Below are 105797 nucleotides of genomic sequence, written 5' to 3'. Positions count from 1 at the left end.
ACATATTTAATTGGATACCTGAATAACCACACCCAATTTTACCCCAGGGCTTCATTTCTGTTTACAGGGGAAAAAATGGATGAAAAAGACTTGCAAAAGCTCTCGTCTTATTACATACTCAACGTATTTTTCTGGAATACAACAAATGGGAATATATACGCCTATAACCCTTTCCCAACCCCAATCTACTCATCTATTCACCTCAATTTGAGTAAAATAGGAGATATTTCAACATGCGATATCAAAGATTTTTCCCAGAAGCTGATTCCTGATGTCTGGATGGGTGGTTCTTTACAAGTTTGCATCACGATAGCAGCACCAAGCTGCATCAACCAAAACGAAGGAATTTTCCCAGATACCTTCAATCTACTGGCTGACGTGTTGAACTTGACGTTGAGTTGGAGGGCTGACCAGCTTTCCATCGAAGGATTTTGGATCGACCACTTCTTGGAGATGTTTTACAGCAATAAATGTGATGTCCATATGGGTTACGCCATGGCTGAGACCGAAGTTCTTCCAGCGTTCACTTTCAACTCAGCCTATTGGTTTGTTCCCTCACCATTGGAGGTGAAGAAATGGAGCTACGCCTTCAGGGTGTTCGGGAAGAGGTCTTGGGGATGCTGGATACTGTTCACTTCACTTCTGTGCCTCCTGTGGTCTTTCCAGAAAGTCCTACTGAAGAAGGAGGGGTTTACCATGAATTTTCTCTTCGCTTTCATACTGATTATGAGTCTGTTTCTGGAGCAGAGTCAGAAATTCTCCAAACGTTTCGTCACAACTAATATTCTCGTATGTCTGATATTCCTACAGGCTTTCCTGATGAATATGCTGTTTAAATCCAAGTTCCCTTACCTTTTGATCGGTATCCATTACGAGAAAAGCTCAATAAACGATATTGAAGATGTTATGAATAAAGGTATGACTGTAGGAGTCCCAGACTATTTTCTACCACTCGTGAAGGCTAAACCAGAGATGGAGAGGTACCTTCAAACTCACCACCATTTATGCTTCATCGACAACGTTTGTTTGAGGAGGACAGCCTTCCAAAGAGACCTAGCAACTGTGCAAGTTCGGTTGTTTTACTTGTACGAGAGAAACCAACTCTTGGACGTCAACGGGAGAGATTTGGTTGTTAGGTTGGAGCCTCCAATCATATCAGGATCCATGAATCCCATCGTGCCCAGAGGGCATCCACTTTTCGACCAGTTGCAAAGGTATCTGATGCTGTTTTGGGACCATGGATTCGTTCAGAAGATAAACCTGCATTACTCCAACAATAGAGACTTCAACGATATGGATTTCGATCTGATAAAGTTGGGGGTTGAACATATCATGCTACCTCTGGCAGTGTTGGTAGTGGGTTTGTCATTGAGTGTAATTGTTTTCAGCTTTGAGTTTGCCAGACCGAGTAAATCAACGTAGAGAAGCTTCAATGTATCCCCTTTAAAACTGCTATTTGAATGCTGGCTTTTCTAGGACATACTAAATAAGCAATAAAATAACTACGCATCTGATGTTATCAAAATACCCATCGTCATGAAGTGTACACTCAAACGTGGCAAGATATCTGATTGTGTCAGGGGGTGAACATGATTAATAACCCTCCAGAGGGGATGGATAAGTTGGCATTTTACCAACAAAAATGAATTCACTCAACTCTACACTGTTGATCTTTTCCTGTATCGATAATTTACTGAAGGCTTACGTAACACAATCAAGCATTTTAGTGGCAATTAACTATGAGGGAAACATTGACTACCCAACTGTAAGACATGGAATGGAGGGTGGTGAAAATTCCTGGTCCAAAACCCCGAATTTTTATATTATAACTCTGGATTCCACCAACGTTAAGGATATAATGCAGAACATAGCATCAGAGCAAAACGTACGTGCAAAATACCTGTTTTTACTGGAAGAACCAGAAACATCACTTTCCAACACTATCAAGGCATACATTCTGGCTGATGTTCTCACCATCAACACCAATGATGGCGTCATAAATAAGTTGTCAGGTGACACTTTCGAATACCATGGAAAATGCTCGAATGAAGGGTTGGAATATTCATTGTTTGACCAGAAATCCACAAAGTTGGAAAGTTTCTACAACGTGTGTTTTTTCAGGCTACTCCCACTTCAAATTTGCCACCCTTTATCCCCTAACTGCAAGAAGAAGGGCGTCAACCTGGAGGTGGTGGAGTTGGCTCTGGATTTGCTGAATGTAACTGTGAATTTCGAAGAACGTGTTTTTTCCGAAGCCAACGATTATACGATATGGAAATTCTTTTCGGAGGAGTCTTGTCAGATGTATATCTACCCCAATCCAAGGATTGACTTCGATTTTACCATCCCCTTCGTGCTGGACCATCTCCTGTGGATTGTCAAGTCCCCAAACGAGAAACCCAAATGGATGTTAGCCTTCAGTATATTCGAGAAGGAAATATGGATCTACTGGATCTTATACACGATGTTGATATCTTTTATGTGGTGTATGACCAGTTTTATCCTTGGTGGAAGATTGAAACCTCTTCAGATCCTCATCGTCATCAAATACGTCATCGTTTTCTTCCTGGATCAACCCAGGAGGTTAATTGGTAGATTCACCACTCAGTTTCTCTTGAAAGTACTCATTATTGGTTTAACTTTCGTCATGAGTATCTTCTACAAAGCTGAATTCGCCTATCTACTTACAGGGGTTGATTATGAACAACCAATCAACACAGTGCAGGATCTGATGAAGGCTAACCTTAGGGTGGCTTTTGAACCCATCTGTTTGAAATACTTCGAGAACAATGGGGAAGCGATGGATTATTTCGATAGGCATTACGAAGTGTGTCACATGAACGATAAATCTTTGGAGAGGGTGGTTCAAGAAGGGGATCTGGCCTCTATGTGCTCCGAGGCGAAGTTCTTGTTCCTATCTCCTCTTTTTTTGGATCAGAACCAGAACTTTCTACTTAGAAGGTTGAGGTTTCCGATTGTTACGCATTTCTATACATTGCTTATGGTCAAAGGGCATCCACTAACCTCTCGTTTGAACGTAGAGCTGGCATCACTTCAAGAACATGGTTTCACGAAGATTATTCACGAAAATTACAAGAGTAGATTCAGCGATCATTCTAGCCATTTGTGGGTGGAGAAATTAAATTTGGGGACTGTTAGATTTCCCATACAGATCTGGTTGATTGGGAACGTTTTAGGAATCGTGATTTTTCTAAGGGAATATATCCAGAATTGAAAGGACAAGGACAACCCCTCTTCTGTCAACATAAGCTCCAACGAATGCTGTGTCTGTACAAGCTACACCAGTACTCATCGAGAAAACCTTCCCCATCTAAGAAAAATGTATCAGAACTCAATACAAAAGGTTCTGCTTATTATATTCTATTCTTACCTCAAGTATATGTATATATTTATATAGTTTATATCAAGCAAGTATGTTCATGAACTCTTTTGTCTACACCTAGGGGATTAACAAGAATAGAAGAATCATTCACAAAATAAACTACTCAAAAATTGAAATGAATAATTTTATATATGTATACCTACAGTTGTATCAAGGGTGGTGAGGAGGCCTTGTGGACTATGACCTTATTCAAATAAGAATAAGTTTCACACTAGTTTTCTTTCAAATATATAGCTTATATTACAATTAATATTAAGATATACCTATTTATTTTGAATCAACAAATACCCTACAAAATTTCAAATATGAAATTATGCACCCACCCCAAAATCACCCCTGAAATCGCCACTGTACTGAGCTCGATATAATTGATTGCAAGAAGAGTTGCTCTTTCAGAATTCCCAAAAAGATGGGGTCAGTTGAAACTTCCTCAAGACCGAACGGTTGCGCTGAAATGGATGAAATTCTCAGATTTATTACAAGAAGAGTTGCTCTTTCAGAATATGTATCATATTTAGATCTGCGGTAATATTTTTGAGAGATACGCGTGTCCAAAGTTGACCCTCCCGAAACTCCACATTGTCCTGGTAGCACTGATGTGGAATTTTCAACTAAACATCCTGTATTACGCATTTCTAGATCAGGATAAATTCCTCTTCAGAAACGCAACAGAATTTCGTGCGTAATTAGTTGATTTCCGTAATTTATCCATATCGTGCGAATGATACAAACATTGTTATCATTCGAAATCACCTTTCGTCGATTTATATCAGCAATGTCCCCACTAAAATATAAATCACCAATTTCACAAGACCAATTTCCTCTGATGAACATGTCGAATATTGTTTACGTTTACTAATTTCACGACAGTGATGATACTACCCCTTGTCCCATTGACGACCCAAGCTTTTTGTGTGTTCCACTTCGTCAAAGACCTCATTAGTGGTGGAAATTATGCAGTTGTCGTGAATCTTGATCAAACATTCAATTTCACGACTTTAAGGGTCGATCATCTACATCTGGAAGGGTTGATTTCGACGCCAACCGTTTATATCGTCGATTTGGATGAAACAGGGGTGGGGAAGTTCTTGGAATTGAGGAAGATACTAGGGTTTAAAGATGATACTAAGTACGTGTTTTTGGGGGAAAACATTTCATCCCTTTTGACCTCTGACGTAACGCCTGATCTCATCGGAAATTCCATCTTTATCAACGTCAAGAACGGGGATTACCACACCAATATTTCAGAAGAACAACGCGGACTCCACTTGGGATCTATAAATATGAGGAAATCAGGAAATTGTGGAAATTCCACTGCCTTGGTATTCCCCGAAAACACCTTGAAACTGAAGAGGTGTTCCAGGATCAAAGTTTGTCTTTTTTCTGGCGAACCATACGTGATGAAACATCTAAAGGGTGGCATCCAAGTGGATACCTGGCTAATTATAGCCGAAATGTTGAACATCACTGTTGAATTCGACGTACGTCAATTTCCCATGGATGTAGACCTCGCTACATACCTCAAAAACATCCTGTATAACGGAAGCTGCGATACACAGGTTGGTAACGACTTTGACCGTGATAACATGGACATTTCCAAGCCATTTTTCTTCGATTCCATCCACTGGATTGTGAGGGCTCCAAGAGCAAAGCCACGTTGGGAATACGCCTTCGAAATTTTCCCATTGAATGTTTGGATCATCTGGTTGCTCTCGTCTTTGAGCCTTTCTGTAACTTTACATTTAACAAGAATCGCCTCCAACGTGAAAGGGACCATAACTGATGGTCTTCTGGTTGTTTTTAAACTCATGGTAGGACAGCCAACCATATTGAAAAGAACCACTTTGCCTCAAGATTTAGTTAAAGCCACGATACTCTTAGGAACTTTCTTGATGAATCTATTCTTCGTTAGCAAGTCAGTGTTTTTATTGACCGGGTACAAAGACACTTTTTCGATGAGCTCATTGGAAGATTTAATGGAGAATAACTATAAAATTGTTGCACCTGACGCCATCTTTACAGTCTTCCAAGGAGATCCTCGAGTTTTGAAATATCTCAGAGAGCATCGAGAGGGACAAATTATGAGTATGAATATCACCAGACAGGATTTAGCTTTCTTATATTTGAAACGTATGTTCTCCCATGAGATTAAATATTACCTGGACGAAGATAGAAGACCAATGTTGAGATTGCTGAAGAAGGAAGTGATGACACGAGCTTTTGGTGCAGCTTTGAGGCGTGGAGACCCCTTGACTGTGGCCATAAATGAAAAATTGTCTGTGCTGTACGAACACGGTTTTTTATCGCATATTATATCGAAGTACAAAAGCATCGACTTCGAGAAAGAAAGTCATGTTAAGATAAGGAGATTAGCGATGCATTCTCTGCAGTTACCTTACGCCATTTGGGTACTAGGGATGTTTTTTTGTCTGGTTGTTTTTTCCTACGAAATTTATGTGAAGCGATGAGAGTGCTGCCATGTAGGGTTTTAACACTCAGATTGGGAAGAAACTGTAAGATTATACCATAGTTTAAGTTATGGGTATACCCCATAAGCTCCTTGGAGAAGTCCTATAAAGTTTATACTTTTAGATTAACAGTGTTTTCATATCGTAATGCAAGCATGTACCATTATAAGCTGAAGAATGAGTTTGTCATATTTTATTTTAACATTCAATATTCCTGTAGTAATGCCAGAATAAATATGAGCTGAAGAAGGATTGAAAATTGCAATATGGTGAATGCGCCGGTAACAAAAACTTAACATTTTGTATTCTTATTCTTGGAATTTCAAATCAATCTTTAACACCTTGTTTTGAAAGTTGATAGATAAATGATAGATCCACAAAATTCATGCAAAGATTCGACCCTACATGTTTAACAGATTGTGATTTATTAGTAAGGGGTTTTCAACATTTCAGATTATTATATTGAAGGAGATCAACATAGCTAATTAATGCTGTTTAATATGATTGTTGATCTTCCAAGAATTGAACATTTCCACAATGCAGCAATAATATGAAACATCTGGAAGTTGAATACTTCTCAAGTGCTTTTTAAAAGCTCCAATATACGTTACGGTTTTATAAAACTATAGTTATAACAACATCAATGATGTTTGATGAAGAACTTTCCAATTTCCATTTCAACATCGATATAAAAACCTTTTTTTCATAAGTACAAGGCTTTAATTCGCCAGCAATTCAGCGGTCATCATGATACTCCCGATATATCCCACTGCAAGTTTCCTCTGCATCAACTTCATCGTTAAAAATCACACCCTCGATGGAAATTACGCTGCAGTCGTGAACACCGGTTTAGAATTCGATTTTCCAACGGTCAGAATAAATTTGGCGGAATCCACGGTGCCGGAAGTCCCTGCACGGGCACCAAACGTGTACGTTGTCAATTCGAGCGAGGTTGGCGTTGATGAACTGCTCAAATTGAGGAGTAGATTCGGTTATGACAGCCACACGAAATACATTTTTATAAGCGATGATTCTACGTTTTTGGAGATGCCAGGAAACTTAACAGATTTTCGTAGGAATACACTGTTCATCGATTCAAGGGATGGTGATATATACAGTTATACTGAGGATGGGAATGGCTTTCAAATAGGCAGAAGAAGAGTAGCAGGATGTTCTGAGAATTTCGAGCAAGATGTGTTTGAGAAAACTGAGGTGAAGGAAAAGGTACTCCATTTGTGTATGTTCTTGAGTGCTCCATACGTTTTGTATCGAGACGATGAGTTGGGTGGCTTGGAGATTGAGTATTGGAAGGTTGTTCTAGAGTCACTCGGGATGAAGGGAAATTTTACCGCTTTCATTGTTCCCAGCTCGAGGAACCTAGATGAATTTTTTCATGAAGTATTAACGAATGGTTCATGCGATGCCTTTAGCGGGATGTATCCAATCGAAGGCAACTTTGATATTAGTCACGTGCAGAGCTTCGATTCGGCCCACTGGGTTGTTAAGACGCCCAAGGAAATACCAAGATGGAGGTACGCTGTGGAAGTTTACACCAAGAAAACCTGGATATTGTGGATTTCCTCAGGGGTTGTCCTGTCGATCACCTATTTCCTCATGGGCAAAGCGAGGAGACGGGAAGGAAGACCAACAGATGGCTTGATCATCATTTGCAAGCATTTCCTGCAGCAATCTGAGAGTTTACAACCTTCCAGCTTGTCCCAGACACTCCTACTGTCCACAATCCTCCTAACAACCTTCTGCATGAACCTATTTTACATGAGCAGGTTCACCTTCCTGCTCACCGGTCTGAAATACGAATCGGCGGTGAATACCTTCGAGGATGTGATGGAAAACGAGTATACCGTGAAATTTTGGAAGGGTGCCATGCAGTTCTTTCAAGAACCTAGGATACTGGAGTATTTGGAGAGGCATTTCCAAGATTCCAGCATGAACTTGAACGTAACCGATGACAGGGTGGTCACCTTGTTCTTCGAAAGGATGTTCGACTACCAGATGCCGAATTTTTTGGACGAGAACCACAGGCCCAAATTGAAGATGTTGGAGAAACCGATCCTTACCCTTCCGTTCATGGCTATCCTTAGGAAAGGGTCGCAGTTTACCGATCTTATCAATCGGAAGTTCGACCGTTTGTTCGAAAATGGCGTTTTGCCGTATGTCACTTCGAAATATACAACTTACAAGATAGATAAGGATCCTCCTGTTGATGTTAAGAAGCTCACGCTGCATTCCATACAACTCTTCTTGTATTTATGGGTTATCGGGATTGTGGCTTCTTTCCTACAGTTTTTGTATGAGTTGTTGGGTCGGCACAGACCCTAGAAGAATTAGATTACAATGTACCACTCACACTCTAACCTATAAGAAGTAAATTCACATTTTTCATCGAACTTGCATCATGATCCTTGTGTTATGTACGAAATTTTAATATTAAAACGCACTGTGTTTTGAACGTTTGTACCCAGCAAAATTGTCTTTTCAATGCATGATTTTTAATGATTTTCGAAGCCTGTCAAAAGTTATGGTAAAAAATCAAAAAGGGTTGTCGATTTCACCCCATTCTAGCTATGAGGGTTAGTTGAGAAGATAAGTTTCAGGTACACCTCTATCCTCTATTCGAAAAATACCTCTGCAAAATTTCATTGGTTCATCTTGGTTCTACTTTGAAAAAATTGAATACTTCCATAACCAAGTCTTCATCTTTGAAGCAACGTAGCTCTTCAACGAAGCATTTCCAGGCATGCCTCCATGGGAACTTTTCGATTTATTTTGGGGTTTTGAACCTATGTCCAAAATTATTCCAATTAATCATGGGACACCCTATACAGGGGAGTCTTGGACTGGTACAAAAATTTTAACAGTAGATTCTTAGGATCAAAAGAAACACTTTTTTCCTTTACCATTTTTTTCCGAATCGGCTCGGTTTGAAAGATACAGGCTGTTGAAAAACCATAAAAAATGTTTTTTTAGCTTTATCTCACAAACGGTTTTATCGAATGAAATGAATTTCGGAATATAGTTTTTCCTTCATTTGATGAATCTTTCTCGAACACAAGATATCACCCAGTTTTCTCATAATGACCATTGGGTATCATAAAAATACCAAAAATTCAAAGAACTCTTGAAACTAAGTTGGAGGCTACCTAATGATTATTTGAACGTTTTATAAAATGAAAGTATTCTTCATATTTTCTCGTATAATGCGCCGTTTTCGAGTAATTTGATGTTCAAAAAGTATCTGGGAAATTCGAAAAATTGGATACTTTGGCTGAATGCAACTCTGTTCAAAAGACCCACAGATGTGTGGTGTCACAGATTTAGCTTGTTAATCTGTAGGGAATTTTGTTTTTCCAGGGGTGGCACAGCTCATTAAGAAAACTTGAAATGGCTATATCTTTTTATCAGGGCTGAATTGAAAAAAATGGTATAGGAAAAAAGTGTTTTTTTGACCTCAAGAATCTACTGTTGAAACATTTGTACGAATCAAAGACTCACCCTGTATAATGGATACATATATGATGTGACTTGACTCATGAAGTATAGTGTAGCTAAAGTGACATCTAAAACACCACTGAAACATTATCGGAATGAGATACGACAAACACCATCCAACAAAACCTAAAATTAAAATAATAGAACCATTTTTTTCCCTCCAAATTGGTCCCTCGTTGTTGCAACTAGTACATGAATGTTGTTAAATGATTAAAGATCCCTATCAGCACCAATTGCGTGAAATGAAAGACTCCCACGTAATTAGTCCATCATCGATATTGCACATCATTCGTAAGACCCACAATAGTCAGTATGATAAGTGCGATATACTCAACATCCAGCATAATATGCATCAACTTCTTCGTCAAAAATCACACCCTGGATGGAAATTACGCGGCAGTTGTGGACTCCGATGCGAACTTCGATTTTCCATCGGTTCGCATCAACCTCACCAGTTTCGACCACTTAGAGCATCTTCTTCAGGTTCCCACAGTTTACATAGTGAATTCCAGCGGTATCGGAGTTAGGGACGTGTTGAATTTGAGGAGGCATTTCGGGTACAGCAGCCACACCAAGTATGTTTTTTCCAGTGAGAATTCGACGTCACTGATGGTACAAGAAAAATCGACTGATTTCCTTGCTAACTCGATTTTAATAAATTCAATTGATGGCGGTATCTACAGTGGAAGTGGAGCAAGGGATAAGACTGGAGATTGCGCTAAGAATTTCACTCATGTTACCTTCAAAAAGCCTAAGTTGGTTTGGGGTAGGAAAACCCTTGGTTTATGTCTGTTTGTAGGGGAGCCTTATGTTATATTCGAAAAGAGTAAGCTTGGGGGTATCGAAGTGGATACTTGGGTGATAATTTTCGATTCCCTGAACATAACAGCGACATATAGAACGTTCATTTTTCCCAAAGACAGTGCTGAGCATTTTTTCGACGAAATATTCTCTAATGGTTCTTGTGACGTGTTCAGCGGGATGTACCCAATCAAAGGCTACTTCGACTTCACCCACGCATATTTCTTCGATTCCACCCATTGGGTCTTAAGAACTCCGAAGGAAATACCAAGATGGAAGTATGCCCTGGAGATATACTCCAGGAACACTTGGCTTTTATGGTTTTTATCAGCGATAGCTCTATCTATCACTAAGTTTTTCATGGAGAAAGTGAAGAATCAAAGGGCAAGGCTGACGGATGGTCTGGTTATCATTTACAGGCATTTCCTTGAGCAGTCTCAGCGTCTAAAACCTTCCAGCGCATCAGAAACCATCCTGCTATGCACCATCTTGCTGACAACCTGCTGGATGAACCTCTTCTACGACAGCAGGTTCGCATTTCTTCTCACCGGCTTGAAATACGAAGACACCGTGGACAGTTTCGAGGAAATAATGGAAAACGAGTATACCCTGAAATTTTCCAGGACCTCAATGAATTTTTTTCACGAGCCAAGAATCCTGAAGTATTTCGAGAAACACTTTCAAGAATCCACGTTGATCCTGAACATCACCGAGGATAATATGTCCAGTTTGTTCCTCAAGAGGATGTTCAATTACCAGTTGAGGAATTTCTTGGACGAGGACAACAGGCCTACCCTGAGGATGCTGGAAAAGCCTGTTGTTACCCTCCCTTTTGTTTCTATACTGAGAAGGGCCTCCCCCTTAACAGATGTTATCAACGATAAACTGGGTAGGTTGAAGGAAACTGGGATTTTTTCACTTATAACATCGAAATATGCGACTCATAAGATAGACAAGGGACGTGTTGTTCGTATTAGGAAATTGTCCTTGCATTCTGTACAACTTGCTTTTGGTTTGTGGATTTTAGGCATGGTGATAGCTTCGTTGCAGTTCTACTATGAACTGAAGATTTGAATTTGATTCGAATAACTGTCAATAAAATTTATTGCAAGGTGGAATAGTTTGTTTTACCCATATATACCTTCGTTTTATGCTCTTAATCGTTTACCACAGTCCTACAAACTCAAAATTAAATATGAATCTTAGAAATAGAAGGCAAAATGTTTTTAATGATAAGGTGAACCCAACTGTTCAGTTCATGAATGTCTTTATGAGGATTATTACTTTCTTTCATCTAGCAGCCAAGAGGTGGCATGTAAAAACCCTTTTGTAACAAATGGATAAAGTTATGATGATCAAATGCTTCTCTAATTGCATACTCTGAAACTAGGTTCCACTCAATATTGATGGTGGAGGAAAATGAAAATAAAAGAAGTTTAATGTAGACATACCTAAGTGGGTTTTGGATAAATAAATGGTGGAGACCCTCTTCCCAGATTTCAGTTAACAACTTTCAGATCTAATGCATGTTAGCAATGATGTCTTCAGTACCTTCAAACGTGATATTCTGTATCAATTTTCTCCTGAAAAACCTTACAGTCCCTCAAAGCTACGCTGTCATTGTTAATTCCGAACTGAAGCTAGATTATCCCTCGGTGATATTGACATTTGAGGATATTAAAAATTCGGTACGTGTTCCTCAAACACCCGGTGTGTATGTTACTGATTTAGAAAAAATTGACGTGGATGAAATACCAGTTTTACTCAAATTATTTGGGCGCAGCATCGATATTAAATACGTATTCATAGGTGAGGCTTGGGCTTCTTTGGTTCTTTCCCAATTTCCACCAGAATATCACAACAACATCATCTTTATCAAGACAGAAATTGACCATGGCAATATCTTCGAAAGTCGTGGAATTGCAACAAATGATGCTCGAGGAATTTCACCCAGTGAATGTTCCTACAATTTCAAGCAAGTTGAAAGGTTGAATGCTACTGAAAAGGTCCTAAAATTTTGCTTTTTTGTCAGTCCTCCCTATGTCATGCCCGAAGGCTCTGCGAAGAGAGGTATAGAGAAAGAAATATGGGAAGTGTTATTGAGTTCACTGAAAGCTGAGGCAGAATTCAAATTGTTCAAATTTCCCACTGATGATTTCACAGGTTTGGTGGATAATTTATTGAAAAACGATACATGTGATTTGTTCAGTGCTTTATATCCATTCGATTTGGATCAGTTCGACTTTACGCACTTGATGTTTTTCGATTCCTTGGTATGGGTCGTGCAGTCTGCACAAGAAGTACCAAGATGGAAATATGCCTTTGAGATATTCACCAAGGCTACTTGGTCTCTTTGGCTTATTTCTGCAATAGCCATTTCAGTAGCCCAATACCTCATCACTCGCAGCATAAAACAAAGGGGAGATATCAAAGAAGGTCTTATTATGTTCTGGCAATATTTCCTACAACAATCTCAAACTTTAACACCATCCAGAAGTTATGAATTCATCCTGCTGGGAACTCTCCTTTTTGCCACATTTCTTATGAATCTTTTCTACAACACCAAATTCATGTTCTTATTGACTGGGATGAAATACGACCCGGAAGTACACACTTTTGAAGATGTGATGAAGAAAGGATACACAGTTAGATCTTCGAAGGATGCTTGGCAGTACTTTCAAGAGCCGGAAATACTACAGTACCTCGAGAAACACCACAAGGAAACAAGCATGTCTCTGGATAATATAGACGGGAAGACAGCTCAGTTGTATCTGGAAAAAATGTTTTCTTTCCAGTTTATACAATTTGTGGACAAAAACAACAGGGTTTCGTTGAGGAAGTTGGATTCCCCATTGTTGTATCTACCCCTGGGTGGTTTTTTACGAAAAGGGTCTCCGCTTACTGGAGTTTTGAACGATAAACTGGACAGGATGGCTGATAATGGTATACTGACGTGGATTTATTCCAAATATAGTCATAAAATCGACAGAGAACAGAGCGTTAATGTTGTTAAACTGAGTCTAGAATCAGTGCAGTTATCTATTATTTTCTGGTTGATAGGGATCATGCTTGCTTGTTGTGCCTTCATTTATGAGAAAATGAAGTTTTAAAATAGCCCTCGCATTTTCTTGGGGAAAACAGAAGAATCTTCACGGATATTTCTTAACATCTTGAGCAGAAGAAATTGAAATGTAAATTAAATACTATAATCATTTGTTAAAAGAAAAAATTAAACAATAATTCAGTAAAGTTGAAGTCGAGATCGACATTTTTGATTTTTTTCCCTTGAAAGCAAAAAACTGACAGAAATTAAATTGAAAAGACATCTGATAATTCCATATTTCTGTATGAATTGTATTGAACATGTCTCATCTCTCTAAAGCAATCTTCAATCATTCAACTGTAGGTCCTTTCGTTTGAATAAATAGTGTAGCACTTTTCTACATTCGATTTGTTTTACACCAGTGTAGAGGAAGTATAGTTTATCTACACATTATCAAAAGGAGATGTAGATAAACTACACCTCCTTTACACTGATGTAAATTCAGTCAGCAAACGAATATCATCGAGTGTAGAAAAGTGCTACAATTTTTATTCAAACGAAAGGACCTATTATGTATACACCTAACTTAATACATCAGTATACACATACAGAATTTTTACACGCAGTGAAGCTACATCTAATAAAAAAATTGCCCTTGTTTATACACATCTTTGTGAAGATTGTTTTTTGTAGAAAAATTCGAAATAAATTCACTTGATACAGTATGCCAGAATACCAAAGAGAATAACAAATGTAAGAAACCATAAGAAGATATTCTTATGGCATGTAAAATGATGAGGTGAACGAAATTGTTACAGTAAATGAATGCATATTATGAGAATTCTATCTATAAGGCAAGAGTTTGGTACGTAAAAAACCTTTAGGTACAAATGGATAAAGTTATGATGATCTTAATGATCGAAAGCTTCTCTAAAAACATACTCTGAACCTAGTTCCCACTCAGTATTAATGGTGGAAACATAAATAAAAAAGATTAATTTAGACATCCCTAAGTAGGTTTTGGATAAATAAATGGTGGAGACACTCTTCCCAGATTTCAGTTCACAAGTTTCAGATCTAATTCATGTTCGCAGTGATGTCTTCAGTACCTTTAAACGTGATATTTTGTATCAATTTTCTCCTGAAAAACCTTACAGTACCTCAAGACTACGCTGTCATTGTTAATTCCGAACTGAAATTGGATTATCCTGCGGTGATATTGACATTTGAGGATATTAAAAATTCGATTAGTGTTCCTCAAACACCAGGTGTATATGTTACCGATTTACAAAAAATTGACGAGGACGAAATACCAGTCCTACTGAAATCATTTGGGCGCAGCATCTATATTAAATACGTATTCATAGGTGAAGCTTGGACTTCTTTGGTTCTTTCCCAATTTCCTCCAGAATACCACAACAACATCATCTTCATCAAGACGGAAATTGACCATGGCAATATCTTCGAAAGTCGTGGGATTGCAACAAATGATGCTCGAAGAATTTCACCCAGTGAATGTTCCTACAATTTCAAGCAAGTTGGGCAGTTGAATGCTACTAAAAAGGTCCTGAAATTTTGCTTATTTGTCAGTCCCCCCTATGTCATGCCTGAAGGTGATGCGAAGAAAGGTATAGAAAAAGAAATATGGGAAGCATTATTGAGTTCACTGAAGGTTGAAGCAGAGTTCAAATTGTTCAAATTTCCCACTGGTGACTTAACAAGCTTGATGGATAGTTTCTTCAAAAACGATACCTGTGATTTGTTCAGTGGTTTATATCCAATTGATTTCGAAAAGTTCGACTTTACACACTTCATGTTTTTCGATTCGTTTGTATGGGTCGTGCAGTCTGCACAAGAAGTACCAAGATGGAAGTATGCCTTTGAGATATTCACCAAGGCTACTTGGTTTCTTTGGCTCCTTTCTGCAATAGCCATTTCAGTAGCCCAATACCTCATCACTCGGATCATAAAACTAAAGGGAGACATCAAAGAAGGGCTCATTATGTTCTGGCAATATTTCCTACAACAACCTCAAACTTTAGCACCATCCAGAAGTTACGAATTCATCCTGTTGGGAACGCTCCTTCTAGCCACATTTCTAATGAATCTTTTCTTCAACACCAAATTCATGTTCCTATTGACTGGGATGAAATTTGACCCGGAAGTACATACTTTCGAAGATGTGATGAAGAAAGGATATACAGTGAGATCCTCGAAGAGTTCATGGCAATATTTTCAAGAACCCGAAATACTGCGATACTTTGAGAAACACCACAAGGAAACAACCATGTTCCTTGGTTACATAGACGGAAGTACGGCTCAGTTGATCCTGGAAAAAATGTATTCCTTCCAAATCATCCATTTTTTAGACGAAAACAACAGGGTTTCATTGAGGAAATTGGACACCCCAGTGTTGTGTATGCCCCTTGGTAATTTTTTACGAAAAGGTTCTCCTCTCACTAGAGTTTTGAACGGTAAATTGGGCAGGATGGCTGATAATGGTATACTGACGTGGATTTATTCCAAATATAGTCATAAAATCGACAAAGAACATAACGTTAAAGTCGTTAAACTGAGTCTAGAATCAGTGCAGTTATCTATTATTTTCTGGTTGATAGGGATGACGCTAGCTTGTTGTATATTCATTTACGAAGTTAAGTTTTAAGATTTTCCTAACTTTCAGGCACCTTCGAAGGGAATGTACAAGAAAATTCGAATTGTGTGAATAATTTATGGTTGAAATAATTAGAAATGGCAATTAACTGTTTGGTGCATGTTTGTATCTACGAAAACCTCTGAAACATCTCAAATATTACTGGTTTATTTGATTCTATCATGGCTTGATACTTTTGATATAGTTTATTTTCGATTCTTCGAGATTCCAAGTTGAACCATAAACAAGCAATGGTTCCCAAGGTGATGCGCAAGCCTCCACCAAAAAACCATAACAACCTTCATGTTAAATCGATAACCACCCTACAGAAATACTCACAGTGGAACGTGTGTCCTCCTGAGATGGTTTGCGGGAAAGAATTCAGATCAACCTTGAGGAAATCACTTCCCATAGCCCCCAAAAGCCCAGTGAAAAGGATCGTGCCACCGTTTTCCGTCCAAACCCTTCAGAAGGGATGCAAGGTGTCCCAACCCCCCAGCTGTCACGCCTTCCGAGAGCGTCCGCCTGTTAAGAGCCTCTTCAGGTACCGTTACCATCGTGGGGATTTCCCAGTAGCTCTAGAGACCAAAGGGATATCCTGGAAGACTGATATCGCCAAGCTGGACTTCCATTTTTACCTCCCGATGTTCTTCGAGGGGCTCACGGAGACGGAGCATCCCTACAAGGTGTTCGCGAGGCAGGCTGTTCACGACATGTTAACCTTCGGTGGTAACAAGACTTTCCCATGCATCCCCCAACTTATAATACCGATCAAGAACGCCTTTAACACCAGGAACAGGGAGGTGATCTGCATCACGCTGAAGGTGCTGCAGCATCTCCTGAAGACCAACGATCAGGTAGGGGAGGCCCTGGTGCCCTATTACAGACAGCTGCTGCCCATTTTGAACATGTTCAAGAATTGCAACGTAAACAGCGGGGATGAGATCGATTATACCAAGACTAGAGGGGAGAATATTGCGGATTTGATCAACGAAACCTTGGAGCTCATGGAGAAGACTGGTGGTGAGGATGCTTTCATCAATATAAAGTACTTGGTGCCCACGTATGAGTCTTGTTTGTTGAACTGAATGCAGATTTATTAGAGAGTTAGTATTTTTTGAGAATAAAACATGGTTTGCGATGTTTTACTGCTATTTCTTTGTCCTCAAATCCTGCCATTCGAACCATTTTCGACAGGATTGATTTTTTCAATGGATAGATGGAAAGCCATGGCCATAGACCTTGCTCCTTCAGCCTAGTTTCTCAAATTCATTGTTCTTACTTTATCGATATGAACAAAAAAAAACAACATCAGTACCCAATTTTTCAAATTTCACAAATACTTCCAAATTTTTGAACATCAAATTACTCGAAAATGGCGCATTATACGAGAAAATATGAAGAATACTTTTATTTCACTAAACATTCAAATATTCATTAGATAGCGTCCAACTTAGTTTCAAGAGTTGGGTTCTTTAAATTTTTGGTATTTTTATGGTACATATTGGCCATAATGAGAAAACTGGAAGACGTGGGTGATATAAAATCATCTCATTCGATAAAACCGTTTGTTAGATAGAACTAAAAATTACTTTTTTCATGGTTTTTAAACAGCCTGTATCTTTTAAACCGAGGCGATTAAGAAGAAATGGTAAAGGAAGAAAGTATGTACATGTGCAAGTCGAAGACTCAGTCTGTATACAGGGTGGGTTCGTAAAATCTCGTTCAAATATCCCAATCAGTTTAAAGAATATCGAGGAATTATTTTTTTTATATAAATTAAACGTCCTGTAGCTTGAAAACGAAGCATTTCAGGCACCAAATTACTCAGAGAACAAAATCCTCATGCAGACTCACCTCTCAACAAGTGTTTTGGGTCACTTATAGAAGAACAAAAAATTTTTTCAACCACATATATGTCCTCTAGCGATTTCAGAAGCAAGAGGCTACCATTAGTACCATTGGAATAAAAAACTCGGCTATTGCCCTCTGCTGTTACGCGATCTAAGTCTGGATTTCCATGTTTATGTTGTCATTATGGATATGTTGCTAGTAAATCCTTCAGCAGGGCAATAAATTGTTATCTGGCAAGATGGATACCCCAACGTGTAATGAAATTTGTTCGATTACCTACTCTGATAACACGTGGAAATTTATCACACATAAGGAATCATGTTATAAGGTGGGACAACAAGAAATTGGATACTATGGTATGATTCCTCAATCAATCATGATATGAAGGAAAATTTAAAGGAAAAATTGAAGTGTTAAACCAGCCAGAGTCAGACATATCCATAAGAATTCGGATATGTTGTCATATAACAACAAGTTTGCCAAAAGTTTGCTACAACCGAAGTAACAGCAGAATCATTGTATCTTATATGTATCGGAATTTCACATTACATCATCCAATATCCCACTATTTTCTTCGGAAATCAATTGAGGTCACAATTGATTGTTTCTCGTATGCCTTGATAAAATTGAAAAGTTCACTTTTCTTCCTCATAGCTATTATACAAGGTGAACTGTGAATAGTTAGATGTCAAGTTCTTTTCTGTTTCCAGCTAGCTATAGATCAATTATTCACTCACCTACGAAGGTGAATATGATGCTTCATACTTGTTTTCTAGTACAGACAGTAAAAAAAAACTTCAGTCATGATTTGGAATTCGAATTTTCAAAGTTACCGAAACGCCTTGTAACCGATGTTTGCTCATAACTTCAAAATGCATCAATAAAGCAGGTTTATCCATTACAATAGCATGCCGAACATGCTCTTAAAACGAATGTATAGTGTAGATAATTAAAATAACAGGAATTGTGGGAAAGTTGTACGCTTTTTCCAAATCGAAAACGAATGGAAATTGCTTTATGAATTTCGAATGATATAGGGAGTTTTGAACAACACGCGTATACTTCTGAGAAGAACCAAGCTCGTCTCTGGCGATATTCTGGGAAGAATTTTATCATGAATCTGCTATTAATGCAGTTGGATTTTTTAAATTGGATACCGGGAAAACAAACAAGTATCTGTTCTATATGCTGAATTTGTTTATTCGGGATGTATTGCATGAATGCCACTGTTTTTTATACCATTCATCATGTATTATCTTCCTTCAATGGGATATTTTGAGTTATATGAAAGTAGGGCTCTTCTTCTTCATTTTTAACTTGATATTCCAGTTACATATATTTAGGGTGATCCAAAGATTCTGATGAAAGATCCCAATGTTTTGGAATCAAGTCTTAAATAAAGGAAATACTTTTGGATTGTTTCGATATTATTATATGGACCAGGAAACCCATGCATAAGAAGTTTGAAAAAATACTTTCATGACTTGTTTAGGTGTCGAACAATGTACCCAATGTGTTTTCAAGGGCTGCAATTTTGAAATTTGTGTTCAACATTAGCTTTCGTATTGCTAATTTTTTAAAATTTGGTTACATTCTGTTTCCCTGCCTAAAATGTGTGAAAATTTTCCTCAAAGCTTGAAAATTTTGAGTAATAGTTGAAAAAAATTCAATTTCTTAAACTTTCGAAGCTGGGACTTGGTAAAAACTGAATAGAAACAAGTAGTACTCTGTCAGGTGGTGAGTTTTTGTGTATTTTGATACGTTGTGGAGAATAGGAGACAGTTTCCTCAAGAAATTGCGTCAATTTTTCCAACTAAACAAAATACAAGGGCATCTTCTTCATTTATTTTTTGCTTAGCTACTGGCTTCGAACTTTTTAACTCAAAAATCAAGAACTCTCTCTCAAACCCTATAGCTAGCAGCAAACTGATGGTTGAATCTGTACTCACGTCTCCTCTATATATATATAATCCTCTCCTCCCTCAGGACTACCAAGAAACGGCTATTACGCGCCAAAATCACCACAGTTCATCTCCCAAAGGATAACCCCGAGCAACAACGCGAACTGAAGAAGGCTGAAGACTAAGGAGCCTAGACTGTCTTGACTTGACAGTTGAACGTCGTCGTTCACGGCCAACTCCGCTGTTTCTTGGTCGTTATTTCTGACCTGGTCCCCCCATGAGTGTCCGACAAACGTCTGAATGTTTGGATCATTCAGTATTATGATCTGTAATTACTGTTAAGTGTGCGATGGTAGTAGCCTTGCAACAACCGGTCACCAGGTTTGGTAGGAGGTGGATGATCGGGGTCTTGAATTGGGAATTGACCAGTTGGCTTCCACCACAGCTGCATCGACGATGCAATCGTTTTTGTGAATCTTCTCAAAACTCGAAAAATGGGGCACTTGTCAGGTGTAGCTATGATTTTTTCAAAAGAGACGAATCACTTTTGTGTATCTGCATGATGATTACCTAGAAAAATGCTGGGAAAGGTTCAACATTGAATCCAATGAATGAATCTCTCAGAAGAATCTGGATGGTCGAAGACCAAGAAAGTTCGAGGAAAACCCTGGAAATTGTATACACAAGCTACCCTGTGTATCTATCTCTACAGAAGCTATGAGGGCTCGTGCCCTACTGGTGCACTGTATATCAATTTAGGTGTAGCACCTCTTCATCTAGTGCTTATCATAATATCACATTCTACAGATTTTATACCACTCTGATACCACCACCACGGTCGGGTCTAACGCGTCATGACCACTTTGAGGCGCCATCTATGAATGGTTGCTATCCACTACTGTGATTTTGAATGCAGGTGATGATTTGAATTTCCGTTAGTTAGGCCTAATTATCCGACAGGAATTTTTCGTATCTCCCAGTAAAACAATCGTAGATCTGAATGTGATACATTTTCTGAAAGAGCAACTCTTCTAGTGATAAATCTCGAGATTTCATCCACCTCGGCGCAACCGTTCGGTCTTGAGGAAGTTTTAACTGACTCCATCTTTTTGGGAATTTTTCGAAGGTCAACTTGCCAGTAGTTTTTCTTCCAGGGAAATTATCGTAGATCTAAATGTGATACAGATTCTGAAAGAGAAACTTTTCAAGTAATAAATCTGAGAATTTCATCCATTTCGGTATCACCGTTCGGTCTTCGGTCTTTCGGTCTCTCGGAATTCTCAAGTGAAATTCTTAATTTTTGAAAAATGCCATTTCCAAGATGAAAATCTAAACGAAGGGAGATAGACTTTCGAAATTGCTCGCAATAGATTCAGCGTGTTCGAAAACCTATATTTTCATACCAAAATTTCAAATATCTGGCCTTGTTTAGGAGAAAATAATTTTTTTTGTTTTTCCACTTTTCATTTTCGAGTTGACTTCGAAGAGCTCTCTGGAGTGCAATTCTCGATTGAATCATCAACTGTTTGGTTTTCTAGAATCTTCAGAACAAATTCTATTCACTCCATATCCTAAGACAGTACTAGAACACCCTGATTTTTAGACAGAGTAGCAAATAGGTCATTTTAGGGGGGTCTAACCCCTTGCTCATTTTTGACCCAAAAAATCAATATTTTCGAAATCGATTTTTTGTGCTGGGGTAGAAGCCTAGGCAACGCTGATTATAGAACCGGAAATCCCAATTGGATCAGATGAATATAACAGGAGATATCGCAGATTGAAATATGCAATTTTTGAAAAATTCCATTTTCAAGATGAAAATCTAAACGAAGGGAGATAGGCTTTCGAAATTGCTCGCAATAGATTCAGCGTGATCGAAAACCTATATTTTCATACCAAAATTCCAAATATCTGGCCTTGTTCAGGAGAAAATAATTTTTTTTGTTTTTCCACTTTTCATTTTCGAGTTGACTTCGAAGAGCTCTCTGGAGTGCAATTCTCGATTGAATCATCAACTGTTTGGTTTTCTAGAATCTTCAGAACAAATTCTATTCACTCCATATCCTAAGACAGTACTAGAACATCCTGATTTTTAGACAGAGTAGCAAATAGGTCATTTTAGGGGGGTCTAACCCCTTGCTCATTTTTGACCCAAAAAATCGAAATTTTCGAAATCGATTTTTTGTGCTAGGGTTGAAGCCTAGGCAACGCTGATTATAGAACCGGAAATCCCAATTAGATCAGATGAATATAACAGGAGATATCGCTGATTGAAATTTGCAATTTTTGAAAAATTCCATTTCCAAGATGAAAATCTAAATGAAAGGAGATAGGCTTTCGAAATTGCTCGCAATAGATTCAGCGTGTCATCTACCCTATTTCCCATAAAAAATACTATATATTATTTCACTTACTTTCAATAGTGCAGGACGTACCTTGTATCGTTATTTCATACCAAAGAACTCTCCTCGAAAAAAATTCTTTTAAAGTTGAAAACATGAACTTTACTCACTGAAATTTCTATTTCGTTTCGAATCTATAATTATTGACAGCAATAATAATTGCACGAAAATTACCTATTCGAAACTGCATCGACGATTCAGGCAATTTGTGATAATGTATTGCTTCGGCATAAGGTGAATACTTTCAATGGTGTTTTCAATTATTCTAGCAATGTAATTTGCACCGCATCTATATGAAAAAACCATTAGTTTTGAGTATTTTCACCACGGAGAACACGTGTAAAATTTCAAGCATAATCCAATAACTTTTTTAGTAAGTGTGGGATTTATGTTAAGTACCTAGTATAGATAGACAGTAACACACCCCATCGTATGCTTTTGACCTAGCGACTTCGAGATATTCAGAAAACAGATTGTATATGGCATTTCGAAATGGAAAACTTGGATGTTCATCACAAAAAACTGAGGATTTGCAAAAGAGCGCCATGATACTGGCAACACATCATACTAGACTATGTATGTCGGTTGCTGTTATCAGGCGCAGGGTCTAAAAGAGGCAGAGGTAAAAGTTCAGGGGGTTCAATGGAAATATATTGTGCAAAAGCAGGGAGAATTTTGTTTTTTATCAAAAATAAGCTCGGATTAGGAATCAAAAATGTTCAGGAAACATATACAGCACTTCACATTAAGACTGTGGATTTTTCATTCTAAGAGAAAAAAATCAAGTTATCAGAATTAAGTTCTATTAGATTAGACTATATTTTGGGAAATGAATTGGGTAATGCTAATGAAAATAAGCTCAGATTTGTAATGAGCGACCTCAAAATATTAAAGAAACATATACAGCTAAGTCAAGTCCACTTTATTTACATCTTCATACTGGGCAATTTCAAATCAGAATTCTATGTTTATCATTACAAACAAGAGTAAACGCTGAATTTGAAATAAAATCATACATCACTTTCTTCACAAATTCTACATCCCCTGGTTAGAATCTTGAGTGCATGTAGTAGTCAATAGCAGTTGAGAAAGCCGCAAATCCAGCAGCTCCAATGACACCTGCTTTTACACCAGCTAAAAAATACAGCAGAGTTACTTGTTTTCGTCAAAATCATAATCTGAATCATCAGTCTCACTTTAACACATCAACTTCAAATAATACTTATAAAATTGAACAAACCTCTTAAACCGATCAGACCCCCAGTTACTCCACCAGCATATGTACCATTTTTCCAATCAGACTTACCCCTCATCTGGAAAAAACTTAATTCATGTATCCTTTAAAATCATTTGAAACAGCCTACCGATTCTATACTACATTCCACAGCTGAAAATAGAGCTCCAATAAGGGCGAAATTCTTGGCATAACTCAAGGTGGTGGTTTTCATTTCTCTAAAGACTTGGCGAGCAGTCTGATTTTCCACTTCTGTGGCGCTGGGGCCGACACTAGATGAGAATAGACCTATGACGGCACCCAAACCATAACCTGAAGGAAGTAACGGAATAATAAGGAAAAAACTAATGGGGCGAAATCCTACAGACCTATTACACAACTCATCATCGATTTGAATGGACAGCTCTCCAGGAAAGCTTCCATCATTTTCTCTTCATTGGTTTTTATCTGTACTGGACCTAATGTTCTTGGTATGATGATATTCTCTCTGAACCTATAATTGTTTCCGACGAAATATTTTGTCAAATAAGACCATTCATCAGGTGATAATTCCCGTTTTCTTTCCATGTTCATTTTATTGAGTTCAGATTCAGAAATTAGATTTCTTCAACATGACAGGTTGTTTACATTTATTAGGTTAGGAACGTTTTTTGAGGTTATGGACAACGAGCAAACGGCCAACGGCATAGAAAAACTCAACAGATCAGCTGATTGTTACTCTTTGGTTATGGTCTTAATTTATTTTTAAAAAAAATCCATTTCCTTTTAATATTTATTTTTATTCATTAATGATAATTAAAACAATAACATATTTCTTTCGAATTCATTCACCATTACAATTTTTTCGAAAACTCAGTAAAAATTGTAAAATGAAGTTCTCATTTTTTTCATCCCTTCAAAGTAATAAATTAACTCAAATTTCGCTTCATTCATTATCCCAGTTATTACCACAGTAAAGAGTTGTTACCCATATAATAAAAATTCTAGAAAAATTGATTGCGCAATATGAAAAACATACAGTTTTTCCAATTTCCAAGTATGAAATTTTCGTGATATTTTTCGATTATTTATTTCGCACTAGCTTATATATTGGATGTATACTGAAGTGTTTTGTAAATCAATTCGATTTGAGGGACTTATACTTGATTTTTCTTATCAAATATGAATGAGTTTTGTGAATTGAAACATATTCTTGTAACTTGTAAAAATGCGCAACCTCCATCTTATTGATTTTTTGTCTGAGTAACTAGGGGTGGAAAAGTTTAAATTAGACTTTCGTAGAAGTTAAACAATCAGGCATACATCAATAAATAACACCCTTATATTATGCAAATCAACCCTACTTCCCCCAATACTAAATGTACACTCTCGCTCATAATTCTGCAAAACTATAAAAGCAATGTTTAAAACAACAAGTTTATTTATAGACCAGTTCTCCCAGATCGTACGTCAACTATATAACGTTAAAAATAATTATAAACCTGAATAATTTCATTATAACTTGAATTTATTCGTTTTCGTTTTGTGGATATCTCACAGCACAGACACTTCAGTGTACCACGCCGGTCTGAACCAATGGCGTCGAACTATATATAAATATTAAATAAATAGACAATCAAAGATTATAATCTTTGTAGACAATGTTTACATGTTCAATCACAAAAACAGTTTTGGTGTTTTAAGTAAAACTGAAATTTCATTGGAGACCCAAGTAAGTACCTTCCGAACTTACTTTGTTAGAAATCCAACCCCTCGTTCTCGAAAATTAGCATTTCATCCCCTTTATTAACAAGTAAATATTTGCCGACGTTTTAACCTATCTCAGACCTACGTCCCTCCTTACATTCTTTTCATCCAACGTTCTTAGACTTGCGTTTGTCGCTAACTTATGTCTTTGATAATTCCAACCTAGCAATATAATTATTTAAGAGATTTCTTTTGCATTAACGTTTTTTATCGATTTTGACCATTTGCAGTTGAGTCAGTGCGTTTTTGTGCTTTCCAAGAGGCAGTTAAGGTATTGTCCTAGAATTGTCAATATAAAATTGTTCATATTTATGATTTTCAGACGTAATATTGAAGTTATGATTAACGATATATTTTTTCTCCTTAAATAGGGGTAAGCAAAATGGCGCACAGTTTTTATGTAATTAGTTTATCGTTACCTATTCGAACGATTGATATTATCTTAATATAATTACTTCTGATGCACCCCAATAATAATAAATAGTATTTGTTGGTAGATTTCGAAACTGTAAATACAAGATAATTGGTTTCTCAACTCTTCACTAATTATATACTCACCTCATTGCATTGATAATATCAAAATATCTATTTAAATTTCACGTTTTGTTAAATATCAAGTTCACCTCCAATATTAGGTTATGTTGCGGTATGTTAACTTGTTTAAAGGTGGGCTCCCTTCCTTGGTATCATCAGCTGTTACCATAGTGTGAAAAAAACATGGGGAAGAAGGAAATTCCCTTTCACACACTCAATCAGTAATAGCTTTTTCAAGGAACAATATTTTTCTTTCTAAACCACCATATGAATTTTTTTTGCAACCCCTATTTAATTATTTCACTACATACATATGAACTACACACTACATATGTACCTTAAGGGTTGTTTCCTTTGTTGACACCTCATTTTCAATACAAAAAATGATTTACTGCGATTAAAACAATATTATATAAACGCCTTTTTATAAAAAAAAATTGCGATACGAACATAAATGTCCAATTTCTCGCTTCCAAAAAAAAAGGTGAAAGTTGTTTGAAAGGAAAAAATCCACATTTCAACCGTGAAATTAATTTTGTGAATATTTCTAGTTAGAATGCGTTATTGTTGATTGTTAATGTTAACAAAATTACCGACCTTGAAATCATATTTCAATGAGCAATAATTATGAATAAATATCACATTCGATTGCGTTTGTATTTTAGAAATTTGATTAATTCAGTCTCAAGTTTTTTAGTATCGAATTGAGTTGAATAATTGGCTGTTCCATCTAGATCTAGACGGTTTTCATTTAAGTATACGCATTTTCAATCTCTCCTAATTAATTGAACGCTTGCGAAGCATACCTGAGTGATTTTAATTATTATAGTTGAATTTGGACTGAAACTGCGTGAAGCAACATCGATTTTTCGACTCTCAGGAGACTTGTGAGATTATTGTAGAATAGCTACTAAAGCCCTTTTTTTTCAACAGTTCTGGACCATATTGATGTTTATTCTTTGAAGCAAAAACCCAGTAAAATGGCATTGTCACCACCACAACAGTTTTGCGTGAGATGGAACAGTTACCAGTCAAATCTACAGAATGCCTTCCCTAAACTCCTGAACTCTGAGCACTTTGTCGACGTTACCCTGGCTTGTGAGAACGAAATGTTGAAATGTCACAAGGTGGTCCTGTCGGCTTGTTCAACTTACTTCGAAAAGCTGCTCCTGCACAACCCCTGCCAACACCCCATCATCTTCATGAAAGATATGAAGTAAGGAGACTTTTTTCACATTAACAATCGATTTCGGTGAATTGGGAATATGGAATATGAATTTCTTTGTAGATTTCACGAGATGCAGTCGTTGATCGACTTCATGTACAAAGGGGAGGTTAATGTATCTCAGGATGATCTTCCATCGCTGTTGAAATCGGCGGAAGCCTTACAAATAAGGGGCCTATGTGGCTCCGACCAAATCTTCGGGCAGCAAAACTTCGTCAAGACACAGGTAGACTGAATATTTGTTAGTGACGTACTTTTTCTGAGGTTTTCTTTGAATTCCAGTTAGCCAGAGCTTCAGCAGCTGTAGCGGCAGCTTCATCGCAGGCTGCATCAAGTACAAATCCGGGAAGTGAGACAGACAAAGCTGTCGGTCAAGAGCACAACGTAAAAAGTGAAAAAACAGAGGAGATGGAGTGCAATCAATCGGCTTCCGAGTCAGATTCCAACGATGCGTTGCAGATCAGAGGTGAGTGAATTTTGAGTCAGGACCGGCCTGAAAAATCAAAGATCTGATTTTAGAGGATACCGAAAACGTTAAGGAAGAACCGGAGGTGGAGGAATCTTATTACGAGGGTGAATCAGAAATCTTAGATACGGAATTTATTGAAGGTGAAGGAACTATCAACACTGGTGTGGAAGATAAAGCCACTCCTATGAATGCCATGGCCAACGTATCTTGCCATTACGATGGCACTCCAGGTAAATATTCAGTTTGATAACTGCAACGATCATATTTTGGGGTCTATCAGTTTCAGGTTCTTCTGCGAAGAGGATAAGGAGGACAGATGAGGAACTGAGAAGGGCTGCTGAGTGCATAACGAGGGGCCAAACCTTCCAGAATGTCAGCGACCAGTTCAGCATACCGATCTCCACGATACGGTTCTACATGGCCAGAAAGGGGATATTGCCGAGACGTAAGAGGGGCAGGGCTTGTTCTGGGGCGGTGCATGTCAATCTTCCCAGTTCCGGCTACAGCCCCAACATGTACACCGGGAACCCGAACCACATAACGCCCGGTAATACAAGTCCAGTAGGTCCACCTTACCATATTGTACATTATAAGTTATCCCAGCTGGGGGTGTCCAAACTGAAATAAACCGATCTCTTTCCAGGTCGCTAGGTCCCAGATTTTGTATAAATACGCGCAACCTAGGAATGATTTGTCGTTTTTGAATGCATCCAGATAAAAAGTGTATTGTCCGGAAGTCGAGAGTGTTCGAGAGATATTTTTGTAAAACTAACTCGTTTAGTGGTTCTTTATGTGTTCAGGTTGTGTCGGTACTTAATTGAGTATACTTACCCTAATCTTCCTAACGAACAAGAGGTATGGAACAGTAGAATATATTTTATTTCGACTTTTTCGTGGTTAGAGGAAGACCAAGATGAGCGATTAAGACAATAAACAATACAGGCCGGAAATTCTTTGAAACGACAAAGTCATTCCTGATGCCGGTGGACTACTTTTCTTCGAATAGTTCGAAAAAGATTTCGAGTTTGAAGAAATCTAGTTCCACGATAACGTTGAAACAGAAAGGTTATTTATTTATTTTTATTATCCCATTGAACGTTTTCATTTAGACTAGGGTTATTTATTTTCACGTTTACATCACATTGATTTTTATTGATATTTTTGTAATTTTATCTTGCCATGTAATTTATTCGATTTTTTACCTGTTATTTATTTATTATATTCTCAGCGGGTCGTTCTGATCGGAAATGGTTCAGGATGGCCTTTACGCGGATATTGAGACTGATTTTTAATTGTAGCAAGTACAGTTGTTCGGGTTTTTTCTGATATTATTTTTTAATTGAGGCAGTATTGGAATTAACGCAAAAGTCATACCAAAATCTTTGTAAATAGGTTCCCACCAAAGTGTAGTAGTAAATATGTGTTGCATGTTTTTCGTTCATTCAATTACTCCAGAAATCTCTAAATCTTTATGTTTTTCCTAACCTGGGGGTTTTGAAGACATAAAATTTACTTTAGTTCAAAGTACAGAGCAAGTAAGGATATATTTTCACTTTTCCCATTCTCCGGTGTCCCGAGAACGATTTAAAACCACCCTTACGGGTTTCCAAAGCTATTTTCAGTATGATATGTTCGAACCTCTAATTATGGGTGATTTTTTTCTAATAAAATGATGTATAGAGATAAAAAACGTAGGTAAACAGAATTATAGTACTCTAATTAAGTCGTAAGTAGTAGAATTCACTGAATCAGTTCTAGTCCAAACGATTAAACTCATTAAGCAAACAGAATATACGAAAAGGAACACACGGCTTTCGTTTAAATGAGAGTTTAAGTTATTTACAGCCTTCCACAATATCAATAGTGCCATAAAAAAGAGATAATTAAAGTGCCTCTCAGATCTAGAATTTTTTTCTTACAAACACAATATCTTCAGTCTTGGTTCGAAACAAACAACCTTTGGAAAGAATTATTCGTCTGAAGAAGATCATTTAAGTAGGTACCAAAATCCCTTGTTCACATTTAATTGATCGGTGTCCAAAAAAAACGTTTCTCCAATGATTTAAACTATGTTGTACAAACAAGTACCTACATCATGTGTAAAGTGCCATCTTAATATATTTTTCTAGTTTAATAGAAAGCTTAAGTATTGTGAAATTAGACATAATTGTATACAGTATTCGGTCTTAATATAAAAGTATCAAATGAAGCACCTTTCTCTCACCTCCTGTGACAACAAATAAGTCCATGTGATCCAAAACATCCTTTATTATTACCAACTAAGTTATTGAACAATACAATAATGAAATCTAAACGTAAAGACGACTAACTATCGACTCGTACTCCGGCATCACCCAACGATGTCATTTTAACGTCAAATCCAGCATTCGACAGGTCTGTCAATACTGCGTCGAGGTCACCTTGAGAACAACTGGGAGGAACTAGACAGGTCGCATAACCACCACCTCCGGCACCAGTCAATTTTCCTCTTAAACCGTGTCCTCTCAATATTGTGACGATTTCCTCCAAGGTCGGATGGGACACACCCAGTATACGCAACAGGCTGTGATTAATATCCGACAGTTCCTAGAACAAAAACCAAACTTTGGAAATTTAAATAATTGAAGATATTGTAAACAGAATGGTGGAGGAGCTAGATAAGAAAAGATGAGCATATGGTATGTGCAAGGTTTTACAGCACGAGCCGAGTAGATATACAGGAAGTTTTCAAAGGTGAGCCATTTTTTAACCGAACTTGTTGAAACAAATCATTTCACCAGAAATCTCCTAAAAAAAATGTTCAAGGTAACAGAGTCATCATCCCGTTGTCTACGTTGAATTCCTCTTATTCTTCTCTGAATACATATTATATCGACACAGCTCGTTTCAGCCAGAAATAGAAGAACCCAGAGTAACCCAAATGAATACCAATGGAAAAAAATTAGAAAGACAAAGAGGAAAATTTGAATTATCTTCGTCGGTTAAATATCATTATTCACCTCCAACTTTTCGAAGGCACCAGCAGTTTCCTCACAACTAGAATCAGCCTTATTCAGACATTCGATACAATCTAGAGCGTTTTTAGACACTTCATCCATGGTGCACAATAAGCCGTTGCCAACTTCAGGAAATCTCTGAACGAAATCGGCAACTTTGCCCACCAAGGTTTTGGTATCTCTCGACACTTTCGTGTTGATCAACAACAGTTTCAAGGGGTAATCCATGGTTTTCCTTTCGGGCGGGCATCCCTTCTTGAACACAAGCAGGGAACCGTAGGTGCAAATTGTGTTGTCGATACCTACAAAATGCAAAATATCTCCGGATTACCCATCGTCTTCTATGACCACGCCCAACCAGTTAAATTGTCAGAAATGTCAAAGTCATTCATTTAGGTTATGTCTATCACAGAAAAAAAAACTATATCCTTTACCTGAAGGGTTTCCGTGATGTATCCTCTCTCCGTAGAAACTCCAATCGGAGGTGATCTTCAACAGATCCTCAGTCAGCCTAGCGGTGTACGACTCAAAGGTCAACAAGGTGGGACCGTAACCATACTTGGACAAGTTACCACCGACGTTGCCCCGTTTGGAGAGAAGCTTGACGTAATGGAGAAAACTGGCAACCAGGCACACTACGAAAGAGGCGGAGCTACCTGTACCCGCCCCTATTGACAGATGACTGCTGACGGAAAAATGGAAAGGTCGTATACTGACGTTGAGGGAAGTGAACATGGCGGTGAACAGGTAAAGGAACGACACCAGCGAGTTCTTCTTCAGCTTGCTCAGGTTGTGGTAACCCTCGGTTCCGGACAAGAAACCCTCCACATTCTTGAGATGAAGATCGTGATCCAGCCTCTCCGGATGTTCCAAGTTGAAATGGGAGATGTCCGGATTGACCGGCAAGGGTTTATCCAGGAGATTCTGGATTTCCTGAAATAAACACCACGAATTACATACACCCCTGTAAATTCACCAAGGTACAACCCACCTTGAAATCGAAGGAATAGTGGAGGTTTATGTCGGGAAAGTGGACTTCGATTACAGATGCATCATCAGTGTTCTCCAACTCCCTCAGGGTTCCGGATGTGCGAAGACCAAGGCTGGCAGCTAAGGCTAGCTTGCCATAGACCACAGAGTGTTCCCCATGCAGTATGACCTTGCCCGGCGCAGATATGGTGAAGACTATGCCTGCGGATGGGAAAGTTCTTCAGAGGATGCAACAAAACTTCATCGACACTCACCGTTTGACTTATTGATAAAATCCCCAGAGGGTGAGACGTTGGAGAATTGAGAGTCGATAGCTGAAGACATGTTTTTACTTTCCCTCCTTCTCTTTCAGTTCCTCCCACTGATCGGGGGTGTACGTCTTGGGGGAGAACGCGTGTATGTTCTTGATTTCGTCGTTGAGTACTTTGTGTACCAACCTTGAATTCATAAAGGACAATTAGTGGAAGTATTGTAAAAAAACTAGAAGCCTCCAACCTGTGTCTCTGTAACAGAGGTACTCCTTCGAACTTATCGGCCACAACTATGCAAGATATATTAGCACCGCATCCTCCTGAGTCATCCCTGACTTCCTAAAAAATAAAAAAATAAATTTAATGAACGGAATGACCTAAAGATTTGGAGTTCTTGAAGGTATATACAAAAACCCATCGAATAATAACACATTTATTCTATAAATTTCCACCTACAGAACATGATATAAAAATTCATTCATAGCCTGTTTGTTTCATGTGTAGTTTATATTATATAAATGGAACCTGTTAGAAAATTGGTATACTTCAAAGCACTCTCAAAGACAAATACAAACCCCCAAACACATTTATTCTATAAATTTCCACATACACGACACGAATGAATCACAATATATATGATTTATTAGGACGTATGACATATTTGTCATTTACATTAGTTAAACTTAAATGTACAACTTAAAACTAATTTTATTTCAACTTTACATCACCGATATCCCCAAAATCCTGAGGTATCTGAAGCTGTTTTATATTGAAATACAAAAAGAAACCAAGGAAATGCACGCAACAGTAAGCAGAAGTTATCAATGGGAACAAATCTGGATACCTAGCAGGAGGAGTAACAACCGAATAAAGAATCAGAATCAAAATACATCCAACAAAAGACATGGCCATAGTGAAAGTAAACAGGAAATTTCTGAGGAAACTATAATCTTTTTTCATACGTGCGAAATATCTCAATAATTTCCAATTAGAATCGTTCTCCGTTTTACAACCTTCTTCCTCTAAAATGTACTGAATAAATTGAAATATTGAAGGCCGGTTTTTCGAATTTTTCGTTCTCCAGTATGCATACATCATACAAAGACAAAAAATTGTAGAATAACATATCAGCAAAGTTGGTACGGAATCTAAAAGATCATCTTTAACGAACAAATGCAACATACTGAATACAGAAACAAAAAGAAACCAAAAACAAACAAAAGGATCCTCTGGAGTATACAGCACCACTGGCAATGCTGCAACTAAAATGGTTTTTTCGTGAACCTGATAAGAAAACAAAAAGAATGCCAGAGAGCTGTTAATGAGAGCCAAAATGAACTTTCTCAAATTTGGTCTCGAAAACAAATCTATACTGGAGGGAAAGACTGCCGAGAGTGTTGTGAATAAGCACAATCTCATCAATTTCGAATGATCGCAAGTTTTCAGTTTGTAAAAAACATTGACAATGCACCAAAAATTGGCAACTTTATCTTCGAATATTCCCCTATTGAAAGGGAATAATCGTTCAAGAACCTGCAAAATGCTTTTGAAATCAGAAACGAACGGATACCAAATTATATAAAATGTTAAGATAACTGCTAAACCAATTTTGAATAATGATAATAACCCACTAATAGCTTTCTGTCCCGGTCTTGGTATACAAGTACTCAACAAATAAAAAAAGAAAGGTAAGGAATGATACAGTTCCATTTGTTTATAGTTCAGTGCAAAACAGAAAAAAACTGAAGCAAAAATATTCTTTCCACGTATCAAGAATATAACAGACAAAGTTGTAAAGCCTAAAGATGCACAATTATACTGAAAATGTCCATGATCTATCAAAACATTTCCTGGATAATAAAAAGCAAGAATAGTAGATAAGAAAGGATGCAATAAAGGAGGTTTTTTTTTCGATTCAACTCTGCTGACTTGAATACTTTGGTAAAATTCAACACTTGTATAATAAAAGATCATCACAGTAGGCATATATAAGAGAAGGTCTATGATAAGCACACTCATTCTCATAAAATTCTTGAGACCATCACTTTCAAATCCCCTGGAGTTGTGAAGAGAAGTATAATTAGGATTTAAGTATGATGCAATTAATCCACAAAAATACATGTGATAAGCTGTAAGGGGCGGATAATCAAGTCCCCAGTATTGAAGATTATTGTCGGAAGTGTTTCGATACCAGTCTTTAACAGGTAAATTGGTAGTTATTTCCATCCAATGTCTTTGTGCTTCAAAATCTCCATACATTGGTGGATTTCCTTGTCCCGAGTAAGGATGCAGCATAGTTATATTTCTCAGTAGTATAGCAAGCAGAATACCAAAAAGGAGTAACCAATTCTCGAAAGACATTCTCAACGAAAATTTTTTTTCCACAACCATTTCAGAATTTTCGATAACATATATGTTGTGGGTGAATTTTAATTTGGACTTTAAATGCGGCGAAAAGGCTGCTGAAAACAAATGTTATCGATAACTCCCAAAGTATTTCCGAGACGGAATAATTTTTGAACAACGCAAGAGGAATATTTCTCAAACTTACCACGTGTGTAGCCTTTAATTCATTTATCAATTTGTTTCTAATTTGTTCGGTGTTGACGACAGCAGTCATATTAACTGTAAAATACCTTGAATTTTTGAATCGACAGGAGTTGGTTACTACTTTCCCTGATATTTGTAAACAATGTTTTAGTACGGTAGTCATGAAAAACTGTACAAAGGCGACTTTAATTTTCAAAAAATCTCTTTAAATTAGAAATAAATTTTCATTTTTAGAAATTAATTCGGTAAGTTCTATGATCTCTGATAATTCTGATATGTTTCTGTGTCCTCTGTCCAATCAGTCTCAGCAAAATATTTTATTAAATGATTGCTCAAATTTAACTTTCATGCTTTGTTCGCGTTTTGTGAAGAATATGTGAATATCAAAAAACAATGATCAATTAACTTCAAGAATCGGGGTAAGAAAAATGCATCGAAAATTTTTTCGCGAAAAAGTAACAGATGTCTTCTTGATTTGTGATCTATGGTTGTCATTCCTAACCTATTTGTTCCATGTGTAGTTTTTAGCATAGTCTCTGGTTTTTAGTTTTGAATATTCGATAAATTGAATTTTAGCTTACACAAGGTCGATACATGTATTCGAAAAAAATGGGTGACAGAGTTAAGAGAAAATTAGTATCCCTTACGAAGACGAATGAGGCTACTGATAGAAAAACTGAGAGCCCAGAAGAATCTTCTTCGGTAAGTATAAGGTCCTCCTCTGGAACCAAAAATATAAATATTTCAATGTTTTGTAGGATGAAGAGTTGCTAAATACCATTAACAGTGAGGCAGAGGATAGTTCAGATTCTGAAGGAGAAATAGAAGAATCAGGTGATGAAGTTGACGAGTATCTCGAAGAAGAATCTGAAAATGGTGTTGAGGATACATCAGGAGATATCGAAAACTCCGAAGAGGAAATTGAAGACAGTTCAGAAGATGAGGGGGAAGATGACTCTAACAGTGAACAAAACGAGCTTTCTGAGGAAGAAACCAGTGAGAAACAAGTAGACGAATATGAATATGACACCTCGGATGAGGAGGATATAAGGAACACCATTGGAAATGTACCCAAAAATTGGTATGATGATTACAAACATTTCGGTTATGATTGGGATGGAAAGAAAATCATAAAGCCAGAAACTGGGGACAATTTAGATGAGTTCCTCAAGAGAATGGAAGATCCTGACTTTTGGAGAAGTGTTAAGGATCCACAAACTGGGCAGAATGTTGTGTTGTCTGATGAAGATATCCAACTTATTAAGAGGATCAGGAGTGGGAAAATACCTGATGTTAATTTCGATGAATATGCTGTAAGTTTCAGATCATTTCATTTGAATGAGATATCGTGAATATAATGGGTGTGAGCATTTTTAAGCAGTACTATTTTTTCTAGCCTTGGGTAGAGTGGTTCACTAATGAGGTGATGGTTACACCACTGAGGAGTTTTCCTGAGCATAAAAGGTCCTTCTTACCAAGTAAAGATGAGCAAAGGAAAGTATCTCAACTGGCTCATAAGCTAAAAATGGGTTTGATTAAAACTAGAGAAGAAGCTGCCAAATTGAGGGCCAAGAAGGAACCTCAGTTTTACATGTTGTGGAAAACAGACGACCAAGCTGAGGAGATGCGAAGAATATACAAACATATTCCAGCTCCGAAAAGGTATTTAGGCATTTTCTAATTATATTTTAGAACATTAAGATGGTATATTTGAAAGGTGGTTTTTGTCTTGTGTTTTGGTTCTATTAATCCTCACTTGATTACGTTCTATTTTGATATTTTAGGCTTTTACCTGGTCATGCCGAATCTTACAATCCACCACCGGAATTTTTGTTCGATGAGAGGGAAATGAAGCAGTGGAATAAATTGAAAGACACCCCATCGAAGAGAAAATTGCATTTTATACCACGAAAGTATGATTCTTTGAGGAAGGTTCCGGCACACCCAAGGTAACTAATGAAATATAAATGTTTATATTGGTATTATCGATTTACTCATTTAGGTTCATCGAAGAAAGATCCAGAAGGTGCCAGGACCTCCTCCTCTGCACAAGGTCCATCCAGAATAAGATAAGAATCGAGCCTGAGTTCCTGGTTCCCAAACTACCCAGTTCTCAGGATCTTCAACCATTCCCCAACGTTCTCGCAGGAGAATTCGTCGGTCACACTGATATGGTACGAACAGTGAGTATCGACGAAAGGGGGCAACATTTACTGAGCGGATCAGACGACGGCACCATAAAGATCTGGGAAGTGAACACTGGCAGATGTAAAAAGACTATAAAGTTAGACGACGTTGTAAGATCCGTGGATTGGTGCCCCAACCCCGCCCTGTCCCTGATCCTGGCAGCTAGCGGAAAGAAAGTCTTCCTCATCAATCCCCATGTCGGTAAGTGGATCGTAACCCGACTGATTCATGCCCGAAAGTTCTAAATCTTTTTTTTTTCTCAGGCGACCGTTTGGTTTGTTCGAAAACCGATTCCGTACTCCACGAGGCCCAATCTGTGGAATCTGCGATGATCGAGAGGGTGAGGACAACGGTGCAGTGGTCTCTGCCGGAGGAGGAACTTTTCAAGAGGGGCGTAAGGGTGGTTTTGACACATTTCAAAGAGGTGGCGCAGGTTACTTGGCACGGTAGAGGAGATTACTTTGCCACCGTCATGCCTGACGGTCAGAATCGGTCGATTTTGATATCCCAGATCTCGCAAAGACGATCCCAGTTGCCTCTGTCCAAGTCTAAGGGTGAGTGGAGCTTAAAACGATCGAAGAGATTAATTTTTTTCAAGAATGGCAAAAATTAACGAATAAGTCTTTGAATGATTGTCATTGTTACTTTGCAGGGCTCATACAGTGCGTTCTCTTCCATCCGACTAAGCCGTGCCTGTTTGTGGCTACGCAGAGGCATGTGAGGATCTACGATTTGGTCAAGCAGAATCTGATAAAGAAGTTGATGACGAATTGCAAGTGGATCTCGACGATGGCTATACATCCAGGCGGTGACAATCTTCTGGTGGGCACTTACGACAGAAAAGTGCTATGGTTCGATCTGGATCTGAGCACTAAACCGTACCAGATACTGAAATTGCACGGTACGGCTATTAGGGGTGTTGCTTATCACAAGAGGTACCCCCTGTTTGCCTCCGGATCGGATGATAGGAGTTTGATAGTTTCACACGGAATGGTTTATAAGTGAGTACTATTTTTTTTTAGATTTAAAATCTAAATAACTGATATCTTCCCAAATTTTTTCAGTGATTTGCTGCAGAACCCTCTGATAGTGCCTTTGAAACGATTAGAGGATCACAAGCAACACAATGATTTTGGTATCTTCGGCGTCATTTTCCATCCCATGCAACCATGGCTATTTTCATCGGGGGCTGATGGTACAATCAAATTGTACTCGAATTGATTTCGTACAATGTATATATCAATATTTTATAAGTTGTATATAATTTATTAAAATGAACTTTTTTATTTGTCGTTGCTTTTCTTTTCAGTTTATAATTGCTTCGAATCAAATACCGATGAGAATAATGAAAATTTTCGATCAGAATGAATAAACGCAACCTTCAACATAATAAAATTGAAAGAAAACAACCCGCCAATCGCATTTTCAAATTTCTCCGCCAGGTGGCGGGAAACGTTGTGTTCTTTGGTCTTCTATGGACGAACTCCAATAGAACATAAGAAAAAGTTAAGAGAGTACTCTCTGTCTATGATAGAGAGTTCTATGTCTGTGGCAGAAACGGGACGTCAAACGTCTATGGTCAAAGGTGGAAAAACAGCTACTCTGTGATCTTTGAAAAACAGAGAAAGTCTATGGCTCTATGGAAGGAACTTTGAAATTGTTTATTTTGTTGTGTATTTCTTCACGTTACGGTTTGGAAGTGGGACTGCATCATAAATAAATATTTGGCTGTGAGTATGATTCATGTTTTTATCATTCGAACGAATTATAGTTATACCTCGACTAATTGCTATCCTCATACTGAATTTTAAATGAAATTATGTGTATTTCAGGTTTCATTCGTCGATTTTTATAAATCATTACCTTCCCCAGATTGACGAAAATGGATACAAAGTGTTGTTTCACGGATATAAAAGAAGAGTTCACGACCAATGACATATTGTGAGTATCAATATCTTATGTTATTATTAATTTGCATTTTTTTCTTGCCTAATGTTTGTTTGGCATCAATTCCCCTTTCATTACTTTGACAACTTTGTTTATTCCAGAAATGATTGGAAGGAAGAGGCAGAAGATGTAGATATGTTGAATTCTAGCTCACTTGAGGACAGGTCCAAAACAGTTACCTTGTGTGATGATCCCGAAGTAGTTAAAAAAGGTAGTCTCAATATGCAAACTGATTCTGTGTCCCCCAGGGGTAAGAAACATAAGTGTAAATATTGCAATTATGCTTCAAATTACAAAATTCACCTTCGAACTCACTTAGAATCGGTCCATTTGAAACTCAGGAAGTGTCCCTTTTGTTTTTATGTAGATAAAAAAAGAAAAAGGCTTGAAGAACATTTGGATTATGTTCATTTAAATATCAGGAGGTACGAGTGTTACCTGTGCGATTATGCAGCCAATTGTGAAGATAGTTTCAAAGAACATTTCAGTGCGGTTCATCGTAATATAAAAAAATTTAAGTGTAACTCGTGCGCTTATGCTACGGGTCATAAAAATAACCTCCGTATGCATGTGAAACATGTCCATTTGAAAATTGGGAAGTACAAATGTAAGTTGTGCGATTATACTGGAAGCAAGAAGAGAAACTTTAAAAGACATATGAGTTCTGAACATTTGAAAAAGGAAGAACAGAATAGTAGCAAAGGCGATTCTGCCACATGCCAGGAAAATGGTCTCGTAGACCAACAAGCTACTATTCATGTTGAATGAATGTGAAGTGTATGTGATTCTCAGAAAAAAAATTGAGAATGTGCGGATTCTATTCATTTCGATATGAATTAGTGCAAGTGTCACTTGTGTGAGTAGGCTGTCATTAAAAAAAAACCTCGGAAATACAAGTGAATTCTGTACACACAATACTAATGTGATTTATGTGAATATTTTTCAAATGAAAAACTTACCTTTGGCCAACTTGTGAAATCTTCAATTCACTAACAAGAATATGTAAATGTTACACTAGAAACTAGTGAAATATTAGTATTGTTATTATATTCAAAATTAATTAACATCGAATACATAAAGTCTGCATATTAATCTTGGACTATAAACCTTAGATATACATCTCTTATTTCAATCAATAAATATTATTATTAAAACTGGTTTAGCTGTGTTTCATTTGGAATTCGAATTATATAAAAAAAAACAATTATTTTGATGAGTAAAATAATCGTATACATCGTAACATCCTAATTCTATGAAAATTTGGGCATCTACATATCATATTTCATAAGAGAAAAGAATATATAATAGAGAATGCAGGTGAAGTTACATGTTTTACCCCTTCATAAACACCAATATGATGAATTATTTGTTGTTGCAGGTCAAAATGTCAACGTATTTATTGACCAATCCGATAAAATAGTTCAGTTGAATGCAGAAGATGAAGAAAAACCTCAAAATGCATACATCGATTCTGCTTGTCTCCACAGTAAGTAACAACAATGCAAATTTAGTGTTTTTGCTGCAAATTCTGCGGAAAGCCTCGAAGAACATTTGAATTCTGTTCATTCCAGTATCAAAACATATGAGTGTACCTTTTGCGAACATTCAACAAAAAACAAAGGAGGCCTAAAAGCACACATAGATGGTGTCCATTGGAAAATTAAGAAATTTAAGTGTCGGTTGTGTAAGTATTCTGTAAGTTATAGAGAAGGTCTTGACAAACATATCGATTCTGTTCATGCGACTATAAAGAACCACAAGTGCCAGATGTGTGATTACGCTACAGGCCTAAAATATCTTCTTGAACAACACGTTGATTCCATCAAACTCGAAATATAAGAAATTCAATTGCAACCAGTGCAGTTTTGGCACAAATCGGAAAGGGTCTCTTGTACAATACGTAGATTTCATCCATTTGAATATCAGAAAACACAAGTGCCATCTGTGCGATTTTGTGTCAGCCCGAAAAATCTCCTTGCAGAATCATATTGATGCTGTTCATTCGAATAGTAGAAAATACAAATGTGACCAGTGCGGTTACGACGCTAATGAAAAAAGGAGCCTCGAAGAACACGTGGACATTGTGCTTTTGAGTCTCTGGAGACACAAGTGTCACTCGTGTGAGTATGCTGCCATTCAAAAAAGGAGTCTCGTGACTCATGTGAATTCCGTACATTTGAATATTCGGAAACACAAGTGTAACTATTGCGATTACGCTGTATGCAGAAAAGGCCACCTTGAAAGACATATTCAATCCGTTCATTTCAATATCAAGGAAAACAAGTGCCACTTGTGTGATCATGCTACTTGTCAGAAAATTGATCTAAAAAGGCATATAAATACGGTTCATTTTAAAATTAAGAGATGAAAATAACTCCTGGAAGAACATTTGGATTCAGTTCCTTCCTCTATTTATGTGTCACATGTGGTATCATTTAGAAAGGGAGTTTGGCGGCATATGTGACTTACCCACAATTTAGTTGTTTGAGCGCTCGCTTTATTCGATTTGATTTTCATGAGCATGCGAGAAATGCTTTTATAATAATAAGTTTTTTTGCAGATGATCATTTCTATTTGTGTGTTCCATACATGGAAAACTAATGAATTGATTATATCGTTAATACAGAGATATTTCTAAAGATTTTAGGGGTCTTATTTCACTTCAGAACCTATCATTCCGATTGTCCAGCTCTTTTAAAGAGTAAAATTGAGAAAATTCCATTTTATATAATACTCCTAATTACAATTTCCACTCAAGATTTCAGTACGGCCCTGGCGGGGACTGCATGCACAGATTACAAAGAATTTGTAATCCACAGAACACTAATATACAGTTGTAATCTGTGACTGCAGAGCAAAGAGCAGAGAGAGAGCTAGAGTTCTGTCAAAGAGTAACAAGAGTTACTCTATAACAGAACTCTAGAGTTCTGTCAAAGAGTAACAAGAGTTACTCTATAACAGAACTAGTTTGTCTATGACTCTACGAGTTCTGTCAAAGAGTAACAAGAGTTACTCTTTGGTTCTGTGACAGAGATATAACTCTGTTCTGTGAGAACTAAGGAAGAGAAAGATTATAGAATCTATGCAGCAAGAATGATTGTTCGATGAATGTCGGTTTGTAGGTTATGTCTATTTTTGTGTTTATTTGACGTCTTCATCCCAGTGGATGAAATAAATAAAAAATATTGATACTCAACCGTGAGTTTTTAACATTTTTCTTACCATTCTTATAAATTCATGAGTTGAATGAGTCAACTGGACTCTTGCCATCTCAATAACAAATTTTAAATTGGTAGAAATTGACTTAACCTTTCTGTTTTTCATGAACGAAAAAGCAGCAAAATTTGTATTTTATTCTATAAGTTCCCTTTTGTTGTCAAATAACTTATTTGCAAATTTAATGGTTTGCTTTCCTTCGATCTTATGGTGGCTATATGCTCTATTAATAACCCGATATTGTCTCCTCAGCTTGTTTGTTATGTTTTCTTTTTTCAAGTGACGATAAATGGATGCAGGGGTTGTGTTTTGTAGCACTATAAAAAAGGAAGAGTCTCTTGACATGTAGGTATCAGTATTTCATTTATTATCTATATTCATTATAGCTGATTTTCCATGGCTTGAATTATTTTAGAACAGATTATGAGGAGAAATTAGAAATTGTTGATGTATTGGAGCAATTCATAGATGATGAAAGAGTTCACAACAGAAAAGAGTTCATTAACAAGACCGAAAATGATAACCGGGAAATAGAAAAAGTGCATCAAAATAACCAATCTCCTGCTGACCAGTTCGAATCAGTCCCATCGTGTGATGAAGTAGAGGAGAACCATGTTGAACCTGTTTCTTCAGATGGGAAACATAAATGCCCTTTTTGCGATTACGAAGCGAATCAGAGAAGAAGCCTCAGGGAGCATTTCAAATTCAAACATTTGAATATCAGACCGCACAAGTGTGACTTGTGTGACTATACAACAAATAAGAGGTGGAACCTAGAGGCACATGTGAATTCCGTTCATTTGAACATCAAGAAACACAAATGTCACTTGTGTGACTATGCTGCGAATTGGAAGGGAAGTCTCGATCTTCATGTGAATTTTGTCCATTTGAATATCACACCATACAAATGCGACTCCTGCGATTATGCGACATACAACAAGAGTAACCTGAATAAACACGTCCAGTCCGTCCATTTGAATATTAAGGAGCACAAATGTAATCTATGCAATTTCGCTGCCAGCCAAAAATCCGGTCTACAGAGTCACATAGATTCCGTGCATTTGGCTAATAGGAAACCGAAAAATCTCAAGTGCCATCTGTGCGATTACGCAACTCTTCAGAAGCAGAGGCTCGAGGAACATGTGAATTCCATCCATTTGAATATCAGGAAACACAAGTGCCACTTGTGTAATTATGCGGCGGGCCAGAAACAAAACCTTAAAAAACACATAGACGCGATACATATCAAAGGAAAAAAACACAGATGCGACCTATGTGATTTCTCCTCGAATCGCAGGAAAAACGTTGAGAAACACGTGAAATCTGTTCACTTGAACGACAAGCAACACAAGTGGCACTTGTGCGATTACGCGGCTAAACATAAAGTTAATCTCAAATTTCACATAGAAGCTGTCCATTTGAAAAAAGGGAAACACAAATGTGAGACGTGTGGGTACGTTGCTAACCGCAAGAAGAGACTTGAAGAGCACGTGGACTCTATTCATTTGAATATAAAGAAATACAAGTGCGACTTCTGTAATTATTCTTCCAGTTATTGGAGAATTCTTGAAAGACATGTAAGATGTGTCCACTCAACTAACAGTGATACACAAATGTTACCTACGTGATCATATCATGTTTAGTCTTAAAACTTAAAGCATATGTCTTTATCGTGGAATGGTCACTGACTGAATCAACATTGATCCATAAAAAATAGTATTTACGTTATAAATCTCAAATTTTTTTAGTACAGCCTGGTCATGAAGGCATGTTATTGAATAAATATTCATCATGGAGTATGTTTCACTTGAATAAACTAAACGGGTATATCAGTTTGATGAGGAATTCTTGCTGGGTTAAGGCATGCAAAGACTTTATTTCTTTTTAAATTGAAGTCAAGGAATGTCTCGGTGTCACTGTGTTAACAGGCTCGCGCTCTAGCTCCTTTTATGACAAGTACGTCTTATACAGTCAGAAAAATGTTGCTGATAAATTTTAATCATTTGAATTATTTTGCTGTGAGATCATAGTTTATTGTTGACCTTGATCACCATGTATATTTTATTGAGGCATATTTGGTCCTTTCGCCAAATTCTGATCCAGATAACCTGCCCTTAGCCTGTGTCCCATTTCACCTTGTAGTTTCTAAATGAGGGGTTGGGCTTGTATTGATAGTTGCCTAAGATGTTAAAATTTTCAAGGAGATTCTTGATATTGCCACAGTTTTCCTTCTTCCAGAAAGGTAATTTGTGTACTGTGCTAAACAATCATGCGAAAAAAATAAGGAGGCTGTAGAATTTTGACTTTCTTTGCAGTTTCAAGTGCAGAAAGTCAACTTTCATATCATTGCCTACTTGCAGACCTATTTTGAACACTTCTTATCGCGTTTAATACGTAGTAGCTGGACCAGAGGTTCATCCACGCTACTGAAATCACAATAACAATCAGATGACATTGGATGATTGCACATAATTATTAATATTCTGAAGGATTGACGTAGTAGTTGATATTTTTATTCACGCCCGAAGAACGTTTTCATGTGTGAACTGAAATAGAGAAGCGGGGGTTAGGTTGAAAGAGTAATTTTTTGTAGGTAAGTACGTATTCGTAAAGAATTCATTCAAGCAACCTTCAGGAAAAAACGCCCCTCTAAATTTCACTCCTCTACCGACTCTGTTCGCTTTTCACTATTCTGTTGAGTGAAAAAATTGAATAACAATCTAAATGATTGTTTGACCCTTAAACTTGGTCGAGTAGCTGAAGCATCGTTTGTAAATTTTGGAAAAGGCAGGTCATTTCAGTATATTATATACCATTTATTATGAAGTTGAGGATTATCTAATCAACAGTTTGGAGTTCTGATAATCTCTCTGATTGTTTTTACGAGTAAATCTATACTTTCATCAAGAATTTCACTAGAATCGTACAAAAAGTAAGTATTAAATTTAACATTGTACTTTTAACTTGATCAATTTGTAATTCAACCTATTGTTGTTTACTTAGTTGAAGATGTTGCTGTTGTGGCTTCAATAAGTATCACTTTTATCAACTTCCAGGTGGACAAAAACTGAAATAATGTTCTGGTTGGTCGCAACTTTGGCCTTAATCCTCCTATTTTACTACTACGATCGAAATAGATTCATGTATTGGGCGAGGAAGGATGTCAAACAAGTAACGCCTCCACCAATTTTCGGAGATAACTGGCATTTGATGTTCAAAAAAATGGCGTTTTGCGATTACATAAAGAAAACTTATGATAGTTTCGACAGTGTGAGGTGAGTTTGCCCGAACTACTTAACGATTTTGGTGCAATATTTCCGGGGTACCAAAACTTAGAGCTAAACCCAAGTTGCTCCACCCTGCAGAGTGTTAACAATAACTTTTTCAAGTCTGGTCATTTCGTTATTCTAGGTATTTTGGGCACTATCAGTTTTATCAACCTTTATTGGTGGTGAAAGATCCTAAACTACTCAAACAGATTTGCGTGAAGGACTTTGAACATTTTCTGGACCATAGACCGTTCACAACAGAAGAGGCGGACCCTCTTTGGAACAAGAATCTTTTCTCGTTGAAAGGTGAGCTAAACTAGATTCAATCGGCAATGTAACCATGAAAAAATGGGTAATATTTCCAGGTCAGAAATGGAAAGAGATGCGCTCCACCCTTAGCCCGTTCTTCACCGGCAGCAAGATGAGACAAATGTTCGTTTTGATGCACGAATGCGCCAGAAATTTCGCGGACTATCTGGCCGACAAACAGGAAGATATGATCGAGATGGAATTGAAGGATGCTTTCACGAGATACTCGAACGACATCATAGCAAGTACGGCTTTCGGTGTACAATGCGACTCGTTGAGAGACGGGGAAAATCAGTTTTATATCAATGGAAAAAGGGCCACGGATTTCAGCGGTTTCGTGAAGAACCTCAAGTTCGTTTTGCACGCCGTATTGCCGAAACTGTCCAAGGTAAGTTTGGGGAAGAGTTCACATGAGGGTTTATCTTCTCCAAGGTGATGAGGGAGGTTAAAACCTGTTGTGGGTATGGATTATAATTAAAAAGACTTGGCGTCGATACCTACTCATGTTTTCGATCTTTTCATGAGCAGCAGTGACTCTAACAAGTTATTACTAGTTCATACTATAGAATGAACCTCAGTGGGCACTGTGGGCAGCATCAGATTCTGTAATCTGATCAAAACAACGTAGGCTGAGATCTTTTTTCGAGAAGCCATGTGTAAAAAAGCCCATTGCTTTATGTCCGATCAATATACGGGGTGAGTGTTTGACTCGTACGAATATTTTAACAGTAGATTCTTGAGGTCAAAAGAAACACTTTTTTCCTATACCAATTTTTCCGATTCGGCCCTGATAAAAAGATATGGCCATTTTAAGTTTTCGTAATGAGCTGTGCCACCCCTGGAGAAACGAAATTACCTTCAGTAACAAGCTAAATCTGTGACACTTTACATCTGTGGATCTTTTGAACAGAGTTGTATTCAGCCAGAGTACCCAGTTTATCAAATTTAACTGATACTTTTCACTTTTTGAACGTCAAATTACTCGAAAATGGCGTGTTATAAGAGAAAATATGAAGAATACTTTTATTTTACTAAACTATCAAATATTCCTCAGATAGCGACCAACTTAGTGTCAAGAGTGGGGTTCTTTGAATTTGTATTTTTATGGTACGTAATGGTCATAATGAGAAAACTGGAAGACGTGGGTGATATATTGTATTCGAAAAAGGTTCATCGAATGAACGAAAAACTATATTCCAAAATTCATTTCATTCGATTAAACGGTTTATGAGATTGAACTAAAAATAATTTTTTTTATGGTTTTTCAACAGCTTGTATCTTTTAAACCAAGCCGATTCGGAAAAAAATGGTAACGTTAAAAAGTGTTTCCTTTGACCTCAAAAATCTACTGTTGAAATATTTGTACGCGTCAAAGACTCACCTTGTACAGGGTGGGCAGAATTCGTTGTCTACTGAGGGGATCTCGAGAACAATAAGAGCTAGAGAAACAAAAAATGGTGGAGTTCTCTTCAGAGAAACAAAGAAAGGTGAAAACCGTAGCCTCCTAAGATTCTCCGTTTTTGAGTTACTAGCTAAAGATGAGATTTTGACGATTTCGAAAAGTTCTCATAACTTTTTCGTCTTTGAAGTTACAGATCTGAAACTTGAACCTTCTACAGGCACTTTTTACGTGGAATCCACTGACGTGCTCCAAATATTTTATCATTTCGTTTTTTTAAATGCAAACTTTTATTGTTTCTGTTATTTTTGGCCAGTAGATTCTACGTATAAAAGTGTCCAAGAAGGTCCAAGTTTCAGATCTGTAACTTCAAGGACAAAAAAGTTACGAGAACTTTTCGAAATCGTCAAAATCTAATTTTTTGCTAATAACTCAAAAACGAAGAATGGTAGAAGGCTACGGTTTTCACCGTTCTTTGTTTCTCTGAATAAGAGCTCCGAATGTGCCATCCGATTTCTCCTAGCTCTTATAGTTCTCGAGGTCCCCTCAGTAGATAACGAATTTTGCCCACCCTAAGTCTATGTGTTTGATGAATATTAAGTACTTTCTTTGTCTAGTATTTCTTATTTTAAAAAAGGGTCAAGAGTCTTGTACGCGATTAATCTATCAATAACGATTGCAGCTGCTGAAGGCGACCTTTTTCGACAAGGAAATCTCTGACTTCTTCCGAGGTGTGGTAAGAGATTCCCTCGAGTACCGCGAGTCGAACAAGATCGATAGGCCGGATCTGATCAACCTCCTGTTACAAGCCAGGAGGGACCCGCCAGAGGAAGAGGTTAAACTAGAGGAAACCAACTTTGCGGCCGTGAAAGAACACATGGATATCAAGTCGTCGAGGACCAGGGGTAAGTTGGACATGTCCCTGGACGACATAACCTCTCAGGCGTTGATCTTCTTCTTTGCCGGCTTCGAAACGGTCTCCACGGTGATGTGCTTCGTCGCCTACGAGTTGGCCGTGAACCATGACGTGCAGTTGAGGCTCCGCGAAGAACTGGACGAGTTCAGGAATTCCGGTCGCAAGTTCAGCTACGAGGGCCTGGCCAAACTGCCGTACCTGGATATGGTGCTGTCGGGTGAGAATAGAAATATCAGGGTAGTTTAAGCGACAGCATCTTGTTTTTTCTTTCAGAAACATTGAGGAAATGGCCTCCAACTCCGGCCACTGATAGGCAGTGTAACAAGACCTACACCATCGATCCAGAACTCGACGGCGAAAAGCCTCTACGTATAGACGCCGGCGATATAATCATGATCCCCATTTGGGGCCTGCATCGCGACCCCAAGCATTGGGACAACCCCGACCGTTTCGACCCCGAGCGATTTTCGGCGGAAAACAGGCACAAGGTCGACCCTTACGTTTACGTTCCGTTCGGGGTGGGACCCAGGAACTGCATCGGTTCCCGATACGCCATCACGGAGGTCAAGGTTGTGTTCTTCGAACTCCTTGCTCGGTTTGAGATACTGCCCGTAGGGAAGAGCTGCATCCCCTTCGTCGCGGATTATAAGACGTTCAATTTGACGTCTTCCAACGGGTTTTGGTTTGGGCTAAAGAAGAGGGACGTTTGATATGATGCCAGAAATATGTCATAAACTTCACATTAAACCATGTTTTTCGTTATTGTTATTACTATATACTCAAACACTTAAATTTGCTTATTACGCATATCGGTCTAACATTTTTGTCACAAATTTTTCGTGACGGTCCTGTCTTCACGGTTCCTATCGATATCATTTCTCCACCCCTGTTTTATACCAAAAGTGTTCTATGGTGTGAACTCTGTGGTTGACATCACAGATTACAGCATAGAGATTACAGCTACTCTGTAATCTGTGGATTACAGTCTGTGTTCACTCTGTAATCTGTGGTTGACATGAACTTCTGTGGTGGTTGGGTTTCCCGCCAAAAAAAAATTCTGTTATCCAAGGTTTTTGAGAATTTGAGTAAATCTTATGAATTCACTTATATTCATATTCATGTATTGATCCTTTTCGACAATTAAATGTTTAAGATAGGACAAAAAACAAATAAGTAAGTATAAAAGTTTGATACTAGCTTGGTATTCAATATCACTGAAATTGTTTTCCTCTGGTTAATGAGGGAAACCGTACAGATAAACTCTAGGATTTAGATTTTCCTTGTTAACTTTTTCAGACACCTGTAATGCAACATCTCCCGATGGAAGTGAATAAATATAAACAGGTTTATTTAGCCGCTAGTAAGAACGATGTTAACCAACTCAATTGTCTCCTGCGACAAGAAATCGAAGATGGTAATTTGGATGATTTACTTTCGAAGGTGTGTATGGAGCTGGAACTCAATCGTGTACACCTTTCCGATGATATTAAGCAAATTTTGGAGCGAAAATTGATGAGCCTACGTTTTTTCCACAAGCAGTCTAAGTTTTACTTGACTTCACAAGAGGTTCGTGATCACATACAATTTACGATACAACTTATAAGTTCTTTGGAAACATGTAAAGATAAGGATGAATTGTTCATAGGAAATTTGACATTTATAGCTAAGCAAATTTTTACGCTTAAGAGATTACTTAAGTCGACTTATGATAGGCTTCCTTGGGAAGAAATTGAATTCTGTATATTGTCATATATTAGAACCTTTAAGGATCAGAATGAAATTGTATTATTTTCAAGAGTTATTCTTAGTAGATCCAATATGATTAAGTATTTGGAAAGCTTTGGAAAACATCTCGAAAATTTACTGAATCATGTGTTGATTATGAGACCACAGGAACTCTCCAGACTCCCAAATTTGAAACGGGATGAAGTTGTCGAGGATATGATCGATAAATATCCCGAATTCAAGTCTCTTTATGATGATCATGAAAGAATAAGAGACATTCATTCGCTCAACGTTATGCTGAGTTACGTGGAACTTGTCAGGTCTATTGGATTGGAAGAAAAGAATGGTATATTTATTTTGATGAGAGCTTTACAGGTTATAGGCGAACATTTGAAGAATACCCTGGAGTCTCCTAAGTTGTCCCAGACTACTATAAATTATCTATTCACCTTCTTCAGCCAGAGTACCAGAAACTTGGTGATCAATTTAAGAAACACCTTGGCCCATCAGTCTCTTTCAAAACACGAAGAATTATTAGAATCCAACTTTTTGAGTGGGATCAAAAACGATATTGAAAAACTTGGAGGACAGATTGGTTACATTTTGTCAAAGTACAAAATGAAAGTCCTCATAGAACTTGGTGATAAATTTTTGAACACAAATGATGAGAAAGTCATGAAAGAAGTGGCTTCGGTGATGAAAAATTTCGGAACTGGTAAAGTGCTCAGAGAAGACCTATCTGAGCTGAAGAACAACGATATCACTAGGTTAAAAGATCTCATAGACCAGTATCGTTGCAAAATTAAAGGTAAATGCGTCTATAGCGAAATACTTTTCGAAGCTATCGATCACTCATTGAGAAATGATCTGATAAGGGCACCTATAGATTACGGTACAGCTTTGATGCCTTTCCGTGGTCTGTATGAAAAATTTGATATGATGATTGAAAGTTCACACAATAAATCAAACTACATAAGATCGATAAAATATGGTGTTAAGCAGACGCTACAAACTTTATCACCGCAAATAGAAGCCTCCAAATTGAGTACAATAGCCGAAATGGTAGTTTCGATCCACAGCTTGTCATCTGGATCTCAAGATGATGAAGTGGTGAAACTCTTTTATAAAATAATGCACATTATAAAATTCGAAGTTAACAGTGTCCAGTGGACTGAAAAGTTTGGGAGAAAAATAAAGAAAAGGGATATGGAAGTGGAGACATTCAATTCCGAGAATTCTGAGGAGGTGACAAAGATGAAGAAACAGGAGAAATTGAATCAGTTGAGGGAAATCTTTGACGGAGTCACTTACACCGAGTTCAAGAGTAATAAGAAGCTTCAAGCTGTTGTGGAAATATTTCTTTTAGATTTGATTCCGATGTTGAAATATGATCATTTCAAAGCGAAGTATTTTTTGAACGATAATTATCCATCCCTTACTGGTGTTGATCTGAGAAATCACTTGGCACATAATAATGTCATCGTAGAAGTCCTTCTGGATTCAACCTCAGCTATATTCCTCTTCGTTGAAAAACTATTAGAAGTTGAAGGAAAATCTGGCGATTTTGACTTGACTGAAGTTCAGTATTTCAACTTATCTAGAATGAAGAACTCTTACGCGACAACTGTTGATATTTTAAATAGGAAACACAACATGTTTGTCGCTTTGAAGGAGAATAATTTCGACGCTTTCTCAGAATGCATCAAGGAAGGCGCAGATATTAGATCTAGGGACACGGATTTGTCCACATGTCTACACTTCGCAATGAGAAGACCTAAAACGATCAAACTGACGAAGTTCCTTTTGAAGGAGGGTCTGTCCACTTTTAAAATGAAGAATTTGGAAAACCAGAGCCCTCTTCACATAGCGGTTACGAAAACGAACCTAGAAGTTGTAGAGTTTCTGCTCAAAAACTTCGATACTGACATCAATGAAATGGATTCTTTCAAGAGAACCCCAGCTCATCTGGCAGCCTTCTCCGGTAATGAGCACATTTTGAACAGTCTGTGGAACCACGGTGCCGATTTCACTAAGAAGGATTACACGCGTTTCACAGCCCTGCAGTACGCGGCGCTTAGCGGTAAACCTTCCGCCGTCCAGTTCTTCTTCAATAAAGACCTCTTCTACAAATTAGACGAGGCTTTCGGTGGTTTTACAACTCTACACATCGCTGCAGACGACGGTTTGGTCAAAATTGTGAACTATCTGCTGTCGAAAAACGTGAAGGTTGACGCTAGAACCGACGTAGGTGCCACACCCCTCCATCTAGCCGCCTTAAACGGCCATCTTGATACGGTTAAGGCTCTGATACGAGCAGGCGCAGACGTTAATTCCTCAAACATGAACGGCAACTGCGCACTGCACTGGGCTTGCGAGACGGGCAGGGAAGAAATTGTCAAGGTGCTCATAAAGAACGGAGCTGACGTTAATGTAACGGATCACGAGAATAATTTCGCCCCCATCAACTATTTGGCCAAGGACGGATTCACCGACATCCTCAAAATATTCCTGGAGAACGGGGCGGACGTCAACGTTACAACTAAGGACGGTTTAACGCCCCTTTTGTACGCTGTCGAGGGTAGGCATTTGGAAATCGTGGATTTGTTGATGCAACAGGATGGCATAGAAGTGAATAGATCGAATATACTCAGAATGACACCGTTGCATGGTGCTTCTATGAATGGAGACGTAGAAATTGTGAGACTTTTGATTATGAAGGGCGCTGATTTAGATTGTAGAAATCTAGAAGGTATGACGCCGCTTCACTTCGCCTGTAAGCATGGCCACGAAGCTGTCGTGGATCTGTTGATCGAGCACGGTGTATCGATTCATGCCGAGACTTCTATTACGCGATGGCTTCCTTTACACATGGCCGCGGAGTCTGGAAATGAAAACATCATGGTTAAATTGATCAGGAAGGGTTCTCAGATAAACGCCACCACGTCCAAAGGCGCCAACTGCCTCCACATAGCTGTCAAAAACGGGAGGAACATCCTGGACCTACTGATAAGGTTTGGGGTCGACATACACGCTAAAACTAAGGACCGTGGGTTCACCCCTCTGCATGAAGCAGTCATCGCTAATAGCCTCCAAATGGTGAAGTGTCTGTTGAACGCAGGAGCCCACATCGACGATCAAGATAACGCAGGTAACACGCCAATTCATTTGGCCATCGAAAGGGACAGCAACGAGATCTCGGTGTTCCTATTCAAAAACGGAGCGAGAATCGATTTATCGAATAAAATGGATGAAACTCCTTTCCTATCGGCGGTGAAATATAACAGGGCGACCTTGATACAGATGTGCCTTTCATCACGTTTGATCCAGGACGAGCTGATTTTCAAAGCAATATGCGACGCTATTTACGAAGGAAACACGAACGTCTTTAAGTTGTTAATGGAGCACACCTCTCATTTAGACTTGTCCGTATACTGTGATGAAGACCAAAATACGCTACTTCATATTGCCTCTACGTTCGGAAGAGTGGATATTGTTGGGATGATGCTGGACCTTGGCGTTGTCGTAGACTCGAGGAATAAGTACGGTCACACCCCTCTTTTCTTAGCGGTCGCGAAGGGCTGCGACGAAATCGTCGAAATGCTGTTGAATAAAGGCGCCACGATCAACCCGAAAGACCGCGATGGTGTAACTCCCCTACACATAGTTTCAGAAACCAACCACGAGAGGATGGTAGAGTTCCTTCTAAGCCACGGCGCTGACGTCAACGTGTCGGATAATAAAAATAGGTTACCTATCGAGCTGGCCGTGGCCGAGGGTCGTATAACCTCTGTGAAATTATTCCTGGAGAAGAATAAGAGCTTCTTGAATCGTCGAGGTAATCAGAATTTCTCTCTGTTGCACATCGCCACGGACTACGGTCACAAGGAGATTGTGAGGTTTTTGCTGGACCAAGGCGCCGATATGCACTTGACGAACGATAAGGGCTCCAAGGCCATTCACATCGCAGCCAGGGAAGGTTTCACCGATATAATCGATGTTTTCCTGGAGAAAGGTATGGATTTGGACGTTCGCGGTGCCGCCAACCAATCGATGTTACACTACGCGGCATCCACGGGTAGATTGGAAGTTGTTAAGTATCTACTGGAGCGAGGTTGCGATATCAACACCGTTAACGAAGACGGAATATCGGCGTTACATGTGGCGACGAATCAGGGACACAAGGAAGTCGTCGAGTATTTACTCAACAACGGTGCTATCTACAATAGTATAGCGGGGTTTGATACGGACCACGAAGTTAAAACGATGTTGTCTTCTGTTGGAAAATTGTTTTCGCTTATAAAAGACGGCGACATCAAGGAAATTGAGGAGATCATCAAGGAGGGAGTACCTTTGAACTGTTCAGATACCAACAAAGGATCAGTCTTGCATTACGCAGTATACAAAGGTAGATCAGACGTCGTGGAACTACTACTACGAAACAAGGTTTCAACGAACGCTAAGCATAAGAACGGATGGACGCCTTTACATTACGCCGCCAAATATTCCAACGATAGAATAGTGTTTTTGCTGCTTTGGCACGGCGCGAAATACAACGCACAAGCCGACAACGGCAAAACACCTCTGGATTTCGCCGAAAAGACGTCCATCAGGAATTTGCTGCAGTTGATAAACGATTCCTTCGAGAGCGTACGCAAGAAGAAAATTTCGATAATCGGCCGATTGAAAAAGATCAAAGACAAGGATGTCGTCAAGGCCGTGGTGCGAGCTGAAGATGAACATGGAACAACGCTGATAACGTCTGCCATCAAAAACGATTTCCCAAAATTGGAACAGTTGGAGGATTTGCTTCAAGGGGATGTCAGATCTCAAATGAAAAGCATCGACGATTTTCTGTACCAGGAAAGGTTCCAAGAGGGAAAGGACCTATTGATGGAGGTTTACGAGAAAAGGAGGGAGATCTTCGGCGATCATAATCCGGCCACTTTGAGCATCAAGAGTAAAATATCCTTGGTGCTATACAAACTGCAATTGTACGAACAGTCCTTGAAGTGCTCAGGGGAAATTTGTGAGAAGCTGAAGGATTGCTTAGGGCCCGACCACAAGCTGATTTTGAAGGAGAGGAGTTCTATGGCCCTAGTCTTGCATCGGCTGGGAAGAAACGAGGAATCCCTGAAATTATTCGAAGAAGTCCATAAGATACAGAAGAAACTCGTACCGCCCCATCATCAAGACTCTCTGAACACCATAAAGCACATGGCTGTGACTCTGATGAGCATGGGTGAATTGGACAGGGCGCTGAAGATCTACAAGGATGCGCTCAAACTGGAGGAGAAGAAATACGGTCTGCTCCATCCTTACACTTTGGTGGCCAAGAATAACATCGCTTTGATACTGTCCAGACAAGGGAAGAACGACGAGGCCTCGGCTTTGTTCAAGGAAGTGTACGTAGGAAGAAAGTTAGTCTTGGGAAAATACCACTCTGATACCTTGAGAACCATACACAACCAAATATGCGTTTACAAAGACCAAGAAAAATACGACGAGGCTTTGGAAGCGTTCAAGAAGTTGTTGAAAAGACAGAAAGATCACTTAGGGGCGCACCATTTGGACACTCTCAATACCCAAGCTGAAATGGCGGACCTTCTCCTGAAGCAGTGTAAGTTTTTTCATGCTTTCAAAATTTTCAAAGAGATCAAAGACCATAAGATGGCGGTGCAAGGGCCAGATCACGCAGAAGTGATGATGATCGCCAAACGTATGGAGGTGATAGTGGAGCAGTACAAAAAAATCGGCCTCAACAGCAACCTGGACAGTTTTTCGGATAACCTCTTATGCACCATGAACAAGGCAGCGAGGAATGGCGACATTGACACCATTGAAAAACTTGTCAGGAGTGGCGTTGACGTCGGCGAAAGGGACAAGGAGGGCAGGAACTGCCTGCATTACGCGGTAGATGGTAACAATATAGAAGTCATCAAGGTGTTTTTGAAACACGGCGGAGATTTGACAGATAAAACCAACAAGGGTAACACCGCTTTGCACACGGCTTGTAATAAGGGTTTCAAGGACGTGGCGGAGTTCCTCCTGGAGAGCGTGAATAAGAACAAGATGGCCTACCTGATCAACGCCGCAACTAAAACAGGTCTGAAAACTGCGCTACACGTGGCAGCCCAACAGGGTTATCTGGATATTGTTAAACTTCTACTGAAGAAGGGCGCAGTGTATAATTGTGCGGATAAAGACAATAAAAAACCCTTGGATCTGGCTCAGGTTCAGTCTGTTAGACTCATCCTGGAACTCACAGGAGAGATGTTCGCCGCTGTTGAGAAAAAAGACTACGATAAGATCTCCAAACTTGATACCATCGATATCGATGATTTTTTGTGTGTTGCTCACGCTAAAAATTCCCGTAATGAAACAATCTTGAAATTGTTGATTTCGAATGGAGAACTGGAATCTGCCAGGAGTTTGACTGCGATGATAAAGAAGACAAAGACTGCCGTCAGGAATCTTTGAATCTTCGCGATGGGTGAACCTAATCTTTACAATTTTTTCGTCTCGTATCGAGATATTTGTTGATCTCACGTTTAGTGATACATACGTACAGATGTATTGCCAATTGCAAAAGTTTCGGTAAATGTTTAATTGAAAGGATGTCCAAACGTTTTAAGTATTTAGTTCGCATAAAGGTATGTTGAGTTTATAGGAATGTAATATTTTTTTATTATGCCTAGTATTTTTGTTTTGCTTATGCCTATTATTTTTGTCCGCTTTGAAATTAAATTTTATTTTTTTATCTTTTTTTGATACCCTTGTAGTTTTGCTTCCACATTTACTACTTGCTCAACGGTTCGCTTGCGTTTTATGAGTTTTAACGGAAAATTTATTGGCGCTATATAAACACTGAACGTATCGATTCTTACCTACGAGTTTATTATTATTACTTATTGGATCAGAGTTAAGAAAAATTCTATAAACTCACTCAATATAATAACTATTTTAAATCATTTCTCTTTAAGGTAAATGGTAAAAAAGCGCCTTAACTTGTGATGTAATGTGGTTAGGCAACAAAAGATACTTTCCAAAAGCCTAGCTCTGTGACAAAAAGGTTAGCTTTTGTCATAGACCTAGAGGTTGCGTTCACAAACTTACTCTGAGTAAGCTCTGATTACTCGAAGCGTTCATAAACATACTTTTAGTTCCTCTGATTATGCTCTCTGAGCATGGCCATACTATTGAACTAATGTTCAATGGGCCATACTCATACTCTACTCTCGGAGTAAGTTTGTGAACGCAACCAGAGACATGTCTCTATGTTTAGAGCTGTTTACGCTAAAATGGGCCACATAACTGATCATATCAGTCTAACATTTTGTGACACACTTATTTTTCGTGACGGTGATCTTTACGGTCAAAGATCTATAATCTTTGTTTACGTTTACATGACGTTTACGGTCACCCCTCTTTACAACCAAAATTTATCTAGTGTTCTGTGGGTGACAATTAGTGATTTTTCTGTGGTTGTTGGGTTTCCCGCAGAAAAAATTTCCATTTTCTTATCTAAGGTTTTTGAGGAATCCCTTTTATTGATATTCAGTTATTGAAACTTTTCGACAATTTAATGTATAGAATAGGTCAAAAAAACATATGAATGAGTAAGTCTCAAAGTGTGATAATATGATGAAAGCTTGGTATTCAATAAGCCTGAAATTGCTTTCCTGGTTAATAATAAGGGAAACCGTAGAGAGAAACTCTAGGATTTATATTTTCCTTCTTAACATTTTCAGACATCTGTAATACAACGACTCCCAATGGAAGTGAATAAATATAAACAGGTTTATTTAGCCGCTAGTAAGAACGATGTTAACCAACTCAATTGTCTCCTGCGACAAGAAATTGAAGATGGTAATTTGGATGATTTACTTTCGAAGGTGTGTATGGAGCTGGAACTCAATCGTGTACACCTTTCCGATGATATTAAGCAAATTTTGGAGCGAAAATTGATGAGCCTACGTTTTTTCCACAAGCAGTCTAAGTTTTACTTGACTTCACAAGAGGTTCGTGATCACATACAATTTACGATACAACTTATAAATTCTTTGGAAACATGTAAAGATAAGGATGAATTGTTCATAGGAAATTTGACATTTATAGCTAAGCAAATTTTTACGCTTAAGAGATTACTTAAGTCGACTTATGATAGGCTTCCTTGGGAAGAAATTGAATTCTGTATATTGTCATATATTAGAACTTTTAAGGATCAGAATGAAATTGCATTGTTTTCAAGAGCTATTCTTAGTAAATGCAATATAATTACATATTTGGAAAGCTTTGGTAAACATCTTGAAAATTTACTGAATCATGTGTTGATTATGAGACCACAGGAACTCTCCAGACTCCCAAATTTGAAACGGGATGAAGTTGTCGAGGATATAATCGATAAATATCCCGAATTCAAGTCTCTTTATGATGATCATGAAAGAATAAGAGACATTCATTCGCTCAACGTTATGCTGAATTACATGGAACTTGTCAGGTCTATTGGATTGGGAGAAAAGAATGGTATATTTATTTTGATGAGAGCTTTACAGGTTATAGGCGAACATTTGAAGAATACCCTGGAGTCTCCTAAGTTGTCCCAGACTACTATAAATTATCTTTTCACCTTCTTCAGCCAGAGTACCAGAAACTTGGTGATCAATTTAAGAAACACCTTGGCCCATCAGTGTCTTTCAAAGCATGAAGAATTATTTGAGAATATTGAATGCAACTTTTTGAGTGGGATCAAAAACGATATTGAAAAACTTGGGGGACAGATTGGTAACATTTTGTCAAAGTACAAAATGAAAGTTCTCATAGAACTTGGTGATAAATTTTTGAACACAAATGATGAGAAAATCATGAAAGAAGTGGCTTCTGTGGTGAAAAATTTAGGAACTGGTAAGGTGCTCAGAGAAGACCTATCTGAGCTGAAGAACAACGATATCACTAGGTTAAAAGATCTCATAGACCAGTATCGGTGCAAAATTAAAGGTAAATGCGTCTATAGCGAAATACTTTTCGAAGCTATCGATCAATCATTCATTAATGTTCATATAGAGGCATCTATAGATTATGGTACAGTTTTGCTGCCCTTCTGTGCTTTATATAAAAGGTTTGATATGATGATTGAAAGTTCAGACAATAAAACAAACTGCATAAGATCGATAAAATATAGTCTGAAGCAGATTCTGAAAACTTTATCACCGCAAATAGAAGCCTCCAAATTGAGTACAATAGCCGAAATGGTAGTATCGATCCACAGCTTGTCTTCTGGATCTCAAGATGATGAAGTGGCGAAACTTTTTTTTGAAATATTGCACATTATAAAATTCGAAGTTAACAGTGTCCAATGGACTGAAAAGTTCGGGAGAAAAATAAAGAAAAGGGAAATGGAAGTGGAGAGATTCAATTCCGAGAATTCTGAGGAGGTGACAAAGATGAAGAAACAGGAGAAATTGAATCAGTTGAGGGAAATCTTTGACGGAGTCACTTACACCCAGTTCAAGAGTAATAAGAAGCTTCAAGCTGTTGTGGAAATATTTCTTTTAGATTTGATTCCGATGTTGAAATATGATCATTTCAAAGCGAAGTATTTTTTTAACGATAATTATCCATCCCTTACTGGTGTTGATCTGAGAAATCACTTGGCACATAATAATGTCATCGTGGAAGTTCTTCTGGATTCAACCTCAGCTATATTCCTCTTCGTTAAAAAACTATTAGAAGTTGAAGGAAAATCTGACGATTTTGACTTGACTGAAGTTCAGTATTTCAACTTATCTAGAATGAAGAACTCTTACGCGACAACTGTTGATATTTTAAATAGGAAACACAACATGTTCGTCGCTTTGAAGGAGAATAATTTCGACGCATTCTCAGAATGCATCAAGGAAGGCGCAGATATCAGATCTAGGGACACGGATTTGTCCACATGTCTACACTTTGCAATGAGAAGACCTAAAACGATCAAACTGACGAAGTTCCTTTTGAAGGAGGGCCTGTCCACTTTTAAAATGAAGAATTTGGAAAACCAGAGCCCTCTTCACATAGCGGTTACGAAAACGAACCTGGAAGTTGTAGAGTTTCTGCTCAAAAATTTTGACACTGACATCAATGAGATGGATTCTTTCAAGAGAACACCAGCTCATCTGGCAGCCTTCTCCGGTAATGAGCACATTTTGAACAGTCTGTGGAACCACGGTGCCGATTTCACTAAGAAGGATTACTTCCCTTTAACACCCTTGCAGTACGCGGCGCTTAGCGGTAAACCTTCCGCCGTCCAGTTCTTCTTCAATAAAGACCTCTTCTACAAATTAGACGACGCTATCAGTGGTTTCACAACTCTACACGTCGCTGCAGAAGAAGGTTTGGTCAAAATTGTGAACTATCTGCTGTCGAAAAACGTGAAGGTTGACGCTAGAACGGACGTAGGTGCCACACCCCTCCATCTAGCCGCCTTATACGGCCATCTTGATACGGTTAAGGCTCTGATACGAGCAGGCGCAGACGTGAATTCCTCAAACATGAACGGCAACTGCGCACTGCACTGGGCTTGCGAGACGGGCAGGGAAGAAATTGTCAAGGTGCTCATAAAGAACGGAGCTGATGTTAATGTAACGGATCACGAGAATAATTTCGCCCCCATCAACTATTTGGCCAAGGACGGATTCACCGACATCCTCAAAATATTCCTGGAGAACGGGGCGGACGTCAACGTTAAAACTAAGGACGGTTTAACGCCCCTTTTGTACGCTGTCAAGGGTAGGCATTTGGAAATCGTGGATTTGTTGATGAAACAGGATGGCATAGAAGTGAATAGATCGAATATACACAGAATGACACCGTTGCACGATGCTTCTATGAATGGAGACGTGGAAATTGTGAGACTTTTGATTATGAAGGGCGCTGATTTAGATTGTAGAAATCTAGAAGGTATGACGCCACTTCACTTCGCTTGTAAGCATGGCCACGAAGCTGTCGTGGATCTGTTGATCGAGCACGGTGTCCCGATTCATGCCGAGACTTCTAGTACGCGATGGCTTCCTTTACACATGGCCGCGGAGTCTGGAAATGAAAACATAATGGTTAAATTGATCAGGAAAGGTTCTCCGATAAACGCCACCACGTCCAAAGGCGCCAACTGTCTCCACATAGCTGTCAAAAACGGGAGGAACATCCTGGACCTACTGATAAGGTTTGGGGTCGACATACACGCTAAAACTAAGGACCGTGGGTTCACCCCTCTGCATGAAGCAGTCATCGCTAATAGCCTCCAAATGGTGAAGTGTCTGTTAAACGCAGGAGCCCACATCGACGATCAAGATTACGCAGGTAACACGCCAATTCATTTGGCCATCGAAAGGGACAGCAACGAGATCTCGGTGTTCCTATTCAAAAACGGAGCGAGAATCGATTTATCGAATAAAAAGCATAAAACTCCTTTCCTATCGGCGGTGAAATATAACAGGGAGACCTTGATACAGATGGGCCTTTCGTCACGTTTGATCCAGGACGAGCTGATTTTCAAAGCAATATGCGACGCTATTTACGAAGGAAACACGAAAGTTGTGAGGTTGTTACTGAAACACGCCTCTCATTTAGACTTGTCCGCATACTGTGATGAAAACCAAAATACGCTACTTCATATTGCCTCTATGTTCGGAAGAGTGGATGTTGTGGAGATGCTGCTGGGTCGTGGCGTTGTTGTGGATTCGAGGAATAAGTACGGTCACACCCCTCTTTTCTTAGCGGCCTCGAAGGGGTTCGATGAAATCGTCGAAATGTTGTTGAAAAAAGGCGCCTCTATCAATCCGCAAGACCGCGATGGTGTAACTCCCCTACACTTTAATTCAGAAACCAACCACGAAAGAATGGTAGAGTTCCTTCTAAACCACGGCGCTGACGTCAACGTGTTGGATAATGAAAATAGGTTACCTATCGAGCTGGCCGCGGCCAAGGGTCGTATAACGTCTGTGAAATTGTTCCTGGAGAAGAATAAGGGCTTCTTGAATCGTCGAGGTAATCAGAATTTCTCTCTGTTGCACATCGCCACGCAGTTCGGTCACAAGGAGATCGTGAGGTTTTTGCTGGACCAAGGCGCCGATATGCACTTGACAAACGATAAGGGCTCCAAGGCCATTCACATCGCAGCCAGGGAAGGTTTCACCGATATAATCGATGTTTTCCTGGAGAAAGGTATGGATTTGGACGTTCGCGGTATCGCCAACCAATCGATGTTACACTACGCGGCATCCACGGGTAGATTGGAAGTTGTTAAGTATCTACTGGAGCGAGGTTGCGATATCAACACCGTTAACGAAGACGGAATATCGGCGTTACATGTGGCGACGAATAAGGGACACAAGGAAGTCATCAAGTATTTACTCAACAACGGTGCTATCTACAATAGTATAGCGGGGTTTGATACGGACCACGAAGTCAAAACTATGTTGTCTTCTGTTGGAAAATTGTTTTCGCTTATAAAAGACGGCGACATCAAGGAAATTGAGGAGATTATCAAGGAGGGAGTACCTTTGAACTGTTCAGATACCAACAAAGGATCAGTCTTGCACTACGCAGTATACAAAGGAAGATCAGACGTCGTGGAACTACTACTACGAAACAAGGTTTCAACGAATACTAAGCATAAGAACGGATGGACGCCTTTACATTACGCCGCCAAATATTCCAACGATAGAATAGTGTTTTTGCTGCTTTGGCACGGCGCGAAATACAACGCACAAGCCGACAACGGTAAAACACCGCTGGATTTCGCCGAAAAGACGTCCATCAGGAATTTGCTGCTGTTGATAAACGATTCCTTCGAGAGCGTACGCAAGAAGAAAATTTCGATAATCGGCCTATTGAAAAAGATCAAAGACAAGGATGTCGTCAAGGCCGTGGTGCGAGCTGAAGATGAACATGGAACAACGCTGATAACGTCCGCCATCAAAAACGATTTCCCAAAATTGGAACAGTTGGAGGATATGCTTCAAGGGGACGTCAGATCTCAAATGAAAAGCATCGACGATTTTCTGTACCAGGAAAGGTTCCAAGAGGGAAAGGACCTATTGATGAAGGTTTACGAGAAAAGGAGGGAGATCTTCGGCGATCATAATCCGGCCACTTTGAGCATCAAGAGTAAAATATCCTTGGTGCTATACAAAATGCAATTGTACGAACAGTCCTTGAAGTTCTTAGGGGAAATTTGTGAGAAGCTGAAGGATTGCTTAGGGCCCGACCACAAGCTGATTTTGAAGGAGAGGAGTTCTATGGCCCTAGTCCTGTTTCGGCTAGGAAGATTCGAGGAATCCCTGAAATTATACGAAGAAGTTCATAAGATCCAAAAGAATCTCATACCGCCCCATCATCAAGACTCTCTGAACACCATAAAGCACATGGCTTTGACTCTGATGAGCATGGGTGAATTGGATAGGGCGCTGAAGATCTACAAGGATGCGCTCAAGTTGGAGGAGAAGGAATACGGTCTGCTTCATCCTGGCACGTTGGTTACCAAGAATAACATCGCTTTGATACTGTCCAAACAAGGGAAGAACGACGAGGCCTTGGCTCTGTTCAAGGAAGTGTACGTAGGAAGGGAGTTAGTTTTGGGAAAATACCACTCCGATACCTTGAGAACCATACACTACCAAATATGCGTTTACAAAGACCAAGAAAAATACGACGAGGCTTTGGAAGCGTTCAAGAAGTTGTTGAAAAGACAGAAAGATCACTTAGGGGCGCACCATTTGGACACTCTCAATACCCAAGCTGAAATGGCGGACCTTCTGATAGGGCAGGGTAAGATTGTTCATGCTTTCAAAATCTTCAAAGAGATCAAGGACCATAAGATGGCGGTGCAAGGGCCAGATCACCCAGATGTGATGATGATCGCCAAACGTATGGAGGTGATAGTGGAGCAGTACAAAAAAATCGGCCTCAACAGCAACCTGGACAGTTTTTCGGATAACCTCTTATGCACCATGAACAAGGCAGCGAGGAATGGCGACATTGACACCATTGAAAAACTTGTTAGGAGTGGCGTTGACGTCGGCGAAAGGGACAAGGAGGGCAGGAACTGCCTGCATTACGCGGTAGATGGTAACAATATAGAAGTCATCAAGGTGTTTTTGAAACACGGCGGAGATTTGACAGATAAAACCAACAAGGGTAACACCGCTTTGCACACGGCTTGTAATAAGGGTTTCAAGGACGTGGCGGAGTTCCTCCTGGAGAGCGTGAATAAGAACAACATGGCCTACCTGATCAACGCCGCAACTAAAACTGGTCTGAAAACTGCGCTACACGTGGCAGCCCAACAGGGTTATCTGGATATTGTCAAACTTCTACTGAAGAAGGGCGCAGTGTATAATTGTGCGGATAAAGACAATAAAAAACCCTTGGACCTGGCTCAGGTTCAGTCTGTTAGACTCATCCTCGAACTTACAGGAGAGATGTTCGCCGCTGTTGAGAAAAAAGACTACGATAAGATCTCCAAACTTTATACCATCGATATCGATGATTTTTTGTGTGTTGCTCACGCTAAAAATTCCCGTAATGAAACAATCTTGAAATTGTTGATTTCGAATGGAGAACTGGAATCTGCCAGGAGTTTGACTGCGATGATAAAGAAGACAAATGCTGCCGACAGGAATCTTTGAATCTCCGCGATGGGCTAGCCCACTCTTTACATTCACCATTTTTTCGTCTCGTATTGAGATATTCGTTGATCTTATGTTGAGCGACATATTCGTATAGATATATTTGAAATGTTTATTGTGGAAAAACTTCTACGGTATAAAATAATACCGTCATCAACAAGGAATTTTTTTTTTCTAATTTTGAAATATAAAGAGAGAGAAGAGAGAGAGAGAACTGTTTTTTATTGACTGAATATCAGACAAGAGGTGACACTATCTAAATCTCATTGACTTTTTGAAACTGATGTTGAAAAATACTTGCTTCCATAGTAACGGAGTGGAAAATTAAATGTTTAGACCACTGGGCGATTTAAAAGGAATCAGCGAGGGACGCTTGTATAGACGGTTTTGGTACTTTTTATTTGAATTGATAGTCACATTCTATTCAAAATTAGAAAAAATATTGTGTGAAGCACGTTGGGAAACACTACATTTCGTATTTCGCGTTCTTTTGCGCAATTCGATTCGGTTGTTGCAAAATACGCACATTACGAAAAATAATGTTTTTCCCAACTGGTTGCACAAATAATCCAAAGGTAACTTTTCCACATTCGCAGCTTTAGTATGTGATATATTGCCATTTGCCAAAAGTTTCGGTAAATGTTTAATTGAAAAGATGTCCAAATGTTATAAGCATTTAATTCGCATAAAAGTATGTTGAGTTTATAGGGCTCCCGACTTTCTGTCCATTGATTTGTAAAATAAGTTACCTTCTCACCTGAAATCACTGACGGAGGATAAATTCAAATGTGTTGTTAAGGAGGACTACTTTCCACGCCTGTTTACTCCATTGAGGAGTTTTGTTCTTGTGTTTTCGGTATGTTTTGACTTATTTTAATGTGTAAATTATATACCTTGTTTATATATTGACGAATGCAAACAAAATAATTGCCATAAATAAAGCTATCTATCTATAGAAATGTAAATTTTTTTTATTATTATGCCTAGTTTTTTGTTTCGTTCATGCCTATTATTTTGTTTGCTTCGAAATTTTCTTTTTTTCTCTTTTTTTGATACCCTTGTATTGTTCGTTCCCCATTTACTACATGCCCAACGGTTCGCTTGGTTTTGAGTTGTAATGGAAAAAGTTATTCGTGGTATATAAACACTGAAAGTATTGATTCTTACCTTCATCAAAACGGGTTCATCTTCTACGTTAAATCATTTCTTGAAGATAAATCGAAAAAAGCGCCTTAACTGATGACGGTTATGCAACATAAAATACTCCAAAATCCCAGTAGTTAGCACAACTCTGTGATTTTAATATGCTAAGTTTTTCTGTGCCTTCAATCATTGAATATTTGAACAAGATTCTGTGACAAAAAGGTTAACTTTTAGCTTAGACGTCAAAATCCGAAATAATAATGATTTCTAGTGGGATTTACTATCATTATTTTCTGAGCGGTTGAACTCTTGGACATCAAGCTCAATATGAGTAATATTAGTAGCCAATTCTGCATTTTATGTGGACAGTCTAGAACCTCCACAAGTAGACTATTTCGAGTTCCAAAGGTAAACCTCATGATATTCAACAAAAAAGCAATTGGACTTATCTCGTTGAATTTCAGGATGAGAGAAAACGTCAATCTTGGATTGACTCCTGCGGTAAGTTTTTGAGGATAGGGACTTTCGTGTGCTCGAAACATTTTCTGCCCGAGTTCATGGGAATAAAACATTTGAAATCCGGAGCTCTGCCTCTGCCAAGGTTAGTTTAATAAATGGCAGCCATTCTAACTTCTTGTGAAACTCCTGTAAAGAATGCCAGCGGTAGGATTAAAACGAGATACATTTTCCCTTCGTGAAGATGAATCCTGGCTGAGATATTTTATATTTGCGTTTCAGGACACCAAAATACATTGCATCCAGGCAAAATACTGATGGAACACATGAAATGATAGTGGATATCAATGAGGACGAAATTATTGTCGACAATGAGAAATTTGAAGTCAAGATTGAATCGATCGATTCTTATAACTCTTTGGAGGAAACTGAAGTAAAAAGAGATGATGAAAAAATATACAATACCATTCACTATGAATTTACCTCCATTGAAGACGAGTTGCAAGGGTTCAAGTGTCCCCTTTGTGACTATGTGTCCACAGTGAAAAATTTACTGAGAACTCATATTTCAAGTGTCCATCATAATCTGGATCAATTCAAATTTCAATCGATCAATTTATCAGGAAACTATAAGAACGCAAGGCAACAGTACATGTGTCAGCTGTGCGACTTTACCTCAGGCAAGAAATTTGCGTTTTATGCACACCTCAGGTCGGAACATCCAAATTTCAAGAAATTTCAATGCCCTTTTTGCGATTACGCTTCAGATATCAGGAAAGTATTGGAGAATCATTTGTCCTACGCTCATTGCAGTTTGAAAAACCATGAATGCCCTGATTGCGACTTTTCAACTGCGCATAAAAGTTCCCTTAAACTTCATATGAACAGGACAAAATATATCTGCGAATTGTGCAGCTATAAAACATGTAAGGAAAGGACCCTAAGGTTACACATTGATGATGTCCACTTTCATGAAAAGACTAGGAAGTCTCATTTTCGTGAATACTCAACATTTAAGCCTGAAATTCTTGAAACTCAGACAACTGACATTAACTCAAGCACAACAAATAATAGATGCTATGTATGTCATTTATGTGGTTATGAAGTGACTGAATTTTCTCTTCTTGAAGCTCACACAAATGAAATACACAAATAACATAAAGCTGAGTTTAATTTCGACAGCACTTACAATGGAATTTTAGTGATTATAACAGACTTAAAAATCCTGCTTTTTTGGGGTTATGTTCAAATTCAAGGAAATGAGAGATATGAACTCTTCAAATTTCAAAAAGTGAATTGCTGTGAATATTTGTGAGATGATGTGATAATTCAATTATTCAAGATTTAATGGTACGAGTTGGAAAACAAAAACTAACAATAGGATACAGTAAACAACTTTATTAATATGATGGCAACTAACATACAAGTCTATAAGAAATATATCGTCCTGCAGTTGCTGAAGATCTGATGATTTTAACGACCTGAAATGAAATGAAAAATGTTCATATTTTTGACCTTTTAAATAGGGTTTTATCTATAATTCATCTGATATTTGACAGTTTTCTAAGAACTATAGAATTGAGAATTAATTGACCTTTCTAAATGCATTAACTACGATTTTAAGTGAACATCTGGGGAGGAAATCAAAAATATATTTATATTGATAATAACTCACCTGGCCTCTTTTTAAACCAAAATACCTAGCTACTGGATCACCAGCCTGTATTCTCATCAACATATTTTCTTTCAGTTTACTGGGAAAAAAAACATTACTTTATTAGAAACAAAAATCAACAGAACAAGAAAACTACATCATTAACAAGGTTTTAAACAAGATTACATCAAGAATTGAAGTACTCACTATCTGGCCAGCAGTTCTTGCTTTTCTTCCGGTGTCATAACAACATGTTCTGGTACCAACTCATGTTCGGTAATATTAATCAACAACTCTGATTCTAAGAATTGCTCTAGAATATATTTAGGTGCCATATCTACCAATGATTGTTTAGCTGAGGGAGTCATTCCTTGTTGGACGACAATGATGGCCCTGTGTATATTTTCATCCTGCATACGTTGACAGTAAGTTTTGATAGTTTTTATACCAATTTTGGGTTCATCAGGGAAGAAGACAAACATTTGATCTGTTGGATCATCATTATGAGCCACCAGAACAATCAGATCGCCTCTTGACGGCCTTTTCTCACTGAAAATAAAAATTCATTAATCCTACTTTTATATTAATTTTTCCTAGTTTTCTACCTTGGTTTATCCCCGAATTGCTCTTTAAACTGTTCAAGGGTTTGATCCAATTCGTCCTGGGTTACAAGATAGCCTCGGTCATGGCATAACTATAATCAAAATTAAAGAAAGTTTAGTATTATGATAACAAAAACAAACATTTCAAACACTGGGAAAATAGAAATAAACGGTTATATTTTACCTGCATCACTGTTTTACGTATTCTCCACAATTTGTAAGTCTCAGATTCGTCATCCATTTTCTATCAATTTATGAACTTTCGAATAAACGTTCAACAGAATCGAATACAAGAGTCAGGAGTCTTAAATCTTAACCTCACAATGGTTTTAAACACAGAACCAGAACACCAACTGTCAACGAGTGACCACTGAACTCAACTCATTTTTGAGTTTTGGCAGGCCGGGTTGTGTCATAGAGTTTTGAATTTTTTTCTTTTTCTTGTTTTCGTTCAATCTAAAATTTTGATAAATTGCCTTTTCGAAATTTTTTTAAGAAGAACGAAGACTTTTCTCTGATAGAAGAGCAAAATCTGTGATTGTTTTGAATTGTCCACAGAACAAAAATATGTTGTCAGAAATTAAAATTTTTCAATTTTCACTGTTTTTACCCCTCAAAATCAGTATGGGTTTGAATTTTTTTCACTATTCCTAAGTTTCATCTGTGGAGTTAATTTCATCATTATTTGCAGCATTCTTCAGGTTTTATATATTTTCTGGCTCCTATCAATAGGAAATAGTATTATTCTGTGATTATTAAAAATATTTATTTCTACATTAATTCTTTTTAAGTACAATCCCAATTATAAAAAACATTGCTGAAATTGAGCTCCTTCAGATCATCTGGTTTGATGAAAAACGATCCAACACCCATGTCCCCCCACATAATATCTTTATCGCTGTCAAGCTGAAATAGCAATTCATAATCTTTCAGAACTTCAGAATCTGCTCGGGGGTCCGTTTGAGTAAAAAAAGGATAACCTCCTATCCGATGACCATTAGATGGAAAAAGAAGGCTGTATTCATCATACATTTCCCAGTTTTCCTCAAAGTTCATAATGTTATTGAAACGATAGTCTGATGCTGAAATATACTGGTTCTCAAGATTAAAACTCATGGAATAACTGGCATCTTCTTCAAATGGTCCTATTGGAAATGTCCAATTATTACAGCCACTAGTTTGAAGTTCAGCATCATTTTGCACAATATCCTCGAAGTATAAAACTTTGAATCCGTTATTTTCTAGACCCATGAGATCATCATTGCCATCAATATAAAACTCCACTATTCCCTTTTCTGGTAAATCCTCAATATGTGGTATCTCGGAGAAATTCAGCTGTGCTAGGAATAGGAGTGGTTCTCCATTCGAATTAAGGGGATATTGTTGTTCGAGGGGCAAATAAGGAGTTCCTCCTACCTTACTTTGCCACTTTGTAACAGTAGAATTGCAACTCAATTTAATCTTGATAGATTCTTTCAAAGTAGCCTTTATAGCATCGGCAAAGTTGGCATATTCATCAGGAATATCTGGATAATTCATGTTTCCACCCTCCGTTTATAAGGAGGTCCAACTTTTAAATTTTTAACCCTTGAAACCTGTCTATGCTAGAAAGCATAGATAAATCTATACTATATGCATAGTCTATGACTATATGTTATCTGTGGTAAGAAGCACAGATTACAGAAACCGTCATTATCAGCTGACCAACATCTCTGATTTTTGGGTTATATTATTGTTTATTTTATTAGATTTTGGGTAGAAATTAATTATTGTTTTGAGAAGTGGAGCGAGAGTGCCTCCGAGTATAAGTGCAAACATGCCTCTTCCTTCTGATTCATCTGACGATGAAAATTTGGACCGCTTCAAAGAAGCAACAGACACAACGTTTTTCAAAAATTCATTGTACTCTGGCGTAGGTAATAAAATCTAAGTGGGTAATTTCCATGTTTTACAATGTTCCCTTTCAGATGATAGCGTCGTTGAAGACAAAGTTGAGAAAAGACCTTCCTTGCGAAATAAAGATGATGGCGATGATCAGTTCAGATTGTTCAATGTCACTCCGGAGTTTCAGAAGTACGTAGGTAATGCACTGAGTGCAAAAATTGATAAGTTCCTTAATGAAAACTTAACGGACGTTTGCGAGAAGAAGAGGAAGAGAAAGAAAATGCGTAGTTGTGTGAAATTATTGAGTTCATCAAAATATCCCATTGATGTGGACTATGATGCAGTAGAGAGTACGGAAATTGTGAGAAAAATCAGGCCGAAACCCAAAAGAACTGTTTCTATATGTGAATCTGATTTCAAATCCATAGTGATATCTGGTGAAGAAATACTGAGTAAAAAGGGAACAGAGCATTGGTCAAACAGAAGCAAAGCTCCTGTGTATAGGTATGTTGAAAGAAATAATGTTCTTCATTATATCGAACCTGAATTCAAATGAATAAATGCGAACTTTAGTGATTGTTCTTGTGATATCCTCCAACATTTTTACATTGATTTCCAAGCGATGATTTATGATAAAAAAAAGTGACATTCTTAACCTGTTCAAAACAAAAAGAATTAATAAAGAATAAATAATATTGTTTCTTGAAATCACAACACCTTTTGCTACAATCAAATGCTTAGAACCAAGTTTTCTATTGATATTTACATTGAATACAATTATATGAAGCGCAACCCGTAAAACAAGGCCATTTCTTCAAATTCAAAGAGTTGTTACTCTTTGGTTATACCAGCACAAAATAGTTGCGGAGTTGTCCACATGAGCGCTGCTGGCTTAGATCATAGAATGGTTGGAAATTCTCCTGAATTCTTCTTGAGCTCTATGACTCAATTTATAACCCAACTTATTTGATAAACAATTTTTGTGCTGCATGTGGACTAGTTTGGTGAGTTGATTGAATATTGAGCCATTTTGAGTGAGTTAAGTTCTTTATAAACGGACGAAAAAATGTCTAGGCCGGAATACTCAGCACCACCCGAAATAGTAAGTACATATACATCACTTTTGTCGGAGCTGAACTGAATGATATAAATCAAATTTAATCGATTTATTTTCAGTTCTACAATGAGAAAGAGGCTAGAAAATATACACAGAAGTAAGTTGAATGAATTAATGAAAAATTTCCGAAATAATTTCATTTTCTTCTAGCTCTCGAATTATTGATATTCAAGTTCAAATGTGCGAAAGAGCTATAGAACTTCTTCTTCTCCCAGAAGATCAGTCCTGCCTCCTTCTGGATATTGGTTGTGGTTCCGGGCTTTCAGGTAGTGTATTAGAGGATAATGGGCATATCTGGGTTGGAATGGATATATCACAAGCGATGTTAGGTACGTTATCATCTATTCAATCCTGATATATCGCCTAAATGAATCGGATTTGAATTTTAACTTTTAGAGGTGGCAGTGGAAAGGGAAGTTGAGGGAGATCTAATCATGGCTGATATGGGAGAAGGTGTACCTTTTAGGGCTGGGGTTTTTGATGGTGCTGTCAGCATATCGGCCCTTCAGTGGTTATGTAATGCTGATAAAACCTCACATAAACCGGTTGAAAGATTATATAGATTTTTCAGTACCTTGTACGCTTCACTGGTAAGTTGTACTATTTATATTTCATATTATATAGTATTAGGGTGAGGTAAATAATTGTGTTATCCTTTGCAGAGCAGATCAGCTAGAGCGGTTTTTCAGTTTTATCCAGATAGTAGTGGTCAGGTAGAACTCATTACACAGCAAGCCATGAGGGCAGGTTTTTACGGAGGTGTTGTTGTCGATTATCCTAACTCGACCAAAGCGAAAAAATATTTCCTGGTTTTGATGACTGGGGGAAATATGCCGTTGCCAAAAGCCCTCGATACAGAGAGCAATGGTGAGATTAAGTTTGCATTTATGAAAAATTGAAACAATCAAACACTTGTTTTTTCAGATGTTCACATTTCAAAGAGAGAAAGACTAAAGAATGCCAGGGGAAAATCTTTGAAAAATAGCAGAAATTGGATTTTGGAAAAGAAGGAGAGGAGGAGAAGGCAAGGAAAAGACGTAAGAGCCGATTCGAAATACACTGGAAGAAAGAGAAGTTCGAAATTCTGATCTGTTCGAACTAATTTATTGTATATAACCAATTTTCACGCTCACAAGTATTGTAAATATATTCTCCTGAAACAATTTTTCTTTTATTCATTCCACATTTGGCATTAGATGATGTGTATTGCATGTTTTGTCATTTTCCAACAGCAAAGCGATCTCACTTTTGGTTACGTGAATTGTCTTACATCGAGTTGCAAAAAAGTCGATTAAAATTTAATACTCCATCAAAATATTAATCCTCCATTTTTCCCTTCAAAAATGACAGTTTTAAATTTTGATGGGGCGTCAAATCTTGATGGTTTTTCCTGCAACTGGACGTCACTCTTCGAAGGAGTTATCATGGCCAACTGCAAACCTATTTAGAGATTAGATCCTCAAAAGATGAAGCTTCGAAAGGCAATGTCGACTTGGTGAAAAAGTGTGAATCCACCAAATATAACAGGGAAAATATATTCAAATGACTTGGCTTGAGGGCCTGAATCCCCCCTGAAAAGGCCTCCAGACTAAGGAAAAACATGGGGTACAGCTTTGAAAATATTTTGATGAGCCTTACTAAATCCTTCAGGAACAGGAAAACTTTTGAACAATAGAGAACAAGCAAGGTTTGCTTGAAGCCGTGAAATGGACACATACCCCCCTTGAAAACATCTCAGTAGTTGAGGAAGATAGGAGAAGAACGCAGAAGATCACTGCATTATCATAGACACATTCTACGCTTACGAAATGAATTTTTTGGGACACCAGTTGCGATAAAGCACAAAAAACACGGATAACAAGGTGAAAAACCTTCGCACAGACCCAAATTTATTCATGGAAGGGTATCGCGTCTCCAAGTCCGGTCCTGTCGACTCTCGCTCAAATTACCACTTCCTGCTGGTTTCTATAGTTACGACGCCGCGCCGGTTCGGTTGCATATGTCGAGGTGCATCTTCAGGCGAACATTTCACACCAGAAATAGCATTGTAACATCATTAAATCCGGTCACCTTTGGATGGAAGTTAATTTAGGTCGATTTAATTATTGTCGAAGATTCGTTTGTTTATCGCAGTCAACCGCTGTCTACGGTCTGTCGTAAACGGGGATGGGAGTTCAGTAAATCGACGATCCTATAGGTAGAAACACCTCTGCCTTTGTCGGTGTCGCCTGTGATGTAGCTTTGTGTGGTTTATTCTTCATTCGCGATTTCTATATTCGATCATGATGTTCGATTATTTGAACGATTCGTTGAAACCGCTTAGTGTTATTCTCGGTGCGGATGTGGCCGCTCTCAGGTTGTTATTATCGATACTGTCAGGTGAGTTCGCTTACATGTAGGTCCTTGACTTGATGCAAATCCTTTTTACGTCGTTACATAACTGATTTGCCGCATTTTTTCACGTTGGATCGGTTGAAAGAGGTATGATGTTCGTGTTTTTATTCAAGACGAACCAGGCTATGTGGAAAGTTCATGTTTTTTCATGATTTGACTCTGTTTTTACTGCTGACATGATTTCATCTTAAAAAAATTTCTTCTGGGTGAATGGGTGACAATTTGGTGAAGGTTTTTTGAGAATATACGTCAAACGATCGTTTTCCTATCGAATAAATGACATCTGTAACTCGTTTTGTTTGCTTTCGACAAAAAACGTTTTTATAGTTGTCAGCATCCACCATTTTTTCTTTAGTGTCGTAAACCAGATGGGTTCGTTTGTGATTGGGGGTGATTTTGGCGATGGGTAGCAATTTAATTGTTCCAAAAATGGGTGGAATCCTGTGAATATCTGTCAGTTCAAGCGGTGAAAACATCTCAAAGAATTATCAGGGCACTCTTTATGGATTTTTTACGCTGAATTCATAGGAGTTCGAGAGAGGTTCTTATAATCATTTCTCAGGGAAAGTATTAATTCTGTAAAATAATCATTCGAACTTTATAATTTCTGAATAAAATGAATGTCATTGCGAATAGTGCTAGATGCTAAACGCGCATCCACCATATCTTCCAAATTTTCAAAAAACTGTGGTAGGGTGATTGTAATTTATCGATATTTCTATTGGAAGCTCGGAGGAACCATTATCTGATGCATTTTCATCGAACCATGGTCAAAAACGTGCAAATGTTGAAGGTTGAAAACATAATCTCATAGTTTTAAATGAAAAAAATGTTTACATTGCTTGAAAGCACGAACCATCTGTTGATTATTATAAAACTGAAGATCTGAGTCATCTTACAGATAGTCCTATCGAAGTTTTGTCGTAAAAATATCAGGCAGAGATGAAATTCGTTAACGAATAGGTTTCTGAAATCACTTGAACTTCAGTATTTTTTCATCTAAATCCGGTTTCATGAATATTCATTAGAGAAAAAGGACGTATGAGATATGTATCGACCATTTCTATAGAAATCGTGAATGGAAACAATGAGAAACATTGAAAACAATAGGGACGCCGGCAACCAAACCGTTTCGAATTTGGCCAATCTTAATGGAAAATAATATTGATCGAATGTTGGTCTAACAGGAGGAAATCAATGGTAGTATCAATTTTCCCAAAAATAAACCGAATTTCTCTATTGAATCAGTTTTATCTCCAGACTTCCAGATAACAAATGAATGAGTCAGAAATGATGTTGATTGACTAGGAAAAGTCAATATACAAGTATATGTACACTAATATCTATCACGTCCACAAAAACCTCGAGATGTTGGATCTGAATGAGTCATTATTGGATTATTGTGTGAAAAATTTTCCATATGAACATAGGCCTGCAAACACTCTTCATTATCTATAGGGTGGATGGCATTAAACGAAAAATTAGTTGATATTCTTGTTTTTTTTTTTTGGAGAAAACAATAAAAGAATTAGATAGCATTTATATAATTTTATGGAAGGTTGTGGTGATATCAAATATATTTAAATTAGTTATAAGGGTGAGCTAGTTGGAATAACCCATACTCCCTATCGTGAAGAACAGTTTGTTTCTGAAGTACGGCCCTGGTTCGATGAATGAAACATTATCGCCTTATCGAATAAATCAATTAAATATCCGGTGAAGTGACCGTGAAATATGTCTCGGGATATTTAGATCGGTGAAAAGTATATTCCCATTATGTATTCGCATGGTTGGAATTCAACCGAGCCATGTAACCTTCCCATATACCATTTTTTTCTCTCGTAAAACTTTGTTCGAGGATAATTGTTTTTTTTATTGACCCTATATGGTTGAGCAACCGAATGCCCACTTGGGAAATTGGAAAAAATATTTATTGTACGGAAAAAACATCGAAATGGTTTCAATCCAACTGTAGCATCGGAAATTAGACTACACAAAATGCGACCTAAGGTAATTGGTATCCTTTCAGCAGATAACACGGTCGAAATTCGAAAAAGTATTTCAATCAATTCCTCAATATCATGCCTTTCGAGGTAATTCGATAGTTTAAAAGCTTTTGTAATTAACCGTATGTTTTTATCGTAACGTTTTACTGTAATAAGTCACGTATGTCCAACATCGAGTGCATGGTTGGGCAAAGTATTAGAATTCTCTGTAAAGCTGGGTCAATTGGTTTTCAATAGGATAGAGTGCGACTTATGTACAAAAAATTGAGGAATTACAAAACAATTTTTCGGGATTTTCTTGTAGCCCTCATAAAATATACGGTTCAATCACTGATCACTGTTTTTTTACAGCGTACCCCTTAGCGATATTCTACAGAAAATACATATATGGAAGGGAAAAAAACGCCCACCACCTGTACTTCATATCTACAGGCCTTTTTCTGGCCTATCTCAACTATGGAACCGACACGTTACATCTTATGGCGTCCATGGTCACCTCCTACGTCTTCCTGGCACTGCTTGGCGGCACTTACCTGGCGGTGGCATGCGTTTTCGTGTTCAACATGATATATTTATCGATAGGTGAGTCGTCTACGTTTGGGACCCGATTGGGACACACCCTGTATCTATCATAGCGACTAGGGCTAACTACCCCTCGTTTTTTCGCAGGGTACTACGTTATGAGCACGGATTCTTACGATATCAATTGGACTATGCCACACTGCGTCCTCACTCTCAAACTGATAGGTACGTATGAATTTTTCAGATTAGCATTGATTATTTCTGCCAAAACACCAAGTCCTTTCATTGGCAGGAACCTTTTCTGTGGTATAGGAAAAGGTACCTACAAGAAATCGTTTTTGGTGAGGGTAAAAACCAAAAAGATTACTCTGGAGGAATCTTTCGAGACTAAAACACTCCAAAAGGTTCTTCGGGGATTCTAACACTGCGAGATCCTAGGAATATCTAGATCTTAGCAAGACTATGGATTCCCCACAGGGAATTGTTGCCCCTGGAAGCTCTAAATGAGAATGGGTCTCTCCTAGAGGAGGATTGACCACAATATACATCTTAAGATCGCAGTGTTAGGCTTCGAAAAGCGTCTCAATCTACAATGATCTAATTTCCAGGAGTCTGCATCGATTACTACGATGGCCATCAGGTGGAGGAGAAATTGAACGCCGACAGTAAGAAGTTCATGTTAAAAACACTGCCGAACTCTCTGGAATTCCTTGGATTCTGCTGTTTTCCCGCTAGTTTTATGGTGGGACCCCAGTTTGGCATGAAGAGGTACCAGAGTTTTGTCGCCGGAGAGTTCGGAGACAAGGTAATGGCACAATTCAGCTCGAAATACGTAGAAATCATGTAAATTTCACTTCAGAGTAACCGTTCCAAAGCTCCAGAGAGTGAATTTGCAGCCTTGCAGCGATTTGCCCTGGGCGTGTTGTACCTTGTATTCTTTCAACTGTTAGGACTGCTCATATCTGACGATTACCTGATCTCTGAAGGGTTCCAGGAGAAATCCTTCTTGTGGAAGCATCTTTTACTGGGAGTCTGGGGCCGGTTCACCCTGTACAGGTACATTTGCTGTTGGCTGTTGGCCGAAGGAGGCTGTATTTTATTCGGTGAGTGCGATAAATCATACCTTCGACAGGGAGATCCTCATTTTCTTGTTTAGGTATCACCTACAACGGTGTAGACGAGAGAGGTCACAAAAAATGGGACGGTCTTCAGAACATCAAGCTGTCTCTGATCGAGAACACCAGGGAGTTCAACGATTACATAAAATCGTTCAACATCAACACCAACCACTGGATCGCCCATTACGTCTTCAAAAGGTTGAAATTCTTGGGGAACAGGAACCTCAGCCAACTGGGCGCCTTGTTGTTCTTAGCCGTATGGCACGGTTACCACAGCGGTTACTTCCTCACCTTCCTCTTGGAGTTCCTGGTGATCTACCTGGAGAGAGATGTAAGTTCATCCAATTTTCCTCTTTGTTCGATAATAATCCACTAATTTTTCGCAGGTTAAGTCCATCGTGAAGTCCAACAAAAAGTTGACCCAGTTCTTCGACAATGCCCTCGTCGACATTGTGGTCAAGTTCCTCCTGAGGATCTACACGTTCGTCTTCATGGGCTTCTGTCTGGTCCCCTTCGCGCTCCTGACGTTCGAGAAGTACTGGATCGTCATGAAATCGATAAATTACTCGGGGGTGATATTGTTCGGGTTGTATCCTTTCGTTTTTGGACCCCTGCTCAGGGCTGCGCTGAGGGAAAGTAAGATGGACTGAAGTGATTGAGTGAGTTGTGCAATTGGACTAGTTTAAATATTTCTTAATTATACGCAACCGTTTTGATGACATTACGATCTATGCTATCCATTGGTTAAATACATTCCGACCTTTACGAATGGATCATAATGTTTTTTTTTTAAATATGTCCTCGGTGAACAAAACTATTTGCCAATTGGATTGGCAAATAGTTCTCATTTGCCCATTACATTGATTCTTTTCTCAGGTCTTAGTTACTCTGCGTAATTATTAGTATTTTTCCTAATCCAGAAATTTTACAAATCTAACAAAGATTTTAGTCCCGGCCATCTATTAGTCAATCCAAGAACCTCAACAATTCGACAGAAGACAGTCACCTGTCCCAGTACTTATAAACTTTGAATGTTTGCCAAGAGATGGCAGTCGTCACGATCGCAGATTACTGTAATCCGTCGCAGGCACGGAAAGAAAAAGAAACAATGAATTGAATCAAGAAAAAGTTACATTTCGATTTTGCGCCGTAATCTGTGATCGAGGTGAAGGGTACTGATTGGTCGAAATTTGAATTCCCATTTTCAAAGTGCTCATCCTAGGTGTTTTCCAGTTTTTAAAGTCCGAATGTTTCGAACCGTTTAAGTTTCAGTGGATAATTGTGAAGAATTACCGTAAGTTTAGATCCAGAAAAATGAAAACCGAACCCGACGATCCGCAGTGCGATTACGATCATCAGGAAACAGTCCAATCCTCGTAAGTAACAACAATAATTCTTCTGCATCGGTAAACCTTAGTTTGTCTATCGCATATTACGGTGATTCATCGTAATTTGTCTTCACAGAAAACGACCGATTTACTTTATGTTTGTCTCGTCTATGTTCATGTGTATTTTCTCAGTGATAGAGTGATGGACTTTTTCAAAATTTCAGTAACAACTCCTTGTCTCAAGTTCACTTTTATCGAACCATTCAAGAACAGAATGTCTTTCTTTCAGTGCCTCTGATATCGAATCGAAAACATTAGTCACTTCTGAGCAGGATGAGGAGGTGCCAGTGGTTAAGCTGCAACCTTTGGATATAACAGAACAATTTATCGATCAAAAAGGGGTGATATACGATAGAGAATCATTCCTGATTGAAAATGAAAAAGTTGCCGTAAAAATTGAAAATGAAGAAGTTGCCTCAAAATCGATTGAACCAGAATGTCAAACAGTAAAAGAACCAATACCAATAGTGAGTGATTCATCAAGTGCTGGTTGTAGTAAGACGCTCGATGATATAATGGTCCCAAAGGAATATAAGTGTCCATCAATTGAACCAGAATGTCAAACAGAAAAAGAACCAATACCAATAGTGAGTGATTCATCAAGTGCTGGTTGTAGTAAAACGCTCGATGATGTAATGGTCCCGGAGGAGTATAAGTGTCCATCCTGTGAGAACTTTTCGACGAAATACAAAAACAACCTAAAGAAGCATATAAAAGTGGTGCATCTCGATATGAAAGAAAGTAATTGCCACTTGTGTGATTATAGGGCAGGCGACAAATCTTCTCTTCAAGAACATATAGATGCAGTTCATCTAAAAAAAAAAGAGTTCGAATGTGATCTATGTACTTTTTCTACCAGTCGAGAGAGAAACCTGAAGAGGCACAAGTTGAACATCCATTCACCGAAGGATCCCAATGCCGAGAAGAAAAAACACAAGGGGAAATTCAAATGTGAAATATGCGAATACGAGGCGGGAGAAAAGAGCACTTTGAGGGTCCACATAGAAAGCGTCCACTTGAATATCAAGAACGAAAAGTGCCATTTGTGCGACTTCAGCGCTAGATTGTACAAGGACGTCAAGATCCACATCAACAGCGTTCACTTGAAGCTGAGGAACTTTAAATGCGACTTATGTGAGTATACCGCCAGCAGGAAGGCGCACATTAAGGTCCATAAGGAAGGGGTTCACTTCAATAAAAAAAAGCATGTATGTCATTTGTGCGATTTTTCCACTCTTTTAAGGACCGGCCTGAGAATACACATCGAAACTGTCCATCTGAATATTAAGAAGTACCAGTGTAACCTTTGCCCGTTCGGGGCTTATCTGAAAAACGATTTTGAATGTCACGTGAAATCGGTTCATTTGAACCTCAAAGAGCACGTATGTCACCTGTGTGACTTCGCTACCGGAAGGAGGGGTTCATTGAAAATTCATATCGATCGCGTTCATTTGAAAAAGAAAAAGTATAAATGTGATTCTTGCGATTACTCTGATAACAAAAAGGAGAAACTCGCTAAACATATCGATGAGGTTCATAAGGAATCGGATTCGGTTGAGGTAAAACAAGAGCCAGCAGCAATACCATCATAAATATATTTTCCCGATTAAACCAGACTCTGTTCAATGTACTTTATAATAAATATTCAAAATTCATAACCCTGTGCAATTGTGTCGTTTTTTAATACTAACTGTGCAATAATATACTAATATCTGTGGTATTTTCTAGGTCTGCTGATAGCACATCCAGAAAAAAAGGTAATTGTTAAGGTACTCTTTTCTTACTAGTAGATAATAAGGGAGACATAAACCTTTGAATTGAAAAATATTTTTCAAATGATTTCCCGATGGTTGAAAATTTATATCATGTTACCTATCCCATCCCTTATGAATTCTACTTGATGTATTGCAAAAATATAAAATGCTTCTAGTTCAAATGAATCGAAAATGGTGATATCAATCCACTTCTCACAGAAGCACCTTTTAGCACAGAAAAACTAGGAAACTACTATTGAAATGATTTTTTCGAATGATTCAAAATAAAGAATATGACTTAATCTCCCTCACCCCAAAACTACCCTGTATACATAAGAGATGGAATAGAATATCCATGGTTACATCCAAAATATTAACTCCGTAATCCAAAAACCGTTGAGAGTCTTTGGAAATAATGAGGTGATCGAGATTTAAGGGTTTTTTCTTCCTCATTGTTCGAAGTGCATGAAGAATCACCCTTAATTCTCCAGTTCCTTCCAGTTTTTCTGATGTAATGTGAAAATGGGAACGTATTGTCCTTTGATTTATTTTTCGATTACATACGTTTCTCTAAAAAGGTGAAGATGATCGTTTCAATTTTTATCGTCCTCTCATAGCTATTTATTTACTTGTTTTTCTCATTTTTTCTTTTCCTATTTTAGCCCCTCGACTGATACTAGTGTACTTGAACAGTGAGGTGCCTCTTTAATGAACTTCATTTGTCAGTCACTTTGTTTTTGGTGAGTGGTTTGTTTCAATTATTCTAATTTTCATAAGAATCTTGATAATCTTATGGGGAATGTGATATCAATCCACTTCTCACGGAAGCACCTTTTTGCACAGAAAACTAGGAAACTACTATTGAAATGATTTTTTCGAATGATTGAAAATGAAGAATGTGACTTAATCTCCCTCACCCCCAAAACTACCCTGTATACATAAGAGATGGAATAGAATATACATGATTACGTCCAAAATATTAACTCCGTAATCCAAAAACCGTTGAGAGTCTTTGGAAATAATGAGGTGAACGAGATTTAAGGGTTTTTTCTTCCTTTTATTCAAAGTGCATGAAGAATCACCCTTAATTCTCCAGTTCCTTCCAGTTTTTCTGATGTAATGTAAAAATGGGAACGTATTGTCCTTTGATTTATTTTTCAATTACAAACGTTTCTCGAACAAGGTGAAGATGATCGTTTCAATTTTTATCATCCTCTGTTAGCTATTTATTTACTTGTTTTTCCTATCTCCTAATTTTTTCTTTTCCTATTTTAGCCCCTCGACCGATACTAGTGTACTTGAAGAGTCAGGTGCCTCTTTAACGAACTTCATTCGTCGGTCACTTTGTCTTTGGTGAGTGGTTTGTTTCAATTATTCTAATTTTCATGAGATTCTTGATAATCTGATCGGAAAACTGATTTTATTCGAAATGGTGATATCAATCCACTTCTCACAGAAGCACCTTTTAGCACAGAAAACTAGTAAACTACTATTGAAATGATTTTTTCGAATGATTGAAAATAAAGAATGTGACTTAATCTTCCCCACCCCCAAAACTACCCTGTATACATAAGAGATGGAATAGAATATACATGATTACGTCCAAAATATTAACTCCGTAATCCAAAAACCGTTGAGAGTCTTTGGAAATAATGAGGTGAACGAGATTTAAGGGTTTTTTCTTCCTTATTATTCGAAGTGCATGAAGAATCACCCTTAATTCTCCAGTTCCTTCCAGTTTTTCTGATGTAATGTAAGAATGGGAACGTATTGTCCTTTGATTTATTTTTCAATTACAAACGTTTCTCGAACAAGGTGAAGATGATCGTTTCAATTTTTATCATCCCCTGTTAGCTATTTATTTACTTGTTTTTCCCATCTCCTAATTTTTTCTTTTCGTATTTTAGCCCCTCGACCGATACTAGTGTACTTGAAGAGTCAGGTGCCTCTTTAATGAACTTCATTCTACAAACACTTTGTTTTTGGTGAGTGGTTTGTTTCAATTATTCTAATTTTCATGAGATTCTTGATAATCTTATGGGGAAACTGATTTTATTCGAAATGGTGATATCAATCCACACCTCACAGAAGCACCTTTTTGCACAGAAAACTAGGAAAGTACTATTGAAATGATTTTTTCCAATGATTGAAAATAAAGCATGTGACTTAATCTTCCCCACCCCCAAAACTACCCTGTATACATAAGAGATGGAATAGAATATACATGATTACGTCCAAAATATTAACTCCGTAATCCAAAAACCGTTGAGAGTCTTTTGAAACAATGAGGTGAACGAGATTTAAGGGTTTTTTCTTCCTTATTATTCGAAGTGCATGAAGAATCACCCTTAATTCTCCAGTTCCTTCCAGTTTTTCTGATGTAATGTAAAAATGGGAACGTATTGTCCTTTGATTTATTTTCTCGAACAAGGTGAAGATGATCGTTTCAATTTTTATCATCCTCTGTTAGCTATTCATTTACTTGTTTTTCCTATCTCCTAATTTTTTCTTTTCCTATTTTAGCCCCTCGACCGATACTAGTGTACTTGAAGAGTCAGGTGCCTCTCTAACGAACTTCATTCGTCAGTCACTTTGTTTTTGGTGAGTGGTTTGTTTCAATTATTCTAATTTTCATGAGGATCTTGATAATCTTATGGGGAAACGGATTTTATTTGAAATGGTGATATCAATCCACTTCTCACAAAAGCACCATTTTGCACAGAAAACTAGTAAACTACTATTGAAATGATTTTTTCGAATGATTGAAAATAAAGAATGTGACTTAATCTTCCCCACCCCCAAAACTACCCTGTATACATAAGAGATGGAATAGAATATACATGATTACGTCCAAAATATTAACTTCGTAATCCAAAAACCGTTGAGAGTCTTTGGAAATAATGAGGTGAACGAGATTTAAGGGTTTTTTCTTCCTCATTGTTCGAAGTGCATGAAGAATCACCCTTAATTCTCCAGTTCCTTCCAGTTTTTCTGATCTAATGTAAAAATGGGAACGTATTGTCCTTTGATTTATTTTTCGATTACATATGTTTGTCAAACAAGATGAAGATGATCGTTTAAATTTTTATCGTCCTCTGTTAGCTATTTATTTACTTGTTTTTCTTATCTCCTCATTTTTTCTTTTCCTATTTTAGCCCCTCGACCGATACTAGTGTACTTGAAGAGTGAGGTGCCTCTTTAATGAACTTCATTCGTCAGTCACTTTGTTTTTGGTGAGTGGTTTGTTTCAATTATTCTAATTTTCATGAGAATCTTGATAATCTTATGGGGAAACTGATTTTATTCGATAATAATTAATTTTTGTACTTTTCGCGATCGCTAACTCTGTATATTAAGTATTTAAGGGATAGATAATAGCTAAATTCCTTTTCGTGCAACGATCAAATAACATTTGTGGAGACCAATCGATGTTTTGGGTGTAAAACTTGATTCTCCTGTTGATCGAGTCGTTCGATATTCGAGAAATCGTAGAATTGAATCAAATTTCAACCATTTTCGTGCCATTACTGCATTATGAGGAAAAGTTTGATATAGACATCTGTTGGCAACATCTTAACATACATTGGGAAGATTTTACAGCAGCCTGTACCTTCTACAGAGTTCTACTTGGGGAAATGTGTAGTTGTACGTCTCCCTGCTAGGCGGCCATTTTGTTTCAAATTGAATAGGTTCGAGTGTTCACCGATAGGTGGCAACTTTTGTTTCTTACCCAACTATTCAAATAAGAGTGTGATATCTCTCATTTTTTGCGATTTCTCATAAGTTTCAGTTCTTGGCACCTATTTTCTTAATATGTAGTTGAAGTGACCTCCAAACGCCTTTCAAAGTTGGCTCAATTCCATTAATACACAAGTTCGAATTTTCAAATTTTTATTTAAAACGTCCACACATCCAAAAACTTTTAAAACAAGTTCAAAACAAACATTCGTAAAATATTTTCAAAGGGCACACCAGTATTTATGTCAGTTAGAAAACTGAAAATTATAAAATTGAAATGATACAGTATGGTGCTCGACATCGGAACACAGAAAACAGTTACTGGTGGCTTACAAATTCAACAAACTATATCACTTGTGCATATTTTTTGAAAATATTCATCAATTGCTTTGACTGACCATTCGCCAAAGCGGAACACCTTGTATAACGTCAGTTTTTATAAGCATAATATATAAATTTCATTGGTACACATTGCACTCAAAAAACATCACTATAGTTGCATTTTTATTGCTTCAAATTCAAACTTAACATTATCAATATGATTTTATTCAAAGTTCTCAACTTCTTGATACAAGCAGTTATAAAAAACCGATTTCCTATGTGAAAGTCCAGCAAACGTCACACCTTGCATTCAAACGGACATTGTTCAGATATTGCATCTTTCCTCCTTCTCAAGATGATAGGTAGAGGTTTTTTATCAGCACAAGATCGACACTCCTGTTGCTCACGATGAGCCAAATTCATGTGCTTTCTCAGGCGGATCTCATGATTCGAAGCGTAATCGCAAAATGTACACATAAATCTCCTAACCTTTAAATGAACATTATCCATGTGAATTTTGAGAGATCTCTTGCTGGAGGTATAATCGCAAAGGTGGCACTTGTACTGCGGTTTCATATTGACGTGGGCGGAATTTAAATGGTTTTGGAGGTCGCTCCTCTGATTCCCGACGAAATAACATAAATTGCACTTGTAGCTGTTGGGATTCAAGTGGAACAGGTTCATGTGAAGTCTCAGCCTACTTTTTTTTGTGGCGTGATAGTTACACAGGTAACATCTCAAATCGCGAAACTTCATATGCGTGAGATCTATGTGTCTTTCGAGATCTTCCTCTTGGCTGGTGGAATAACCGCAGAAATCACAAGTGTAGTCCTTCTCTTCCGAATTCGTTTCTTCATGGAATTCTTCTTGGCTTCCGTTATCATCCGAAAAGTTTTCGATAACATCTGTATCTTCAGTCTTCACCGGACTGGTTTCATTACTAAGTTTGCTAAAACCAAATTTGGATTAAGATATTGGATTCTGTCTATCATTAAGTACTCACTTTGTGCCACTTAAGGCAATGTGTTCATTATTTTCTATTTTGACTGATATTGTTTGCCGGTCATTTTCTTTGACCACATTTTCAGTGCTACATTGAATTTCATCAACCAGAAATTCTCTGTAAAAAGTTCAAGATCACAAAACAATAACTCCATATTAAATTGCTCTCACCTATGAGTAGCATATTCTTCTTCAACATTTGGACACTGATTACGGGAATTCATTTCAACTTTGACGAAATCAAATTTTTTAAAAACAGTTTCCTTAAAACTCAGCCCAAGGGAACGAGATTTAGCTCTATAATAATTCCGCAAGGTTTCCAATTTTCTTTTTTTCTCAGTGTCGGACAAACAACTAGGTAAATCAATTGGAGGTGGGCTCTCTATGTACTTATGAGGAAGTACGTCTTTCTTCAGCGTCAACTTTTTACCAATGGTCTTGTAATACATCCAATTCGCTGCATCCTTTTCAAGCTAAAATCGTAATTTGTTTATGTAGCACGAAATGGTCATGGAAATATTCCGAAATTACTAACATCGAAGTGGTCTTCACATACAACACTGCTATTATTTATCGCTGCATCGGGAACTTTCAGAACAGTCCCCCATTGTCTTCGGAAATCCAAACATTTTGGCACGTACAGAAATATTTTATCCGAATTATCCGACGTATTGGGGCAAACAGGAACCAAACATTTTTTCCGGACCATATTCCCCAAATTCCTAGTTTAATTCGAGGAAATTAAAAAAGCTTTTCGTGTTATGATCCAAAAATTTCATAAACAAAGATTAACCTCTTTACAAACATGCAGAGCATAGACAATGCAATGCAGAGCATCGAGAAATATCACAGATATCTGTGGAGAAATATTATGCTCCTACGCACAGAACACTTTATGCTCCTACGTTTTCGATGTTCCCAGCACAGAACACTACACATTAATCTGTGGTATCTCCCGCACTCTCTTGGCCGTTTCGGGAAACAATGAAAGAATGGTTTTTGAACTTTCAGTAGTTTACGAAATATCGATATTTTTTCTTGTCATCATTATTTAGAAATGAGTTTTATATGAAAACCTTTTCGAATTCATTCGCCACACTGAAGAAAAATCCCCAACAAAATCTGACCTCTGGCTGGAGTTATGTACAGACAAAAACATTCAAAATAAAAGTTAGGGTTTCTTATTGGATATCGGGAATTTACGATGGAATAATCGAGGACAATATTAGCTTTTTTTTATTAGGTCCATCCATATGGAGCTTACAATCAAGTGGTGAGTTACAAATATCGTTTAATGTTTTTACAGGTATGAGTCAAATCGATGGATGGAATTTACGTGGTGATCCAAGTTGAAAGTAGTGTCAGCAGCATGATAGCAGAACCGTCATTTATGTTTCAAATGAATTTTATGTAAATGTATTTTGAGGTTGCCAATATGATTTGCCGAATAATTACACAAGTGGCACTTATGTTGTCTCAAGTTTAAATGTACCGAATGAATGTGTGCTGTCAGCCGTTTTTTACAATTTGTGCTATGATCGCATAAAGTACACTGATACTCTTTCAATTTTAGATGAACGGAGTCTATATGCACTTTGAGATTAAATTTTCGATTTGATTCAAAATTACACAAATGGCACTTATGTTGTTTCAAATTCAAATGAACTGAATTGATATGGGCTGTAAGATTAGTTATCTTATCTGTCACATAATGGCAAGTCTGACACACATGCTTTTTCACCTTTGTTTTAATAATATCGTTATGGACAGCATCTATATGTCGAGTAAGGTCACCTTTACCATACGAGGCAAATTCACACATGTGGCAATGATGTCCCTTCACATTCAAGTGTACAGAATCTACATGTTTTTTGAGAGTACTTCTATAGTTTGCCGCATAATCACACAGGTCACAACCAAATCTCTTTAAGTTCAAATGTACAGAATTTATGTGTGCTTTGACGTTGCATGTACGACTGGACGAGTAATTACACATGGGGCAATTGTGCTGCTTTAAGTGGACAGAGGGTGAATGTCTTTTCATATCTGCTTTTTCCCCAGTAACACTACTGCATGAATGACGATTCCATTTTTTCAAATTTGAATCAATCAATTCAGTGTTTTCTTCAACATCTCCTGGGCATGGTGATACACAAGAACGCTGTTCGAACTTTTCAACGGTATCACTTCTATAAGGGGCTGAGTGTATGTCATCGATTGTGCCTTTGCAATCAAATTGCGGTTCATAAACTCCGTTTTGGTCAATGAATTGCTCAACTATGTCCAACTTTTCTCGTTTTGTTTCTGTTGGCTCTTCTGACAAATATTGAGTACTGAAAGAAATTAAGCTTTTAATGTGACAGCTGGGCAAACCGTGAAATAGTTGAACAAAACTCACCAAATCTCGGAAGCAAAACTTTCAGTTTCAATTAATACAGGACATTTAGGGTCCATTCCTTGATTCTTTTTGGGTTCTGTTGTAGAGATTATCATAAACCATGTATTATTGTATTGAATGTTTCTAGGTCAGATGTTATGTGAGAGTACATAACCTAGGATGAGAACCATGCATGAACTGAACACTTGAACTAACTGAATTCTACCAGTGACCATTTGAAGAAGATGAGTGGGTGAGTGATTGAAACTTTTGAAGCAATTAGTTATTCGTCCATTATTTGCTATATTCTCGGATAAATTCAACTAATTCCTTTTTGATTGAATCCTTTCTACTCTGTAATCTGTGATAAAATCGTTTTATTTTACTAGGATAAAAAAATCGCTTTTTGCAAACGTGAAAACGCACATGATTTAAAAAAAAAACAAAATCATAGATGAATATTGAATGTATTTGACGTGTAATCACAGAACACGTGCTCTTCTTCATCTTGAATGTGCCTGGCTTGCGCCATTTCGGGTCCTTGTCACTTGTGGGGGCAGGGGGGTAACAAACTATCATTAATGATAATATTGCCAAAAACGACTCAGTTATCAAAAGATTGATATGGTGAAATCAAAGAATAGATTTCAAATAAAATTAAAATATAATTAACATCTTCAACATGATTTAAACATTTCAATGAATCATCAGGAAAGAACACATTTCACACAAACGATCCAATTTTCTTGTGAAGTGGATTGTCCATTTCATTAGCCTGTTGTAGCCTTGGAGTCTACCAAACTGATGTTGCCAATAGAGGGTTGCTTTACCATCCTACAAATCAAGTAATTTCTTCATCAAATAATAGAGATCAATATAGTTTAATTACACAAAAGATCAGAGAAGTTCAGTGTTCAAAACCTTGACTCTTTATTCACAATAAAAATTAATTACCATTCATTGTAGCCTTCTGCTCTCAAGACTGAGTAATATTATTCAACTGCTCGTTCAGAAAATCGACCATCTGGGAATCAGACACATTTTCTTCCGTAACTTTGCCTATTGTCCGACCTATGATAACACCCAATACATGTTTGCATGTAAAATAATTTTGAAGTTCCAAAACTTGGTATCTGAACACTGGACAATCGCAAAAGTTTATGTTTTCATATATGGTGTACTGTTCCTTTTTGTTGCCAATTTTGAATACTTTCCTGCTGCTATCTTCCGTTTTATACATTGTTATCTTGCAGTTTTCCAAAAATTCAGCAGCTGCGATGAATACGTTACCAAACAAATCGTACAAACTCTCGAGCTGCTCTTCTGTAACTGGTAAATGAATTTTTAGTAAGTACATTAGTACCTGTATCGTATTCCTCGACCATACATTGTTTATGAACAGTGTAATATTCAGAAGCAGCTGCAAGGCTTTCGAAAGCTAGAGGCATCATGACACTCAAATTATTATTCATGATTACATCGATTTTTTCGAAACCTTTGAATATAAAACTAAAAATATTTTAAGTTGAGAACAAAATTCATTTTTCATTCAAAACACAGAACAACCAAAGACTATGGAGCACAGAATATCCAAATATGGAGTATGAAAGTGTTCTGTCAAAGAGTAACAACTTGATACTCTTTGGTTCTGTGGTCCTGTTCATTACTCTATGCTAATTATCGTAAATCTAAACGTGATACATATTCCAGAGGCAGTTTGTCTCTGCATATTTTGAAAGAGGAGCGCTTCTAGTAATAAATCTGGAAATTTCATTGAACCTGTCGTTAGTGATAAAAAGGTGTTGATGAAAAAATGACCTAATCATCTTCAGCAGCGATATATCTAGGCAACACAGATTACAGTAAGGAGCAAGGAGGTAAAGTTTCGAATACTTTCAATTCGTAGATCTTAGTTACCTTCTTCAAAGAACGCTAATGCGCCGGCGCATCCGAATCATTTCGATACGATATTCAAAAACAGTTGCCACAAAATATTCAGCTTTGGTCAGACATTTGTAATTTCTAGAATTTTCCGGTGCTTCCCTATGATTTTTCACAATTTCAGATGAATTTCCAACAGAATGTGAGTTTAAACCAATATATTTTCATTTTAACATAATTATTTAAACGAAAATTACACCTTGGAAGTTTCAAAGTTGGTTATTGCAATATTTCCAAGGACAATTTTCCCCATTTTGATATCGATTCGGTTTTATTCATTTATTATTTCTTTCAGAGAGAAAAGATGTAATTCCACTTGGACAAAATTCATCGGCTGCGATGGTAACAGATAGCAAGACGACAAACAAGACTTACTTACTAAGTAAGTTCTAATACGATCAACTATATTCCATCAATATGTCGTTATTCATGTTATTCATATTATCTTATAGCTCACATTTCAATTTGAGTTGATACAAAGTTGACCATCCCTCACCGATTTTGAAAATATTTTTTATTTTAATCCTGAAACGTAGCATAAAGAAATTATAGATACAGAGAATGGAATAAATTCGTTCTGATCAGAATAGATTGATTTATGTTACTTTCAGTTGATTAATTAGTAATATTTTTTCGAATTATTATTCAATGTTAAACGATTAAAGAAAAAGCACGAATATTGGCGAATATTTGAAATTTTCAAATTTCTCTTTCCTTTTTTAGCAGGAGTATTTTACTCTCTGGTTATATCGCAGAGTATGATACTCTTTGCTTATTATTGTATCTCTTTTCTCTGGTTATTGTCACAGACTACCCACCTGTTGTAATCTGTGCTTATAATCGTTATAATTACGATCTTAGTTGCCTTTCTCGAAGAACGCTAATGCTCCTGCGCGCCGGTCTTATTGCGATACGTTTCGATACGTTTTCGATACGATTCTAGAATTTTCCGGTGCTTTCTCACGATTTTCCACGATTTTCAATGAATTTCCGACACAATGTAAGTTGAAAACAATATATTTTCATTTTAACATCGTTATTTCGACAAAACGTACATCTTGCATATTTCAAAGTTGGTTATTGCAAAATTTCCTAGTACAATTTTTCTCATTCTGATATCGATTTCGTTTTATTCATGGATTATTGCTTTCAGAGAGAAAAGAAGTAATTCCACTTGGACAAAATTATCTCAAAGAAAATTTTCAACGGCCGTTGGAGCCGGCTCCAATGGTAACAGATACCAAGACGACAAGACTTTCCCACTAGGTAAGTTCTAATACGATCAACTATATTCCATCTTATACATGTTTTTCCTTCATGTTATTCATATTATCTTGTAACTCACATTTTAATTTGGGTCGATACGAAGTTGACTGAACTTCACCGATTTTGAAAATATTCTTCATTTCAATCCAAAAACGTAGCATGAAAGAACTATAGATATAGAGAATGGAATAAATTCGTTTTGATCAAAATAGATTGCTGATTCATGATTTATTAGTAATATTCTCAAATAATTACACAATGTTAAACGATTGAAGAAAAGCATGAATATTGGCGAATATTTGAAATTTTAAAATTTCTCTTTCCTTTTTTAGTTGGAGTATTTACTCTCTGGTTATATCGCAGAGTATGATACTCTTTGATTATTTTATCTCTTCTCTCTGGTTATAATCACAGACTACCCACCTGTTGTAATCTGTGGATATAATCGTTATAATTTCGATCTTAGTTGCCTTTCTCGAAGAACACTAACGCTCCTGCGCGCCGGTCTTAATGCGATACGTTTCGAGTTTCGACACGTTTTCGATACGATTCTAGAATTTTCCGGTGCTTTCCTATGATTTTCGACGATTTCGAATGAATTTCCAACAGATTGTGAGTTCAAACCAATATATTTTCATTTTAACATAATTATTTCAACAAAAATTACATCTTTCAAATTTCACAGTTGATTATTGCAAAATTTCCAAGGACAATTTTCCTCATTCTGATATCGATTTAGTTTTATTCATTGATTATTTCTTTCAGAGAGAAAAGAAGTAATTCCACTTGGACAAAATTATCTCGATGAAAATTTTCAGCCGCTCCGACAAGACTTTCTCACTAAGTAAGTTCGAATACAATCAACTATATTCCATCAATATGTCGTTATACATATTTTTCCTTCATGTTATTCATATTTTCTTATAGCTCACATTTTAATTTGGGTTGATATGAAGTTGACCGGTTTTGAAAATATTCTTTATTTCAATCTTAAAGAAATTTTAGATACAGAGAATGGAATAAATTCGTTCTGATTAGAACAGATTGCTGATTCATGTTACTTTCAGTTGATTTATTAGTAATATTTTTTCAAATAATTATATGATGTTAAATGATTGAAGAAAAAACATGAATATTGGCGAATATTTGAAATTTTCAAATTTATCTTTCCTTTTTTAGCAGGAGTATTTTACTCTCTGGTTATATCTCAGAGTACATAGACATAGAGTCTCTATGTCTATGGCAGAGTATGATACTCTTTGATTAGAGTATCTCTTCTCTCTGGTTATAATCACAGACTACCCACCTGTTGTAATCTGTGGATATAATCGTTGTAATTTCGATCTTAGTTACCTTTCTCGAAGAACACTAACGCTCCTGCGCGCCGGTCTTATTGCGATACGTTTCGAGTTTCGACACGTTTTCGATACGATTCTAGAATTTTCCGGTGCTCTCCTATGATTTTCGACGATTTCGAATGAATTTTCAACAGATTGTGAGTTCAAACCAATATATTTTCATTTTAACATCATTATTTCAACAAAAATTACATCTTGGAAGTTTGAAAGTTGGTTATTGCGAAATTTTCAAGAACAATTTTCCTCATTCTGAAATCGATTCAGTTTTATTCATTGATTATTTCTTTCAGAGAGAAAAGAAGTAATTCCACTTGGACAAAATTATCTCGATGAAAATTTTCAGCCGCTCCGACAAGACTTTCTCACTAAGTTCGAATACAATCAACTATATTCCATCAATATTTCGTTATAAATGTTTTTCCTTCATGTTATTCATATTATCTTATAGCTCACATTTTAATTTGGGTTGATATGAAGTTGACCGATTTTGAAAATATTCTTTATTTCAACCTTAAAGAAATTTTAGATACAGAGAATGGAATAAATTCGTTCTGATTAGAATAGATTGCCGATTCATGTTATTTTCAGTTGTTTTATTAATAATATTTTTTCAAATAATTATATGATGTTAAATGATTGAAGGAAAAGCGCGAATATTTGAAATTTTCAAATTTCTCTTTCCTTCTTTAGCAGGAGTATTTACTCTCTGGTTATATCATAGAGTATAATACTCATATCTCTTGTCTCTGATAATACTCTTTGATTATTTTATCTCTTCTGTGGTTAATAATTATAATTTGGATCTTAGTTACCTTTCTCGAAGAACGCTAAAGCGCCTGCGCGCCCGCCTCATTTTGATACGAGATTCAAAAACAGTTGCCATAAAATAGTTAGCTTTGGTCGGACATTTGCAATTTCTAGAATTTTCCGGTGCTTTCCTATGATTTTCGACGATTTCGAATGAATTTCCAACAGAATGTGAGTTCAAATCAATATATTTTTATTTTAACCTCGTTATTTCAGCAAAAATTACATCTTGGAAGTTTCACAGTTGGTTATTGCTAAATATCCAAAGGACAATTCTCCTAGTTCTGATTTCGATTTCTTTTTATTAATTGCATGTTTATTTCAGAGAGAAAAGAAGTAATTCCACTTGAACAGAATCAACTACACCTACATATGATGGAAAACAATAAATTCCAGGCATAGCAAGACTTTCCGCTGAAAATTATTTCAGGTAGGTCATCTATGAATAGAATTCAATCTTATCGAATTCGACAAAAAAGTGGCTCTTTCCTAAAACGAAAATAAGGAGGTTTTCAATCGAACATTGTTTTTTTTCCAAGTCTGGCTTGCAAAGAAACCAGGGATGAGGATTTCTAAAACTCATTGAACTGTTTTAATTTCAGAGGACTTAGAAGAAAATCAAGATGATGACGATCAGAGAGGAAGGAAATACTCAATCATGGAACTTTCAGATAAATAACTTGAAATTGGTGGTTTGTGATCATTACGAAGATGAAGCGGTGAGTTGAAAATTGCTTGGCCGAATTCTTATGAAATGAATTTTTTATATAAATGTCTATTCATGTTATTTTCAGTTGATTTATCAGTAATATTTTCGAAAATACTCATACAGTGTTAAATGATTGAAGAAAAAACATGAATAATATGGGCGAATATTTGAAATTTTCAAATTTCTTTCCTTTTTTATCAGGAGTATTTTCTCTCTGCTTATAGCATAGAGTATAATACTCTTTGGTTATTTTATCTTTTCTGTGCAGAGACAGGTTGTCTCTGCTTCTGTGGTTATACTTGATGTTGATCTTAGTTACCTTTCTCGAAGAACGCTAATGCGCCTGCGCGTTTGCCTTATTGCGATACGATATTCAAAAACAGTTGCCATAAAATAGTTAGCTTTGGTCGGACATTTGCAATTTCTAGAATTTTCCGATGCTTTCCTACGATTTTCGACGATTTCGAATAAATTTCCTACAGAATGTGAGTTCAAATCAATATATTTTCACTTTAACCTTATTATTTCAGCTAAAATTATATCTTGGAAGTTTCACAGTTGGTTATTGCTAAATATCCAAAGGACAATTCTCCTAGTTCTGAGTTAGATTAAGTTTTGTTCATTGGTTGTTTCTTTCAGGAAGAAAAGTAATAATTCTACTTGAACAAAATCAACTACAGCAACTTCTGATGGAAAACAATAAATTCAAGATTATCAGCAAAGCAAGACTTTCCACTGAAAATTATTTCAGGTAGGTCATCTACGAATAGAATTCAATTTACAGTCAAACTGAGTAAAACCGACAAAAAAGTGCCTTTTTTCTAAAACAGAAATGAGGAGATTATCAATCATATATTGTTTTACATTTCCAGGCTTGCAACGAAAACTGGGATGGGGATTTCTAAAACTCATTGAACTGTTTCAATTTCAGGGGACTTAGAAGAAAGAAAATCAAGATGATTACGATCAGAGGGGAAGGAACTACTCAATCAATGGACACTTCAGATGAATAAAATAAAAGTGACGATTACAAAGATGAAGCGGTGAGTTGAAAGTTGCATTGCCGAATTCTTATGAAATGAATTTTCATGAATAAAATATTTATAAATGCCGATTCATGTTATTTTCAGTTGATTTGTCAGTAATTTTTTTTTTAATACAATATTAAATAATTGATTGAAGAAAGAACATGAATATGGGCTTATATTTGAAATGTTCAAATTTGTCTTTCCTTTTTTAGCACTTAGAACATAGAATTATTCTAAGTTTTAGCAGGATTATTTTCCTCTCTGGTTATATCGCAGAGTATGATACTCTTTGATTATAGTATCTCTTCTCTTTGGTTATAATCTAAGATTATAGAGTAAACTCTAACTCTATAATCTCTGGTTATAATCACAGACTACCCACCTGTTGTAGTCTGTGGTTATAATCCTTATAATTTCGATCTTAGTTGCCTTTCTCGAAGAACGCTAATGCGCCTGCGCGTCTGCCTTATTGCGATACGATATTCAAAAACAGTTGCCACAAAATAGTTAGCTTTGGGCAGACATTTGCAATTTCTAGAATTCTCCGGTGATTTCTTACGATTTTCCACGATTTTCAATGAATTTCCAACAGAATGTAAGTTGAAAACAATATATTTTCATTTTAACATCATTATTTCAACGAAAATTACATCTTGCAAGTTTCAAAGTTGGTTAATGCAAAATTTCCTGGTACAATTTTCCTCATTCTGATATCGATTTCGTTTTATTCATTGATTATTTCTTTCAGAGGGAAAAGAAGTATTTCCTTCGGAACAAAATCATCTACAGCAACTTAAGATGGAAAACAATAAATTCCAGGCATAGCAAGACTTCCCGCTGAAAATTATTTCAGGTAGGTCATCTATGAACATATTTCAATCTTCAAACTTATTGAACCGGATAAAAAAAACCTCTTTCTTTAAACGGAAATCAGGAGATTATCAATTATATATTGTTTTTCATTTCCAGGGTGGCTTGAAACGAAAACGGTGTTGAAGATTTCTAAAACTCATTGAACTGTTTCAATTTCAGGGGGACTGGAAAGAGATAAAATCAAGATGATGACAATCAGAGGGGAAGGAAATACTCAATCAATGGACACTTCAGATGAATAAGATAAAAATGGTGGTTTGTGACGATTACAAAGATAAAGAGGTGAGTTGAAATTTGCATTGCCGAATTCTTATGAAATGAATTTTTATGAATATAATGTATATAAATGCCGATTCATGTTATTTTCAGTTGATTTATCATTTATTTTGATACTTATACAATGTTGAATTATCGAAGAAAAAACATGAATATGGGCTTATATTTGAAATGTTCAAATTTCTCTTTCCTTTTTTAGCAGGAGTATTTTACTCTCTGGTTATATCGCAGAGTATGATACTCTTTGATTAGAGTATCTCTTCTCTCTGGTTATAATCACAGACTACCCATCTGTTCTAGTCTGTGGTTATAATCCTTATAATTTCGATCTTAGTTGCCTTTCTCGAAGAACGCTAATACGCCTGCGCGCCGGCCTTATTGCGATACGAGATTCAAAAACAGTTGCCATAAAATAGTTAGCTTTGGGCAGACATTTGCAATTTCTAGAATTTTCCGGTGTTTTCTTATGAATTTCGACGATTTCGAATGAATTTCCAACAGAATGTGAGTTCAAATCATTATATTTTCATTTTAACCTCTATATTTCAGCCAAAATTACATCTTGGAAGTTGGTTATTGCGAAATTTCCAAGAACAATTTTCCTCATTCTAATTTCGTTTTGGTTTTATTAATTAGTTGTTTCTTTCAGAGAGAAAAAAAGTAATTCCTTTGGAACAAAATCAACTACAGCAACTTATATGATGGAAAACGATAAATTCCAGATTATCGGCAAAGCAAGATTTTCCTCTGAAAATTATTTCAGGTAGGTCATCCATGAGTAGAATTCAATCTTATCGGAACCGACAAAATAGTGCCTCTTTCCTTGAAAGAAAATGAGGAGATTTTCATCATATATATTTTTTTTTCATTTCCAGTGTGGCTCGCATTGAAAACAGGGATGATGATTTCTGAAACTCATTGAAGTGTTTCAATTTCAGGGGACTGGGAAGAAAGAAAAATCAAGATGATGACGATCAGAGGGGAAGGAACTCAAGGAATGGACAATTAAGCCACATGATAGCGGTGAGTTGAAAATTGCTTGGTCACTTATGAAATGAATATTTTGAATAAATGCTGATTCATGTTTTTTCAGTTCATTTATTAGGAATATTTTTTTAAATACTTATACATTATAGATGATTGATGAAAGAAAAAGCATGAATATTGGCGAATATTTGAAATTTCTCTTTCGTTTTTTACAGAAGTATTTACTCTCTGGTTATAATCACAGACTACCCACCTGTTGTGATCTGTGGATATAATCAATCGTTATAATTACGATCTTAGTTACCTTCGTCAAAGATCGCTAATGCTCCTGCGCGCCGGTCTTATTGCGATACGTTTCGAGTTTCGACACGTTTTCGATACGATTCTAGAATTTTCCGGTGCTTTCCTATGATTTTCGACGATTTCGAATGAATTTTCAACAGATTGTGAGTTCAAACCAATATATTTTCATTTTAACATCATTATTTCAGCGAAAATTACATCTTGGAAGCTTCGAAGTTGGATATTGCAGAATATCTCAAGGACAATTTTCCTTGTTCTGATTTTGATTTGGTTTTATTAATTGGTTGTTATTTTCAGAGAGAAAACAAGTATTTCCACTGGAACAAAATCATATACCTACTTATAATGGAAAACAATAAATTCCAGATTATCGGCAAAGCAAAACTTTCCACAGAATATTATTGGAGGTAGGTCATCTACGAATATAATTCAATCTCATTGAAACCGATAACTGAAACTGGAATTAGGAGATTTTCAATCATATATTTATTGTTTTTTCATTTCCAGGGTGGCTTGTAACGTAAAAAAGGACTGGGAAGAAAAAAAATCAAGATCATGACGATCAGAGGAGTAGGAAATTCTTGAACAATGGACAATCCAGATGAATAATTTGAAAATTGTGACGATTAGGAAGATGAAGATGTAGAGAAAGTGGTGAGTTGAAAATTAATAGTCACTTAGAATTCTTATGAAATGAAAATATTCATTTATTTGCTGATTCATGTGACTTTCAGTTGATTTATTAGTAATATTTTTTCAAATAATTATACGATGTTAAATGATTGAAGAATAAGCATGAATATTGGCGAATATTTGAAATGTTCAAATTTCTCTTTCCTTTTTTAGCCGGAGTATTTTACTCTCTGGTTATATCGCAGAGTATGATACTCTTTGATTATTATTGTATCTCTTCTCTCTGGTTATAATCACAGACCACCCACCTGTTGTAGTCTGTGCTTATAATCGTTATAATCACGATCTTAGTTACCTTCGTCAAAGATCGCTAATGCTCCTGCGCGCCGGTCTTATTGCGATACGTTTCGAGTTTCGACACGTTTTCGATACGATTCTAGAATTTTCCGGTGCTCTCCTATGATTTTCGACGATTTCGAATGAATATTCAACAAAATGTGAGTTCAAAACAATATATTTTCATTTTAACATAATTATTTCAACAAAAATTACATCTAGGAAGTTTGAAAGTTGGTTATTGCGAAATTTTCAAGAACAATTTTCCTCATTCTGATATCGATTTCGTTTTATTCATTGATTATTTCTTTCAGAGAGAAAAGAAGTAATTCCACTTGAACAAAATCAACTACACCTACATATGATGGAAAACAATAAATTCCAGGCATAGGAAGACTTTCCGCTGAAAATTTTTTCAGGTAGGTCATCTATGAATAGAATTCAATCTTTTTCATTTTCAGGAGGGCTTGATTCGAAAACATTGATGAGGATTTCTAAAAACTTATTGAACTGATTTTTTTTTTTGCAGAGGACTGAGAAGAAAATCAAGATGATGACGATCACAGGGGAAGGAAATACTCAATCAATGGACACTTCAGATGAATAAAATAAAAGTGATGGTTTGTGATCATTACGAAGATGAAGCGGTGAGTTGAAAATTGCTTGGGTGAATTCTTATGAAATGAATTTTTGGTATAAATGTCTATTCATGTTATTTTCAGTTGATTTATCAGTAATATTTTTCAAAATACTTTTACAATTTTAAATGATTGATTGAGGAAAATGCATGAATAATGGCTAATATTTGAAATTTTAAAATTTCTCTTTCATTTTTTAGCAGGAGTATTTTACTCTCTGGTTATAATCTAAGATTATAGAGTAAACTCTAACTCTATAATCTCTGGTTATAATCACAGACTACCCACGTGTTGTAGTCTGTGATTATAATCGTTATAATTACGATCTTAGTTGCCTTTCTCGAAGAACGCTAATGCGCCGGCGCGTCCGCCTCATTTTGATACGATATTCAAAAACAGTTGCCAGAAAATAGTTAGCTTTGGGCAGACATTTGCAATTTCTAGAATTTTCTGGTGCTTTCCTATGATTTTCGACGATTTCGAACGAATTTCCTACAGATTGTGAGTTCAAATCGATAAATTTTCATTTTAATCATATTATTTCAGCAAAAATTACATCTTGCAAGTTCCAAAGTTGATTATTTCAAAATATCCCAATCGCAATTCTCCTTATTCTGATATCAATTCATTCTTATTCATTTATTATTTTTTTCAGAGAGAAAAGAAGTGATTCCACTTGGACAAAATTATCTCGATGAAAATTTCCAGCCGCTCCAATGGTAACAGATAGCGAGATCACAAGATTTTTTACTAGGTAAGTTCCGATACGATCAACTATATTCTATCAGTATGTTGTTATACAATTTTTTATTTCATGTTATACGCATTATCTCATAGCTTTTATTTGAATTTGAGTTTGTACGTAGTTAACTTCCCCTCACCGGTTCTGAAAATAATTTTTATATCATATAGAATGGTATACTTACCTACTGATTGAAATAGGTTCATTTAATTTTTATCTCGGTTTCAAAAGCTTGGACAATTTTCGATATATTGAAGATATTTTTTCAAATTCTTACAATAATATAAGCCGTTTCTATATTATCAAAGATTTGTATTAATATATCGAGTGTTTAAATATTTTCTTTGTATCGTGATGTTTGAATTCACATAAATTGGATGTCTTTTTCAGAAAGGGTAACAGAATGGAGCAGCCAGAGTTATGAAGTCAGAAATTTTAACATTTCAAGCAGCCAATTTGATTTCAAGAGAAAAGGACAGGAGTATACATGAACCTTATCAACGGCATAGAGAATAATTAATTCTAAATATTGAAAACATTAATGGGTAAGGAAATTGTTTTGCAATATTGAGTCGTATTAACATTTCTTCTTTTAGGGCTGGTCTGCTAAGAAGTACTGTTATCTAGTGGACTATTCTAGAAGGCGAGAGATTCAATATTCAGATGTGAGTTGATTATTTCCTCTCAAAAATAATCATTCTAGTGAATACTGATCTATATTTTAGTATTTTCCTGAATATATCGATTTCTGTCTCTTCACCTGTTTCTTATAAATGTAATTAAATGAAAAACTACCCTCATGTGACTTCACCATTTATTATAACCATAAAAAATTATGTAATGTATAAAAGGTATTTATTTTTGAATCTTTTTGTAGGTAACCAATGGGTCGGTGATCTCGTTCCTGCGATGAGGAGCATCCCAATAAACCTGTAGGAAGAACTCGAAGGAATGCAAACAGTAAGTTTTAACAAGTTGATAGATCACACGGTAATTTCTCCAAATTTAACTTTTTTGCGGCTTTTTCTACTTTTGATATACTCAAGAGTGATATCGGTCACCTGAGACTTGTACCTAACAATACTTGCAAGTCACTTTTAGTATAACGACAGATTTTTAAACAAAATATAATTTTTATTTTCACTATTAAATGGCTGAGGATTATCTACCAATCTCAGGGGACTTATATCGCATTGTGAAGCAGTCAACATGTTGATATTTTGAGATAAAATAAGAAGTTCAGTTTTAGTTTACGATACTCATTAAAAAAAAAATTCTTTTTTTCTTGAAATAGACATTTTCACTGCTTCACATAAGTCGCTCATTGAGCTACGAGCAACGTCGTGAAATATTGTACAGGGTGTCCCAAATTTGATGTCCAATGAGGGAATCTCGGAAACTAGAGGAGTTAGGGTAGAAGAGTTGGCACGTTTTCGAACTCTTTTTCAGAGAAACTTTTTCGTCTTCGAAGTTACAGATCAGAAACTTGAACCTTCCACAGGCACTTTTTTACAGTAGAATCCACTGATAAGCTCAAAATATTTTGTCATTTCGAATCATCAGGCGTACTTTGGTTTTTTTAAATGCTAACATTTGTTGAATTTTATATTTTTGAATTGGAAAAAAAATCTTTCATCAATAGATAGTATAAAAGTGCCTGTAGAAGGTTCATTTTTTGATCTGTAACTTCAAAGACAAAAAATAACGAGAACTTTACGAAATCGTCAATTTTTTGCTGATAACTCAGAAACGAAGAATCATAGAAGTCTACGGTTTTCACCATTCTTTTTTTCTCTGAAAAAGAATTCGGAAATGTGTCATTCGTTTTCTTGTAGCTCTTATTGTTCTTGAGATCCCCTCAGTAGACAACGAATTTTGCCCAGCCTGTACATATTCAAATTATTGCGTAGATCTTTTTAAATTTGATAGATTTTCATGAGACACATTTTTGAAGAAATATCTGATTTTGATCATGGAAAACACCATGACGTTGTAGCAAATGAGCGATTTAACTCCTTGAGTATTTTTCATATGTTGCGCTATACTGGGCGTCCCAGGATTAATAGAAATAAATTTGGATATAGGTTCATGACTTCAAAATAAGACAAAAGGTTTCTGTGGAGGTATGTCCTTATGGATTTCTTAAATTTTTTCAAAGTAGGACCGAGATGAACAAATGAAATGTTGCGGGGGTATTTTTTGAGTAGAGATGCACCAAGAACTCATTTTCTCACTTATCCTCCATAGCTAGAGGGGGGTGAAATCGACAACCCCTTTATATTTTCCACCATAACTTTTCACAGACTTCGAAATTTCATTTAAAATCTTCATTGATATTTAGGTTTTCATCCTAGAAATGATAGTATCTACTTAAAAAAATTAAATAAGTCCTTCGTTCTATTTTTGAACAACATTAAATGATCTTCTCTTGTTGCTTAGGATTGACATTTTGTAATTTCGAATGTCGGTTAGACCATCCAGATAGTCTTAACGATTTAGTTGGTTGTTTATTCTGATTTGTAGAAAAACTTTCTCAATTTAGTGTGATGTTCAAAAACAGACCGAAAAATCTATTTTTTTATATTCAGCTAAAAGGCAATAAAGTTTCCAGGAAAATTTCATTCCAATGTATATTTTTCGATGAGCCTCAAAAAAATATGGTGGGTTGTCGATTTTAACCCTGTTTAGCTATGGAAGATGAGTGAAAAACTGAATTCTAGGTGCATCCCTACTTGAAAAATACCACTGCAAAATGTCAGTTGTTCATCTCAGTTCCTCTGAAGGAATGGGGGCTACCGTTTTTTTGCTCACCAGTTGGCGCCTTTGTAGAGTGAGGTCCTGAACATAGACAAACTAATGCAAGATTTGTTTGTCTACATAGACATAGAGACATGGACTGCGCCTTCCCTTTATATCTATGCATGAAATACGGTCAAAAAAAGTGACAGAGAGAAAAACACGTCGGGAATGCAGTTGTCTTTTTCTAGAATTTTGATTGGTCTACACTCACCTCTATGTGAACAAAAAAGAGAAAGGTAATGTCCCGACGAGCTTTTCTCTCTTTCTAATGAATAGCCAATTTCATGCTGGCATTGCTCAGTCCATGTCTCTATGTCTATGTTTGTCTACGATGACGGGAACTTGTCATTTCACAGATCATAATATTGGAGAAATTGAATATATAAATATTTGGTTACTAATCAATATCTTGTTCGTCATGTGTGTAAGTCCCTTTCTGACAATGATTTGGCTTCACTTCTTTTATAGCATTAAACACGTAATATCAATAAAAGTACTATAGATATATGGAGACCATAAACTTAATATTAATCATATAGTTGAGTCTATGATTTGGACCTCACGCTACACTAGCACATCTAGCGGCGAATTCACACGCGGTAGCCCTCATTGAACAAAGCCATAATCAAGTCGTAATTTTTAAAGTAACGTAACGCTTCAACGGAGCGTTTCGTCTTATTTTCAGGTACTGAACCTACATCCGAACTTATTCCCGTTAATCCAGAGACACTCTGTTATACCGGGTGTTTCACGAGTGGTTGGCCATAGCCAAATGATAAATGCAGGTCTTTCAGAAAAGTTACCTCTTTTGTACTCTAACGTCCAGTTGCAGGAAAGTCCATTAAAATCTTAATCCTCCATTTTCCCCTTCAAAAATGACAGTTTTAAATTTTGATAGGACATCAAATCTTAATGGACTTTCCTGCAACTGGACGTAAGGCCATTATAGTTTCATTGGTACCGGGTGATTTGTGGATTTCGGCCTAAATTTTTGATATCCATAGCTGGAGAATGAGTGTTGCGATTTTGATGAAATTTTGTGGGCACATGCAATTCCGAGATTATCAGAACAGTACCTACACAGAATATTGGGATTTATCTTTCAAATATCCAAATCTCTAATTTTCTGGATCAGTTGGAAATTCTTTAATTTCAGAATTTAAAAAATTCAATCTGCACTTTGCAAATCACACTCTTTTTAAATAATAATAACTTTATTCAAACCATATTTACATTGTATTACAATAAATTTATATCTATAATCAGAGTAACAAACATAAGAAATCATATTTAATTTTAATTTTTGAGATTGAGGTCCTGTTTTCAATTATTTCAATATCACCTGCTGGGATTCCGGATATCAAAAGCACTCTTTTCAATCATTTTTTTTTAATCCTGATTCATCAACACACACCAGCACGCCTCCTGAAAAATATATTAAAAAAATGTATTATTGAAATGTGAATTCTTTGGACATTATCAATCTTAGGCAGAATGACATGTTATTTCCTTCTTCGAATTCAATTCACATAATAAAAATTCAAAGTGCAAAATAACAATATTTTCTGATTAATATGAATTTCTTACTTCTTCATGTTGTAAAGAAAACACATTCACGGAATCATAAATACTCATCCTTCATTCTGCTTAGGATTTGATAATTCCGAATCCGAAGGAATTCCCAATTTTCAATAATACGAATTTCATCAAAAAAGAAACCACTCATTTTCAAGTTACAGAGAGAGATATTGAAAAGTCAGGCCGAAAGACCTAGATGACCTGCATTGATCACTAGTCTATGGCCAACCACCCTGTATTATACAGGGTGTTTCCATAACATGGGGAATAAATTCAGGGTATTATTCTCAGAGTGATTTGGGGTCGGAAAGGTCCCCTGCTGGTCTTTGTCCGGAAATGATTTGTTTTCAAATTACAGGGCGTTAAATTTTCACACAAAAATAATAAATTTCTTTATAATATCGTTAGAAGGGACACCTCATAAAGGTGCTTATTTCACGTTGAATATCTCATCTTTAGCAAGTTTAGTAGTGTTTGTACGGGCATTGACTTTCATATTTTCAAAAGAAAATAGTACGCCATTGATTTTTTCCAAATTCATTCTTGGAATTCATATTCAATTTAGAATATAAAAGGACTCTTGCGTTTTTTTCTCTAAGATGTACCATGTATGGAAAAAAATTGAAAACGTTTGTTATTCAAAAAAAAAAAAACTCGAGTAGAGCAATCGAATAATGAATTTCATTTCAATTGTTGAAATTTGTCGTTGATGAATAATTGTTATTTATTTGAAAAACATGTAACGCCCCGTATCTTAGAAACGAATCATTTCCGGACATACGCCTACAGGACTTTTCCTCCGTAGATAGAGGAAGGGAAAGATAACGTAAAAAACAAGAAAAAGTGTGTCCAACATCTCTATGTTTATGTTTATATTTACTGTGCGTCTACTCCATCTTTGTTTATGTTTACCCCAATATTCGAATGTTCATTATCGTGTTTGTGAATTTGTGTTTGGTGCATAGACTTAATGTTTTAAGTCTATGGTTTGGTGTGATAGTGCTTCGTTCGGTTTGTGACTTGTGTATCGGGAAATTTGTGGTAAACAAAAACATGTTGATGTTGGTCACAGAAAGTCCTCCTTCGTAACTGCGCAATGCGGTATCTTCTCTTCCCTCTATCTACGTCCAAATCTCTCGAAGTATACCCAGAGTTTATTTCTCATGTTTAGGAAACACCATGTATATTACACACGATGACTGTTGGTTAGAATATTTCAAAGAAACACTCGAGATAAACACTTGAAATTTTATAGTTGAGCTTTAAATTCGTTCTCTTTCCCGTTTTACCGGAAATTATATCTACTTTCGTTTGTTTAATGTAACACCCAGTTTTCTTAATCATGATCATTGAATTGCTTTAATGTTGATAACTTTGAGATCTTTACATAAAAGTTTCTGATTTTCTAGATTGTATTAAAAGAAGACATATACCACTGCTTCTTCTCCGTTAATTAGAAATTCAATTGAATCATATATTTCATGACTTAAAACAATGAGAAGCTTTGGTATGTCTTCTAATGAAATCTAGTGAATTCGTAAATTTCATCTCAAAATATTGGAATAATGCCCTATTTGAGAAAATTTTTAGATTGTTCTAAGATTTCGGACAAATGTAGAATTCAATGAGTGGTCTGATTATGAATAAGAAAACTTGGTGTTACATTGAAAAAATGTCGTGTAATTTCTGGCGAAACCGGAGGTCGAGCGAATCTGTTCGTTTTTTCCAAGAATTCATCTCTCCCAACAAAGCTTAACTATGGAATTTCAAGTGTTTATCACGATTTTTCTTTGAAATTCACGAAACGGTCTTGGTGAAACACTCTGTATATACAGACTGTCTGTCCCGTCTATGGTCGGGGCGACGGACAAGAAGGGAATTCCGTCCCTGTCTGTCCCGTCTATGGTCGAGGCGACGGACAAGGAAGGAAACACGCATTTGTGTGCTTTCCGTCCCTGTCTGTCCCGTCTATGGCCTGGGCAACGGACAAGGAGGGAATTCCGTCCCTGTCTGTCCCGTCTATGGTCGAGGCGACGGACAAGGAAGGAAACACGCATTTGTGTGCTTTCCGTCCCTGTCTGTCCCGTCTATGGCCGGGACGACGGACAAGGAAGGAATTCCGTCCCTGTCTGTCCCGTCTATGGTCGGGGCGACGGACAAGGAGGGAAACACGCACTTGGGTGCTTTCCGTCCCTGTCTGTCCCGTCTATGGCCGGGGCGACGGACAAGGAGGGAAACCACACACTTGTGTGCTTTCCGTCCCTGTCTGTCCCGTCTATGGTCGGGGCGACGGACAAGGAGGGAAACACGCACTTGGGTGCTTTCCGTCCCTGTCTGTCCCGTCTATGGCCGGGGCGACGGACAAGGAAGGAAACCACGCACTTGG

The 105797-nt window shown here is 37.1% G+C and overlaps 19 protein-coding genes across 50 annotated transcripts; 12 read left to right on the top strand and 7 right to left on the bottom strand.

Moving 5' to 3' along the window:
* Window positions 1-16240: 16240 nt before the first annotated feature.
* On the top strand, window positions 16241-16979 carry LOC123319944 (parkin coregulated gene protein homolog). The gene has a single exon (XM_044907042.1). The coding sequence runs from the start codon at window positions 16241-16243 to the stop codon at window positions 16964-16966; it is 726 nt and encodes a 241-aa protein (XP_044762977.1). The 3' UTR covers window positions 16967-16979.
* Window positions 16980-22936: 5957 nt separating this feature from the next.
* LOC123319953 (mitochondrial import inner membrane translocase subunit Tim22) lies at window positions 22937-23929 on the bottom strand. Its single transcript, XM_044907052.1, has 4 exons — window positions 23638-23929; window positions 23400-23581; window positions 23276-23348; window positions 22937-23169 (listed from the first exon to the last, which is right to left on the bottom strand). Exons 1-4 carry the CDS (start codon window positions 23840-23842, stop codon window positions 23084-23086), a joined length of 546 nt encoding a protein of 181 aa, XP_044762987.1. The 5' UTR covers window positions 23843-23929; the 3' UTR covers window positions 22937-23083.
* Window positions 23930-24902: 973 nt separating this feature from the next.
* On the top strand, window positions 24903-29448 carry LOC123319920 (zinc finger and BTB domain-containing protein 14). 4 transcript variants are annotated; one of them, XM_044907004.1, is made up of 7 exons: window positions 24903-24980; window positions 26483-26765; window positions 26838-27000; window positions 27057-27240; window positions 27294-27473; window positions 27524-27804; window positions 27887-29448. In XM_044907004.1, exons 2-7 carry the CDS (start codon window positions 26530-26532, stop codon window positions 27959-27961), a joined length of 1119 nt encoding a protein of 372 aa, XP_044762939.1. In that variant the 5' UTR covers window positions 24903-24980; window positions 26483-26529; the 3' UTR covers window positions 27962-29448. The 4 variants fall into 4 exon arrangements, with proteins under 4 accessions (XP_044762939.1, XP_044762938.1, XP_044762941.1 ...); XM_044907003.1 differs by lacking the exon at window positions 24903-24980 and adding an exon at window positions 25143-25286; XM_044907005.1 differs by lacking the exon at window positions 24903-24980 and adding an exon at window positions 25171-25388.
* A 45-nt stretch (window positions 29449-29493) lies between these two features.
* Window positions 29494-34321, bottom strand: LOC123319896 (dolichyl pyrophosphate Man9GlcNAc2 alpha-1,3-glucosyltransferase-like). Of its 3 annotated transcripts, XM_044906955.1 has the most exons (7): window positions 34032-34303; window positions 31725-31819; window positions 31484-31666; window positions 31231-31430; window positions 30674-31172; window positions 30243-30541; window positions 29494-29829 (listed from the first exon to the last, which is right to left on the bottom strand). In XM_044906955.1, exons 3-7 carry the CDS (start codon window positions 31551-31553, stop codon window positions 29569-29571), a joined length of 1329 nt encoding a protein of 442 aa, XP_044762890.1. In that variant the 5' UTR covers window positions 31554-31666; window positions 31725-31819; window positions 34032-34303; the 3' UTR covers window positions 29494-29568. The 3 variants fall into 3 exon arrangements, with proteins under 3 accessions (XP_044762890.1, XP_044762889.1, XP_044762888.1); XM_044906954.1 differs by lacking the exons at window positions 29494-29829; window positions 30243-30541; window positions 30674-31172; ... (1 more) ...; window positions 31484-31666; window positions 31725-31819 and adding an exon at window positions 31900-33939 and having other exon boundaries at window positions 34032-34321; XM_044906953.1 differs by lacking the exons at window positions 29494-29829; window positions 30243-30541; window positions 30674-31172; ... (1 more) ...; window positions 31484-31666; window positions 31725-31819 and adding an exon at window positions 31900-33942 and having other exon boundaries at window positions 34032-34320.
* Window positions 34322-34580: 259 nt separating this feature from the next.
* Window positions 34581-37505, top strand: LOC123319885 (ribosome biogenesis protein BOP1 homolog). Its single transcript, XM_044906931.1, has 8 exons — window positions 34581-34728; window positions 34788-35343; window positions 35427-35692; window positions 35815-35979; window positions 36033-36418; window positions 36481-36771; window positions 36870-37218; window positions 37282-37505. The coding sequence occupies exons 1-8, from the start codon at window positions 34625-34627 to the stop codon at window positions 37436-37438; spliced, it is 2274 nt and encodes a 757-aa protein (XP_044762866.1). The 5' UTR covers window positions 34581-34624; the 3' UTR covers window positions 37439-37505.
* A 304-nt stretch (window positions 37506-37809) lies between these two features.
* LOC123319943 (RE1-silencing transcription factor-like) lies at window positions 37810-40806 on the top strand. Of its 3 annotated transcripts, none has more exons than XM_044907041.1 (5): window positions 37810-37947; window positions 38050-38158; window positions 38266-38375; window positions 39543-39650; window positions 39736-40806. In XM_044907041.1, exons 2-5 carry the CDS (start codon window positions 38100-38102, stop codon window positions 39792-39794), a joined length of 336 nt encoding a protein of 111 aa, XP_044762976.1. In that variant the 5' UTR covers window positions 37810-37947; window positions 38050-38099; the 3' UTR covers window positions 39795-40806. The 3 variants fall into 3 exon arrangements, with proteins under 3 accessions (XP_044762976.1, XP_044762975.1, XP_044762973.1); XM_044907040.1 differs by having other exon boundaries at window positions 38266-38414; XM_044907038.1 differs by lacking the exons at window positions 39543-39650; window positions 39736-40806 and having other exon boundaries at window positions 38266-39322.
* Window positions 40807-41268: 462 nt separating this feature from the next.
* On the top strand, window positions 41269-43177 carry LOC123319911 (zinc finger protein 711-like). The gene is made up of 3 exons (XM_044906991.1): window positions 41269-41362; window positions 41661-41725; window positions 41796-43177. Exons 2-3 carry the CDS (start codon window positions 41670-41672, stop codon window positions 43006-43008), a joined length of 1269 nt encoding a protein of 422 aa, XP_044762926.1. The 5' UTR covers window positions 41269-41362; window positions 41661-41669; the 3' UTR covers window positions 43009-43177.
* Window positions 43178-43720: 543 nt separating this feature from the next.
* LOC123319897 (cytochrome P450 9e2-like) lies at window positions 43721-48080 on the top strand. Of its 2 annotated transcripts, XM_044906958.1 has the most exons (7): window positions 43721-43973; window positions 44230-44312; window positions 44437-44655; window positions 44792-44955; window positions 45015-45346; window positions 47040-47490; window positions 47547-48080. In XM_044906958.1, the coding sequence occupies exons 3-7, from the start codon at window positions 44456-44458 to the stop codon at window positions 47981-47983; spliced, it is 1584 nt and encodes a 527-aa protein (XP_044762893.1). In that variant the 5' UTR covers window positions 43721-43973; window positions 44230-44312; window positions 44437-44455; the 3' UTR covers window positions 47984-48080. The 2 variants fall into 2 exon arrangements, with proteins under 2 accessions (XP_044762893.1, XP_044762892.1); XM_044906957.1 differs by lacking the exon at window positions 44230-44312 and having other exon boundaries at window positions 43727-43973.
* Window positions 48081-48275: 195 nt separating this feature from the next.
* LOC123319871 lies at window positions 48276-55766 on the top strand. The gene is made up of 2 exons (XM_044906894.1): window positions 48276-48446; window positions 48570-55766. Exon 2 carries the CDS (start codon window positions 48579-48581, stop codon window positions 55473-55475), a length of 6897 nt encoding a protein of 2298 aa, XP_044762829.1. The 5' UTR covers window positions 48276-48446; window positions 48570-48578; the 3' UTR covers window positions 55476-55766.
* A 691-nt stretch (window positions 55767-56457) lies between these two features.
* On the top strand, window positions 56458-66721 carry LOC123319872. 3 transcript variants are annotated; one of them, XR_006538660.1, is made up of 5 exons: window positions 56458-56614; window positions 56747-64517; window positions 65039-65212; window positions 65269-65305; window positions 65543-66721. XR_006538660.1 is itself a non-coding variant. In XM_044906895.1 (2 exons), the coding sequence occupies exon 2, from the start codon at window positions 56771-56773 to the stop codon at window positions 63659-63661; it is 6891 nt and encodes a 2296-aa protein (XP_044762830.1). In that variant the 5' UTR covers window positions 56458-56614; window positions 56747-56770; the 3' UTR covers window positions 63662-64620. The 3 variants fall into 3 exon arrangements, 1 of the variants encoding a protein (XP_044762830.1); XR_006538659.1 differs by having other exon boundaries at window positions 65269-65405; XM_044906895.1 differs by lacking the exons at window positions 65039-65212; window positions 65269-65305; window positions 65543-66721 and having other exon boundaries at window positions 56747-64620.
* On the bottom strand, window positions 66644-67907 carry LOC123319950 (DNA-directed RNA polymerases I, II, and III subunit RPABC1). The gene is made up of 5 exons (XM_044907049.1): window positions 67701-67907; window positions 67520-67608; window positions 67122-67463; window positions 66936-67014; window positions 66644-66741 (listed from the first exon to the last, which is right to left on the bottom strand). The coding sequence occupies exons 1-5, from the start codon at window positions 67755-67757 to the stop codon at window positions 66676-66678; spliced, it is 633 nt and encodes a 210-aa protein (XP_044762984.1). The 5' UTR covers window positions 67758-67907; the 3' UTR covers window positions 66644-66675.
* Window positions 67203-69611, top strand: LOC123319972. The gene is made up of 3 exons (XM_044907080.1): window positions 67203-67339; window positions 69265-69428; window positions 69484-69611. The coding sequence occupies exons 2-3, from the start codon at window positions 69333-69335 to the stop codon at window positions 69595-69597; spliced, it is 210 nt and encodes a 69-aa protein (XP_044763015.1). The 5' UTR covers window positions 67203-67339; window positions 69265-69332; the 3' UTR covers window positions 69598-69611.
* Window positions 68303-69055, bottom strand: LOC123321123 (uncharacterized protein YwqG-like). The gene has a single exon (XM_044908626.1). It carries the CDS (start codon window positions 69053-69055, stop codon window positions 68303-68305), a length of 753 nt encoding a protein of 250 aa, XP_044764561.1.
* A 705-nt stretch (window positions 69612-70316) lies between the features above and the next one.
* On the top strand, window positions 70317-71680 carry LOC123319936 (probable 18S rRNA (guanine-N(7))-methyltransferase). The gene is made up of 6 exons (XM_044907026.1): window positions 70317-70502; window positions 70577-70614; window positions 70668-70846; window positions 70914-71107; window positions 71180-71384; window positions 71442-71680. Exons 1-6 carry the CDS (start codon window positions 70467-70469, stop codon window positions 71603-71605), a joined length of 816 nt encoding a protein of 271 aa, XP_044762961.1. The 5' UTR covers window positions 70317-70466; the 3' UTR covers window positions 71606-71680.
* A 696-nt stretch (window positions 71681-72376) lies between these two features.
* Window positions 72377-77330, top strand: LOC123319908 (lysophospholipid acyltransferase 5). The gene is made up of 7 exons (XM_044906987.1): window positions 72377-72896; window positions 75269-75499; window positions 75587-75664; window positions 76048-76244; window positions 76299-76542; window positions 76596-76888; window positions 76944-77330. The coding sequence occupies exons 1-7, from the start codon at window positions 72800-72802 to the stop codon at window positions 77205-77207; spliced, it is 1404 nt and encodes a 467-aa protein (XP_044762922.1). The 5' UTR covers window positions 72377-72799; the 3' UTR covers window positions 77208-77330.
* A 109-nt stretch (window positions 77331-77439) lies between these two features.
* LOC123319906 (transcriptional repressor CTCF-like) lies at window positions 77440-98512 on the top strand. 20 transcript variants are annotated; one of them, XM_044906975.1, is made up of 10 exons: window positions 77440-77933; window positions 78175-79702; window positions 82855-82932; window positions 89374-89460; window positions 91110-91188; window positions 91993-92071; window positions 92835-92939; window positions 93112-93228; window positions 93858-93969; window positions 94150-94247. In XM_044906975.1, the coding sequence occupies exons 1-2, from the start codon at window positions 77872-77874 to the stop codon at window positions 79535-79537; spliced, it is 1425 nt and encodes a 474-aa protein (XP_044762910.1). In that variant the 5' UTR covers window positions 77440-77871; the 3' UTR covers window positions 79538-79702; window positions 82855-82932; window positions 89374-89460; window positions 91110-91188; window positions 91993-92071; window positions 92835-92939; window positions 93112-93228; window positions 93858-93969; window positions 94150-94247. The 20 variants fall into 20 exon arrangements, 11 of the variants coding, with proteins under 11 accessions (XP_044762910.1, XP_044762915.1, XP_044762913.1 ...); XM_044906980.1 differs by having other exon boundaries at window positions 93049-93228; window positions 94150-94234; XM_044906978.1 differs by lacking the exon at window positions 93858-93969.
* LOC123321122 (transcriptional repressor CTCFL-like) lies at window positions 83929-85469 on the bottom strand. The gene is made up of 4 exons (XM_044908625.1): window positions 85296-85469; window positions 84932-85233; window positions 84762-84878; window positions 83929-84707 (listed from the first exon to the last, which is right to left on the bottom strand). The coding sequence occupies exons 1-4, from the start codon at window positions 85467-85469 to the stop codon at window positions 84056-84058; spliced, it is 1245 nt and encodes a 414-aa protein (XP_044764560.1). The 3' UTR covers window positions 83929-84055.
* On the bottom strand, window positions 85982-87296 carry LOC123319929 (zinc finger and BTB domain-containing protein 41-like). 3 transcript variants are annotated; one of them, XM_044907018.1, is made up of 3 exons: window positions 87159-87296; window positions 86852-87093; window positions 85982-86797 (listed from the first exon to the last, which is right to left on the bottom strand). In XM_044907018.1, exons 1-3 carry the CDS (start codon window positions 87251-87253, stop codon window positions 86145-86147), a joined length of 990 nt encoding a protein of 329 aa, XP_044762953.1. In that variant the 5' UTR covers window positions 87254-87296; the 3' UTR covers window positions 85982-86144. The 3 variants fall into 3 exon arrangements, with proteins under 3 accessions (XP_044762953.1, XP_044762954.1, XP_044762952.1); XM_044907019.1 differs by having other exon boundaries at window positions 85982-86803; window positions 86858-87093; XM_044907017.1 differs by having other exon boundaries at window positions 85982-87093.
* Window positions 87783-88905, bottom strand: LOC123319958 (zinc finger SWIM domain-containing protein 7-like). The gene is made up of 3 exons (XM_044907058.1): window positions 88525-88905; window positions 88092-88466; window positions 87783-87971 (listed from the first exon to the last, which is right to left on the bottom strand). Exons 1-2 carry the CDS (start codon window positions 88607-88609, stop codon window positions 88114-88116), a joined length of 438 nt encoding a protein of 145 aa, XP_044762993.1. The 5' UTR covers window positions 88610-88905; the 3' UTR covers window positions 87783-87971; window positions 88092-88113.
* Window positions 98513-105797: the final 7285 nt, after the last annotated feature.

Source organism: Coccinella septempunctata, chromosome 9 (genome assembly GCF_907165205.1).
Source record: "Coccinella septempunctata chromosome 9, icCocSept1.1, whole genome shotgun sequence".
In the NCBI taxonomy this organism is placed as follows: domain Eukaryota; kingdom Metazoa; phylum Arthropoda; class Insecta; order Coleoptera; family Coccinellidae; genus Coccinella; species Coccinella septempunctata.
Note: the sequence above shows the minus strand (reverse complement) of the source record. Positions and strands in the feature narration are given on the sequence as shown.

Excerpts from the sequence above, each read along its gene's own strand:
- LOC123321122 (XM_044908625.1), bottom strand. The coding sequence starts at position 85,469 with ATGGTCCGGAAAAAATGTTTGGTTCCTGTTTGCCCCAATACGTCGGAT. Across the intron at positions 84,879-84,931 it reads GAAGAATATGCTACTCATAG|AGAATTTCTGGTTGATGAAA; the intron begins GTGAGAGCAATT and ends AACTTTTTACAG. Across the intron at positions 84,708-84,761 it reads ATTGCCTTAAGTGGCACAAA|CAAACTTAGTAATGAAACCA; the intron begins GTGAGTACTTAA and ends ATTTGGTTTTAG.
- LOC123319897 (XM_044906958.1), top strand. The coding sequence starts at position 44,456 with ATGTTCTGGTTGGTCGCAACTTTGGCCTTAATCCTCCTATTTTACTAC. Across the intron at positions 44,656-44,791 it reads GATAGTTTCGACAGTGTGAG|GTATTTTGGGCACTATCAGT; the intron begins GTGAGTTTGCCC and ends TCGTTATTCTAG. Across the intron at positions 44,956-45,014 it reads GAATCTTTTCTCGTTGAAAG|GTCAGAAATGGAAAGAGATG; the intron begins GTGAGCTAAACT and ends TAATATTTCCAG.
- LOC123319885 (XM_044906931.1), top strand. The coding sequence starts at position 34,625 with ATGTATTCGAAAAAAATGGGTGACAGAGTTAAGAGAAAATTAGTATCC. Across the intron at positions 35,693-35,814 it reads CATATTCCAGCTCCGAAAAG|GCTTTTACCTGGTCATGCCG; the intron begins GTATTTAGGCAT and ends TTGATATTTTAG. Across the intron at positions 37,219-37,281 it reads TCACACGGAATGGTTTATAA|TGATTTGCTGCAGAACCCTC; the intron begins GTGAGTACTATT and ends AAATTTTTTCAG.
- LOC123319944 (XM_044907042.1), top strand. The coding sequence starts at position 16,241 with ATGGTTTGCGGGAAAGAATTCAGATCAACCTTGAGGAAATCACTTCCC.
- LOC123319920 (XM_044907004.1), top strand. The coding sequence starts at position 26,530 with ATGGCATTGTCACCACCACAACAGTTTTGCGTGAGATGGAACAGTTAC. Across the intron at positions 27,001-27,056 it reads AAAACTTCGTCAAGACACAG|TTAGCCAGAGCTTCAGCAGC; the intron begins GTAGACTGAATA and ends TTTGAATTCCAG. Across the intron at positions 27,241-27,293 it reads CGATGCGTTGCAGATCAGAG|AGGATACCGAAAACGTTAAG; the intron begins GTGAGTGAATTT and ends ATCTGATTTTAG.
- LOC123319972 (XM_044907080.1), top strand. The coding sequence starts at position 69,333 with ATGCCTCTTCCTTCTGATTCATCTGACGATGAAAATTTGGACCGCTTC. Across the intron at positions 69,429-69,483 it reads AAAATTCATTGTACTCTGGC|ATGATAGCGTCGTTGAAGAC; the intron begins GTAGGTAATAAA and ends GTTCCCTTTCAG.
- LOC123319871 (XM_044906894.1), top strand. The coding sequence starts at position 48,579 with ATGCAACATCTCCCGATGGAAGTGAATAAATATAAACAGGTTTATTTA.
- LOC123319911 (XM_044906991.1), top strand. The coding sequence starts at position 41,670 with ATGGATGCAGGGGTTGTGTTTTGTAGCACTATAAAAAAGGAAGAGTCT. Across the intron at positions 41,726-41,795 it reads AAGGAAGAGTCTCTTGACAT|AACAGATTATGAGGAGAAAT; the intron begins GTAGGTATCAGT and ends GAATTATTTTAG.
- LOC123319908 (XM_044906987.1), top strand. The coding sequence starts at position 72,800 with ATGATGTTCGATTATTTGAACGATTCGTTGAAACCGCTTAGTGTTATT. Across the intron at positions 75,500-75,586 it reads CATGATATATTTATCGATAG|GGTACTACGTTATGAGCACG; the intron begins GTGAGTCGTCTA and ends GTTTTTTCGCAG. Across the intron at positions 76,889-76,943 it reads TGATCTACCTGGAGAGAGAT|GTTAAGTCCATCGTGAAGTC; the intron begins GTAAGTTCATCC and ends AATTTTTCGCAG.
- LOC123319872 (XM_044906895.1), top strand. The coding sequence starts at position 56,771 with ATGGAAGTGAATAAATATAAACAGGTTTATTTAGCCGCTAGTAAGAAC.
- LOC123319906 (XM_044906983.1), top strand. The coding sequence starts at position 77,872 with ATGAAAACCGAACCCGACGATCCGCAGTGCGATTACGATCATCAGGAA. Across the intron at positions 77,934-78,174 it reads CAGGAAACAGTCCAATCCTC|TGCCTCTGATATCGAATCGA; the intron begins GTAAGTAACAAC and ends TCTTTCTTTCAG.
- LOC123319943 (XM_044907038.1), top strand. The coding sequence starts at position 38,100 with ATGGATACAAAGTGTTGTTTCACGGATATAAAAGAAGAGTTCACGACC. Across the intron at positions 38,159-38,265 it reads TTCACGACCAATGACATATT|AAATGATTGGAAGGAAGAGG; the intron begins GTGAGTATCAAT and ends TGTTTATTCCAG.
- LOC123319936 (XM_044907026.1), top strand. The coding sequence starts at position 70,467 with ATGTCTAGGCCGGAATACTCAGCACCACCCGAAATA. Across the intron at positions 70,847-70,913 it reads TATATCACAAGCGATGTTAG|AGGTGGCAGTGGAAAGGGAA; the intron begins GTACGTTATCAT and ends TTTAACTTTTAG. Across the intron at positions 71,108-71,179 it reads GTACCTTGTACGCTTCACTG|AGCAGATCAGCTAGAGCGGT; the intron begins GTAAGTTGTACT and ends TATCCTTTGCAG.
- LOC123319950 (XM_044907049.1), bottom strand. The coding sequence starts at position 67,757 with ATGGATGACGAATCTGAGACTTACAAATTGTGGAGAATACGTAAAACA. Across the intron at positions 67,609-67,700 it reads TACGTAAAACAGTGATGCAG|TTATGCCATGACCGAGGCTA; the intron begins GTAAAATATAAC and ends TTTTGATTATAG. Across the intron at positions 66,742-66,935 it reads TTGGTTTAAAAAGAGGCCAG|GTCGTTAAAATCATCAGATC; the intron begins GTGAGTTATTAT and ends ATTTCATTTCAG.
- LOC123319896 (XM_044906954.1), bottom strand. The coding sequence starts at position 33,871 with ATGGTTGTGGAAAAAAAATTTTCGTTGAGAATGTCTTTCGAGAATTGG.
- LOC123319929 (XM_044907017.1), bottom strand. The coding sequence starts at position 87,253 with ATGATAATCTCTACAACAGAACCCAAAAAGAATCAAGGAATGGACCCT. Across the intron at positions 87,094-87,158 it reads AGTTTTGCTTCCGAGATTTG|TACTCAATATTTGTCAGAAG; the intron begins GTGAGTTTTGTT and ends AATTTCTTTCAG.
- LOC123321123 (XM_044908626.1), bottom strand. The coding sequence starts at position 69,055 with ATGAATTATCCAGATATTCCTGATGAATATGCCAACTTTGCCGATGCT.
- LOC123319953 (XM_044907052.1), bottom strand. The coding sequence starts at position 23,842 with ATGAACATGGAAAGAAAACGGGAATTATCACCTGATGAATGGTCTTAT. Across the intron at positions 23,349-23,399 it reads TGGAATGTAGTATAGAATCG|ATGAGGGGTAAGTCTGATTG; the intron begins GTAGGCTGTTTC and ends AGTTTTTTCCAG. Across the intron at positions 23,170-23,275 it reads GGGTCTGATCGGTTTAAGAG|CTGGTGTAAAAGCAGGTGTC; the intron begins GTTTGTTCAATT and ends TGTATTTTTTAG.
- LOC123319958 (XM_044907058.1), bottom strand. The coding sequence starts at position 88,609 with ATGAATAATAATTTGAGTGTCATGATGCCTCTAGCTTTCGAAAGCCTT. Across the intron at positions 88,467-88,524 it reads TTACACTGTTCATAAACAAT|TTACAGAAGAGCAGCTCGAG; the intron begins GTATGGTCGAGG and ends TTCATTTACCAG.